General features: G+C 35.7%; 2 protein-coding genes across 8 annotated transcripts; one reads left to right on the plus strand and one right to left on the minus strand.

Annotated features, from left to right (window-relative positions):
• Positions 1-16,089: 16,089 nt before the first annotated feature.
• Positions 16,090-37,428, minus strand: LOC117314808. 2 transcript variants are annotated; one of them, XR_004529607.1, is made up of 9 exons: positions 37,008-37,428; positions 30,911-30,953; positions 27,541-27,615; positions 24,241-24,357; positions 22,148-22,215; positions 21,519-21,579; positions 19,046-21,080; positions 18,206-18,553; positions 16,090-18,158 (listed from the first exon to the last, which is right to left on the minus strand). XR_004529607.1 is itself a non-coding variant. In XM_033868919.1 (7 exons), exons 2-7 carry the CDS (start codon positions 30,924-30,926, stop codon positions 19,507-19,509), a joined length of 1,911 nt encoding a protein of 636 aa, XP_033724810.1. In that variant the 5' UTR covers positions 30,927-30,953; positions 37,008-37,428; the 3' UTR covers positions 18,898-19,506. The 2 variants fall into 2 exon arrangements, 1 of the variants encoding a protein (XP_033724810.1); XM_033868919.1 differs by lacking the exons at positions 16,090-18,158; positions 18,206-18,553 and having other exon boundaries at positions 18,898-21,080.
• Positions 37,429-44,060: 6,632 nt separating this feature from the next.
• LOC117314822 (transient receptor potential cation channel subfamily M member-like 2) lies at positions 44,061-118,526 on the plus strand. Of its 6 annotated transcripts, none has more exons than XM_033868969.1 (37): positions 44,061-44,129; positions 51,376-51,554; positions 52,077-52,168; positions 54,980-55,027; positions 64,290-64,470; positions 64,975-65,155; positions 66,515-66,678; positions 67,989-68,178; positions 68,385-68,491; positions 68,695-68,792; positions 69,619-69,824; positions 70,208-70,308; positions 70,810-70,944; positions 73,371-73,430; positions 74,705-74,924; positions 75,196-75,299; positions 75,869-75,969; positions 76,281-76,506; positions 78,407-78,526; positions 80,188-80,219; positions 86,630-86,735; positions 92,524-92,652; positions 95,018-95,029; positions 98,943-99,197; positions 100,210-100,384; positions 100,526-100,685; positions 106,373-106,566; positions 107,341-107,467; positions 107,847-108,033; positions 108,582-108,696; positions 109,054-109,199; positions 110,037-110,128; positions 110,401-110,598; positions 111,177-111,282; positions 111,692-111,835; positions 112,325-112,438; positions 114,040-118,526. In XM_033868969.1, the coding sequence occupies exons 2-37, from the start codon at positions 51,390-51,392 to the stop codon at positions 114,154-114,156; spliced, it is 4,908 nt and encodes a 1,635-aa protein (XP_033724860.1). In that variant the 5' UTR covers positions 44,061-44,129; positions 51,376-51,389; the 3' UTR covers positions 114,157-118,526. The 6 variants fall into 6 exon arrangements, with proteins under 6 accessions (XP_033724860.1, XP_033724836.1, XP_033724821.1 ...); XM_033868945.1 differs by lacking the exons at positions 80,188-80,219; positions 106,373-106,566 and adding exons at positions 81,096-81,190; positions 102,418-102,605; XM_033868930.1 differs by lacking the exon at positions 80,188-80,219 and adding an exon at positions 81,096-81,190.
• The last annotated feature ends 1,997 nt before the right edge of the window (positions 118,527-120,523 follow it).

A 120,523-nucleotide genomic window follows, 5' to 3' on the forward strand; every position in this document is an offset into this window, starting at 1 on the left:
ATATCACAAGGAATATACCTGGGTCGGTTAGTTTATATTGTTTAGATTGTATCATATTACAAGGAATATACCTGGTCGTTTAGTTTGTATAATTGACAAGGAATATACCTGGTCGTTTAGTTTGTATTATATAACAAGGAATATACCTGGTCGTTTAGTTTGTATAATTGACAAGGAATATACCTGGTCGTTTAGTTTGTATTATATAACAAGGAATATACCTGGTCGTTTAGTTTTTACTATATCACAAGGAATATACCTGGATCGTTTAATTTGTACTATATCACAAGGAATATACCTGGTCGTTTGGTTTGTATGGTATTACAAGGAATATACCTGGTCGTTTAGTTTGTATTATATAACAAGGAATATACCTGGATCGTTTAATTTGTACTATATCACAAGGAATATACCTGGATCGTTTAATTTATATTGTTAAGCTTGTATTATATACAGGGAATATACCTGTTTGTTTAGTTTGTACTATATCACAAGGAATATACCTGGTCGTTTAGTTTATATTATATAACAAGGAATATACCTGGTCGTTTAGTTTGTATAATATAACAAGGAATATACCTGTTTGTGTAGTTTGTATTATATCACAAGGAATATACATGGGTTGTTTAGTTTGTACTATATCACAAGGGATATACCTGGTCGTTTAGTTTGTACTACAGTGCACTCTGTCCAAACCGGACTCTGTCCAATCCGGATATTTGCCAAAACCGGCCAAATAATTTGGTCCTAAAAATTCCCTTCTTTATTTATAGTAAATACACTCTGCATAATCCGGACTCTGACTATTCTGTAATCCGGCCATATATTCCGGCCCCATTCCGACTCTGTATAAACCGGCGTCGGTCCCATTGATGTTTCCCTGCCAGCTAGCGGTAGCTTCAAGGGCTCCCGACGAGTGTTTATACAGTTGTAATTGCCGCACAGGTAAATTATCAATTGACCATTTACCGGCACTGTCCACAGGTGACTACGGCTGGGTAAACACCTAAACAGTTGTTACGTACAATAAAGTATGCATTTTGTAAATTCATACCCATAATGTTACGAGTTTGTAAATGTATCGCAATTAAGAAATGTTTCATGTTGGCTGGCTTCCCCTTCGCGGACCTCACTACACAAACGTACCCGGATGAGGAAGTCGGAGATGATGATGACAAGATACCTTTTGTATTACTCTGTTTATATTATTAACAAACATGGATCTCTCGACAGTCGCCAACATTAAAGACCAATTAGAAATTGAGGCTTATTCCTCAAACTGAGAAACTGCACTTGTACAGAAAGTGTCAGATCGGTTGATTGTTCGGACTCGGTGGAAGGCCTCTCAAAACAAACAACAATCAATGATTATTTTCAACCGATGTAACGTACACGATGTGACAAATTGCCAGTGTTGAATTAAATTATGTGATTCAATTAAAAGTTTTTATATGAACTAATAATGCACAATGACATTCACTTCATAATATATATCTTTTATTCAATTTTTTTGACATCCAACAACGATATAAACGTAGAATCTCTACAATCCGGAACTCTCTACAAACCGGCGTTATTTAATGGTCCCAAAGGTGTCCGGTTTAGACAGAGTCCACTGTATATCACAAGGAATATACCTGGTTGTTTAGTTTGCATTGTATCAAAAGGAATATACCTGGGCGTTTATTTTGTATTTTATAACAAGGAATATACCTGGTCGTTTAGTTTGTATTATATCACAGGGAATATACCTGGTCGTTTAGTTTGTATTATATAACAAGGAATATACCTGTTTGTTTAGTTTGTACTATATCACAAGGAATATACCTGGGTCGTTTAGTTTGTACTATATCACAAGGAATATACCTGGGCGTTTATTTTGTATTTTATAACAAGGAATATACCTGGGTCGTTTAGTTTGTACTATATCACAAGGAATATACCTGGGTCGGTTAGTTTATATTGTTTAGATTGTATCATATTACAAGGAATATACCTGGTCGTTTAGTTTGTATAATTGACAAGGAATATACCTGGTCGTTTAGTTTGTATTATATAACAAGGAATATACCTGGTCGTTTAGTTTGTATAATTGACAAGGAATATACCTGGTCGTTTAGTTTGTATTATATAACAAGGAATATACCTGGTCGTTTAGTTTGTACTATATCACAAGGAATATACCTGGTCGTTTAGTTTGTACTATATCACAAGGAATATACCTGGTCGTTTGGTTTGTATGGTATTACAAGGAATATACCTGGTCGTTTAGTTTGTATTATATAACAAGGAATATACCTGGATCGTTTAATTTGTACTATATCACAAGGAATATACCTGGATCGTTTAATTTATATTGTTAAGCTTGTATTATATACAGGGAATATACCTGTTTGTTTAGTTTGTACTATATCACAAGGAATATACCTGGTCGTTTAGTTTATATTATATCACAAGGAATATACATGGGTTGTTTAGTTTGTACTATATCACAAGGGATATACCTGGTCGTTTAGTTTGTACTACAGTGCACTCTGTCCAAACCGGACTCTGTCCAATCCGGATATTTGCCAAAACCGGCCAAATAATTTGGTCCTAAAAATTCCCTTCTTTATTTATAGTAAATACACTCTGCATAATCCGGACTCTGACTATTCTGTAATCCGGCCATATATTCCGGCCCCATTCCGACTCTGTATAAACCGGCGTCGGTCCCATTGATGTTTCCCTGCCAGCTAGCGGTAGCTTCAAGGGCTCCCGACGAGTGTTTATACAGTTGTAATTGCCGCACAGGTAAATTATCAATTGACCATTTACCGGCACTGTCCACAGGTGACTACGGCTGGGTAAACACCTAAACAGTTGTTACGTACAATAAAGTATGCATTTTGTAAATTCATACCCATAATGTTACGAGTTTGTAAATGTATCGCAATTAAGAAATGTTTCATGTTGGCTGGCTTCCCCTTCGCGGACCTCACTACACAAACGTACCCGGATGAGGAAGTCGGAGATGATGATGACAAGATACCTTTTGTATTACTCTGTTTATATTATTAACAAACATGGATCTCTCGACAGTCGCCAACATTAAAGACCAATTAGAAATTGAGGCTTATTCCTCAAACTGAGAAACTGCACTTGTACAGAAAGTGTCAGATCGGTTGATTGTTCGGACTCGGTGGAAGGCCTCTCAAAACAAACAACAATCAATGATTATTTTCAACCGATGTAACGTACACGATGTGACAAATTGCCAGTGTTGAATTAAATTATGTGATTCAATTAAAAGTTTTTATATGAACTAATAATGCACAATGACATTCACTTCATAATATATATCTTTTATTCAATTTTTTTGACATCCAACAACGATATAAACGTAGAATCTCTACAATCCGGAACTCTCTACAAACCGGCGTTATTTAATGGTCCCAAAGGTGTCCGGTTTAGACAGAGTCCACTGTATATCACAAGGAATATACCTGGTTGTTTAGTTTGCATTGTATCAAAAGGAATATACCTGGGCGTTTATTTTGTATTTTATAACAAGGAATATACCTGGGTTGTTTAGTTTGTACTATATCACAAGGAATATACCTGGATCGTTTAATTTATATTGTTAAGCTTGTATTATATTCAGGGAATATACCTGTTTGTTTAGTTTGTATTATATAACAAGGAATATACATGGGTTGTTTAGTTTGTACTATATCACAAGGAATATACCTGGGTCGTTTAGTTTGTACTATATCACAAGGAATATACCTGGGTCGGTTAGTTTATATTGTTTAGATTGTATCATATTACAAGGAATATACCTGGTCGTTTAGTTTGTATAATTGACAAGGAATATACCTGGTCGTTTAGTTTGTATTATATAACAAGGAATATACCTGGTCGTTTAGTTTGTATAATTGACAAGGAATATACCTGGTCGTTTAGTTTGTATTATATAACAAGGAATATACCTGGTCGTTTAGTTTTTACTATATCACAAGGAATATACCTGGATCGTTTAATTTGTACTATATCACAAGGAATATACCTGGTCGTTTGGTTTGTATGGTATTACAAGGAATATACCTGGTCGTTTAGTTTGTATTATATAACAAGGAATATACCTGGATCGTTTAATTTGTACTATATCACAAGGAATATACCTGGATCGTTTAATTTATATTGTTAAGCTTGTATTATATACAGGGAATATACCTGTTTGTTTAGTTTGTACTATATCACAAGGAATATACCTGGTCGTTTAGTTTATATTATATAACAAGGAATATACCTGGTCGTTTAGTTTGTATAATATAACAAGGAATATACCTGTTTGTGTAGTTTGTATTATATCACAAGGAATATACATGGGTTGTTTAGTTTGTACTATATCACAAGGGATATACCTGGTCGTTTAGTTTGTACTACAGTGCACTCTGTCCAAACCGGACTCTGTCCAATCCGGATATTTGCCAAAACCGGCCAAATAATTTGGTCCTAAAAATTCCCTTCTTTATTTATAGTAAATACACTCTGCATAATCCGGACTCTGACTATTCTGTAATCCGGCCATATATTCCGGCCCCATTCCGACTCTGTATAAACCGGCGTCGGTCCCATTGATGTTTCCCTGCCAGCTAGCGGTAGCTTCAAGGGCTCCCGACGAGTGTTTATACAGTTGTAATTGCCGCACAGGTAAATTATCAATTGACCATTTACCGGCACTGTCCACAGGTGACTACGGCTGGGTAAACACCTAAACAGTTGTTACGTACAATAAAGTATGCATTTTGTAAATTCATACCCATAATGTTACGAGTTTGTAAATGTATCGCAATTAAGAAATGTTTCATGTTGGCTGGCTTCCCCTTCGCGGACCTCACTACACAAACGTACCCGGATGAGGAAGTCGGAGATGATGATGACAAGATACCTTTTGTATTACTCTGTTTATATTATTAACAAACATGGATCCCTCGACAGTCGCTAACATTAAAGACCAATTAGAAATTGAGGCTTATTCCTCAAACTGAGAAACTGCACTTGTACAGAAAGTGTCAGATCGGTTGATTGTTCGGACTCAGTGGAAGGCCTCTCATAACAAACAACAATCAGTGATTGTTTTCAACCGATGTAACGTACACAATGTGACAAATTGCCAGTGTTGAATTAAATTATGTGATTCAATTAAAAGTTTTTATATGCACTAATAATGCACAATGACATTCACTTCATAATATATATCTTTTATTCATTTTTTTTTGACATCCAACAACGATATAAACGTAGAATCTCTACAATCCGGAACTCTCTATAAACCGGCGTTATTTTATGGTCCCAAAGGTGTCCGGTTTAGACAGAGTCCACTGTATATCACAAGGAATATACCTGGTTGTTTAGTTTGCATTGTATCAAAAGGAATATACCTGGGCGTTTATTTTGTATTTTATAACAAGGAATATACCTGGTCGTTTAGTTTGTATTATATCACAGGGAATATACCTGGTCGTTTAGTTTGTATTATATAACAAGGAATATACCTGTTTGTTTAGTTTGTACTATATCACAAGGAATATACCTGGGTCGTTTAGTTTGTACTATATCACAAGGAATATACCTGGGCGTTTATTTTGTATTTTATAACAAGGAATATACCTGGGTCGTTTAGTTTGTACTATATAACAAGGAATATACCTGTTTGCTTAGTTTGTACTATATCACAAGGGATATACCTGGTCGTTTAGTTTGTATAATATAACAAGGAATATACTTGGGTTGTTTAGTTTGTACTATATCACAAGGAATATACCTGGGCGTTTATTTTGTATTTTCTCACAAGGAATATACCTGGTCGTTTAGTTTGTGCTATATAACAAGGAATATACCTGTTTGTTTAGTTTGTACTATATAACAAGGGATATACCTGGTCGTTTAGTTTGTATAATATAACAAGGAATATACTTGGGTTGTTTAGTTTGTACTATATCACAAGGAATATACCTGGTCGTTTAGTTTGTACTATATCAGACCTGGGTCGCTTTCGTTCATCGGTGGGACCGATCCCTTTTATGAAAAGCAGACCTAGTGCCGTGATGTTACTTTCGACAAAGACTTTAAAGACCTGTATCTAAATCCGCAGGTCCGCCTACATTGGCTGAACATGTTTCATTATAAGTGTATGAACCGGTTTGTCAGGTATCGAGGGTAAAGGGACTTGATTCATCATTGTGATGTTATCATGTCAGCTCACTCGATACTCATGTCACCTTACACATAATGATTGCCTGTAAGCTGTATTCCTACACTGACCGAATCACTGTAAATTGTAGTATACAGTGTCATGAATACAATTTGGTTTACTAACGGCATATAGGCAAATGCAACACAGAATGTAAATATACTAGTAGTAGCATATATGTACATGTACAGTATATATTGTACTATTTGATACTTTAAATGTTCTTCTTATGTACCTTACCATTTCGGACTAAACCTTCTGAACTTATCCTTTTGAAGCTTAATAGACTTTGGTGAAGAGAACATTTTGCCAAAAGTTACCGTTCTTTCTACATAATATTAGAATTAATTTGTGTACAGTGAGCAAGCCCTCTTGCGTGACATAATATTGTTTAGGGGGTTGATCCCAGGGCTCCCCAACCCTGGCAATCCCTATTAATTATATATGAATATTAATGCATTGATGTCTTTTTTTTTTTAGTTTCATCGGGGTATGAAACAAATTTTGTTTGCAAACTTCTGTAAGAATCCACTACGCGCGGATTCGTACAGTTTGCAAACAAAATTTGTTTCATAACCCGATGAAACTAAAAAATAATTGACATCAGCGCTTATAATTAATTTTTGAAAATTATTTTCTGATTTTTCGACCAATCACATTTGAGTATTTACCATGAAAACAAAGAAAAGTTAATTTTATACAGTATATGCCGAATAAAAAATACTACACCAAACACCTCTTTTTAGGTCTAGTCAATGATGTGGCCAGTGGGAGTGGAGAAGGAAAACCATTAAAATGTATAGTAAAAAGATGGTATTCCTTATATGACTCTTTTATAATTATTAACGAAACACTTATTTATCTTTATAGATATCATATTGCTACAAGAGTATTGAAGATCACCATTCGAAAGCATGGTAAGTTCAACCTCGTAAGTTACTGGTTTACCATACACAGGACTGCTGTTATATTGGAATAAAAGCATCAATCATAGCGTTCATTGTATTTTAATCAGAGGGGAATGTTATTGTCTGTACCAGTATTGTAACAGGGAATCAGAGGGGAATGTTATAATCTGTTCCAGTATTGTAACAGGGAATCAGGGGAAATGTTATAATCTGTTCCAGTATTGTAACAGGGAATCAGGGGGGAATGTTATAATCTGTACCAGTATTGTAACAGGGAATCAGAGGGGAATGTTATAATCTGTACCAGTATTGTAATGTTATAATCTGTACCAGTATTGTAATGTTATAATCTGTACCAGTATTGTAATGTTATAATCTGTACCAGTATTGTAATACGGATTTAAAAGTGTCACGAACACCATAAAATTGACACTTTTCTTATTTACTCGAAGTATGAATTGATGGAATTTCATATGAATTTGGTCATGCTATAGATTATCATGAATTGTTTTAAGGTTCCCTCCTCTCGAATAGATCTTCATTATGATTACATGAATTAGTTCAAAATTAATTTATTCCTATTATTCAATAGATAGATCACAATCAAATAGCTCTGAATTTCTACTTTTAGCTTCATAGGTTGGCATGTGTTCACCAAGGCAAAAATAAGAGCTGGAATTATATGGAAAAAGGGAACAAATAAAATCCACGAATAATAAAACCAGTTTTAGGGTTAGACAGAGGCTACAGAAAAAAACCCGTTGCTAGAAGTGAAACTGACTGACAAGACAGATTCTAATATTCATATGAATACTTAATACATCAATATGATAGCATGTCTTTTCTTATTGATCTTAGGATGTCTCCAATGATAGCGCCATAGTAAGCGGAGTAGGAAATAGCACAACACCAGCCATGGGTGACGGAGTCGACGGTAAACACCTATGTTTCACTGATCCACACATTGATGTAGATCATATGAGTATTCCACAAGGAATCATTCAATGTTAGTTAAAGCATTCAAATTTCACGACATTTAACGTATTTTACAAATTTACCAAACTTTATTGGAAAGTGCGTATCAATTTATCAAACACATGATAGTGAGGTTGTGATAATATATAACAGTAGCCAATGCTACACATATCATCTGATTTATGTTTCAGATGAGACAGGGGTGCTATTGATTCGATTTGGTGTCATCGTGTTCGTCATGCTCTTCTTAATCCTGATTTCCTGCTTCTCTGAATCCAACAAATGCCGTAACAAAGCTGGCAAGGACAGACATTTTTTCTTTGTGATTTGAGAGCCATGTATGTGTAATTATCTACATTATCGATATTATCAATGTGCAATGGGGACATCAGAGGATGAATACGGTTCGATTATTTGGAAGAAGGCTTATCCTTTATTGTTGTTTATTATGCTAGTATACGGCATGATGTTTTTTATTTAATGTTTATGACTTTGCTGTTTATACATTGACTCAAATCTTACTCTTTATAAAGCATGTTTAAACAATTGTTAATACTCTTCGTGTTTCACTTTTATTGTAGGTGAAGAATAAAATAATAGCAAAGCGAGCAGTGGTTCACATATATCCTCACACCCTCTTAATAGTGGCCAAGGGCGATCTTTGACCTTTAATCCTGATCGATGATCACTAAATCGTATCAGGTGTATAACGTAATAGTGTAATGTTACGTGTGATATCCTCCATCAGCTGCCCTGCATTGTGCCGAGTGTAGAGCCTCTACCAGGGTGTGGCAAATATTCGGGCTAGTGCTGGGGGGACACAATCAGTCCCTTTCTGGCCATGATAGTCTTCCATGCGTTGCCCTGGATGCAGGCGTAGCTTACGCCAAGCAGCGGATTGCGTCATAACGATGGGGTCTAGATAGTCTTTAATGAGGTATTGTTGTCGAAAAGCCCTTTCCAGTGCTTCCCAATACTGTTTGTTATCAATACCTATGGAGTGGAACCATGTTAATGCCGTGCCGTTCAAGTATATATGAAAATCAGCCATTTCCCGTGCAGGAGAAGGATCTAATTATAAACCATTGATCTAAACTCGCACGAGGAAGTTCTCTATGTTATCTAGGTGATTTAAACTCGCACGAGGAAGTTCTCTAGGTTGTCTAGGTGATTTAAACTCGCACGAGGAAGTTCTCTATGTTGTCTCAGTGATTTAAACTCGCACAAGAAAGTTCTCTATGTTATCTAGATGATTTAAACTCGCACGAGGAAGTTCTCTAGGTTGTCTAGGTGATTTAAACTCGCACGAGGAAGTTCTCTAGGTTGTCTATGTGATTTAAACTCGCACGAGGAAGTTCTCTAGGTTGTCCAGGTGATTTAAACTCGCACGAGGAAGTTCTCTAGGTTGTCTCTGTGATTTAAACTCGCACGAGGAAGTTAAACTCGCTCGAGGAAGCTCTCTTTGTTGTCTCTATGGTGATTTAAACTCGCACGAGGAAGTTCTCTATGTTGTCTAGGTGAAATAAACTTGAACGAGGAAGTTATCTAGGTTGTCTGGGTGAATGAAACTTTTAGGAGGAGGTTATGATTACGAACGCGCCATGACAAAATGGCGGCTACTTATTTTATTCCTTTAGATCAAAGAAGAAATACTGCACGTACAGTAAATAAAGCCTGAATGTTTCAAGGCCACCAAGATACATAAATGATACTGCCTTAAAGTATAATGAATATTTCATCTACCAACACATGAATGAAATGAATGTGTGTCTGAATACGAAGTGAGCAATAGGATACATGTACGAATTGCCCATGATGAGGTAGATCACAAAATTGACCCAAAACAAATAACTTTTGACACAAACTCAATTATAGTGAGGACATTCTACCTCATTCTACCTCATTCAACGTATCAAAACGTTACAGATGATAGAGGAAAACGACGAATATACAGCATTTACACGTGTTACTCCCCATCCGAACCTATTTGAGATCAGATAAGTCGACTCTCCCAGATTGTGATAATCTCATTCTATTATACAACAAATAAATGTCTAGTACAAGGCACTGGAACACGGTCATGGTTGCTTAAAGAATCCAATAACCTTAAGAAATTGGTTGAACGTTTTCAGTATAAGGGAGATTACGTCCATTTGATGGGGATAGCTTGACAATCAACGTGCCAAACAAGATAGACACTACTAGTAGGCCTAATGATATATCAGATGAAGTCACGATAGCATCAAGGACGGAACATGAGACATCAGTCAATGAACTGTATAATAATATAGTAATAGGATGAACAAACTACACCTTAAGAATGTTACGAGGAGAAAATTTGTATGGCAACTTCCACCGCTAATACTGAGCACACCACACCTAAAGAATGTTACGAGAATTTTTGTAACTTCCACGGCTAATACTGAACACACCACACCTAAAGAGGTTGATGAAGAGAAAACTTACAAGGAAACTACAGCTATAAATGATGTACATACTACTGTAGATAAGAGTTCTCTGTAGGCTCTTGTTCAGGTTCTAATTATTGTGATACTGTTGCTGATCTGCTGAAACTATATCATAGTCTCGACAACATACAAGTACCAGAGAAGATTTACAACAACTTTTTAAGGTCTTTTCGGAAATGAGTACCCACTACCCAAATAGTAAATATTACCCGTCGAGTAAAGATACTCACTGACCAAACGCAGAAACCATCACAATCTAACAGCGTCACAGGTACAGAACAGTAAAGATACTCACTGACAGAAACCATCACAATCTAACGGCGTCACAGGTACAGAACAGTAAAGGAAGAAGGTGTACTCTGAAAACATACCGGATAATCATGTGGACAGTGATCAGATACAGAAATCCTCACAACCCACAATATCTAATGAGCTGAAACATAAGGTGGATTCTCTTGTCGTTGGTGAGAAGCAAAATAATACAGTGAAGTTGACAAAAAACCCATTATGTGCAATGCTAGGCAACAAAGAAATAAATACAACCGATACGATAATGTATATAACGCTAGGCAGGAGGGTAAAACACCAGAAAAGCGTAGGAAGTCTAAGGTCATGCTTAGGGGATTACTCAGTACAGTAAGGACAACAAAACATCCATAGACCATGAGTCTGTCTGGATTATTAGGACATCAACTTTCGGTAAGCTGGACAAATGATGTATAGCAAGAACAATGCAAGGAAGGTCCATATCACAACCCTGCACGATAAGACTGTTAGGGTGGAAAAGGAGTTTGTACATCGGGCAAAGTTAAGTGCTGTTTTAAGTCGGGTCCAATGACCTTGAACAGAAAAATGCCAGAATCTGTTGCCGAGAAACTTGATGAGTTCGCCGACAATGCTTTGAACTACTTGGGTAGTGAAAGCAAGGTGATTTTTAGTGGTGTCTTTCCCAGGTTGAGAAGTACCAACAGTAATTATGACAAAAAAACGCTTGGTACACAACGACTTAACTGAAAGCATGTGTAAGGATAATAACCTGTGTTTTGTTTTTCAAAATATATTTGTGTTGGACGATTTCCTTATTGATTACCTTTGACCTAAAAATCCATCTAAACAATATCCCATACTTGGGTTACAGTCCTACTACTCATATGGTGAGGACGAGCAACGGGGTGCTAGTCATGAGGGTAGAGAAGGTCATAGAGAGAGTGGCCAGAACGGTAACGAACGTTATGGGTTTAACAACCAGGACAGGTCCTACCGCTGGTAGAAAGCGCCACTTTTGGGATGAATGTTATTACGGGTGTTATGATCATGACCGTAACAGGTCAAGTGGTGAGGGTGGAGAGTACCATTACCCATGCTGGTTTAGAAACCAGTGTAGTCCCTACCAGTATAAGACTGAGCCTAATGGACACCATTATGCCGGTGTCATTGGACAATATCCTCATAGTCAAACGTTTGCAAATCAATAAATTATCCTTTGACTCTGTTAAAGAAGGTTAGAATGATCTTAAAACCTATTTTTTTTAAGGAATAAGGTCTCAATAAATCTTCAAAAACATAAAAACAAAAACAAAAAACAAAACAAAAACTTTATTATTTATTTGCTGTTTTATTTACAATTAATTGAACGAAGGTTTCAAGGTAATCTATTACATTTGGGAAAAAATCCTCGAAAATATTGAATTATGATTAGACTAAGAAGAAATGAGATATCCCGCCATTTTACACACTTGTAATTATTTTTGGTGCAAAATATATCATTGGTTTTTTTTCACTTGAAATTTTTTAATACTTAATAGAAAATCTAGACACTGGTGCATTTAAAAAGTAAACTCATTCAACCTAAATAAATAAATAAAGAAAAAACCCGTTAAATATTTATTTATTCTTTATATGTCAAAAGAATATTAATGTCTTTATTGGCGGAAGGGAGATAACCCTTCCATCTATGCATGTACAATACTCAATCGATTAATACATCCAAAATATATTCATTCAAACTTTTAAACTGTTATATCTATGGCGATACCCAAAATAACAATTTGATGCTTTATAAATGGTCATGAAAATCTTCACACCATAAAAAGCATTTATTATGAACTAATGATACAAATTCAACAAATATTGGTAGATTTTTTCTGGAAACTACTACTACATGCAGTATTTTAAATTGCTATTCACATTCTGGAATGTAACTGGTATCGGAGAGAAACATAAAGACGACTTTTCGTTTTATCTTGATTCAAATATGATGTAAATGTTTGTATTGGGACTTGGACAGTTGATTCCTCAGTTACTAAAATTATATATGTAAGAAATTGCCTCTCAAAAGGTATATCATATTAAAAATGGGTCATACTCTAACAATGCAGTGTGCCTTAAACTTGACAAATGTTTCGGTGGAAGAACAAAAAGGACGACTCTCTGGAGATAAAAATTGGAGTAACCAAATTCAGTACAATTGGTGACATTATTCTAGCCGGTGAACTTCAACTTCAGTACTGGGCCTTTGAATAAGCTCTCTCCGAGGCTAAGAATCTTAAATGAAAGATTTCTTGGTGATCCTGTAGGAAATATCACCTGTAATAAACACAATGGTTGCAGTGTTGTTGATTATATTTTAACTAATGTTAGCCTGCTTTTCTCAACAAAATATTTTTATCGTTGAGGAACTCATTTAGTTATTTAGCCATGTCCAGACAGTAACTATACTATCATACAAAATGATCAATAACAATGGCAATACGTGATCTATTGGTATTGTCGTAAATGGCAGCTCTCAATAAATACTAATAAAACAAAACCTATGATTTCCCAGTCTTAATGTACATCCTCAAAGCTTGATAAACATTTTATATTTAATAAAAAAGAACTAGACCAGGTTACAGATATTTTGGTACAACACTCTGCTCCAATGGTCAAAGTCACACAAGCAGTCAAAGAACTTGCAGCAAAAAGGAGAAAGGTTTTATTTGCAATTAGGCAATACCTGCAGATTTCAGATTTGCCGGTTTGGCTTGGAATAATTTGTTTAATTTGTTATTGAGACCAACTCTGAAATTTGGAATGCCGACTATTACGAGAAAATTGTCAATGCGTCTAAGAAAGAATAATATAACCCTGGATACTTTGTCAATACTCGACATAACTCATGCTGAGCAAATTAACCTCAAATTTTGTAAAATGGTCATAGGAATTAGGAAATATCCAAGTAACATAAAGTATCGAGGGCAGAATTAGGCCTATATCCAATTAATTGTTTAAAAATAAAACAATTTGTTATTGATGTTTATATACAAATGATCTTGTAAAACAAGCACAAACTATTAGTAAACAAATGCACATACACAATCAGAAGCCATGTCGATACTCCCGATTTTTATTTAAGAAAAAAAAAAAAAATAGAATAAATACTGGACTTTTAGTGTTGTCTTACATTTCTGAGTATTCGGATACAAGTGCCCCTGTGAGTGTGACGATATTGACATTTGGATAATTTCTAGATGAAGAACGGCGCTTATAGTTATTTTGTTTTGGCTGCATTTTATTTCAATTATAAAAAAATTAATATTACTCTCATAACTTGTTAAGTGGCTTTATTTTTTGTTGTGGATTATAAATGCTAGCATTCGAAAGTTCTCCAGGTCGAAACTGTAAAGTGTAGTATACATTCTGACGAATACAATTCGGTTTACTAACGACATATAGGCAAATGCAACACAGAATGTAAATATAGTATAATAAAATATAATAAAACAATTTCGACATTATATTGTTACTCTAAAACTGAACTCAGAATAAAAATATATAATCTAAAATTTAATTCAAGAGAAATTTGAAAAAAAAAATCTTTTAAATGTATAATGTATTGCACTGATTACAATAGCAAAAAAATTTTTATACAGTAACCTTAGGAAAACTTATACAAAAGAATCTTATATTTGCTAACTTTTGAAGACATGCATACAATCAGATAAAAAATAACCATATTTTAGCGATTGAGACTTGTAGATATATATAAAAGTTGCACCACACTTGGAGATGAGGTTCACTTTATTTTCCTCTGTATTTACAACACTTCCCCTAGAAAACAGCTTTTTGAAAACTATAAATTTAATACCAGACTCCACGATAAACAAAATTTATACATGCTATTGTCATCTAACGAACCTACAGCTTTTGCGTGATGTAAGCGTCTCCATTAAAAAATGTTTTGAACAGAGGAAAGCATGCGTACAATATGCTTAAGTACAAGTTCAATGTTTAATTACATCCAATGATGTCTTATGTACACCCCTGATATACTAATTCGTTTGTTTGTCTGTTAGGGTACGTTGTTTGCAGTTCTATTTGGCTGTAAATATGCAATATACACTTCTCTTATACACCCCTCATATACACCCTCATATACACTTCTCATATACACCTCTTATATACACCCCTCATATACACCCCTCATATACACTTCTCATATACACCCCTCATATACACCTCTCATATACACTTCTCATCTACAAATGTTCACTTCGCATATACACCCCTAATATATACACTTCTCATATACACCTCATATACACTTCCCCTATACAATCCTCATATACATCCCTAATATACACCCCTAATATACACCCTAATATACACCCCAATATACACCCCTAATATACACCCCTAATATACACCCCCAATATACACCCCTAATATACAACCCCTAATATACACCCCTAATATACACCCCCAAATATACAACCCCCAATTATCAAAACACCCAATATACAAACCGACTATACCCCCTAATATACACCCCCATATACAACCCTAATGTACACCCCCAATATACACCCCCAATATACAACCCTAATATACACCCCTAATATACCACCCCCAATATACACCCCCAATATACACCCCTAATATACACCCCCAATATACACCCCTAATATACACCCCAATATACACCCCTAATATACACCCCTAATATACACCCCTAATATACACCCCCAATATACACCCCTAATATACAACCCTAATATACACCCCTAATATACACCCCCAATATACACCCCCAATATACAACCCTAATATACACCCCCAATATACACCCCTAATATACACCCCTAATATACACCCCCAATATACAAATATTCACCTCTCATTTACACCTCTCATATGCACCCCTAATGTGCACCCCTCACATACACCTCTTTAAAAGATATACATCCCTCATATACACTTCTCATATACACTTCTCATATACACCTCTCATATACACCCCTCATATACTCCACTCATATACAACCCTCATTAAACCTCCCCCCCCCCCCTTATAAAACCCCATATACACCTACAATACACCCATTACACCCTATATACAACCCTCATATACACCCCTCATATACACCCCATATACACCCAAAACACATATACACCCCTCATTACACCCTCATATACACCCCAATATACACCCCCACACACCCTTATATACACCCTATATACACCCCTCATATACACTTCTCATACACACTTCTCATATACACCTCTCATATACACCCCTCATATACTCCACTCATATACAACCCTCATTTAAACCTCCCCCACACACACCCCTTATATAAACCCTCATATACACCTTACATATACACTTCTCATCTACACCTCCTATATACAACCCTCATTATACACGTCTCATATACACTTCTCATATACACTTCTCATAAACACCTTTCATATACACCCCTCATATACTCCACTCATATACAACCCTCATTTACACCTCCCACACACACCCCTTATATAAACCCTTATATACACCCCTCATATACACTTCTCATCTACACCTCCTATATACAACCCTCATTATACACCTCTCATATACACTTCTCATATACACCGTTCATATAGACCTCTCATATACAAGTGGCCAAGTGGGAATTTTGATTATGAGTAGAACGTCTATCTTAGTAACTATGGTATTGTGTAATAACGGCAACCAGAATCGAAACATGGCAAGGAATGATTCTGGTAAATTGTTCACTTTCTACACTAAATAATATTGATACATTGTTCCCATTCTACAATATGTACAAATGGTAAATTATTCCCCTTGTATAGTATACATGTATATTTATAGTAAATTGTTCGCCTTCAACAATTCATAATAATAGTAAATTTATGGTAAATTGTTCGCTTTTTACAGTACATATTTATAGTAAATTGTTCGCCTTCAACAATTCATAATAATAGTAAATTTATGGTAAATTGTTCGCTTTTTACAGTACATATTTATAGTAAATTGTTCGCCTTCAACAATTCATAATAATAGTAAATTGTTCGCCATCTACAGAACATATTTATGGTAAATTGTTCGCTTTTTACAGTACATACTAATGGTAAATTGTTCGCTTTTTACAGAACATATTAATGGTAAATTGTTCGCCTTCTACAAAACATATTAATGGTAAATTGTTCGCCTTCAACAGAACATATTAATGGTAAATTGTTCGCCTTCTACAAAACATATTAATGGTAAATTGTTCGCCATCTACAGAACATATTAATGGTAAATTGTTCGCCTTCTACAAAACATATTAATGGTAAATTGTTCGCCTTCTACAAAACATATTAATGGTAAATTGTTCGCCTTCAACAGAACATATTAATGGTAAATTGTTCGCCTTCTACAAAACATATTAATGGTAAATTGTTCGCCTTCTACAAAACATATTAATGGTAAATTGTTCGCCTTCAACAGAACATATTAATGATAAATTGTTCGCCTTCAACAGAACATATTAATGGTAAATTGTTCGCCTTCTACAAAACATATTAATGATAAGTTGCTCCCTTCTACAAAACATATTTATGGTAAATTGTTCGCCTTCTACAAAACATATTAATGGTGAACTGTTATTAATAGCAAATACATATGTAACAACAGTAATCAGATGAAAAGGGGGAAGCAACTTAATAATTCAAATAATTTCATGTGGCAAAAATATATATATCCGTCCGCGTTAACACATTGACACACCTAGTCCATTTGCTTTGTCTGTCACTTTAACACATTGATATACCTAGTCCATTTGTTTTGTCTGTCACTCACGTTAACACATTGACACACCTATTCCATCTGTTTTGTCTGTCACTATAACACATTGATATACCTAGTCCATTTGTTTTGTCTGTCACTCTAACACATTGATATACCTAGTCCATTTGTTTTGTCTGTCACTCACGTTAACACATTGATATACCTAGTCCATTTGTTTTGTCTGTCACTCACGTTAACACATTGATATACCTAGTCCATTTGCTTTGTCTGTCACTCTAACACATTGATATACCTAGTCCATTTGTTTTGACTGTCACTCTAACACATTGATATACCTAGTCCATTTGTTTTGTCTGTCACTCACGTTAACACATTGATACACCTATTCCATCTGTTTTGTCTGTCACTCACGTTAACACATTGATATACCTAGTCCATTTGCTTTGTCTGTCACTCTAACACATTGATATACCTAGTCCATTTGTTTTGTCTGTCACTCTAACACATTGATATACCTAGTCCATTTGTTTTGTCTGTCACTCAAGTTAACACAATGATATACCTAGTCCATTTGTTTTGTCTGTCACTCTAACACATTGATACACCTAGTCCATTTGTTTTGTCTGTCACTCACGCTAACACATTGAAACACCATGTCCATTGTCTGTAATACGCGTTAACACCTCAACTTACCAAGTTAATTGTCTGTTACTTGCATTAACATCTACGCTGATACCTCGACATACCTAGGTAACTGTCTGTCACCAGCGTTAACACCTCGACACACCCAGGTAACTGTCTGTTACTAGCGCCAACACCTCGACACACCCAGGTAACTGTCTGTTACTAGCGCCAACACCTCGACACACCTAGTTAACTGTCTGTTACTAGCTTTAATACCTCGACACACCTAGTTAACCGTTGGTCACTTTTGTTAACACCTCGACACACCTAGTTAACCGTTGGTCACTTTTGTTAACACCTCGACACACCTGGTTAACTGTCTGTTACTAGCGTTAACACCTCGACACACCTAGTTAACTGTTGGTCACTTGTGTTAACACCTCGACACACATAGTTAACTGTCTGTTACTAGCGTTAACACCTCGACACACCTAGTTAACTGTTGGTCACTTGTGTTAACACCTCGACACACATAGTTAACTGTCTGTTACTAGCGTTAACACCTCGACACACCTAGTTAACCGTTGGTCACTTTTGTTAACACCTCGACACACCCAGGTAACTGTCTGTTACTAGCGTTAACACCTCGACACACCTAGTTAACTGTTGGTCACTTGTGTTAACACCTCGACACACATAGTTAACTGTCTGTTACTAGCGTTAACACCTCGACACACCTAGTTAACCGTTGGTCACTTTTGTTAACACCTCGACACACCTAGTTAACTGTCTGTTACTAGCGTTAACACCTCGACACACCTAGTTAACTGTTGGTCACTTGTGTTAACACCTCGACACACATAGTTAACTGTCTGTTACTAGCGTTAACACCTCGACACACCTAGTTAACCGTTGGTCACTTTTGTTAACACCTCGACACACATAATCCATTGTCTACTCACGCTAGAACTTTGACACTTTTACATAAGTAGTGAATTGTCTGTTGCACGCTTATCCATTGTCGTCTACTAGACAGCACTTTGAACACGGCACTCAAATAGTAATATTTGCTCTACATGTTATCACTACAGCACTCGTAGTAAAGTGCTCTCACTTTGTGTAAAACAGCGAACCTATTTAAATATCAAATTGTGTTAACCGCACATGTTTAACATAGCCTACCCTCGCCGTTTGCATCATGTCCATCGTCAAGATAAACAGGATGCTTCATATCCAACGTTAATACTCACTGTAGTCATAGTCATCAGAATCAGAATAACTACTATCATCTACACTATCTTTCAGTTTCGCATTGTGCAGTTTCTTTGTGCTAGAGTGGACATGGTCTTGCCGCGCCGTCTGTTTACTCTGCGAGGTTTCTGACATGACACATGGAAGATTAACATATATGACCGAGTCGTCAGTGAAGAGATTGCTCTTTTTGGTATCTGATGCTGATGGCTTACGTTTAAGAAGTGCGACATCCTCAGGTTTGGAATAACCATCACTATTTCGACTGGGCGTTCGAGGTAGTTTATTCGATGCGTGACTTATTGCAGTGCTTCCCTCTACAGATGTGCTTCTAGCTATCGCCATTTGCAATTCTGGTGTTTGACTTGATTCTACCACGTCGGAGACAGGTTCGAAGTATGGGTTTTCTTCCTCGAATTCCGGTTGACAGTGAGTAGGTTCGGCATTTTGCAAATGCACAGTTTCATCCATCGGAATAAAATAAAGAGATTCGCTGTCGTCAGAATTCATTAGAAGAGGTCCAGAAGAATGCTCGATATATACATCGTCTTGAACTGGGATACTGTTGAGTTTACTGGTGACTGCGGCTAGATCAGTTGTTGTCTTCTGTCTTCTTTTCGTATTCGGCAAAGTAGCTATTTTTGATGTATCCATATAATACTCTTCTTCTTCTTCTTCTTCTTCCTGATCTGTTCGCACAGTTTCATCCGTCGGTATACCATAACGAGATTTGTCCATATCTTGTTTAATATCTAGTTTACATGACGATGTGGTAAGCTGATTTGACTTTAACTTTAATTTTGATGCATTGATGTAATCTTCTTTTGCACTATCTGTTTTGACAAGATTTTCTTTTTTCTTGCGAAGATAATTTCCAGCAATGTCATAATCCGATTCAGGACGGAGAAGTGATTCATCCGGGATGTCGTATTCTTCTTCGTCATCACTACTAACTGGACTGTTAGACTTCGGAGGTGGAACAGGCATTTGCCGCCTATTAAGAGAAAGGTTTCTTTGATTTTCTAGTCCCGGCCTGGATAAGATGTTTTGAACTGGTTTAGACCGTGGGATTGGTATTGGACGCACGGGGTCAACAGTATCGTAATCTGAGTCGCTGTCCTCACTACTGCTACACCAATGTTGAGTCCTAATGGTTTCATTCTTTTCCAATCTATCTAAAGAGGAGTGGCTCCCCTTACTGGCTTTAACTTTTGCATAACCGTACTCATCTACACTTTGTTTCTTTGTAGAGACTAGTGTTGGTTTAAAACTTTTGTCAGTGTATGGCGAGGATTGTGTTTTCTTGAGTAGGGCGCTTCGTGGATTAGGCCGAGTTTCACTTCGACCTTCTCTTCCAAGTGTGTTTGATCTGTCTCGCGAATTCAAGTTTGGACTCTTACCGAAAGGATCCGGAGTGTGCGATCGGGCCTTTATTTTCGGCGGTATTCCCACGGATTTGCTATCTGAAGGAATACTGACGGAGCGATCCCGTGTAGGCGATACTGGAGGTGTCGGATCGATGCCAGGGCAGCTATCACTTTTTCTTAACACTTTCTTTGATGCTGTAACAATTAAACTTACGAAATATACAAATAATGAAGATAATTGCCGTATTTCGTCCGAATTGTTTTAGGACGAATATAACTATAAAGTCAGTATTGTTTTAGGACAAAGATAACTATATAGTCAGTATTGTTTTACTGCAAAGGTAGCTATCATATCAGTATTGTCGGGACTGTTTTACCACGAAGACGTAACAAGATTTTTTTTATCTATCTTTATTTACTTCTGATATTTGTTTAAAAAAAAAACAAAAACAAAAAAACAAAAACAAAAAAACCCAATCTTAAATCAATTGAAGCACTGCTGATTATCTCAATTGAAAGTTTCCTGCTAGAACGACATGAGAATACTTATATAGCTAATGTTAAATTACCAACACAGATATTGTACCAGTATAACAGAATATTGTGTTCCCTCAAGTAATATACCTAACTTACCACTTGCTTTCACAATAGCCTTTCTCCATTTCTCTGCTTCTTCTTTTGAAGGCGCTACAAACTGGATATTGGTATACACAATTAACAGTGATCTTTATAAATGTGACATTAAATAATTTACATATACAGCAAATATGTCTATCTATATAAAGGTATAAACATAGTACTTCATAAAGTAGAGTATATTACTGTAGTCTTCCTTCGTCAGTTGTGTTGTTATGTTATATATATATTATTTATATATATACTACGGTAACAGACTCATTATATGCACTTGGACTGAACACATTTTTATCATGATTAATTAATTTAATGATATTGCGGTTTGTACTGTCATATCTATCCCTTCTAAAGCGAATAAGTGAAACTAATATTTTCCACCAAGATAGTATGTGAAAGTTATACATGGTTTTCGAGTAACAAGGTATTTTTACATCAAAGCGAAGTGTTGGTTTAAGAAGTCCCGATCGTCAAGAAATCATAATTACTGTCTTACTACATACTTCCCACCTTTTCCATTGTGTGTTAAATTGGTATGATCTAATCCCCTCAGTATCACAGTAATATTACGCCACGTGTGAATATTATAACTGGAAACCCAAAAAAAAACAAAACTTATTAAGACATACCTCATAATGTCTTCTCCCTTCACACACAACAGAGAATGACAGGTCACCAAGCCTATGGAACGAATAACCTAAACAGAGATACAGAACATTAGATTTACCTATGATCTTCATGTTTCTAAAGCATTGTTTTAGTAGATAAACTGTGACTATTTTGCTATAAATGCTCATGTCAAATAAGTATTCAGTAACACATCCGCCTGTCAGAATTATCACTCATTTTACACGACGTGTGTTTGATTTGGCTTTGAATTTACACATTTATGTCTTTGTCTTTTAAATATATCGTACACAATATAAAATGTTCTCCTAACCAGTGGGTATCACATCAGAAGGTAAATACGTAGTAATATCAATTAAATATACATACGTATCAATATCTATCTTAATATATTGATTGTTATTGCTTGATTACAAATATCTGATATCAAGGAGAGTATTATACGTACCGACAGAAAATAGATATTGTGGTGACTGTATGGGATTGCTTTTGAGACTTACCGCACAGAATGAAGACATCAACCTAACTTTGAGGCTGACCGCACAGAGAGAAGATATCAGCCTACCTTTGAGGCTGACCGAACAGAATGAAGATATCAGTCTACCTTTGAGGCTGACCGAACAGAATGAAGATATCAGTCTACCTTTGAGGCTGATCATACAGAATGAGGACATCAGCCTACCTTTGAGGCTGACCACACAGAATGAAGATATCAGTCTACCTTTGAAGCTGACCGCACAGAGAGAAGATATCAGCCTACCTTTGAGGCTGACCGCACAGAGAGAAGATATCAGCCTACCTTTGAGGCTGACCGCACAGAGAGAAGATATCAGCCTACCTTTGAGGCTGACCGAACAGAGAGAAGATATCAGCCTACCTTTGAGGCTGACCATACAGAATGAAGATATCAGCCTACCTTTTAGGCTGACCACACAGAATGAAGATATCAGCCTACCTTTGAGGCTGACCACACAGAATGAAGACATCAGCCTACCTTTGAGGCTGACCACACAGAATGAAGATATCAGCCTACCTTTGAGGCTGACCACACAGAATGAAGATATCAGTCTACCTTTGAGGCTGATCATACGGAATGAAGATATCAGACTATCTTTGAGGCTGAGCACACAGAATGAAGATATCGGCCTACCATTGAGGCTTACCATACGGAATTAAGTTATCAGCCTACAATGTACCTTTGAGGCTGACCGCAAAGAAAGCAGAGATCAGCCTACCTTTGAGGCAGACCATACAGAAAGAAGATATCAACCTACCTTTTAGGCTGACCACACAGAATACAGAGACTGTTCTGACTCTATGAGTTTACATTTGAGGTTGAACATAGAGTACAGAGATCATTGGGACTCTGTATGGGCGTACCTTTGAGGTTGAACACACAGAGTACAGAGATCATTGGGACTCTGTATGGGCGTACCTTTGAGGTTGAACACACAGAGTACAGAGATCATTGGGACTCTGTATGGGCGTACCTTTGAGGCTGAACACACAGAGTACAGAGATCATTGAGATTCTGTATGGGCGTACCTTTGAGGTTGAACACACAGAGTACAGAGATCATTGGGACTCTGTATGGGCGTACCTTTGAGGTTGAACACACAGAGTACAGAGATCATTGGGACTCTGTATGGGCGTACCTTTGAGGTTGAACACACAGAGTACAGAGATCATTGGGACTCTGTATGGGCGTACCTTTGAGGCTGAACACACAGAGTACAGAGATCATTGGGACTCTGTATGGGCGTACCTTTGAGGCTGAACACACAGAGTACAGAGATCATTGGGACTCTGTATGGGCGTACCTTTGAGGCTGAACACACAGAGTACAGAGATCATTGGGACTCTGTATGGGCGTACCTTTGAGGCTGAACACACAGAGTACAGAGATCATTGGGACTCTGTATGGGCGTACCTTTGAGGCTGAACACACAGAGTACAGAGATCATTGGGACTCTGTATGGGCGTACCTTTGAGGCTGAACACACAGAGTACAGAGATCATTGGGACTCTGTATGGGCGTACCTTTGAGGCTGAACACACAGAGTACAGAGATCATTGGGACTCTGTATGGGCGTACCTTTGAGGCTGAAGCTCCCTTTCTGTTTCAGATCATTAGGTTTGACGAAATAGTAGAAGTTATTATCCTGGATGACGCACCACCTCTTCTGTAACTTTTCACTCCGGAACTTTTTTTCTGAATAAGAAAACACAGGATCTTATGAAATATTATTGCAGTAATAAATAATATCAATGTACAAACAGCAGTTTATATATGTCTCGTTGTGAAGCACTTATTTTGGGTATTTTATCTTTTTGTGTTTTATATTTTATCTTTTTATCTACACTGTTTAAACCCCGTTTATGTGTACCAAGTGGCCTTGACCACGTGATTTTAACCCTCAAGGTTTAAAAAAAAAATGGACATGTGAACCAGCTCAATACTTTTAATATTACAGTACACAATAGTTTTTGGAACCGGAAATGTTTATCTTATCATTTCACTTCATTTTTTGGTATTTATTTATGAGTGGTAGGAAGGAAGTGGGATCGCGTTGGCTTGGAGCCCTATTGACAATGACGGACGGAAACTAGTTGTGTCAGGAGGTACACTTTGTCCAATTCAGAATCAACACATTTTATCGGGATCGTCTAACTTAGTACAACACATCTGTTTCCTAATTTATATGATATTAATGTTTTTTAGTTTATAATGTTGATAGCTCGTAAACAGTAAAAGTAGGATAAACGGATTAAAACTAAGTGAAAGAGAAAACAAAAACGTCACAAAATGGTATTAGGTATTGATAGGATGATGCATGGTAATGAGGGCATGGAAACAATATGTTTAGAATAGCTCAGTTATTGTTTAATCATATACTGTTAATAAACAGTGCTACAGTGTAACCCGACATAATTACATACTGTTTATACAGAGTGCTACAGTGTAACTCGACATAATTACATACTGTTAATACAGAGTGTTACAGTGTAACCCGACATAATTACATACTGTTAATACAGAGTGTTACAGTGTAACCCGACATAATTACATACTGTTAATACAGAGTGTTACAGTGTAACCCGACATAATTACATACTGTTAATACAGGGTGTTAAGGTGTACCCCGACATAATTATATACTGTTAATACAGGGTGTTAAGGTGTACCCCGATATAATTATATACTGTTAATACAGAATGTTACAGTGTTACCCGACATAATTACATACTGTTAATACAGAATGTTACAGTGTAACCCGACATAATTATATACTGTTAATACAGAGTGTTACAGTCTAACCCGACATAATTATATACTGTTAATACAGAGTGTTACAGTGTAACCCGACATAATTACATACTGTTAATACAGAATGTTACAGTGTAACCCGACATAATTACATACTGTTAATACAGAGTGTTACAGTGTAACCCGACATAATTACATACTGTTAATACAGAGTGTTACAGTGTAACCCGACATAATTACATACTGTTAATACAGAATGTTACAGTCTAACCCGACATAATTACATACTGTTAATACAGAGTGTTACAGTGTAACCCGACATAATTACATACTGTTAATACAGAGTGTTACAGTGTAACCCGACATAATTACATACTGTTAATACAGAGTGTTACAGTGTAACCCGACATAATTATATACTGTTAATACAGAGTGTTACAGTGTAACCCGACATAATTACATACTGTTAATACAGAGGGTTACAGTGTTACCCGACATAATTACATACTGTTAATACAGAGTGTTACAGTGTAACCCGACATAATTACATACTGTTAATACAGAGTGTTACAGTGTAACCCGACATAATTACATACTGTTAATACAGAGTGTTACAGTGTAACCCGACATAATTACATACTGTTAATACAGAGTGTTACAGTGTAACCCGACATAATTACATACTGTTAATACAGAGTGTTACAGTGTAACCGACATAATTACATACTGTTAATACAGAGTGTTACAGTGTAACCCGACATAATTACATACTGTTAATACAGAGTGTTACAGTGTAACCCGACATAATTACATACTGTTAATACAGAGTGTTACAGTGTAACCCGACATAATTACATACTGTTAATACAGAGTGTTACAGTGTAACCCGACATAATTACATACTGTTAATACAGAGTGTTACAGTGTAACCCGACATAATTACATACTGTTAATACAGAGTGTTACAGTGTAACCCGACATAATTATATACTGTTAATACAGAGTGTTACAGTGTAACCCGACATAATTACATACTGTTAATACAGAGGGGTACAGTGTAACCCGACATAATTACATACTGTTAATACAGAGTGTTACAGTGTTACCCGACATAATTACATACTGTTAATACAGAGGGGTACAGTGTAACCCGACATAATTACATACTGTTAATACAGAGTGATACAGTGTAACCCGACATAATTACATACTGTTAATACAGAGTGTTACAGTGTAACCCGACATAATTATATACTGTTAATACAGAGTGTTACAGTGTAACCGACATAATTACATACTGTTAATACAGAGTGTTACAGTGTAACCCGACATAATTACATACTGTTAATACAGAGTGTTACAGTGTAACCCGACATAATTACATACTGTTAATACAGAGTGTTACAGTGTAACCCGACATAATTACATACTGTTAATACAGAGTGTTACAGTGTAACCCGACATAATTACATACTGTTAATACAGAGTGATACAGTGTAACCCGACATAATTACATACTGTTAATACAGAGTGTTACAGTGTAACCCGACATAATTACATACTGTTAATACAGAATGTTACAGTGTAACCCGACATAATTACATACTGTTAATACAGAATGTTACAGTGTAACCCGACATAAATACATACTGTTAATACAGAGTGTTACAGTATAACTCGACATAATTACATACTGTTAATACAGAGTGTTACAGTGTTACCCGACATAATTACATACTGTTAATACAGAATGTTACAGTGTCACCCGACATAATTACATACTGTTAATACAGAATGTTACAGTGTAATCCGACATAATTACATACTGTTAATACAGAGTGTTACAGTGTAACCCGACATAATTACATACTGTTAATACAGAGGGTTACAGTGTAACCCGACATAATTACATACTGTAAATACAGAGTGTTACAGTTAACCCGACATAATTACATACTGTTAATACAGAGTGTTACAGTGTAACTCGACATAATTACATACTGTTAATACAGAGTGTTACAGTTAACCCGACATAATTACATACTGTTAATACAGAAGTTACAGTGTAACCCGACATAATTACATACTGTTAATACAGAATGTTACAGTGTAACCCGACATAATTACCTTTGCGTTTCTTCTCCAAGTATCCTTCTGCAACAGTGTTAGCTAAATCATTCACTCCGACAATCGGCAGGTTTTCTAAACAAATGATTTTAAAAGTTACAAAATATTAACGCTATATAATGTCACATGTCTACTTTGCCTCAAAGTAAATAAAACTTAAGTGTTCCTTTCTTATTTAAATGTTACATCTTTTATCTGTTTTACTTCAATAGTCAGTATTTGTGTGCCCGGAGGCCTTACGTGGCAAAACCTTTTTTTTGTTATTTTTGTCAGGATGTATCATATAAACACCTAATGAATATAAATCTGAATATTTCGTGTTATACAACTAATGAAAATTTATCTGGATGTATCGTTTAAAACACATAATGAATATTTATCTAGATGCATCGTGTAAAACACCTGTTGAATATTTATCTGGATATACTGTGTGAACCATTGAATATATTTATCTGGATGTCTTAGTTTTAACAACTTTGTGATTTTGTTTTTACCTTTTACCAGACCGATTCAATCATTTGTATTTCCTACCTGACGTGTTAGGCGCTTTTTACTATTTCTGGGTGAGGTAATTATGGATACACAGTGTTAATCTTATCTTATTAAACTTTCCGTGTATACATTTGACGATATCAAAATACCGAACAAGGACCTCATCTTGTCACAATATCCTGCTCACGATTAAAACAGTGGAGTGGAACTTAAGAATATAAGTAATGTGATGAATCTCGATTGAACCTGGTGTAAGTGTTTACCGGGGTCAGGCTGTGCTCTCAGTTGTGTATTATAAGTGTGTCCTATCCGTCTTTATAAGTGGGGTTTTATATTGTAAACCTTAACACAATTTTGTCACATCCCTACCCAACTCATTCCTAGTCAGATCTAGATCAAAAGATGAGCAATTTAAAAATTCCACAATAGAAGAATATACCGCTAAGAACTTTGTTACGTCAATGCATTTAGGATCTTCAACTTAATATAAAAAAGAGCAGACAAACAAATACTTTTCTATCGTTGTGTGATGAGAGATGAATACAAACCGAGAGGTAAGTAAATAACGAGGGGGAAGTATATACCGAGAGGTAAGTATATACCGAGAGGTAAGTATACACCGAGAGGTAAGTATACACCGAGAGGTAAGTATATACCGAGAGGTAAGTATACACCGAGAGGTAAGTATATACCGAGAGGTAAGTAAATACCGAGAGGTAAGTATATACCGAGAGGTAAGTATACACCGAGAGGTAAGTATATACCGAGAGGTAAGTATACACCGAGAGGTAAGTATATACCGAGAGGTAAGTATATATCGAGAGGTCAGTATATACCGAGAGGTAAGTATACACCGAGAGGTAAGTATACACCGAGAGGTAAGTAAATACCGAGAGGTAAGTATATATCGAGAGGTAAGTATATACCGAGAGGTAAGTATATACCGAGAGGTAAGTAAATACCGAGAGGTAAGTATATACCGAGAGGTAAGTATACACCGAGAGGTAAGTATATACCGAGAGGTAAGTATATATCGAGAGGTAAGTATATACCTAGAGGTAAGTAAATACCGAGAGGTAAGTATACACCGAGAGGTAAGTAAATACCGAGAGGTAAGTATATACCGAGAGGTAAGTATACACCGAGAGGTAAGTAAATAACGAGGGGGAAGTATATACCGAGAGGTAAGTATATATCGAGAGGTAAGTATATACCGAGAGGTAAGTATACACCGAGAGGTAAGTATATACCGAGAGGTAAGTATATACCGAGCGGTAAGTATACACCGAGAGGTAAGTATATAACGAGAGGTAAGTAAATACCGAGAGGTAAGTATACACCGAGAGGTAAGTATACACCGAGAGGTAAGTATACACCGAGAGATAAGTATACACCGAGAGGTAAGTATATACCGAGAGGTAAGTATATACCGAGAGGTAAGTATATAACGAAGGGGAAGTATACACCGAGAGGTAAGTATATACCGAGAGGTAAGTAAATAACGAGGGGGAAGTATATACCGAGAGGTAAGTATATATCGAGAGGTAAGTATACACCGAGAGGTAAGTATACAGCGAGAGGTAAGTATATACCGAGAGGTAAGTATATACCGAGAGGTAAGTAAATAACGGGGGGGAAGTATATACCGAGAGGTAAGTATACACCGAGAGGTAAGTATATACCGAGAGGTAAGTAAATAACGAGGGGGAAGTATATACCGAGAGGTAAGTATATATCGAGAGGTAAGTATATACCGAGAGGTAAGTATACACCGAGAGGTAAGTATACACCGAGAGGTAAGTATACACCGAGAGGTAAGTAAATAACGAGAGGCAAGTATATACCGAGAGGTAAGTATACACCGAGAGGTAAGTATACACCGAGAGGTAAGTATATACCGAGAGGTAAGTATACACTGAGAGGTAAGTATACACCGAGAGGTAAGTATATAACGAGAGGTAAGTATATACCGAGAGGTAAGTATACACCGAGAGGGAAGTATACACCGAGAGGTAAGTATATACCCAAAGGTAAGTATATACCGAGAGGTAAGTATATACCGAGAGGTAAGTATACACCGAGAGGTAAGTATATACCGAGAGGTAAGTATATAACGAGAGGTAAGTATATACCGAGAGGTAATTATACACCGAGAGGTAAGTATATACCGAGAGGTAAGTATATAACGAGAGGTAAGTATACACCGAGAGGTAAGTTTACACCGAGAGGTAAGTATACACCGAGAGGTAAGTATATACCGAGAGGTAAGTATATAACGAGAGGTAAGTATACACCGAGAGGTAAGTTTTCACCGAGAGGTAAGTTTACACCGAGAGGTATATTTGTCAGTTGTATTCACTCCTACTGTCAGCATTGACTTGATAATTCCTATAAAAGTGATAACGTTGCTCTTATTTATAATTTTCATGTAACATGCATCTTTTTGCAAAAACATTGGAAAAACGATATTCTATGTATTTACACATTTATGTAAATGAAATTGCTTATAGTCTTCCCACAAGACAGCCGACCACAAATGTTAATTTCATAAATAAACGTGTTGCCCGCGAGATATAGGAAGAACTCACATTACATGTTGTAGATGCAGGTTTCAATGTTAAGTGCGTTCTACCCATTAAAGCAGGGATACAGGTCACATCATATCAATATATGTCCTATAAATATTATTCTATTGCAAATATATGTTCTTCTTTGTACTATATGCCTTTGTAAATTATTTAAATTACTTCTTATTTATTTTTTAGTCCAAAAAAAAGTATTTCCAGTAACCATTTACAATTCATACTCGAATGCATACGATGCTTCTACATATTGCATTATAAAATGTCCGAAAACACCACAATATTGGTTTCCTTACCTTCAAATGTCGACATATCTTTGGCTTTGTTTGTAACATTAATCTGAAATCCAAATACATAAAAGGGTGATTGTGATTAAATATTAGACACAATATTCAGTATCTAGGGATATTCACCTATCGGCTTTAACCCTAATGTAATCCCTCTCTGGTAGTATGTTAGCCCCAGTAGGATACCAAACTGTATACCCTTTACCATCTTTAACAAACATAACTTTCACTTCCTTCTATGTAACTCCAGACTGTCGAGAGGTTATGGACAAACGTACTTAGATAACGATTTATATCCCGGTTTCAGATTTTAAACTTACGTCTACGATTAGAGAAATCATCCTTATAATGTATTATATTTCAACTTATTTGGTCTACACTTGTTTTCTCTGAGTTTTTCACCTTGATTAACATTCATATTTTAATACCGGAGAGACGGTTTTGCTCAGATGTACATAAAATATACTCATTAACTGTTATTGTATGCAATGTTTGGCAGATTTATAACTGTGAATTCGGGCTTTTGCATGTTGACAATATACATTTACGTTTTGGTAGGTTGTGTTTTGTGTGTCGTCACTGTGGTATATTGTGTTGTGTGTGTCGACACTGTGGTATATTGTGTTATGTGTGTCGTCACTGTAGTATATTGTGTTGTGTGTGTCGTCACTGTGGTATATTGTGTTGTGTGTGTTGACACTGTGATATATTGTGTTATGTTTGTCGACACTGTGGTATATTGTGTTGTGTGTCGACACTGTGATATATTGTGTTGTGTGTGTCGACACTGTGGTATATTGTGTTGTGTGAGTCGTCACTGTGGTATATTTTCTTGTGTGAGTCGTCACTGTGGTATATTGTGTTGTGTGTGTCGACACTGTGGTATATTGTGTTGTGTGTCGTCACTGTGGTATATTGTGTTGTGTGTGTCGACACTGTGGTATATTGTGTTGTGTGTCGACACTGTGGTATATTGTGTTGTGTGTCGTCACTGTGGTATATTGTGTTGTGTGTTGACACTGTGTTATATTGTGTTGTGTGTGTTGACACTGTGATATATTGTGTTATGTTTGTCGACACTGTGGTATATTGTGTTGTGTGTCGACACTGTGGTATATTGTGTTGTGTGTGTCGACACTGTGGTATATTGTGTTGTGTGTCGTCACTGTGGTATATTGTGTTGTGTGTGTCGTCACTGTGGTATATTGTGTTACGTGTGTCGACACTGTGGTATATTGTGTTGTGTGTGTCGACACTGTGGTATATTGTGTTGTGTGTGTCGACACTGTGGTATATTGTGTTGTGTGTCGACACTGTGGTATATTGTGTTGTGTGTCGACACTGTGGTATATTGTGTTGTGTGTCGACACTGTGGTATATTGTGTTGTGTGTGTCGACACTGTGGTATATTGTGTTGTGTGTCGACACTGTGGTATATTGTGTTGTGTGTCGACACTGTGGTATATTGTGTTGTGTGTCGACACTGTGGTATATTGTGTTGTGTGTGTCGACACTGTGGTATATTGTGTTGTGTGTGTTGACACTGTGGTATATTGTGTTGTGTGTGTCGACACTGTGGTATATTGTGTTGTGTGTCGACACTGTGGTATATTGTGTTGTGTGTCGACACTGTGGTATATTGTGTTGTGTGTCGTCACTGTGGTATATTGTGTTGTGTGTTGACACTGTGTTATATTGTGTTGTGTGTGTTGACACTGTGATATATTGTGTTATGTTTGTCGACACTGTGGTATATTGTGTTGTGTGTCGACACTGTGGTATATTGTGTTGTGTGTGTCGACACTGTGGTATATTGTGTTGTGTGTCGTCACTGTGGTATATTGTGTTGTGTGTGTCGACACTGTGGTATATTGTGTTGTGTGTCGACACTGTGGTATATTGTGTTGTGTGTCGTCACTGTGGTATATTGTGTTGTGTGTTGACACTGTGTTATATTGTGTTGTGTGTGTTGACACTGTGATATATTGTGTTATGTTTGTCGACACTTTTCTATATTGTGTTGTGTGTCGACACTGTGGTATATTGTGTTGTGTGTGTCGACACTGTGGTATATTGTGTTGTGTGTCGTCACTGTGGTATATTGTGTTGTGTGTGTCGTCACTGTGGTATATTGTGTTGCGTGTGTCGACACTGTGGTATATTGTGTTGTGTGTCGACACTGTGATATATTGTGTTGTGTGTGTCGACACTGTGGTATATTGTGTTGTGTGAGTCGTCACTGTGGTATATTTTCTTGTGTGAGTCGTCACTGTGGTATATTGTGTTGTGTGTGTCGACACTGTGGTATATTGTGTTGTGTGTCGTCACTGTGGTATATTGTGTTGTGTGTGTCGACACTGTGGTATATTGTGTTGTGTGTCGACACTGTGGTATATTGTGTTGTGTGTCGTCACTGTGGTATATTGTGTTGTGTGTTGACACTGTGTTATATTGTGTTGTGTGTGTTGACACTGTGATATATTGTGTTATGTTTGTCGACACTGTGGTATATTGTGTTGTGTGTCGACACTGTGGTATATTGTGTTGTGTGTGTCGACACTGTGGTATATTGTGTTGTGTTGTCGTCACTGTGGGTATATTGTGTTGTGTGTGTCGTCACTGTGGTATATTGTGTTCGTGTGTGTCGACACTGTGGTATATTGTGTTGTGTGTGTCGACACTGTGGTTATATTGTGTTGGTGTGTGTCGACACTGTGGTATATTGTGTTGTGTGTCGACAGTGTGGTATTGTGTGTTGTGTGTCGACACTGTGGTATATTGTGTTGTGTGTCGACACTGTGGTATATGTGTGTTGTGTGTCGACCCACTGTGGTATATGTGTTGTGTGTCGACACCACTGTGGTTTTGTGGTATATTGTGTCTGTGTTGTCGACAATGTGGTATATTGTGTTGTGTGTCGACACTGTGGTATATGTGTTGTGTGTGTCGACACTGTGGGTATATTGTGTTGTGTGGTTGACACTGTGGTATATTGTGTGTGTGTGTCGACACTGTGGTATATTGTTGTTAATGTGTGTGTGTGTCGACACTGTGGTATATTGTGTGTGGATGTGTTGTTGACACTGTGGTATATGTGTTGTTGTGTTATTGGTGTGTGTCACTTGTTTTTGTTTTAATGTGTGTTGTGTTGGTGTCGACACTGTGGTATATTGTTGTTGTGTGTCGCACTGTTGGTATGGTGGAGGTATTGTGTGGTGTGGTGTCGACACGTGTAATTGTGTTGTGTTGACATGTGTTGTGTTGTGTAGTGTTGTCGACACTGTGGTATATTGGTGTTGTGTGTCGACACTGTGGTATATTGTGTGTGTGTGTCGACACTGTGGTATATTGTGTTGTGTTGTCGACACTGTGGTATATTGTGGTTGTGTGTGATGTGAATCGGGACTATTGTGTGTGAGTGATATTGTGTTGTGTGTCGACACTGTGGTATATTGTGTTGTGTGTCGACACTGTGGTATATTGTGTTGTTGTGGTGTGTCGACACTGTGGTATATTGTGTTGTGTGTGTCGACACTGTGGTATATTGTGTTGTGTGTGTTGACACTGTGGTATATTGTGTTGTGTGTGTCGACACTGTGGTATATTGTGTTGTGTGTCGACACTGTGGTATATTGTGTCATTGTGAGTTGGCGCCGTGTTTTTATTTTCTTATGGTATGTTGACGGTATGGTATATTTTGATCATGTGTATTAACGCTGTTGTAAATGTTATCAACATGTGTTGATGCTATGGTATATTTTGTCAGTTTTATTTTGAGGCCGTGGTATATTTGTCAAGGTGTGTTGACGCCGTGGTATATTTTGTAATGGTGTGTTGACGCCGTGGTATATTTTGTAATGGTGTGTTGACGCCGTGGTATATTTTGTGATGGTGTGTTGACGCCGTGGTATATTTTGTGATGGTGTGATGACGCCGTGGTATATTTTGTAATGGTGTGTTGACGCCGTGGTATATTTTGTGATGGTCTGTTGACACCGTGGTATATTTTGTAATGGTGTGTTGACGCCGTGGTATATTTTGTGATGGTCTGTTGACGCTGTGGTATATTTTGTTGTGTGAGTCGTCACTGTGGTATATTGTGTTGTGTGTGTCGACACTGTGGTATATTGTGTTGTGTGTCGTCACTGTGGTATATTGTGTTGTGTGTGTCGACACTGTGGTATATTGTGTTGTGTGTCGACACTGTGGTATATTGTGTTGTGTGTCGTCACTGTGGTATATTGTGTTGTGTGTTGACACTGTGTTATATTGTGTTGTGTGTGTTGACACTGTGATATATTGTGTTATGTTTGTCGACACTGTGGTATATTGTGTTGTGTGTCGACACTGTGGTATATTGTGTTGTGTGTGTCGACACTGTGGTATATTGTGTTGTGTGTCGTCACTGTGGTATATTGTGTTGTGTGTGTCGTCACTGTGGTATATTGTGTTGTGTGTGTCGACACTGTGGTATATTGTGTTGTGTGTGTCGACACTGTGGTATATTGTGTTGTGTGTCGACACTGTGGTATATTGTGTTGTGTGTCGACACTGTGGTATATTGTGTTGTGTGTCGACACTGTGGTATATTGTGTGTGTGTGTCGACACTGTGGTATATTGTGTTGTGTGTCGACACTGTGGTATATTGTGTTGTGTGTCGACACTGTGGTATATTGTGTTGTGTGTCGACACTGTGGTATATTGTGTTGTGTGTGTCGACACTGTGGTATATTGTGTTGTGTGTGTTGACACTGTGGTATATTGTGTTGTGTGTGTCGACACTGTGGTATATTGTGTTGTGTGTCGACACTGTGGTATATTGTGTCATTGTGAGTTGGCGCCGTGTTTTTATTTTCTTATGGTATGTTGACGGTATGTATATTTTGATCATGTGTATAACGCTGTGTAATGGTATCAACATGTGTTGATGCTATGGTATATTTTGTCAGTTTTATTTTGAGGCCGTGGTATATTTGTCAAGGTGTGTTGATGCCGTGGTATATTTTGTAATGGTGTGTTGACGCCGTGGTATATTTTGTAATGGTGTGTTGACGCCGTGGTATATTTTGTGATGGTGTGTTGACGCCGTGGTATATTTTGTGATGGTGTGATGACGCCGTGGTATATTTTGTAATGGTGTGTTGACGCCGTGGTATATTTTGTGATGGTGTGATGACGCCGTGGTATATTTTGTGAGGTGTGTTGATGCCGTGGTATATTTTGTGTTTGTGTTGACGCCGTGGTATATTTTGTGATAGTCTGTTGACGCCGTGGTATATTTTGTGATGGTCTGTTGGTGCTGTGATATATTTTGTGATGGTGTGTTGACGCCGTGGTATATTTTATGATGGTGTGTTGATGCCGTGGTATAGTTTGTAATGGTGTGTTGACGCGGTGGTATATTTTGTGATGGTGTGTTGACGCCGTGGTATATTTTGTGATGGTCTGTTGACGCTGTGGTATATTTTATGATGGTGTGTTGACGCCGTGGTATATTTTGTGATGGTGTTTTGACGCCGTGGTATATTTTGTAATAGTCTGTTGACGCCGTGGTATATTTTGTGGTGGTTTGTTGACGCCGTGGTGGTGGTGTGATGATGCTATGGTTTATATAGTTTCTGTTTGTGTATTGTTTGTTGTTTCAGATACAGTCAAACATTAAAATAATATAGCGAGCATCAACATATCCATCAGATTACATAAAGAATGTTTACAGAGTTGAGTAACGTCCGCAGTAAGTAGTACATTTTGACTGAATATTACTGAACTTATTCAGCCCCTGATGAATGATGATGCTATGAGGAGAAACAATGGCAATCAGAGCAACTAACACATGCACTCATTAAACGAGATCATAGGTAAACGAGTGTTGGGAATTCCAGTGGGTCAATGAAGAAGTGTTGACAAACTGGAATTCAGTAGGTCAGGTCAATTATCTAAAACAATCAATCTTATCTGCTAAGTCTTAAACCCGTATTTCAATAGTTTGTCTTCGTTTTGTACGTTATATCTACTGTATACTGTACATAATATTTGTCGTTAAAATATACTCAATAGTAGTTTATTATACTAAAAGACCGTAACTACATCATTGTTTATACTTACCGAGTATCCTGTTCCAATTATGTCAGTTTTTACAGTAGTTTCATCAACAATAGTATCAACGACCTTTAAACTTGTAAACAGTGTATAGTTTTCCTCCTCCAAGTCAATCAAACAATCCCGGTATCCATAACGCTGTTGAACCTTTCTGTCTTCAGGATTATATTAGCAGATATGCTGATGATGTCTCTAGAATGTTTTAAATGATCGCTGGTATTATCCACCGTATTTTGTGTACCGGTTTAACTTGAATATGATTCGGGCCCCGGATGTGAGCCCACGGATTCACGTGTATTACAAGATGTCCTCAATATGTTACTAAATAAAACATGTTCCTTACATTTCGACGAAGATCGACCAAGTTAAAGTGAAACATTACTGCAGAGCAACATGTTTAGATGAGAGGATGGTGTCAGTCTGAACTGGCCCGTCTAATCCTGTGTATATATTGCACACAAGGAAATAATTGTTGCATGTGACTTTATTAATGGGACATATGATTTATCAGTAAATATCATGAAGACAGTACTTGTTACACGGTGTACTTCCTTGTTTGTAAAATCTTGATATATTATGATCTGTACCTCACATTACAATATTTGTCCCAAATCTCGTTATATGTTTATTTGATCTGTTCCTCACGTTACAATGTTAGTCCCAAATATCGTTATATGTTTATTTTTATTTTTTCGAAGTAGTTTTTACACCTAGTAGGAGGAGTTTGACGTCTAATACCTCGTAAATACCATGTGTCATTACTCCATATCTAAATAAAATGAGGCTCAACACAAGCCTGAGTAATTTCCGTTTTCCTTTCGACGAAAACTACTTGTGTGTGACACGTCATCAAAATCTGCAACGTATTTCTATAAGAGATCGAGGAAGTGTTACAGTGAGGAGGAGGCCAAGAAAGCTTGTATCTGAGATGTGATCAAACATTTTCATTTATAGTTATGTTACAATTGATTTCCAATACTGAGTTCTGGGATATCTATTTATCTATATAACCATGCCATAATATTCTTCGTGAATTGAATGCTCTATTGAAAACGTATTAAGGGTGTATATGGGGATGGGTATTTAGAGGGTGTATTGGGGGATGGGTATGTAGAGGGGTGTATTGGGGGTGAGTGTGTAGAGGGTGTATTGGGGGATGGGTATGTAGAGTGTGTATTGGGGGATGGGTATGTAGAGGGTGTATTAGGGGATGGGTATGTAGAGGATGTATTGGGGGATGGGTATGTAGAGGATGTATTGGGGGATGGGTATGTAGAGGGTGTATTGGGGGATGGGTATGCAGAGTGTTTATTGGGGGATGGGTATGTAGGGGGTGTATTGGGGGATGGGTATGTAGAGGGTGTATTGGGGATGGGTATGTAGAGGGTGTATTGGGGGATGGGTATGTAGAGTGTGTATTGGGGGATGGGTATGTAGAGGGTGTATTGGGGGATGGGTTGTTAAAGGGTGTATTGGGGGATGGGTATATAGAGGGTGTATTGGGGGATGGGTATGTAGAGGGTGTATTGGGGATGGGTATCTAGAGAATGTATTGGGGGATGGGTATGTAGAGGGTGTATTGGGGGATGGGTATGTAGGGGGTGTATTGGGGGATGGGTATGTAGAGGGTGTATTGGGGGATGGGTATGTAGAGGGTGTATTGGGGGATGGGTATGTAGAGTGTGTATTCGGGGATGGGTATATAGAGGGTGTATTGGGGGATGGGTATGTAGAGGGTGTATTGGGGGATGGGTATATAGAGGGTGTATTGGGGGATGGGTATATAGAGGGTGTATTGGGGGATGGGTATGTAGAGGTTGTATTGGGGGATGGGTATGTAGAGGGTGTATTGGGGGATGGGTATGTAGAGGGTGTATTGGGGGATGGGTATGTAGAGGGTGTATTGGGGGATGGGTATGTAGAGGGTGTATTGGGGGATGGGTATGTAGAGGGTGTATTGGGGGGATGGGTATGTAGAGGAGTATTGGGGGATGGGTATGTAGAGGGTGTATTGGGGGATGGGTATGTAGAGGGTGTATTGGGGGATGGGTATGTAGAGGGTGTATTGGGGATGGGTATCTAGAGAATGTATTGGGGATGGGTATGTAGAGGGTGTATTGGGGGATGGGTATGTAGAGTGTGTATTGGGGGATGGGTATGTAGGGGGTGTATTGGGGGATGGGTATGTAGGGGGTGTATTGGGGGATGGGTATGTAGAGGATGTATTGGGGAATGGGTATGTAGAGGGTGTATTAGGGGATGGGTATGTAGAGGGTGTATTGGGGGATGGGTATATAGAGGGTGTATTGGGGGATGGGTATGTAGAGTGTGTATTGGGGGATGGGTATGTAGAGGATGTATTGGGGGATGGGTATGTAGAGGGTGTATTGGGGGATGGGTATATAGAGGGTGTATTGGGGGATGGGTATGTAGAGGGTGTATTTGGGGATGGGTAGTTAGAGGTATATTAGGGATGGGTATGTGGATGTGAATATGGGGATGAGTAATCTGAGGTTATTGGGATATAGGTATGTAAGTGTTATGTAGAAAATGTATTGTCGTGGGTTTGTAAAATGTTTATTGGGGAATGTAAGGTAATGAAGGCGTGAGGTCATTTAGTACAAAAATACAATTGAGTCATTAACGGATGCGATCTCTTTGTATACCGAAATACAGCATAGCTAAACTAAGCGGTGAGGCTATAGATGTTGATCTGTCAGATGAACAAATATATCGAAAGTGGCAATTCCGGCTGGTGGCTTTCGATTGGATTTGTTGATTCAATATTGTGTCGGAAAGGTATTCTATTTAAAGTGTATAGAACAATAAAACAATTTCCTACTTCTAACCATTTGCTTCTGAAATCGATAGTTTATTCCCAGCCACTGATAATCCGATACAAGTCAGTTCTTCCATTTTCAAATCATGTTGGGATGATACTAGTTCATGATATGTTTAAAGAGAAGGAGCTACTCGCTGTTAACTAGTTCGCCTACAGAGCTGTGACAAAATGTGCATTTACTATTTTTTGTGTTTTTAACATTGTGCCACCTTCAACTACCATGTAAAATTTCATGTTGAAACATCTCAATTTTCATCAAGCCAATCTATTTTTCTCGGTGAGTCAAATATGGTTCAAATCCAAGTTTCATGACTAACAGTATTATGTCTATAGTATTTCATAATGGTTCCCTGATTCTAGAAGATTGAGCTTTGTCTAATTTCGTTAGAACATTGTAAACAAATCTTATCCATTTGAAGCCTCATGAATTAAAGAAGTTTTAACATTAATCGGTCCTTCTGCTAAGGTTCATTCAACAGAAGTGAGCTGTAAAGAATTAACATTCTAAACTTAATAAATACCTCTAGATGATAACGGCTCAGTTCTCCGTAAATCAGTTAGAATTTGGACTTGTTTACAGAGTTTCCGTGAACATTTTCTACCATTTTATTAGATACAACACCCCAGTATCTAAAGCTACGTTAGCATACGTCTTCTTTACTTGGGATTTAAATACATAGTGACTGCTTGGTTTGCGCTTACAAAATACTCAAATCTTTGTTTTCTTCACATTAACCTCTAATTTCCACTTTTTTACTGAATTTTTTTAAAGACATCTAGGGAATTTTTCAAAGCTTCAGCAAATTCGGGTATAAGGCTGGTAACGTTGGCATACAGCAGAGTGAAAAGTTTAACCAAAATATTCAGTTTATCCTCCAACTACATAAGAGATAATAATAGTTTTTGTTCGTGAACATAAAGGGAGATTAGAAAATAAGAACGATGCTAGGTTCTAGGCCTGACTGGCTAAACAAGGGAATTATTCAGATTTAGTATTCATCAGACATGATTCTAATAACAGAAAGAACCCTTGTATCCCATCTTACTTTTTATAGCTTTCTCCATTACTCGTCACACACCTTTCTAAAACCGACGAGTGTCGTTTACCGTTTATCATTAAACAAACATACTGATATGTTTCAATAGTAGAATGACCTCAACAGAATCCTGCTTGGCTATTGGAAATTGTATTGTGTTTAGCTGAGTAAATAATGAACCTGATCATGATCGTGTAAACCATTCCCCGACCACATTTGTGTGTCCTGTAATTACTGAGCCAACGTGGTCGTCCTTGTAGTTTTGTATACAAGTTTAATTATCCCAATTGTCGAAGCCGCCGGAATCATTCCAGATTTATTTAATTTAATTCTTTATTAATCTTGTGAGTCAGCTCGAGAAGCACAATTCATTGGCATTTTACATTACATCATGCATCTGTAGATATCTATATACGATTCAATAAAGTGTAATACATCGTATGGATCAAACTAGTTATAGAAGCCGTCAGAGTTGAAGGTAGTAAACATGCGTGGTATATAAACTTGCCCAGATTACTTAATTCTTTAACATTACCAGTTGATATTAAATTGATTAACGTATAGACCGAGAGATTAACCAGATAGTGTGACTTTATATATTTTATTCTAAGATCGTTATAAGAGGGACATTTTTTATGGTATTCATCTTCTACGTCATTTTTACAGAAAGGACAAAATCTTAAAATGTGAGGATTTTTTCTATGCCGTCCAGTTTCTATTAACATATTATGTGAAGATAAACGTATTTTGACAATTGTCTTTTTATAATTAACAGTCATAGACTTAAGTAAGGTTGCAGACATACAGGATGTACATACTCAATAATATGTGTATACAGTGTGTATTTGGATGAGGTTTAAAAGAAAGACTCACAGTCTTGCTCTAGTTCTTGTTCTAGTATTAAAATTAGCCTGCGCCTGTCAGTATTCAGCCAAACCAATGACACATAATTTTTGTTTAACTGAAGCCACCCGTTTTTTACACTGTAGGTTTGATTCACATCCTACAAATATATCCTGATAACATGTACTTAATATACAGTTACTAGATCTTAATGATTTACACCAGTTCTTTAAATTTCTTAATTTGCGCAATATGAGAAAAGGAAATCTGCTAAGTTCAAAATAGATCATTGCATTCGGTGCACATTTACCAACAAAAATGTTTTTACAAAAGGCTAAATGAATTTGTACTATTGTGTAAACCCCACACCTCGCACGCATAGTTGACTACACTGTCAACGTATGCGTCAAAAAGAGACAGCAAAGTACAAAAAAAAAAGATAACTTTGAATTATATGATTTTTTAAGAATAAACAGTGCTTTCCTACACTGTGAAGCTAACTGTTTCTGCTTTACGTTGATATTACAATTGTAATTAAGTTTCAGCCCTAAATATGAAAAAGAAATTACACGTTTAAGTGTGGTACCATCATACTGCCATGATTCATTTTCCTGTAATATAGAAAATTTTCTGAAAACAACTATTTTAGTGTTTTTTTTTTTTTACATTTACTTGAAGCGACCACCTTCTAGTGTATAGCAACAATTCATCTAACATGTGTTGGAGGCCTTCAACACTTTCCAAGAAAAGCACCATGTCGTCGGCGTATATTAGTAATAAGAGCGATAACTTGTAACTTTAAAAGTTAAGCATCACTATTTAGAAATTCCATCTCACAGTCGTTTACAAACATACTGAATAAAATCGTGGTCGAAAGCGACTGATTGAAGGGCAAAAATAGCATCTACCGTACCTAAGCCGGGACGAAAACCAAACTGGGCATCCGTTATTACGTTGTAACTGTCAGCCCATTGCACTAATCTGGTGGTCTAGATTTGAATATGTATTTGATGACAAAAGTTGACTTGGTGATATCACTTTGTCGTTAAAATTATAACTCTTTTGATAACTCTTTTAAAGGAGAAATCTTTTACATTTTCTAAGTGCTAACACTTAGAAGTTTGAATACGTGATATCACTTGAACGATTAAGTGATATCAATTAAAAAGTTAAACGGCGCCCGATAAATTATCAGTAAAACGATGTCCAGTATATCGCTGGTTCAGTAGAACTCTTGTCTATAGGTTTGTGTTAAGAGTATTTATAGCTGTCACGACTCTTGGCTTGTTCGCCAAGATAAGTGATGACTTATAGGTTTAAGGGAGGCACAATTTGTTGCATGCCTATTTTCATCTGGTGCGTGTAATTGTTTAGTTATATATAATTATATGGAAAGGTATAACTTAAGGTAAACAGAATGTAAGATTCAAGTTTTTGACAAGTGTTGACGTCACACATTAACATAATAATGGGAATATTGTAGAGGGAGTCTTTGGAGTATCGACTTCTAGAATTAATCTAAGTGCGTCTGCCTATTTTACTTCGGGGGGGGGGGGGGGGGGGTGTAATGTAATTTTTTTATTCATTTATTTTTCTAATGTGTGGTGTCCTCTCATGTCCTCATGTCCTCTCATGTCCTCATGTCCTCTCATGTCCTCATGTCCTCTCATGTCCTCATGTCCTCTCAGTTATTTAAATAAAGAGTGTGAAGTGATGTCAGGCGATTAGTAAAGTATTTAATTACAACTGTTAATTGTTAATAGATATCCATTTTGGTTCTCTTTAGTCAATGTCTCAACACTAGTACTGGCTGTGTGCTGTGGAAGGTAGATAACTCTATCAGTCTTTTGCAAGCACCTGTTTGTGTATATTGGTTGCTATGGTAACAGCTTTCAATTCATTGCTATCAAACAAAAATCTAATAAAACATTACTTATACCTTACATGCTGTTTTTTTTGCTTTATTTCATGCCAGAGTTACTTTAAATGTAGCAGTTAGAAAAATGATATTTAACACAGGTTGGCGTAATATATATACAACGCCCGTTCGGTTTGGGTTCGGTTTTGTGGTAGACACTAAGCATAGGACCTGCGGCAGTATTGAATGTACTCATTTCTGCTACCGTCTTATTTCTCATGTCTGTGTACCTGTGATCATATTTAAAAGTTACAGAATGCATATTATTTTCATAAAATGTAACCGAGCAAATTTAGATATGCTGTAACCCATTGGAGGTAAACTACATGGAACAGTTATATTTGTTCAAAAGTCTACTCCTGTCATTCCAGCCGGAATTTAGTAGTTACCGTTATTTGCAAGCGTCTAACAGATAGCTGTATAGCTTAGTGATAATGGCCATGGTGTGAAATGGATTATCAGCAAGCGTATTGATTATCGGGACTTAGGTACGTATTGATCTCTTATGATGGGAATGATTTGATAATCTTCATATGTTAGTAATGGTATACATGTATCCCGTAGGTACACCTCGGATATACACTGCGTTGTATACTGAGATAGCAATGTTTACACGGTGAACCTTACAGCAGTGAACATGTAGGAACCTAGAGACTGTCTACATGTTCGGGTTACGGTAAGGAGCCCCGATATAGAACAGTAACTTTGAAGTTCAGCTTTGGTAAGCCAGGTGAGGGAATATTTCATGTATGGTAATATAAAAAATGAAGCTTATAGCCTAGTACTGTTTGAATTAAAGCGAATTAGGGTTGATAAAAAATTGAAATTGATATAAAAAATAGACCTGCTATTTTTTTTTAATATATTATTACAAATAAAATCAATTTGTGACATATACAAGAACAACATAATTAAAAAACATTTCTAATATGAATAACTCATTGTCTGTTACAATATATATATAATAAATGTTGCTAATTACTATAATTAGTCTATATCATGTGTTTAACTCTGGTAAGTGCCACAGGTTGTTACTATAAATAATGTCATGTGTTGTTACTATGATTAATGGTGTTGTTACTATAATTAATGTCATGTGATGTTACTATAAATAATGTCATGTGTTGTTACTATAATAAATGGTGTTGTTACTATAATTAAAGCAATGTGTTGGTACTCTAATTATTTAAGCAATGAAACCTCTGTTCATAACTTATATTCACATTGTCTTACCATTTTTGTCAACTTTGAAAAAAACTAAACAAACACAAAAAAATGACGACTTTTTTAATGTCACATGACCCACTGGGTGTTATAGTCTGAGGCACTGAGTGTTATAGGCGTATGGTGGCAACTGCCTCTTAGTATTGTGTCAATGGGGAAATGTGGAGCAAATGTAAATATAATTATAATATCATGTATTGTTACTGTAATGAATGTCACATGTTGTTACTATAATCAATGTTGTGTGTTGTAACTATAATCAATGTCATGTGTTGTTACTATAATTAATGTCATGTGTTGTTACTATAATCAATGTCGTGTGTTGTTACTATAATTAATGTCATGTGTTGTTACTATAATTAATGTCATATGTTGTTACTATAATCAATGTCATGTGTTGTTACTATAATCAATGTCATGTGTTGTAACTATAATCAATGTCATGTGTTGTAACTATAATCAATGTCATGTGTTGTTACTACAATCAATGTCATGTGTTGTTACTATAATTAATGTCATGTGTTGTTACTATAATTAATGTCATGTGTTGTTACTATAATCAATGTCATGTGTTGTTACTATAATAAATATTGTGTGTCGTAACTATAATTAATGGCATGTGTTACTATAATAAATGTTGTGTGTTGTAACTATAATTAATATCATGTGTTGTTACTATAATTAATGTCATGTGTTGTTAGTATAATTAATGTCATTTTTTGTTACTATAATTATAATGGCACATGCTGTTACTGTAATGAATGTCACATGTTGTTACTATAATAAATGTTGTGTGTTGTAACTATAATTAATGGCATGTGTTGTTTCTATAATTAATGTCACATGTTGTTACTATAATAAATGTTGTGTGTTGTTTGTATAATTAATGGCATGTGTTGTTACTATAATAAATGTTGTGTGTTGTAACTATAATAAATGTTGTGTGTTGTTACTATAATAAATGTTGTGTGTTGTAACTATAATAAATGTTGTGTGTTGTTACTATAATAAATGTTGTGTGTTGTAACTATAATTAATGTCACATGTTGTTACTATAAAAATGTTGTGTGTTGTAACTATAATTAATGGCATGTGTTGTTTCTATAATTAATGTCATTTGTTGTTACTATGCTAAATGTCCTGTGTTGCTACCATAATTATAATGTCATGTGTTGTTACTATAACTAGTGTCATGTGTTGTTACTATAACTAGTGTCATGTGTTGTTGCTACAATTAGAGTTATTTGTTGTTACTATAATTAGTATCATGTGTTTTTTCTATAAATAGTGTTGATATATAACTATATAATTGGTCTCATATCTTGCTATAATAATTGTTGTCATCTGCTGTTACGATAATTCTATTGTCATATATATATAGGTGAGCATGTTTCGTTACAATTGCAAATGCCATTTGATTGTCAGTGTTACACACTGTAAAACTATAATAGTTGTATTTCATTATTAAGACCATTCTCATTTTTGCTTTGTATGTGACCAAATATATAATTGCTGTCATTGCAGATTCAGATTACTAACTCATAGATTGACATAAAACCCCCAATTCAAGATACAGTAAACTAAATGAAAAGACACTGCCGGCAGTGCATGGGTCCGAAACTAGCAACCTCTTGCTATCTCAGTGGACATCATCAATAGGGATTGAATGTATTTTATCCCGTGGTGCACATTAGTGCACTTTGGAAGATATGTATTTATATATAGCTACTGATATTCATTGCTGCAAAGAAAAGGAAAAAAATACATTTAATTCATATATTTACATCAGTTTGATTTGGAATAAAAACATTAAAAACAGAGTCATTTAAATTTTTTTTAACTTTTGATAGTTATATACGTAAAGATGCAAATTAATGGAACAACCGGTGATCATTCCACCAATGTACCATGCTATCGTTTACCGAGTCCTTCCACATTTTCCATTTATTTTTTGCTTTTTATTCAAGGCAAAAAAACCCCAAAAAACATAAAAATAACAAAACAACATCAAATAAATAATTTGTGTTAGATTAGATTTATTTTATGTGTATAGGTGGTAAATAAAGAAAACATAATTAACAAAATGAAACAGGGACTATATTTTCTAGCGTATTAATATTTGACTGATGTATTATGTGAAAAATCAGCACATGAAAAGATGTTTTCATGCTGTGTTTGTTGTTTTCACTTGGTATATTCATATAAAGAATCGATCAGCACTCAGAATGTAAATATATAGCTACATATAGTCAAGCAGGATATTTTGGTGGGTATTCTTGGTGAGCGGATTTGTATGGCTTGCAATGCCATTTAATTCTTGTATTAGATTAGAATCCCCAATGTAATCAGGAGATACACTTACAGACCTGATGTTGTGTCAACAGTGTTTATATCTAGACCAGTTATATTATCAGGTAATTGATTCTACCATTAATATACTATGTTAGTTATGGTAACATGTCTTGTCTCTGTAGAATTGAAGGCCCTGTTCTGGTTTGTGGTAACATGTCTCTGTAGAATTGAAGGTCCTGTTCTGGTTTGTGGTAACAGGTCTCTGTAGAATTGAAGGTCCTGTTCTGGTTTGTGGTAACAGGTCTCTGTAGAATTGAAGGTTCTGCTCTGGTTAGTGGTAACATGTCTCTGTAGAATTGAAGGTTCTGTTCTGGTTTGTGGTAACATGTCTCTGTAGAATTGAAGGTTCTGGTTTGTGGTAATTATATAACATGTCTATGTAGAATTGAAGGTCCTGTTCTGGTTTGTGGTAAAATGTCTCTGTAGAATTGAAGGTTCTGGTTTGTGGTAACATGTCTATGTAGAATTGAAGGTTCTGGTTTGTGGTAACATGTCTATGTAGAATTGAAGGTTCTGGTTTGTGGTAACATGTCTATGTAGAATTGAAGGTCCTGTTCTGGTTTGTGGTAACATGTCTCTGTAGAATTGAAGGTCCTGTTCTGGTTTGTGGTAACATATCTTGTCTCTGTAGAATCAAAGGTTCTGGTTTGTGGTAACATGTCTATGTAGAATTGAAGGTTCTGTTCTTGTTTGTGGTAACATGTCTCTGTAGAATTGAAGGTCCTGTTCTGGTTTGTGGTAACATATCTTGTCTCTGTAGAATTGAAGGTCCTGGTTTGTGGTAACATGTCTATGTAGAATTGAAGGTTCTGGTTTGTGGTAATATATGTCTATGTAGAATTGAAGAACCTGTTCTGGTTTGTGGTAACATGTCTCTGTAGAATCAAAGGTTCTGGTTTGTGGTAACATGTCTATGTAGAATTGAAGATTCTGTTCTTGTTTGTGGTAACATGTCTCTGTAGAATTGAAGAACCTGTTCTGGTTTGTGGAAGCATATCTTGTCTCTGTAGAATTGAATGTCCTGTTCTGGTTTGTGGTAAAATGTCTCTGTAGAATTGAAGGTTCTGGTTTGTGGTAATATATGTCTATGTAGAATTGAAGGTTCTGGTTTGTGGTAACATGTCTCTGTAGAATTGAAGGTTCTGTTCTGGTTTTTGGTAACATGTCTTGTCTCTGTAGAATTGAAGGTCCTGTTCTGGTTTGTGGTAACATGTCTCTGTAGAATTGAAGGTTCTGTTCATGTTTGTGGTAACATGTCTTGTCTCTGTAGAATTGAAGGTCCTGTTCTGGTTTGTGGTAAAATGTCCCTGTAGAATTGAAGGTTCTGGTTTGTGGTAACATGTCTCTGTAGAATTGAAGGTTCTGTTCATGTTTGTGGTAACATGTCTTGTCTCTGTAGAATTGAAGGTCCTGTTCTGGTTTGTGGTAAAATGTCCCTGTAGAATTGAAGGTTCTGGTTTGTGGTAACATGTCTCTGTAGAATTGAAGGTTCTGTTCTGGTTTGTGGTAACATGTCTCTGTAGAATTGAAGGTCCTGTTCTGGTTTGTGGTAAAATGTCTCTGTAGAGTTGAATGTCCTGTTCTGGTTTGTGGTAAAATGTCTCTGTAGAATTGAAGGTCCTGTTCTGGTTTGTGGAAGCATATCTTGTCTCTGTAGAATTGAAGGTTCTGCTCTGGGTTAATTGTGAGTGGGTGTTTAAAAATGTCATATATGATCATTAGATATAATCTTCTACTCTGGGATACTTGCCAGTAATTTGATTCAAGGTAAAACTTTTGTTGAATTGCCACTTTACTAATATGTGTATTATAATACTGCTATACTTTTTTATAACCATTCTTTCTACGTATATTTCAATACCTCTATACTTTTTTTATAACCATTCCTTCTACTAATGGTCTCCTGCAATAGGCTATGCCTAATCGGACAGTAGATTATAAACTATACTACCAAACTCTAATAAAGCCTATAAAATGGGACAGGGAAATGGTGGCAGCATGACAATTTTTGTTTCAAAATATGTACATAATTATATACTGTATTTTAAACCCAGATTTGAAAAGGCCAATTTGTTCAATGGTAAATATGCAGAATACTTGTATATCACAATCACAAATGGTGACATTGGTACACAGAATACTTTATACCACATGATGGCATTGGTACACACAGAATACTTTATACCACATGGTGACATTTGTACACACCGAATACTTTATACCACATGGTGACATTGGTACACATAGAATACTTTATACCACATGGTGACATTGGTACACACAGAATACTATATACCACATGGTGACATTGGTACACACAGAATACTTTATATACCACATGGTGACATTGGTACACAGAATACTTTATACCACATGGTGACATTTGTACACACAGAATACTTTATACCACATGGTGACATTGGTACACACAGAATACTGATATACCACATGGTGACATTGGTACACACAGAATACTCTATACCACATGGTGACATTGGTACACACAGAATACTCTTTACCACATAGTGACATTGGTACACACAGAATACTTTATATACCACATGGTGAGGTTGGTACACACAGCATACTTGTATACCACATGGTGACATTGGTATCACAGAATACTTTATACCACATGGTGACATTGGTACACACAGAATACTTTATATACCACATGGTGACATTGGTACACACAGAATACTTTATATAACACATGGTGACATTGGTACACACAGAATACTTTATACCACATGGTGACATTGGTACACACAGAATACTTTATACCACATGGTGACATTGGTACACACAGAATACTTTATATACCACATGGTGACATTGGTACACACAGAATACTTTATATACCACATGGTGACATTGGTACACACAGAATACTTTATACCACATGGTGAGGTTGGTACACACATAATACTTTATATACCACATGGTGACATTGGTACACACAGAATACTTTATACCACATGGTGACATTGGTACACACAGAATACTCTATACCATATGGTGACATTGGTACACACAGAATACTATATACCACATGGTGACATTGGTACACACAGAATACTTTATATACCACATGGTGACATTGGTACACACAGAATACTTGTATACCACATGGTGACATTGGTACACACAGAATGTTTATATACCACATGGTGACATTGGTACACACAGAATACTTGTATACCACATGGTGACATTGGTACACACAGAATACTTTATATACCACATGGTGACATTGGTACACACAGAATGTTTATATACCACATGGTGACATTGGTACACACAGAATACTCTGTACCACATGGTGACATTGGTACACACAGAATACTTTATATACCACATGGTGACATTGGTACACACAGAATACTTTATACCACATGGTGACATTGGTACACACGTAATACTTGATACCACATGGTGACATTGGTACACACAGAATACTCTATACCACATGGTGAGGTTGGTGCACACGGCATACTTTTATACCGCATGGTGACATTGGTACACACAATACATTTATATTGCATGCTGAAACATTGATTTTGAATAAAATGTTTTTTAAATCAGACAACTTCAGATCTTGTATTTAATACCCACCCATTGTAGTAATGATCCTTGCTATGATGCATATCTCGGTATGTAATGTGATAACAACAGTACTATGGGGGTAGATAAAGGTGTATATCGAGAATAAAAAAACATAGTTCTTGAGACAATGTTATTTACAGTGTAAGTAATAAATAGCATAGAGATCATAGAATAGATTCATGTACATATTAAGTTGGAAATTCCAAAACTTAAATAATATAAGTCACCTTATAACACATGGTCATGTGTCGGTGTGATCAGGTTAGCATAACTATAACAGGACAAACACTAGTGATAACTGATATCATTGGAACAGTTTTCATTTGAACTGAACAAAAATGTACTTAATCTTAAAAGTTTTCAGAAATGTCTTCACATTTGTTACTTATTTAGAAAGATATTTATCTTAGATACAAAGAGTTATTAAAAACTGCAAGCTTTTGAATTTTTTCAAAACATTGATGAATGTTCACTATTCAGTGATTGGATGAAAGTGTAAAATTATCTCTCCAAACTGCTGAACCTCATTGTGAATATTGTTCCTTGGTTTAGGTGGTGTAAGATGAATGACTGTGATTAGCTGTCTGACCATGGCCCGTGTTGGTCCAGGTCAGGATATAGAGATGAGGGATGCAGCAGGACCCCCGGACAATCCCAACGGATCCAGACAGAGTCTACACTACAATGAAACAGCAGTCACTGCTGAAAATGTTGGCGCTGTTCCACCCATGGTAATTATTGGTTTGGGTCGATCTGGGCCTATGAGTTTTATCTTTTAGTTTTGCATTGAAAACATTCTTTTATTGATATTATAAAGAAGCATCATGATAAATAACATGAAAAAAGTGCTAAATGTTCAGAAACAGTTTAGCTCACCTGGCCCAAAGGGCTGGATGGCCATGGCGCATGCAGGGCCCAAAAAGGGGAGCTGGAGGGATTCCTGTATTCTTTTTAATTGCGAATTTTCGCAAAATACTGAATTGATTTTAACAAATTATGGTCGGAAACTTCCTTGGGGAAGGGGAACAGATTTTGCGTAAATGGTGACTTAACTTGACCACCTTGGGTTTATAATATTTGGTAAGTGATCAAGTTTTCAATCAGACACTGAGTTTCCACTTAAAAGTTTGGTTACCCAGGTGATTTGTCCCCCATTGTCGTATTAGGGAGTTTCCCCAGGTATGCTATCTATCTACCAATAAAGGAGGCTTGTTTTATTTAACTAATATAGTAATTATCACAATACATTACAGAATGTCATCAGCAAGGAAGTGAAATGGATAAAGAAAAACATAAGGAAGCGCCAGTGTCGGCTCATCGTGGAGAAGACGCCTAAAACAGATCAGTAAGTACTAGCTGTTATACCACAGGAAATCTTACAAGATACCGATCGCTGATTAAGGTGTACTGACAGTCATACAATGTGCTATAGTAGGAGACATTATATACCGTGAAGTATTACCTCTCATTTATCATATTTCATTTTTTTTTCAATAAAATCCATATTTTATCACATAACATCAGGCATGTCCCTCCATTAAGGCTAAGTGATAGATATTGTAAGGTACATGTATAATAACACTATTGTGACATTAAGGCTAAGTGATAGATGTTGTAAGGTACATGTATAATAACACTATTGTGACATTAAGGCTAAGTGATAGATATTGTAAGGTACATGTATAATAACACAATTGTGACATTAAGGCTAAGTGATAGATATTGTAAGGTACATGTATAATAACACTATTGTGACATTAAGGCTAAGTGATAGATATTGTAAGGTACATGTATAATAACACTATTGTGACATTAAGGCTAAGTGATAGATGTTGTAAGGTACATGTATAATAACACTATTGTGACATTAAGGCTAAGTGATAGATATTGTAAGGTACATGTATAATAACACTATTGTGACATTAAGGCTAAGTGATAGATATTGTAAGGTACATGTATAATAACACTACTGTGACATTAAGGCTAAGTGATAGATATTGTAAGGTACATGTATAATAATATAACACTTTTGTGACATTAAGGCTAAGTGATAGATATATTGTAAGGTACATGTATAATAACACTATTGTGACATTAAGGCTAAGTGATAGATATATTGTAAGGTACATGTATAATAACACTATTGTGACATTAAGGCTAAGTGATAGATATTGTAAGGTACATGTATAATAACACAATTGTGACATTAAGGCTAAGTGATAGATATTGTAAGGTACATGTATAATGACACTATTGTGACATTAAGGCTAAGTGATAGATATTGTAAGGTACATGTATAATGACACTATTGTGACATTAAGGCTAAGTGATAGATATTGTAAGGTACATGTATAATAACACTATTGTGACATTAAGGCTAAGTGATAGATGTTGTAAGGTACATGTATAATAACACTATTGTGACATTAAGGCTAAGTGATAGATATTGTAAGGTACATGTATAATAACACTATTGTGACATTAAGGCTAAGTGATAGATATTGTAAGGTACATGTATAATAACACTATTGTGACATTAAGGCTAAGTGATAGATATTGTAAGGTACATGTATAATAACACTATTGTGACATTAAGGCTAAGTGATAGATATTGTAAGGTACATGTATAATAACACTATTGTGACATTAAAAATGATTTATCATGTCATACCTTATACATGATGAAAATGTAGCTCAATTATCTCTGTTTATAAAACATGTATACAGTTCTAAATTCACATCATATAAAGAAATTAATGCGAAAGAGTTCGCTTACTTTCCCATAAATATGTGATAAATATAATCTTACATTCACAATTATGCCTTACAGTATTTTTTAAAATCATTAAATAATTTGATATTCAACTCACCTAAGGGCTTCTGGCATATGAAATGATTGAACTTGTTGTATTTATTCCACGTGACCCAATTAATCCTGTGAGATTCTCTATATTTGGACAGAATCTTCAAAAGTCAGTAATTCTAGTAGATTTTTTGATAAATCAGAAATCATTAGTAACATCATCATTAGTAACAATTCATTCATGTGAAATACAATTGAACATCAATTTTACCTGCCCTTTCACTCTCTCTGAATATGTGTCTGTGCCTGTTAATAAACATATCTGAATACCACCAGTCCTTTTAGTGCAAGAAGAAGGAGAAGGTAACACTGTAATTCTATCAATAATTATACAAGTTTGAGTGCATGCAGATTTTCCTTGACTGTACCCATATCCTTGGTGAACTGATCTCTGACATTTTACTGTCAAATATTCCATGTAAAATTTGGTACATTATCTTTATTACCGTGGTTTCCAGGTTCCCAGGTACCTTGTACCTATATAAATGTATGTACCCTGTAAATTACCCTGGTTCTCTCTATATATGTATGTACCCTTTTGATTACCCTGGTTTTTGGTTCTTTAGTTTCCTGGTTCACTGGGCCTCTGGTTCTCTTTATAAATAGAAGTACCTTATGAATTACCCTGGACCCTGATATAAATGTAGGTACTCTGTGAATTACCCTGGTTTTCTGGTTCCCTGTATACATGTAGGTTCCCTGTGAATTACCCTGGTTTTCTGGTTCCCTGGTGTTTGGTTCCCTATATAGTTGTATGTACACTGTGAATTACCCTGGTTTCCTGGTTCCCTATACAATGTATATATATAGGTACCTTGTACATTGCCTTGGTTCCCTATTCAAATGTATAAGTATCTTGTACATTATCCTAGTTCAATGGTTCCCTGGTTCAAGGTTCCCTATAGGTACAATACCCATCTGGTAACTCTTCTGCCAAACCTGTCCATAGTTTTGATAATCCCCACCATCTACATGTGCACTTTAAATCTGGTATTTTTGTCACCTGGGTGTTGGCATTTGTTACAGCTTGAGAAATGGTAAAAAAATATTTCAAAGATACCTGTTGACTTTTAAGTTTACTGTTTATAGAACTAATGTAGTATTTACTTACTTTCAAAAAATGAAACTTAAAAATATACCTGCACACTATACCAGTGTGCAATTAATAATGTACCTGCACACTATACCAGTGTGCAATTAGTAATGTACCTGCACACTATACATGTATGGAATATGTGCATATTTCTGGTACTAATATGAAGTAAATGTATATATGTTGGTCTGCACTCACAGACTACCACCCCTACGTACACAGTACAACAGGGCACAGATCGAGACTTGGTAAGGCATTCAATTATACTCTGGACCTTGTCATTGACTTCAAGCTTTGATACACTTCTAGTAGCTGAGCCAGAGAACTAACCAGTCATTTTGATGTTATTGCCAAATAATTATAAAATAATTTAAAAGAAAATAATAATTAGTACTATTATGACGTATTAATTAGCATATACCATATTTGTGAAAGAAAACAAATTATACAAGACTGCAACTAACTCAGTAGACTAGGTAAGGACAATGATTCAGTAGGCGAAACACTAAAATGGTGTAACTGATAAGATGTATTTATATAGGTTTCTGCAGAAATAGATAAATTTTGACGACTATGAGAAAAAAAAATGAGGTAATCAATAAAGAATTGGAGAACTGGAGCAAATTACAACCAAATATTGAATGGGTCGACGGACAGACATAGCAACACTAAAGTTAAAACAGTTAGTAAATGCTCTATAACATCGGAAATAGTGACGACGCTGTACACTGTGGCTGGTTAGAACTTTGACTCATAATCAGTATATAGTCAGACCTATAGGACCAATCTTGTTGACCTTCAGGACAAATATTCATTTAAGGTGATTATATTAATTAGTGTTCTTGTTTAGGTACAATACAGTATAAAGTATACACTAGTCCTGAACAGTTTCTCCTGTTAAGACTTAGGAGTTAACCTTTTTGATGGATTTATCTACCTATGAGATGTACCTCATATGAAATTCCACTTACCTGTTATTCCACTTGCCTGCATGTAATTCCACTTACATGTAATTCCACTTACCTGTAATTCCACTTACCTGTGATTAGTTACTGTTACTAAGGTCAACAGGACAGGTCAATCAGGTCTGGTTATATATATACCTGCCCTGCATCACTTGTTTATAAGGAGAGTCTTACTGTATATAGACATAGACAGGAGGAGTATATAAACAGTTTTCTGTTACTGTATAATGTATCTGGTTTCATCACTAAATATGTAAAAATTCTGTAAAATTATTTAAAAGTGTTCTCTGGTATCGTGTGTACCAAACTTATCATTGTTAAAACAACTTGTAAAGGATTTTTCTTCCAATTTACACATTCTATTTTACAAACATTAATAATTATTGTGATAAAGGGAAATCCTTTCAAAGCTTCCTCTTAAAAACTGTTGCAGTTTTCCTCTCTCAAATATTCTGAGTTTTAAGAATTGCATGTTTGATAAAGTGTTTGAATTATATGCAGGCATTTTCCTTCACTGGTTGTTCACAGGGTGATCCAGCTAGCTGGCCCAGCAAACAAATAATCAAACGAACCCAGAGATTGACAGAATATACACTCTCTAACAAAAGTCACTGGCATTTTGAGTGATTCATAGTGTCTTATATCATGTCTTATGTTATTCATGGTACGTATAGTTATGATGCGAGGACATTTTCAAAGAAATACTCCTGGTAGTATTATGGTATGGCTTCTAGTCCATCTGGCCTGTCGCCCACTGTTTGTTTGTTTAGAGATCTCCTCCTTCATCTATTGACCGATCTCTTTCCCGGAAACTACTTTTGATTTGACTATTTTTGCAAGCGTTATTTAATTTTTTGTCCTGCGATCCTACATACAGTATACATTTTTTGAATGATTTCTTTGAAACATGGTATCGATATCAAGTATAATTTTGATTATTAAGATGGAGACTACTCTAGACTCCTAATGACTGGTATTCCTCAAACTGTTACAAAATTGAACAATGACTTTGTAGTGAACGGTATTAGGGTGAGGTCTATAGTATATGCCACGTACCTATAACAACTTCTAAGGTGGTGCTATAATTTTCATTTCAATCAAGATAGTGTACAATATGGGATTTGATGGATGTTAAATGTTCCAACTTATAAACATTTCCACTAAGTATCATTGATGGGTGTTAAATGTTCCCACTAATTATCATTGATGGGTGTTAAATGTTCCCATTAATTATCATTGATGGGTGTTAAATGTTCCCACTAATTATCATTGATGGGTGTTAAATGTTCCCACTAATTATCATTGATGGGTGTTAAATGTTCCAACTTATAAACATTTCCACTAATTATCATTGATGGGTGTTAAATGTTCCCACTAATTATCATTGATGGGTGTTAAATGTTCCCACTAAGTATCATTGATGGGTGTTAAATGTTCCCACTAATTATCATTGATGGGTGTTAAATGTTCCCACTAATTATCATTGATGGGTGTTAAATGTTCCCACTAAGTATCATTGATGGGTGTTAAATGTTCCCACTAATTATCATTGATGGGTGTTAAATGTTCCCGCTAATTATCATTGATGGGTGTTAAATGTTCCCACTAATTATCATTGATGGGTGTTAAATGTTCCAACTTATAAACATTTCCACTAATTATCATTGATGGGTGTTAAATGTTCCCACTAATTATCATTGATGGGTGTTAAATGTTCCCACTAATTATCATTGATGGGTGTTAAATGTTCCCACTAAGTATCATTGATGGGTGTTAAATGTTCCCACTAATTATCATTGATGGGTGTTAAATGTTCCCACTAATTATCATTGATGGGTGTTAAATGTTCCCACTAAGTATCATTGATGGGTGTTAAATGTTCCCACTAATTATCATTGATGGGTGTTAAATGTTCCCGCTAATTATCATTGATGGGTGTTAAATGTTCCCACTAATTATCATTGATGGGTGTTAAATGTTCCAACTTATAAACATTTCCACTAATTATCATTGATGGGTGTTAAATGTTCCCACTAATTATCATTGATGGGTGTTAAATGTTCCCACTAAGTATCATTGATGGGTGTTAAATGTTCCCACTAATTATCATTGATGGGTGTTAAATGTTCCCACTAATTATCATTGATGGGTGTTAAATGTTCCCACTAAGTATCATTGATGGGTGTTAAATGTTCCCACTAATTATCATTGATGGGTGTTAAATGTTCCCGCTAATTATCATTGATGGGTGTTAAATGTTTCCACTAAGTATCATTGATGGGTGTTAAATGTTCCCACTAAGTATCATTGATGGGTGTTAAATGTTTCCACTAATTATCATTGATGGGTGTTAAATGTTCCCACTCATGTACACATATAAAGCTCTGAATGGTTTAGCTCCTATGTATCTCAGGGATCTTGTGACACCATATGTCCCATCGAGATCACTTCGATCAGAACATGAAAACTACTTGGTTGAGCCAAAGACCCGAACCAAAACATATGGGGACAGACGGTTTGATAAAGCTGCTGCCTCCCTTTGGAATCGTCTCCCTTTAAAAATTAGGAGTGCCAGAAAAATTGATTCTTTTAAGACTCTTTTGAAGACCCATCTTTTCAAATTAGCTTTTAATTAGGATGATTAAAAGTTTTAACAGTGTTTTACCAGTATTGATATATAGACTTTATAGCTGGTTTAAGCTCACCACAGGAATGACTTGTTCTTTTATATGTTTTAGTGTTTTAATATCTTGCTTTTTATATATTTTAATGTTGTGAATTAATTTTTATTTATTTTAAGGTTGTAAAGCGCTCTAGCGTAGTTTTTAAAGCTAAATTCAGCGCTATACAAGTTCTGTATATTATAAGTATCATTGATGGGTGTTAAATGTTCCCACTAATTATCATTGATGGGTGTTAAATGTTCCCACTAAGTATCATTGATGGGTGTTAAATGTTCCCACTAATTATCATTGATGGGTGTTAAATGTTCCCACTAATTATCATTGATGGGTGTTAAATGTTCCCACTAAGTATCATTGATGGGTGTTAAATGTGTCCACTAAGTATCATTGATGGGTGTTAAATGTTCCCACTAATTATCATTGATAGGTGTTAAATGTGTCCACTAAGTATCATTGATGGGTGTTAAATGTTCCCACTAAGTATCATTGATGGGTGTTAAATGTTCCCACTAAGTATCATTGATGAGTGTTAAATGTTCCCATTAAGTATCATTGATGGGTGTTAAATGTTCCCACTAATTATCATTGATGGGTGTTAACTGTTCCCACTAATTATCATTGATGGGTGTTAAATGTTTCCACTAAGTATCATTGATGGGTGTTAAATGTTCCCATAATTATCATTGATGGGTGTTAATGTTCCCACTAAGCATCATTGATGGGTGTTAATGTTCCCACTAAGTATCATTGATGGGTGTTAAATGTTCCCACTAATTATCATTGACGGGTGTTAATGTTCCCACTAAATATCATTGATAGGTGTTAAATGTTCCCACTAAGTATCATTGACGGGTGTTAAATGTTCCCACTAAGTATCATTGATAGGTGTTAAATGTTCCCACTAAGCATCATTGATGGGTGTTAATGTTCCCACTAAATATCATTGATAGGTGTTAAATGTTCCCACTAAGTATCATTGACGGGTGTTAAATGTTCCCACTAAGTATCATTGATAGGTGTTAAATGTTCCCACTAAGTATCATTGACGGGTGTTAAATGTTCCCACTAAGTATCATTGATGGGTGTAAAATGTTCCCACTAATTATCATTGATGGGTGTTAAATGTTCCCACTAATTATCATTGATGGGTGTTAAATGTTCCCACTAAGTATCATTGATGGGTGTTAAATGTTCCCACTAATTATCATTGATGGGTGTAAAATGTTCCCACTAATTATCATTGATGGGTGTTAAATGTTTCCATTAATTATCATTGATGGGTGTTAAATGTTCCCACTAAGTATCATTGATGGGTGTTAAATGTTCCCATTAATTATCATTGATGGGTGTTAAATGTTCCCACTAATTATCATTGATGGGTGTTAAATGTTCCCACTAATTATCATTGATGGGTGTTAAATGTTCCCAATAAGTGTCATTGACGGGTGTTAAATGTTCCCACTAATTATCATTGATGGATGTTAAATGTTTCCATTAAGTATCATTGATGGGTGTTAAATGTTCCCACTAATTATCATTGATGGGTGTTAAATGTGTCCACTAATTATCATTGATGGGTGTTAAATGTTCCCACTAATTATCATTGATGGGTGTTAAATGTTCCCATTAAGTATCATTGATGGGTGTTAAATGTTCCCACTAATTGTCATTGATGGGTGTTAAATGTTTCCACTAAGTATCATTGATGGGTGTTAAATGTTCCCACTAATTATCATTGATGGGTGTTAAATGTTCCCACTAATTATCATTGATGGGTGTTAAATGTTCCCATTAAGTATCATTGATGGGTGTTAAATGTGTCCACTAATTATCATTGATGGGTGTTAAATGTTCCCACTAATTATCATTGATGGGTGTTAAATGTTCCCATTAAGTATCATTGATGGGTGTTAAATGTTCCCACTAAGTATCATTGATGGGTGTTAAATGTTCCCACTAAGTATCATTGATGGGTGTTAAATGTTCCCACTAATTATCATTGATGGGTGTTAAATGTTCCCACTAAGTATCATTGATGGGTGTTAAATGTTCCCACTAAGTATCATTGATGGGTGTTAAATGTTCCCACTAATTATCATTGATGGGTGTTAAATGTTCCCAATAAGTGTCATTGACGGGTGTTAAATGTTCCCACTAATTATCATTGATGGGTGTTAAATCTTTCCATTAAGTATCATTGATGGGTGTTAAATGTTCCCACTAATTATCATTGATGGGTGTTAAATGTGTCCACTAATTATCATTGATGGGTGTTAAATGTTCCCACTAATTATCATTGATGGGTGTTAAATGTTCCCATTAAGTATCATTGATGGGTGTTAAATGTTCCCACTAATTATCATTGATGGGTGTTAAATGTTTCCACTAAGTATCATTGATGGGTGTTAAATGTTCCCACTAATTATCATTGATGGGTGTTAAATGTGTCCACTAATTATCATTGATGGGTGTTAAATGTTCCCACTAATTATCATTGATGGGTGTTAAATGTTCCCATTAAGTATCATTGATGGGTGTTAAATGTGTCCACTAATTATCATTGATGGGTGTTAAATGTTCCCACTAATTATAATTGATGGGTGTTAAATGTTCCCATTAAGTATCATTGATGGGTGTTAAATGTTCCCACTAAGTATCATTGATGGGTGTTAAATGTTCCCACTAAGTATCATTGATGGGTGTTAAATGTTCCCACTAATTATCATTGATGGGTGTTAAATGTTCCCACTAATTATCATTGATGGGTGTTAAATGTTCCCATTAAGTATCATTGATGGGTGTTAAATGTTCCCACTAAGTATCATTGATGGGTGTTAAATGTTCCCACTAAGTATCATTGATGGGTGTTAAATGTTCCCACTAATTATCATTGATGGGTGTTAAATGTTCCCACTAATTATCATTGATGGGTGTTAAATGTTCCCATTAAGTATCATTGATGGGTGTTAAATGTTCCCACTAAGTATCATTGATGGGTGTTAAATGTTCCCACTAAGTATCATTGATGGGTGTTAAATGTTCCCATTAAGTATCATTGATGGGTGTTATAATTCAGTATCATTAACAGATACTAGACTCCTCTGTGATATAATGCTGCCTCAGTGTGTTTATATGTAAATTCCCTAGATGTAAATGAGATCGAGGAAATGAATTATTTACCTACCCGACAGGAATTTCAGCGAGGAAATACAACAGCTATGTAGTCAGTAAACACACATTACTCCCCATGATTTATTTAGAGATTGTGTTAATGACTGACGATCAGTCTCTATATACAGAGACTGTATGTTATAGTTCAGGGCCTTATTGGTACTGAAGTGTTTCTGTTTATATACTAATGTGATGATCAATACTAATGTGATGATCAATCAAGTTATTGTTATCTATATACATGGCAAAAACCTGGAGATTTGTTTACATGGCCTCTGGTACGATTTGTTTCTGGTGTACATGTCCTGGATCAGTGATGTGACTGTCACCCTGTACCTACATTGATAAATACTCTATCCTAATTCAATACAACTTTATCAATAATTGATGGAGTTGTCACACTCTGTTTCTGTTGTTTCAGTTATTAGTGACATATAGTTAACAAGCTGAGCAGACAGTAGTGTTATCAGAGCAGTCTATTTTTTATTCACAGGCTGAGCTCACAGTATGGGGTTGGGGGTGTTATTATACTGGAATAAGATCCATCCATTCCATTCTTGTTTTAGTTATCTCTCGGGAAGTACTGGACTAAAAATATACACACAGGTCACTCTTTGGCCTTTAAGTTGCACATCAGTATTATTCCCCGAATATCAAAACAATATTTCGGATCAAAGCATTTCTTATTGCTATGTATTGTTAAAACACTGGATGTTTAATTCCCAGAGTAAGGATACATGTACATATTGAAGGATTTGAATTTTGCTGGACATATTATATTATATTTCAACAGAATCCCCTTCAGTATCTGTACACTTTAGCCAGCGGTGTCTAAGGGCCTCAATGCCACTTTTATAGAACTCCTTTTCTTTGCTGTTGAGAAAGTCATAGACTGCATGTATCATGACATTATCATCCGACTGAAAGTGGATGCCTGAAATAGCTGTTTTCAGTTTTAGAAATAGATGAAAGTCTAATGGAGCGAGATCAGATGAATAAGGCGGCTGCTCAATCAATTTAAAGCCACAAAGCCACATCATGAATGGCAGCTATGGTAATGACAGACTTGTGAACAGGAGCATTGTCCTGATGGAATAACACACCTTTAGTGAGCTTTCCGCGACGCTTATGTTTAATATTTTCCCGTAATTGCCTCAGAAGTGAAGCATAGTATGTGCCATTGATTGTTTGTCCATTTTGGTGACAATCTATCAGCAGAATACTATCTGTATCCATGAAACAGAGGCCATAATCTTCCCAGCTAATGGAACAGTCTTTGCCTTTTTTGGTGGGGGACAGCCAGGATGCTTCCATTGTTTCTATTGTTGTTTGGCCTCTAGGGGAAAATGATGGACCCATGTTTCATCCATAGTGACAATTAATCTCTGAAGAAAGTTGGCAGGATCTTCCTCAAAAAGGTTCAGATTAGCAGGTAGTAATGTGCGCCTGCTGTGCTTCCGATCAACTGTCAGAAGTATTCACGGGTACCCATCGGGCCGAAAGCTTTCTCATTGCAAGATCCTCGGTCAGAATGGAATGTATTAATTCTTTCTTGTGAAATGCCAACTCTACTGGCTATATATCTTTCTATGACCCATCTGGCAGTCATAGCATCATGAACTTTATTGACCATTTCTGGGGGTGCAACATTGACAGGCCTTCCAGGACGGGGTCATCCGCAAGGCTCTGTTGGCTGTGCCACCTTTTTACTGTAGCATATGAAGGGGAATCTTTCCCTAGTGTTGCTACCATACCATTATGGATATCCTTAAATGTTAAACCTTTTCTATGCAAATATTGGATCACTGCTTTTTCAACAATTTTGTCCATTTGTCCATTAAAAGCCGCTTGTCTTGGTTAATTTAGAGTTCTGCCTCATCAATATAAGCTAACCAAATGAGGCCAGTCATTTACCTCCCATCATTTTTCTCTTTAATGAAGGGGTTTGATCTATAAAGAATCTCTGAGATAGGGGAGTCAGAACCCCATCTAGATAAAACGGTGGTGTGGTATACTTATGTAAGGGTGGGGTCCAATTAACTGGGGAAACTTCTGAAATATATGGCTAAAGGGATTTTAAAACTCATATGGTAAAAAGGTTCTGTAGATTAGATCAAAGGATGTGACCAAATTAAGGTGAAAAAAAGAAACTTTTTCATTATCTCTTAATGTTTTCAGCATGATAGTTTGCTTTGCTCTACTTGTTCAACATACAAAGTAGTATATGGGAGTTCAGACAATCTTTGGGACCCTAGACTTTCCGCTATGCCTCAAATCGCCAGTTGCCTATTAGAGAATCACAAAATCTTGTAGATCAATTCCTCTCATTGCTTTATCAATTATACTGATAATTTTAAGGCCTAATCAAACATAAAGAAACATAAATACAATCTAGATGAATGAAATATAGTATTAAATTAAAACTGGCAATACTGGTTACTGGCAGTTTCCATTTATCCTTTCAGATCGACTAAATAAACTTATTATGATATGCTACATATAGCTATAGTAAGGTAAAAATGTCATCTGAATTCAAGTTAGGTATCATTTTTAGCATCTGCAGTTGCAGTTGACAATAAATGTTGATAACTTTAAATGATGATAACCTCTAATTATACCTTCCCAAAATATATTATCAATTCCCTTAAACCCAGAAAATTGTCGCTGATTGGTGATTTGTGCTGTTTCAGGGTGGTTGGGTCTGGTGATGCGTTGTGTCAGTGTGGGTACCGGAAGTCCTCACACCCACACACACGCCCTCATGATGGCTTCCCACCTGACGTCTGGAATGTGGACGCGAACACTTACTCTCTACCAACAGACACATTTGGGGAGGTGGAGTTTGTGGGGTATGGGCAGACGGAACGAAAGGTAAAAATTGGAGGCAGCTATATGCATGAACTGGAAAAATTGATATCTGGTCTCACAATAGTGGTCTCCCTTGTTTTGGTCACAGAGGAAGTATAGTTGACTTTGAACTTTACCTATTAGTATTTAAACTGTCATTTCCCCTGAACTTTTATTTGCATGGAAAAAAATCTTTCAGAAAGATTTTCAACATTATAAAAGCTCAACATATATAAGAGTCCAAAGGCTACAATATTTGTAATTATGTTACACTCGATGATACAATTCTGGCTTTTTAGCAGAATGAAGATTATTAAAACTATCAAGTTGATTTCACAGGTGTAAACTTGTTAGCTACTGTGTATGATTTGTAACATAAAGTAATGATTGTGTATTTTATTTCATCAATATTCTGTACAAATGTCTTAGTATACATTCCATGTGGAAAATCAGAATAATAAATTCACATGAACATTCTTGGAAACCATTTTGATGTGTATCAGTATAAATGTCTCCCCTTGATTACAGTATGTTCGTGTGGATGTTAAAACAAAGACGAATGATATGCTAAAGTTGATGATGGATATTTGGGGCCTTGACAAACCCAATCTTCTTATATCTGTCACTGGGGGAGCGAAAAACTTCCACATGAAAGCGAGGCTTAAAGAGGTATTCCGCAGAGGCTTGATGAAGGTTGCTAAAAGTACAGGTAAGGTATATTTGTTTAAATGATCTACCTGTATGTATAAATATAAACAAATTACTTTAAAAACATTTTATAATATAAATATTTTAACATTTATTGATTATTTTTTTTTACATTTACGATGTCTAAAACTTTCCAATCTTATTATTATATCTGGCTTTTTGATATTAAACCTAAAATGTTTTTATCAATCTGAACATTGATTAAGGACCTATCATAACTTCACCTAGAATCGCATTCATTGTATGTACACAAAGTAAACCTGTTATTACAATATACTCATTGAACCATGGAGTTGATAACCAACATTTACATAGCATATCCATTACAAAACCCAGCACAGTGCTATAAACATAGTATCAGTCCTTAAGTTGTGGCAGTGGTAGATTTCATCAGCTCTCAGTTGTTGAATGAATACACAACATAAATAATGCAGAGATCAATCAACATTCATCAGCCTGGTATTGAGGCTCATTGCATAATTGGTACATTTATGATTCTATTATCAGCATATATAATTAATGATGCCAGAATTGTTTACTGTTGAAAATAGAGTATAAAGTGTTAGTGTAATTAGGATGAGTAGAGGATGCTGGGATGGTTTGGAAAATTGATTATTTAGAACAGTGAGTAGAGCATGCTGGGATAATACAGGGATGGATAATTAATAAGGATAAATGGAGCAGATACACACATGTACTTGTTACACTTCTCTAAAGTACTAGTTACACTTCTCTAAAGTACTTGTTACACTTCACTTAAGTAACACTTCACTAAAATACTAGTTACACTTCACTGAAGTACTAGTTACACTTCACCGAAGTACTAGTTACACTTCACTAAAGTACTAGTTACACTTCACCGAAGTACTAGTTACACTTCACTAAAGTACTTGTTACACTTCACTAAAGTACTTGTTACACTTCACTAAAGTACTTGTTACACTTCACTAAAGTACTAGTTACACTTCACTAAAGTACTAGTTACAGTTCTCTAAAATACTAGTTACACTTCACTAAAGTACTAGTTACAGTTCACTAAAGTACTAGTTACACTTCACTAAAGTACTAGTTACACTTCACTAATGTACTAGTTACACTTCAATAAAGTAATAATTACACTTCACTAAAGTACTAATTACACTTCACTAAAGTACTAATTACACTTCACTAAAGATACTAGTGACACTTCACTAAAGATACTACCTAGTTACACCTCACTTAAGATAATAGTTACACTTTACTAAAGCTCACTGTGTGGACATTATATAATCTTAATTAGTATGTTGGAGTATTTAAATGATTCCATAAGCTATACGAGAGTATCATTGTAGTATATATGGATGCTGGATGTGTGTTACAGGTGCGTGGATTATCACTGGAGGGACCAACACTGGGGTGATGAAACACGTCGGCGAGTCTGTGCGTGATTATGGCCTCACTTCTGTATCATCCACTCCCGTTGTTGCTATCGGCATAGCAACCTGGGGTGTCATTCAGAACAAACAAGAACTTATCAGTAAAGATGTAAGTAGAGGACAGAGGAACACAGTAACATGTTAAGGTTATTGTTGAAAATATACAGAGACAATCGTACCTGTGTGTAGAGGTGAGAGGTTCAATTATCCCTACCTATGTTGATGCGTGTTCCTCAGAAAGCTGAGAAACAGACAAGACTTTAATGTTATGATTGCGTTCTCGGGCAAGACACTTTAACCTTATTGCTCTGGATGGCATGTGACGGGCCCCCTGTATGCTGTTCAGTGAGGTAGTCACCAACTACTACAATGATATAGAGCCTCAAAATGACCAAGGCTGTTCATGGGGCGATTAAACCAAGAAATAAACAAACAAACCCAAAAGTAAAGGGTATTTGTTATTATATGGTAGAGTCTCTACAAATCTGACTAAAAAAATTCATAAACTAAACAATTATAAAAGACATCAAATCTTAAGCATGCTATTCCATGATTATTCTAGGTTAATCAATGTACATTTAGGTTAATTAATGACAATTTCATACCTAAAAGGTTGATTGATATGTTGTCAGCCTCGTATTGAAGGAGGTTCTTTTTACTATTCTCTGACTATATAGGGCCGTGTAGCCAAGGACTGGTCTCATTTGGTTAGTTTATATTGACGAGGTAGCACTCTAAAGTAAACAAGACAAGTGGCTTTTGCAAAATGGACAAAATCTGTGAAAGAGCAGTGATCCAATATGTGCATAAAAAAGGTTTCAAACCATGGCTGCAATTCACGATTAATATATGTGGCTTCAAATTGATTAAGTATCCGCCTTATTCACCTGATCTCGCTCCATCAGACTGTCATCTATTTCCAAAAATGAAAACAGTTATTTCAAGCACCCACTTTAAGTGCGATGATGACGTCCTACATGATGACTTTCTGACCAGCCAAGAAATGGAGTTCTATAAAAGTGGTATTGAGGTCCTTAAACACAGCTGGCAAAAGTGTACAGAAACTGAAGGGGATAATGTTGAAAAATAATACAATATGCTGGCAAAATTCAAATCCTTCAATATGAGGCTCACAAAATATCAGGCAGCCCCCATATTAAGTTTTATTATTTTGGAGGGAGATGTCAATTTGTTTAACTTGGTTTGTTTTCAAATTTTGATAATACAATTGTACCAAAATGTTCTGTATCATCATTTTGATGATAAATAATGTATAAATGCATAGCGTTAACATAAGCAACATAATTTATATTAAATGATATCAATAAATATGCATAACTTATTAAGCCTTTACCAAATTGATTTTTCCCAGTTGGTTGTTTGATCCATACAACTGATGTAATGTTGTATTTACTCTAGGGAAATGGAAAGTGGCCAGCTCGATATAGGATTGAGAAGGAATCCAAAGTTCGAGAGAGCTCTCTCGATCCCAACCACACCCATTTTATTCTTGTGGACAATGGTACACAGCATGATTTTGGGGTAGAGATCCCTTTCCGTGCGCAACTTGAACAGACTGTTGCCAACATGAAAACTGATACAAGCAAAGGTAGTTAGGTTTGATATATGTTACTGTTATCTTATTATTGTTACCTCAGATCTGTTGTCTGGATAAATGTAATATATGTTACTGTTATCTTATTATTGTTACCTCAGATCTGTTGTCTGGATAAATGTGATACTTTTCTGATGCCGTGAGTGATTATTTAAGTAAGGATTACTGTTACATATGTAACATTATCTATTGTTTTACAGATGCTGTGTCGGTCCCGATCGTACTGTTGGTCTTACAGGGAGGTCCCAACACCCTACAGACAGTCAAACAGGCCGTCGCTAACAATACACCTATCGTAGTGGTCGAGGTAGGTGTACGAAAACGGATTCAAATTAAGGAATTAAATTAAAACATTTTCTCTTTAACATCAATTTTTAAACTAGTTGTACCTGTATTGAAATATATTTTCATGTTTATCCAGATTGACTATAAACATACTTTACTATGTAGTGTTTCCTATCGACTTTCTTATTATTTAATAAGATTTAAAACATACTGGGTATATTTCAGGGATCAGGCAAAGCAGCTGACATCTTGGCATATGCCTACAATAACTCTGGTGAGGAGGAAATAGAGGTTACAGATCAGGATGGAAATATCTTAACCCAGTAAGTTATTATTATACCCCCACAACTCCTCCTAAATAGAGGTTACAGATCACGATGGAAATATCTTAACCCAGTAAGTTATTATTATACCCCCACAACGAAGTCTGTCCGTCCGTCTATCGGTAGACACATCTTGTCTGGACAACTCCTCCTATACAGATGACCATGTATAGATGTGCCTGCAGCTGTTTAAATTCCAAAATTTGGTTGCCATGGTTATACTGGTCACTATTCATAGGATATATTTTCTTGTCCAGACAACTCCTAAACTTGTGAACCGATTTTCACAAAACTTCACGGGAATGTCAGAAAACATGTGCAGATGTGCATGCAGATGTTAAAATTCCAAATTTTTGTTGCCATTATAAACAGGTTTATATTGTCCAGACAACTCTTCCAAAACCTGTGGACTGATTTCAACAAAACTTATCACTAAATTCTCTTTTTTATGAACAACACATATTCCAGCCATTCTGAATTTCAGAAATAGGGGCATGCACAGGTTATCTCAGTTAGCATCTAAATAACAGTTCCAGTTGTCCATTGACTCATACGGATTGCGGGGGTATTTGTCAGCCATCCTGGCGACAGTTCTGTTTACATGATTTAAGAATCTATGACAACCAGACATTGATGAGCTGTGTTTAGGTGTGATTACTGTCCTATATAATCAGAGATCTACTATCAATAAGGACTTTTGTAATACTTATATAGTCTGATGCCCTATCGCCATTAAATACGACTGATTTGATAAAATACTTTTAAACGATCGACAAAATACAGCCAGTTATTACACAACATAATATAACCCTGTCATTGTTACCAGGATGCGGACAGTGTTTGACGATGCCCTTAGTGCAGAGGTTCAGGAGATGGTACAGGAGGCGTACGGTACTAAAAACCTTGTCAACAACTGTGGAGTCGTCAAGGACTGTCTGGAGAAACGTGACCTCATCAACGTCTTCAAACTTGGCACCTCTATAGGCTCCCAGAAAGATATCGATGTCCCCATATTACATGCTCTGCTTAAAGGTGGGTGTGGCCTTCTTCAGTCCATACTTCCTGTCAGTGGTGCCATCTTCTCAGAGAATTTGCATTTTCATCTAATTAGTGGGACATTCTACATCCAATTTATCATTTTTCATTCTCAATTTCATCCTGTGGGATAGGTACATGTATTTGCCACTTTTTACAATTAAGCAGTTCCATTTTAATATGAGAAAATAATTGATTGACACTACTTTAAGTGTTTGACAAATTAAACTTGCCAACTTCCTATGATTTTGAAATGATTTTTGACTCCATATTAAAAAACAAATGTATTGATATTTATAGCTATTAATTTCCATGATGAAACAGTCATCTCATTGTTTAATGTTTTAACATGTCCCTAAGTGTGTTATTTTAATTTTAAGCAAACAAAGGGCAGGACTTCCATCAGTTGCGACTAGCTCTTGCCTGGAATAGGATAGATATCGCCAAAAGTGAAATCTTCACAGACGACAAGTTGTGGCCGGTATAAAGATTTTAAAGTCTATTTCTTTTGCTAGGTTCAATGTGAACAAAATAATTTTACATTTAAAACAAGACAATACGGATTCTACAAAATTAAGACATATGTCATTTAATGAAAAGTTATTAGTAGCATTAGTGATAGCACCCAGATAGCTTGGTACAATTCCCTTTCTCTGGTAATTTCAAGGTTTCTCCAACAGTAAGAACCCTGCATAATTCTACCAGGGCTAAGAGTATATAACCTATGAAGGTTGAAAAAACTTGTCTCATAATTGTTGGAAAATTAATAAAAAATTAACTTAAACGTACATTAGGTTTCGTTAAACAAAAATCATGAAATTAGATGTTTTAGTAGGCAAAATTTTTTCAATTTAATAGGGGCTTCATGGGTTCCAAAGGATTCCAGGTGATATTAAGATGAAGTGGTAGTAATTGAATCACTAAAACTTGTCTATATTGTGTGATGTGCTGATTTTAGTATTATATCAATATTCTGTTCCAGTCTGGAAGTTTGGACGAAATCATGTTGTTAGCTATAAACCTGAACCGTGTGGACTTTGTTGAAATGTTCCTAGACAATGGAGTCAGTCTGAAGGAGTTCCTTACCGTCAAAGTCCTGCTGCAGCTCTATAATTCTGTATGTACACCATTCAAAGTCCTGCTACAGCTCTATAATTCTGTATGTACACCATTCAAAGTCCTGCTACAGCTCTATAATTCTGTATGTACACCATTCAAAGTCCTGCTACAGCTCTATAATTCTGTATGTACACCATTCAATGTCCTACTGCAGCTCTATAATTCTGTATGTACACCATTCAAAGTCCTGCTGCAGCTCTATAATTCTGTATGTACACCATTCAAAGTCCTGCTACAGCTCTATAATTCTGTATGTACACCATTCAAAGTCCTGCTACAGCTCTATAATTCTGTATGTACATATGTACACCATTCAAAGTCCTGCTGTAGCTCTATAATTCTGTATGTACACCATTCAAAGTCCTGCTACAGCTCTATAATTCTGTATGTACACCATTCAAAGTCCTGCTACAGCTCTATAATTCTGTATGTACATATGTACACCATTCAAAGTCCTGCTACAGCTCTATAATTCTGTATGTACACCATTCAAAGTCCTGCTACAGCTCTATAATTCTGTATGTACACCATTCAAAGTCCTGCTGCAGCTCTATAATTCTGTATGTACACCATTCAAAGTCCTGCTACAGCTCTATAATTCTGTATGTACACCATTCAAAGTCCTGCTGCAGCTCTATAATTCTGTATGTACACCATTCAAAGTCCTGCTACAGCTCTATAATTCTGTATGTACACCATTCAAAGTCCTGCTGCAGCTCTATAATTCTGTATGTACACCATTCAATGTCCTGCTACAGCTCTATAATTCTGTATGTACACCATTCAAAGTCCTGCTACAGCTCTATAATTCTGTATGTACACCATTCAAAGTCCTGCTACAGCTCTATAATTCTGTATGTACACCATTCAAAGTCCTGCTACAGCTCTATAATTCTGTATGTACACCATTCAAAGTCCTGCTACAGCTCTATAATTCTGTATGTACACCATTCAAAGTCCTGCTGCAGCTCTATAATTCTGTATGTACACCATTCAAAGTCCTGCTACAGCTCTATAATTCTGTATGTACACCATTCAAAGTCCTGCTACAGCTCTATAATTCTGTATGTACACCATTCAAAGTCCTGCTACAGCTCTATAATGCTGTATGTACACCATTCAAAGTCCTGCTACAGCTCTATAATTCTGTATGTACACCATTCAAAGTCCTGCTACAGCTCTATAATTCTGTATGTACACCATTCAAAGTCCTGCTGCAGCTCTATAATTCTGTATGTACATATGTACACCATTCAAAGTCCTGCTACAGCTCTATAATTCTGTATGTACATATGTACACCATTCAAAGTCCTGCTGCAGCTCTATAATTCTGTATGTACATATGTACACCATTCAAAGTCCTGCTACAGCTCTATAATTCTGTATGTACACCATTCAAAGTCCTGCTGCAGCTCTATAATTCTGTATGTACACCATTCAAAGTCCTGCTACAGCTCTATAATTCTGTATGTACACCATTCAAAGTCCTGCTACAGCTCTATAATTCTGTATGTACACCATTCAAAGTCCTGCTACAGCTCTATAATTCTGTATGTACACCATTCAAAGTCCTGCTGCAGCTCTATAATTCTGTATGTACATATGTACACCATTCAATGTCCTGCTACAGCTCTATAATTCTGTATGTACACCATTCAAAGTCCTGCTGCAGCTCTATAATTCTGTATGTACACCATTAAAAGTCCTGTTACAGCTCTATAATTCTGTATGTACACCATTCAAAGTCCTGCTACAGCTCTATAATTCTGTATGTACACCATTCAAAGTCCTGCTACAGCTCTATAATTCTGTATGTACACCATTCAAAGTCCTGCTGCAGCTCTATAATTCTGTATGTACATATGTACACCATTCAATGTCCTGCTACAGCTCTATAATTCTGTATGTACACCATTCAAAGTCCTGCTACAGCTCTATAATTCTGTATGTACACCATTCAAAGTCCTGCTGCAGCTCTATAATTCTGTATGTACACCATTCAAAGTCCTGCTGCAGCTCTATAATTCTGTATGTACACCATTCAAAGTCCTGCTACAGCTCTATAATTCTGTATGTACATATGTACACCATTCAAAGTCCTGCTACAGCTCTATAATTCTGTATGTACACCATTCAATGTAGTTTATTTGCTCGCTATAAACCTTTATACATTCAAACAGTAGCGACTTTTACACAGAAATGTCCTAATTTCTAATTTCAGGCTAATGTTTCAATTCAATATAACTGTGGTTTAATAGAATGATTTTTTAAATGCAGTTTTAAAACTTTCCTATACAAATCTTAAGTACTAATACTTTTTTGTAGTAATCTCAAAGTCCAATACAGTTTTTGATCTTTAATTTTCTAATCATACACCTGCAAGTCTGATTATAATTTGTAGATTGACATTTTTGTTATGTACAGGTCCAGAAAAACTCAATGTTGTACACATTACTGCAGAAAATGAAGAAGAAATCTGGGAATGTAAGTATCACCATGCAACTTTTTTATTACCTGAAATGGTTTCACTTCTTAAAATCTTTCAACAGAAATCCCATCATGGGACATTTATTGTCTGTGAAAATCCCACTGGGACATGTAATAAGCTCCCAAAGTCCCTCTGGGACAGTAATCAGCTCTAAAAATCCCACTGGGACAGTAATAAGCTCTCAAAATCCCACTGGGACAGTAATAAGCTCTCAAAATCCCACTTGGACATTAATAAGCTCTCAAAGTCCCACTGGGACAGTAATAAGTTCTCAAAATCCCACTGGGACAGTAATAAGCTCTCAAAGTCCCACTGGGACAGTAATAAGCTCTCAAAGTCCCATATGGACAGTAATAAGCTCTCAAAGTCCCACTGGGACAGTAATAAGCTCTCAAAGTCCCATATGGACAGTAATAAGCTCTCAAATTCCCACTGGCCACAATAACCACAAATTCACATGAAACCACAAATTGTAACTCCCTCCAAACTCTGAACTGTTAGTCTTTAGTAATATCTGCACTGCCGGCCCGTTACTCTAGAATTCCCCTGACCTACTGTAAGTCTGTGGTAATGACCGCCCTGCCGGCCCATTACTCTAGAATTCCCCTGACCTATGGAGGTCTGTGGTAATGTCTGCCCTGCCGGCCCATAACTCTAGAATTCCCCTGACCTACTGTAAGTCTGTGGTAATGTCTGCCCTGCCGGCCCATTACTCTAGAATTCCCCTGACCTAATGTAGGTCTGTGGTAATGACCGCCCTGCCGGCCCATTACTCTAGAATTACCCTGACCTACTTTAATTTAAGTCTGTGACCAGGTAATGTCCGCCCTGCCGGCCCATTACTCTAGAATTACCCTGACCTAATGTAGGTCTGTGGTAATGTCCGCCCTGCCGGCCCGTTACTCTAGAATTCCCCTGACCTACTGTAAGTCTGTGGTAATGACCGCCCTGCCGGCCCATTACTCTATAATTCCCCTGACCTACTGTAAGTCTGTGGTAATGACCGCCCTGCCGGCCCATTACTCTATAATTCCCCTGACCTACTGTAGGTCTGTGGTAATGACCGCCCTGCCGGCCCATTACTCTATAATTCCCCTGACCTACTGTAAGTCTGTGGTAATGACCGCCCTGCCGGCCCATTACTCTAGAATTACACTGACCTACTGTAGGTCTGTGGTAATGTCCGCCCTTCCGGCCCATTACTCTAGAATTCCCTTGAACCTAATGTCAGTTTGCAGTATCATGTGGTTATGCTGTTTGATGTTTTCAGAAGGAGAAATATGTTGGATTGACAGAAGTTGGTATGTTGCTCCAGTATCTCCTGGGAGATTTCTATATCCCCATCTACTTGAAAGAGGCTTACTTCTCACGAATAGATACGGAGCTTGAACTTGATGGTTGGTCAAGTCGACCTCCACCTGAACCCAACTTTAAGGATGGCATGCTTGGTGCTGCTCTGGTGATGGGTAATGCCATGGCAGGCCCAGTAGGTATGTAACACATGATTATAAACATGTGATGTATTTACATGTATGTGCCTCCATTTTTTATGATTTGATAACTGATGTAACAATTTTACCTTTAAGTTACTTCATAATTTAGAATTTTAATTGTAAAAGTGAAACCCCATGCAGTATTCAATCAGATTTTGCTTCTTGCCAACACTATCATGATTATGTCTGCCTGTACATATTGTATTTGATATCACTCATGATGAAATGTTCATAACCTTGTGATGTACATGTACATGCGTTTTGCCAGAACAATACAGACAGGATTTTGAGAATCCTTATCAAGAGTTATTTACATGGGCTGTACTCCAAAACCGACAAGACATGGCCAAGCTGTTCTGGAAACAGGGCAAGGTATGAAAGAGCTGGAATGTCAAGGTCGATTTGACCTTTGAAATTTCTGTCTGGAATGTATGGTATATCAGAAGTAAAATAGTATTCTAAACTATACAGCCAAACCCTTTTATAGATAGCTGCTCAATGAACAGAGAATAGTGGCCTTTATATGGTGTTTTTTATATACAATGAGTTAAGGGACATTTGTAACCAAAACAGATGGCCTTTATATAAAGGTTTTTGCTTTATTCGTGTGACCTTTATAGACAGGTTTTTGCTCTATTCAAATGACCTTTATTGACAGTTTTTTTTTGTGACCTTTTTTAAAAACATATTTTTTATGCTATATACAAGGGATCTTCAGGACAGGGCAGATATTAGTTGTTAATTCATGTACACTGGAGTGTAGTACATCTGTTTATTTAGTGTTAGAATGGCAAGGGTGAGCTTATTATATTTATCTTTCACATTTTATCTCATTGTAATTTTACACATTGAGAATTATTTCATCTCTATTATTTGAGATAAAGATCAAATTTTATCAGAGATGAAGGTGTAATAAGTAATCTAACATACTGATATCCCAGGAACCCACATCAGCAGCCCTGGTGGCATTTGGCCTTATGACTGCCATGGCAAGGAAAACAGATGACTGTGAACTCGCTAAGAAATTACATGTCAATGCTGAGTAAGTTTATCATGTAACACAATGCTAATCTTGTAATTTAAAAAAATTATTTTTCATAAAAAAATTCTCGAATCAATTTCTATCACTGTTTTATTTCATAGAATTATTTCTATCATGTATGTTTGTGTGAATTATTTCAAAAATATTCAGAAATGAGTTCAAGTCATACGTGTATCTTTAAAATAGTAAGAATTGATAAGCATATCATATCATGTTATATTAACAAAGTATGTTGATTTTATAAAGAACAAAAACGTTTTGGTATATAAATTGTTATTTACCTTTACTAATTACTTCTACTGTTTATGTAGTGAGTTTTGCCTGCTGTCTGTAAATGTGCTCAATGAGTGCTATGAGTTAGATGAACATAAGGCCCAGGACCTCCTTGTTCGAGAACTGGATCACTGGGGTAGTGCCACATGTGTCTTAATCGCCGTGGAAACTGACAACAAACATTTCATCTCTCAGACCGCCTGCCAATCCCTTCTGAACAGCGTTTGGATGGGGAAACTCTCGCCTGACAACGGCACAATTAGTGTATGTACATAATATAGTCAGAGTTAATGTGTCAATTATGTGTATCAAAATCTAAAAATCCTAATTACAAAACATAACTTTTATAAAAGACATGCACTCTCTTGTCAAGAAAGATAAATTGAATGTCATTTTTCTCTCATACCTGGCCATGCTGGATAGAGTTTAAATTGCCTCTATAAGATATAAAAGTATGTAAGAAAGCTCTATAAACTCTATATTGTTATTATATAGCATTTCATATGCATGCACAGAGTGAACTGTGTTCGAGGTGGAGAGGGGAGGGGGGCAGCTCTTGCAATGTTGTCTGCTTATGTTTTTATCTTTTGTTGTCATTAATATGTCGACTATTCAGTTGTGGTTTGAGAATTGAACTTTTCTAAAACAGAATAGATAATAGATACATATATTCAGTGGATACATGCATTGCATTTATCCAGCAATAAGCTCTGAAAGGTCTACGCTGGCATAGGTCTACGCTGGGAAAGGTCTATGCTGGGATAGGTCTATGCTGGGATACAGAAATGTAGGTCTACGCTGGGATAGGTCCACGCTGGGATAGGTCCACGCTGGGATAGGTCTACGCTGGGATAGGTCCACACTGGGATAGGTCTACGCTGGGATAGGTCTACGCTGGGATAGGTCCACGCTGGGATAGGCCTACGCTGGGATAGGTCTACGCTGGGATAGGTCTACGCCGGGATAGGTCTACACCGGGATAGGTCTACGCCGGGATAGGTCTACGCTGGGAAAGGTCTATGCAGGGATAGGTCTACGCTGGGATACAGAAATGTAGGTCTACGCTGGGATAGGTCCACGCCCGGATAGGTCCACGCCGGGATAGGTGCACGCCGGGATAGGTCTACGCCGGGATAGGTCTACGCTGGGAGATAGGTCTACGCTGGGATAGGTGTACACTGGGATAGGTGTACGCTGGGATAGGTGTACGCTGGGATAGGTGTACGCTGGGATAGGTCTACGCTGAGATAGGTCTACGCTGGGATAGGTCTACGCTGGGAGATAGGTCTACACTGGGATAGGTCTATGCTGGGATAGGTCTACGCTGGGATAGGTCTACACTGGGATAGGTCTATCCAGTATTTAGATGAGGACTTAAAGTTGTACCTTAAGTGCAAGTACCATTTAACATGTGTAGTCCCATGTTACAGAAAAGAGTACCTCCCTGTTTACTGTTTCATGCATGAATTTGCCAAAATCAACGTGACCAGTGCCACACAAAATGGTACTGAAAAAATGAGCAGAAAATGTGGTAAAACCCACGCCAAAGTCTAGGGTTTCACCACCTTTTATTACCCCTTGGGTGGAAAACCCCTTTCTCTGACCTTGGACAGGGTTATCCGAAGTTTTACAGGAGTGAGATTCTCTTATCTCACCCTAGGCTACACATGCTCTTTGAACGTGCTCTTGTACTCAATGGGGTGACATCACTGACTGACCTGACCATTTACTTTTATGGGGTCACACACATACATATGAATGTACTTCATTCACAAAAGAAATTAAAATATGTACCAATTATTAGAGTTAACTAAGTGTTTGATGTTCCTTTGAACAAGCTTATCAGAACTATATTATGTATGAAATCAACATCGTAAGGTGTAAAGTGTCTGGTGCAGCCTTATCACTATAATCATCCGCCGTCCACATGTTGTTGTTTACATACGTTTAGATTTAATTGGTTCACACTACGATTGGAAAACAGGGTAAGAGAAAATAATCATTCAACCCTTTTAAGGATGGGATCCAGTATCTCAACCCTTTTATCTCGCCCCAAAAGGGATGAAGATTCTATTAATCCTACATAAACACATATTAAAGGTCTACAGTCATGTAAGTGAATTAGTAAGATTTTGATGTGATGAGAATGAGATCATTGTTACAGATGCTGACTTGTGTGCTGTGTCCACCAATGCTGTTTCTCCTGATGAAATATAAAGAGATCGAAAATCCTGACACTGTGCCGACCAATACCAATTACAACCAATTCGAAACACAACCAAAGGTACCTTGTTCTACAATGGCTAGTTTAGAATGGCCAATTTGTTTCTTTTTGATATATTTACTTTCATCAACTATGTATTGATTATTACAGAATGTTTGTGTGGAGTAAAGTTAGTGGAAATAAAACTACATATGAATTGTATATATATATTTATGTAGTTGAATATTGAAGAAATTCCGAGCACAGCTTGAGTCAGCTGTGCTTGAAATATGTCAATAGACTGTGAAATCACCACAATAGCTGGGGAATGTTGTACGAGAATGTATAACAGTTTTTTTGAAGAAGGCTTATGTGCCTCAAAGGGATATCTGGAGAAATATTAGTTGGTTTAATACAAAGAGGTGATCAGGTTACAAATCTGATCTTCAGAAGGTAACTACATAAGGCAAATATCTATTGTAATTTACACTGTACATTGTACATATATGACTGGTTATAGTAATGTAAAACTATTATAATGATATTACTGTTCATTAGGTACTGTAACAGGTTTAATGATTGGCCAAAAATACATGTTACTGATTGGTCAATGTCAATATTATAGTTATTAGGTACAAGTTTATTGATTGGTCAAATTCCCTTAATTACCAATGCTGTAGTTATAATGTACAAGTTCACTGATTGGTTAGTGTTGGTTATTACATTTCATCAGGTGCAAAATTTATGATTGCTCAATTCCAATGCTGCATGCAGTTTATTAGGTACAATTTTGCTGATAGGTCAATATCAATGCTGCAGTGATTTAGGTACAGATTTACCAATTGGTCAATGTTGATGTCACAGTTATAATTAGGTTCATGACTACTGATTGGTCAGTTTCAAAGTTAATGAGGTACAGGTTCATTGATTGGTCAGTTTCAAAGTTAATGAGGTACAGGTCCACTGATTGGTCAGTTTCAAAGTGAATGAAGTATAGGTTCACTGATTGGTCAGTTCCAAAAATAATGAGGTACAGGCTCACTGATTGGTCAGTTTCAAAGTTAATGAGGTACGGGTTCACTGATTGGTCAGTTTCAAAGTTAATGATCGAGGTACGGGTTCACTGATTGGTCAGTTTCAAAGTTAATGAGGTAAATTTAAGGTTCATTGATTGGTTATTGTTTATGAGGAGTTTATCAAGTGCATGTTTACTGAGCAGTATTTTTTGTTATTTCTTGTTATTAAACTACAATTTAAGTTGAAATCATTTACACTTCAACTTAATTGAAATAAATGATTACAATTAACTGAACTGTGATTTGGAGTCCTGGCTCAATTTTATTCTTATCTTCAATCTTACATTGTTTTATGAAGAATAAGATTTGAGTTTCAGTACTTACTATATGTATGGATAGATTACTACACTTCTTTAGATTTCGTTGATGAGCAGAAATGAATATCCAGAATTTAAATCATCTATTTCAGTGCAAGTTAATATCTGCTATAAAATGCTGATGACAGTGAATGTTAAATAAGCTGGACTGGAGCCGGAATATATGTTCTGTTTCCAGATCTATTACAGTTCCAAGTTTTCAAGAAGCAGAACAAAAATTACCATGAAGTTTATTTGTAATCTCAATATTTGGACAAATCAGAATAAATTAGAATACTTTTTAATTATTTAAAGTGTCTGCTTTCAATGTTTTTTAATGAATCAATTCTTATTGGTCCACTATTTGAAGGAACAGAGCCCCATTCTTCCAGACTTGTTCAGGTATAATTATTTTTGGTATGAACTTAAAGTGTTGGGTTCCAGTAACTTCACAGTTGTTTGTTCAGCAGCACAACTTAAAACTTTGTTCCAGAAATGTGGTACATATTTCATTTCTTTGAATAAAACAGATAATTTGACTTAAGTGATGATCCATATATATAGTTGGTCGTTACAGAAAAGATTTACTTAAGTGATGATAGTTGGTCATTACAGTAGAGATTCTTAATCATCGTATTGTGCCCATCTTATTTAGATACCCTTGAGAATTTCACCTTAATAACTTTAAAACATCCATATGGCTCGACATTTAAGATATGTCATTTTAAGACAGTATTTTTTTTTAAAGTATATAAATGTACTTCATAGGCTATACCATACTCTGCCATCTCTATGGAAATTCCTAAAAGCTGGCATTATATGGAATCCAAATACCATGTTGTAACACTTTCCATGAAACTTGTACCACATGCACATTTACTAATGGATTTGATTGCTCCTATTTCACATTGATAGGGAAGACATTTTTAGTTCAATGTCCTCTCTACCCTCAGACAAAATGAATAAGTCATTATCTGCTTTGAAAGGGAGAGAAATTTATTCCTAAAGTAGTAAAAATAATTTCTCTAAAAATAGATAGCAAAACTACATGTATACTGTTTTTTCTTACTTTATTGCTTAGTATTTTTATCTTATTTACTTTTTTTTTTTAAATATTCAGAAATATTCAAAATCGGTTTGTCATTAAAAAGACAATTTCTCTAAGAAAATATAGCCAACATTTTTATGGCATACATGTAGATCTGTTAATGACTTGTTGAGAATGTTTGAGGAAGCGATATTGCATGTTTGATGGTGTTATATTCCTTGAAACTGTAGGATGGTGACAGAGTACAGCTGGTTCGTCGACAAACCCAGCATGGACTTTCTCGTGCACAGACTATGCTCAACATCAAAACTCAGGATATGGCTAAGTAAATAGTTTCCAGACAACCATTCTTCTACTTGAACTCTACAATAAATTAACTTGAAAGCACTTGAGGTCATCCATAAGTATATCCTATGGCATGTGTACAACCATTATGCAGTCTCTCAGTCCAACAAGACATTTGTTTGATAACTGTATATCAGAGTTTAAGAGAGATAAGAAGACATTGTAGAAATCTATTCACTATCTCAGAATGTTGTTATATTTAACAGCCTTTTTGTTATTTCTGAGGACAGAATGAAATCATAAAACCAATCAATAGAGAAAATGACAAATTTCATATTAAGTTTTATCAAAAAGGCATTATTTTTTCTTTAAAATTTTAGTAAAACAGCAAACATTCAAACCATACATTGAACCTTTTTAACATATAATAATATGACTTACATGAGCATGTATATACATCTTCTTCATCAATTAGTCACTTAATTTTTTGCAATGAAGTAATCATCTGTTTTCAAATTATTTTAGATTGTGAAAGTTATACCTTAGACTTTACGTACCTGTCTCGTAATATATATTGGTTAAGATCAGTAAACTAATGAGGTCTTTATCTGGTAATGTGTAAAGATCAGTAAATTAATGAGGTTTTTATCTGGTAATGTGTAAAGATCAGTAAATTAATGAGGTCTTTATCTGGTAATGCGTAAAGATCAGTAAACTAATGAGGTCTTTATCTGGTAATGTGTAAAGATCAGTAAATTAATGAGGTCTTTATCTGGTAATGTGTAAAGATCAGTAAATTAATGAGGTTTTTATCTGGTAATGTGTAAAGATCAGTAAATTAATGAGGTCTTTATCTGGTAATGCGTAAAGATCAGTAAATTAATGAGGTCTTTATCTGGTAATGCGTAAAGATCAGTAAACTAATGAGGTTTTTATCTGGTAATGTGTAAAGATCAGTAAATTAATGAGGTCTTTATCTGGTAATGTGTAAAGATCAGTAAATTAATGAGGTCTTTATCTGGTAATGTGTAAAGATCAGTAAACTAATGAGGTTTTTATCTCATAATACATAAAGATCAGTAAAATTAATGTATTTTGTTTGAAGTCAGATTTTACTGTAATATAAAAAAACTTCTTTCATTTCCCATGTATACAAATATCAGTGTCCGAAAGTACTTAATTAGTCTATACACTCATTATTAACGTCACTGATTTTACTAATACTGATTTAACACAGTTTTTAATGTAAACTAAAGTGTAAGTGCAGATACCATTCTTAATGTTTTCTCTGTACATTACTGTGGAACATCAGTCCTAGTATCTATGATAAAATGATAAAACATGTGCAGTATTTAGCTCAATAGAATATATACAGTGTATTGGTGGATCTATAAGTTTATGAATCTACAGATCAAGTTATGATACTACATACAATATTGTAAGCACAGTAAAATTATCAATAAAATATTAATTTAATGAATCCGGCACATATTCTAGATCAGTATCAATCAAAAAAGAAATCTATAACTTACAGTATATTCATATGTTGTTGATAATTTATTGCCACTAAGGTTTTGAGGAATGTGTAGACGGAGGTAGATATCCTTCATATGTATATGATATATTTGAATTGTTAACAGAACATTTACATGGTACCTCAATATATATAGATTTAAAGAGAAGTGTCTGTTTTACACGTCTGTCTGTGTAATGAGTGGTGTCTGTTATACACTTGTGTCTGTGTAATGAGTGGTGTCTGTTATACACGTCTGTCTGTGTAATGAGTGGTGTCTGTTTAATACTTGTGTCTGTGTAATGAGTGGTGTCTGTTTTACACGTCTGTCTGTGTAATGAGTAGTGTCTGTTTTACACGTCTGTCTGTGTAATGAGTAGTGTCTGTTATACACTTGTGTCTGTGTAATGAGTAGTGTCTGTTTTACACGTCTGTCTGTGTAATGAGTAGTGTCTGTTTTACACTTGTGTCTGTGTAATGAGTAGTGTCTGTTTTACACGTCTGTCTGTGTAATGAGTAGTGTCTGTTTTACACGTCTGTCTGTGTAATGAGTGGTGTCTGTTTTACACTTGTGTCTGTGTAATGAGTAGTGTCTGTTTTACACGTCTGTCTGTGTAATGAGTGGTGTCTGTTTTACACGTCTGTCTGTGTAATGAGTAGTGTCTGTTTTACACTTGTGTCTGTGTAATGAGTGGTGTCTGTTTTACACTTGTGTCTGTGTAATGAGTAGTGTCTGTTTTACACGTCTGTCTGTGTAATGAGTGGTGTCTGTTTACACGTCTGTCTGTGTAATGAGTGGTGTCTGTTTACACTTGTGTCTGTGTAATGAGTAGTGTCTGTTTTACACGTCTGTCTGTGTAATGAGTAGTGTCTGTTTTACACGTCTGTCTGTGTAATGAGTAGTGTCTGTTTTACACTTGTGTCTGTGTAATGAGTAGTGTCTGTTTTACACTTGTGTCTGTGTAATGAGTTGTGTCTGTTTTACACTTGTGTCTGTGTAATGAGTAGTGTCTGTTTTACACGTCTGTCTGTGTAATGAGTGGTGTCTGTTTTACACTTGTGTTTGGTATGAAGGAGGTGTCTGTTTTACACGTCTGTCTGTGTAATGAGTAGTGTCTGTTTTACACGTGTGTCTGTGTAATGAGTAGTGTCTGTTTTACACTTGTGTCTGTGTAATGAGTAGTGTCTGTTTACACTGTCGTCTGTGTATGAGTAGTGTCTGGTTTACACGTCTGTCTGTGTAATGAGTAGTGTCTGTTTTACACTTGTGTCCTGTGTAATGAGTAGGTGTCTGTTTACACTTGTGTCTGTGTAAGGAGTAGTGTCTGTTTTACACGTCTGTCTGTGTAATGAGTGGTGTCTGTTTATACACGTCTGTCTGTGTAATGATGTGTGTCTGTTTTTACACGTCTGTCGTGTAATGAGTGGTGTCTGTTTTACACGTCTGTCTGTGTAATGAGTAGTGTCTGTTTTACACGTCTGTCTGTGTAATGAGTAGTGTCTGTTTTACACTTGTGTCTGTGTAATGAGTTGTGTCTGTTTTACACGTCTGTCTGTGTAATGAGTGGTGTCTGTTTTACACGTCTGTCTGTGTAATGAGTAGTGTCTGTTTTACACTTGTGTCTGTGTAATGAGTGGTGTCTGTTTTACACGTCTGTCTGTGTAATGAGTGGTGTCTGTTTTACACTTGTGTCTGTGTAATGAGTGGTGTCTGTTTTACACTTGTGTCTGTGTAATGAGTGGTGTCTGTTATACACTTGTGTCTGTGTAATGAGTGGTGTCTGTTTTACACTTGTGTCTGTGTAATGAGTGGTGTCTGTTTTACACGTCTGTCTGTGTAATGAGTGGTGTCTGTTTTACACTTGTGTCTGTGTAATGAGTGGTGTCTGTTTTACACGTCTGTCTGTGTAATGAGTAGTGTCTGTTTTACACGTCTGTCTGTGTAATGAGTAGTGTCTGTTTTACACTTGTGTCTGTGTAATGAGTAGTGTCTGTTATACACGTCTGTCTGTGTAATGAGTGGTGTCTGTTATACACGTCTGTCTGTGTAATGAGTGGTGTCTGTTTTACACGTCTGTCTGTGTAATGAGTAGTGTCTGTTTTACACGTCTGTCTGTGTAATGAGTGGTGTCTGTTTTACACTTGTGTCTGTGTAATGAGTGGTGTCTGTTTTACACTTGTGTCTGTGTAATGAGTAGTGTCTGTTTTACACGTCTGTCTGTGTAATGAGTAGTGTCTGTTTTACACTTGTGTCTGTGTAATGAGTGGTGTCTGTTTTACACTTGTGTCTGTGTAATGAGTGGTGTCTGTTTTACACGTCTGTCTGTGTAATGAGTAGTGTCTGTTTTACACTTGTGTCTGTGTAATGAGTAGTGTCTGTTTTACACTTGTGTCTGTGTAATGAGTAGTGTCTGTTTTACACGTCTGTCTGTGTAATGAGTGGTGTCTGTTTTATACGTCTGTCTGTGTAATGAGTGGTGTCTGTTTTACACGTCTGTCTGTGTAATGAGTAGTGTCTGTTTTACACTTGTGTCTGTGTAATGAGTGGTGGTCTGTTTTTACACTTGTGTCTGTGTAATGAGTAGTGTCTGTTTTACACGTCTGTCTGTGTAATGAGTAGTGTCTGTTTTACACTTGTGTCTGTGTAATGAGTGGTGTCTGTTTTACACTTGTGTCTGTGTAATGAGTAGTGTCTGTTTTACACTTCTGTCTGTGTAATGAGTAGTGTCTGTTTTACACTTGTGTCTGTGTAATGAGTAGTGTCTGTTTTACACGTCTGTCTGTGTAATGAGTAGTGTCTGTTTTACACTTCTGTCTGTGTAATGAGTGGTGTCTGTTTTATACGTCTGTCTGTGTAATGAGTGGTGTCTGTTTTACACTTGTGTCTGTGTAATGAGTAGTGTCTGTTTTACACGTCTGTCTGTGTACTGAGTGGTGTCTGTTTTACCTTGTGTCTGTGTAATGAGTAGTGTCTGTTTTACACTTGTCTGTTGGTAATGAGTAGGTGTTGTTTTACACGTCTGTCTGTGTAATGAGTGGTGTCTGTTTTACACGTCTGTCTGTGTAATGAGTAGTGTCTGTTTTACACTTGTGTCTGGTAATGAGTAGTGTCTGTTATACACGTCTGTCTGTGTAATGAGTGGTGTCTGTTTTACACGTCTGTCTGTGTAATGAGTGGTGTCTGTTTTACACTTGTGTCTGTGTAATGAGTAGTGTCTGTTTTACACGTCTGTCTGTGTAATGAGTAGTTGGGTACTGATCTGTTTACACGTCTGTCTGTGTAATGAGTGGTGTCTGTTTTACACTTGTGTCTGTGTAATGAGTAGTGTCTGTTTTACACGTCTGTCTGTGTAATGAGTGGTGTCTGTTTTACACTTGTGTCTGTGTAATGAGTAGTGTCTGTTTTACACGTCTGTCTGTGTAATGAGTGGTGTCTGTTTTACACTTGTGTCTGTGTAATGAGTAGTGTCTGTTTTACACGTCTGTCTGTGTAATGAGTAGTGTCTGTTTTACACGTCTGTCTGTGTAATGAGTAGTGTCTGTTATACACGTCTGTCTGTGTAATGAGTGGTGTCTGTTTTACACGTCTGTCTGTGTAATGAGTGGTGTCTGTTTTACACGTCTGTCTGTGTAATGAGTGGTGTCTGTTTTACACTTGTGTCTGTGTAATGAGTAGTGTCTGTTGTACACGTCTGTCTGTGTAATGAGTAGTGTCTGTTTTACACTTGTGTCTGTGTAATGAGTAGTGTCTGTTATACACTTGTGTCTGTGTAATGAGTAGTGTCTGTTTTACACGTCTGTCTGTGTAATGAGTAGTGTCTGTTTTACACGTCTGTCTGTGTAATGAGTAGTGTCTGTTTTACACGTCTGCCTGTGTAATAAGTAGTGTCTGTTTTACACGTCTGTCTGTGTAATGAGTAGTGTCTGTTTTACACGTCTGTGTAAAGGTTGAGTTATTGATTACAGAGGAGAAGCTGAAGCCAGTAACAGAAACAAGCCTCTGAAGTATAACCCTGTCCAGAAGATCTACCTGTTCTACTCCTCACCTGTCATCATATTCGTACACAATGTCGTAAGCATGATCAATCATTTATATCTGGCCTCAAGATAATTTGTATTTATTAAATGTTGAATTCAATGTCATATTAGATATGTATATTTAACATGATGCTGATTGTGATATGATTGTGCTGTGTAATGTGCTGTTGTCACCGCCTGCCATGAGGACGTGATTTACCCTACCTAAGAATAATAAATGCTTGCCCATAACTATATCTATATTACATCATTCTTAAGTCAGAGATGCTATTTCCCAGGAAAACAGTAAAGTACCAAAGTACCATGCAGTTTTGAATAACTGAATATCCTGATAGTACCTTATAGTATCCGATAGTATCCGATAGTACCTGATAGTACCCGATAGTACCCAAAAGTACCCAATAGTACCTGATAGTACCTGATAGTACCCGATAGTACCCGATAGTACCTGATAGTACCCGATAGTACCCAATAGTACCTGATAGTACCCGATAGTACCTGATAGTACCCAATAGTACATGATAGTATCTGATAGTACCCGATAGTACCCAATAGTACCTGATAGTATCTGATAGTACCCGATAGTATCCAATAGTACCCAATAGTACCCAAAAGTACCCGATAGTACCTGATAGTACCTGATAGGACCCGATAGTACCCAATTGTACCTGATAGTACCCAAAAGTACCCGATAGTACCTGATATTACCTGATAGTACCTGATAGTACCCAATAGTACCTGATAGTACATGATAGTACCCGATAGTACCTGATAGTACCCGATAGTACCCGATAGTACCTGATAGTACCCAATAGTACCTGATAGTACCCAATAGTACCCGATAGTACCCAATAGTACCCTATAGTACCAAATAGTACCCGATAGTATCTGATAGTACCCGATAGTACATGATAGTACCCGATAGTACATGATAGTACCTGATAGTACCCAATAGTACCCGATAGTACCCGATAGTATCCGATAGTACCTGATATTACCTGATAGTACCTGATAGTACCCAATAGTACCTGATAGTACATGATAGTACCCGATAGTACCTGATAGTACCCGATAGTACCCGATAGTACCTGATAGTACCCAATAGTACCTGATAGTACCCAATAGTACCCGATAGTACCCAATAGTACCCGATAGTACCAAATAGTACCCGATAGTATCTGATAGTACCCGATAGTACATGATAGTACCCGATAGTACATGATAGTACCTGATAGTACCCAATAGTACCCAATAGTACCCGATAGTATCCGATAGTACCCGATAGTACCTGATATTACCTGATAGTACCAGATAGTACCCGATAGTACATGATAGTACCCGATAGTACCCGATAGTACATGATAGTACCGATAGTACATGATAGTACCTGATAGTACCCAATAGTACCCGATAGTACACGATAGTATCCGATAGTACCCGATAGTACCTGATATTACCTGATAGTACCAGATAGTAACCGATAGTACCCGATAGTACATGATAGTACCTGATAGTACCCAATAGTAACTGATAGTACCCGATAGTACCCGATAGTACCAGATAGTACCTGATAGTACCCGATAGTACATGATAGTACCTGATAGTACCCGATAGTAATCAATAGTACCCGATAGTACCTGATAGTACCTGATAGTAATCAATAGTACCCGATAGTACCCGATAGTATTATAAGATAGTACCCGATAGTACACGATAGTACCCGATAGTACATGATAGTACCCGATAGTACCCGATAGTACACGATAGTACCTGAAAGTACCCGATAGTACCTGATAGTAATCAATAGTACCCGATAGTACCTGATAGTACCTGATAGTACCCGATAGTACATGATAGTACCTGATATTAATCAATAGTACCCGATAGTACCTGATAGTAATCAATAGTACCCAATAGTACCCGATAGTACATGATAGTACCCGATAGTACCTGATAGTAATCAATAGTACCCGATAGTACCCGATAGTACCCGATAGTACCAAATAGTACTTGATAGTACCCAATAGTACCCAATAGTACCCGATAGTACCAAATAGTACCCGATAGTATCTGATAGTACCCGATAGTACATGATAGTACCCGATAGTACATGATAGTACCTGATAGTACCCAATAGTACCCGATAGTACCCGATAGTATCCGATAGTACCCGATAGTACCTGATATTACCTGATAGTACCAGATAGTACCCGATAGTACCCGATAGTACATGATAGTACCCGATAGTACCCAATAGTACCCGATAGTACCCGATAGTACATGATAGTACATGATAGTACCTGATAGTACCCAATAGTACCCGATAGTACACGATAATATCCGATAGTACCCGATAGTACCTGATATTACCTGATAGTACCAGATAGTAACCGATAGTACCCGATAGTACCCGATAGTACATGATAGTACCTGATAGTACCCAATAGTAACTGATAGTACCCGATAGTATCCGATAGTACCCGATAGTACCAGATAGTACCTGATAGTACCCGATAGTACATGATAGTACCTGATAGTACCCGATAGTATCTGATAATAATCAATAGTACCCGATAGTACCTGATAGTAATCAATAGTACCCGATAGTACCCGATAGTATTATAAGATAGTACCCGATAGTACACGATAGTACCCGATAGTACATGATAGTACCCGATAGTACCCGATAGTACACGATAGTACCTGAAAGTACCCGATAGTACCTGATAGTAATCAATAGTACCTGATAGTACCTGATAGTACCCGATAGTACATGATAGTACCTGATAGTAATCAATAGTACCCGATAGTACCTGATAGTAAACAATAGTACCCAATAGTAGCCGATAGTACATGATAGTACCCGATAGTACCTGATAGTAATCAATAGTACCTGATAGTACCCGATAGTACCAAATAGTACCCGATAGTACCTGATAGTACCCAATAGTACCCGATAGTACCCAATAGTACCCGATAGTACCCGATAGTACCTGATAGTATATGATAGTACCCGATAGTATGCGATAGTACCTGATAGTAATCAATAGTACCCGATAGTACCCGATAGTACCTGATAGTACCTAATAGTACCAGATAGTACCTGATTGTACCCGATAGTACCTGATAGTTCCTGATAGTACCTGATAGTACCCGATAGTACCCGATAGTACCCGATAGTACATGATAGTACCCGATAGTACATGATAGTACCTGATAGTACCCAATAGTACCCGATATTACACGATAGTATCCGATAGTACCCGATAGTACCTGATATTACCTGATAGTACCAGATAGTAACCGATAGTACCCGATAGTACCCGATAGTACATGATAGTACCTGATAGTACCCAATAGTAACTGATAGTACCCGATAGTACCCGATAGTATCCGATAGTACCCGATAGTACCAGATAGTACCTGATAGTACCCGATAGTACATGATAGTACCTGATAGTACCCGATAGTACCTGATAGTAATCAATAGTACCCGATAGTACCTGATAGTAATCAATAGTACCCGATAGTACCCGATAGTATTATAAGATAGTAACCGATAGTACACGATAGTACCCGATAGTACATGATAGTACCCGATAGTACCCGATAGTACACGATAGTACCTGAAAGTACCCGATAGTACCTGATAGTAATCAATAGTACCCGATAGTACCTGATAGTACCCGATAGTACCCGATAGTACATGATAGTACCTGATAGTAATCAATGGTACCCGATAGTACCTGATAGTAATCAATAGTACCCAATTGTACCCGATAGTACATGATAGTACCCGATAGTACCTGATAGTAATCAATAGTACCCGATAGTACCAAATAGTACCCGATAGTACCTGATAGTACCCAATAGTACCCGATAGTACCCAATAGTACCCGATAGTACCCGATAGTACCTGATAGTATATGATAGTACCCGATAGTATGCGATAGTACCTGATAGTAATCAATAGTACCCGATAGTACCCGATAGTACCTGATAGTACCTAATAGTACCAGATAGTACCTGATAGTACCCGATTGTACCTGATAGTTCCTGATAGTACCTGAAAGTACCCGATAGTACCCGATAGTACCTGATAGTAATCAATAGTACCCGATAGTACCCAAAAGTACCCGATAGTACCTGATAGTACCTGAAAGTACCCGATAGTACCTGATAGTAATCAATAGTACCCGATAGTACCTGATAGTACCTGATAGTACCCGATAGTACATGATAGTACCTGATAGTAATCAATGGTACCCGATAGTACCTGATAGTAATCAATAGTACCCAATTGTACCCGATAGTACATGATAGTACCCGATAGTACCTGATAGTAATCAATAGTACCCGATAGTACCAAATAGTACCCGATAGTACCTGATAGTACCCAATAGTACCCGATAGTACCCAATAGTACCCGATAGTACCCGATAGTACCTGATAGTATATGATAGTACCCGATAGTATGCGATAGTACCTGATAGTAATCAATAGTACCCGATAGTACCCGATAGTACCTGATAGTACCTAATAGTACCAGATAGTACCTGATAGTACCCGATTGTACCTGATAGTTCCTGATAGTACCTGAAAGTACCCGATAGTACCCGATAGTACCTGATAGTAATCAATAGTACCCGATAGTACCCAAAAGTACCCGATAGTACCTGATAGTACCTGATAGTATCCGATAGTACCTGATAGTAATCAATAGTACCTGATAGTACCTGATAGTATCTGATAGTACCCAATAGTACCTGATAGTACCTGATAGTATCTGATAGTACCCAATTGTACCTGATAGTACATGATAGTACCTGATAGTACCCAATAGTACCCAATAGTACCTGATAGTACCTGATAGTACCCAATAGTATCTGATAGTACCCGAGTACCTGATAGTATCTGTTGAGTTTGTCAAGTACAGTGACACCCTGCATCTTAGACAGCATGGGAGATTTATAGTGGGTTTTGTGTAATTCTGATATATGTGTACAAATCTGACACATCGTATTAAAGACAGCATGGGAGATATATAGTGGATTTTGAATAATTCTAATATTGGTGTACAAACCAGATGCCCTGTATTTTAGACAGAATGGGAGATTTTAAGTGGGTTTTGTGTAATTCTTATATTTGTTTACAAACCTGACACCTGTATTTTAGACAGAATGAGATGTTTATAGTAGGTTTAGAGTTTAGACAGAATGAGAGATTTATGGTGGGTTTAGACTGAATGAGAATTTATAATGGCTTTAGAAAGAATGAGATATTTATAGTGGGTTTAGACAGAATGAGAGATTTATAGTGGGTTTAGAGTTTGGACAAAATGAGAGATTTATAGCGGGTTTAGACAGAACGAGAGATTTATAGTGGGTTTAGACAGAATGAGGGATTTATAGCGGGTTTCGTCAGAATGAGAGATTTATAGCAGGTTTAGACAGAATGAGAGATTTATAGCGGGTTTAGACAGAATGAGAGATTGAAAGTGGGTTTAGACAGAATGGGAGATTGATAGCGGGTTTAGACAGAATGGGAGATTGATAGCGGGTTAAGACAGAATGAGAGGTTTATAGCGGGTTTAGAAAGAATGAGAGGTTTATAGCGGGTTAAGACAGAATGAGAGGTTTATAGCGGGTTAAGACAGAATGAGAGGTTTATTGCTGGTGTAGACAGAATGAGAGATTGATAGCAGGTTTAGACAGAATGAGAGATTGATAGCAGGTTTAGACAGAATGAGAGATTGAAAGTGGGTTTAAACAGAATGAGATTTATAACAGGTTGATTATCTTTTTGTTGTATTTGTGTTTCAGCTCTCCTACCTTTTGTTCCTGGGACTGTTCAGTTATGTGCTACTGATAAAGATGGCAAAGACAGTGTCTGTACAGGAAATCATCCTGATGGTGTGGGTGTTTAGTATATTTGCTGAGGAGATCAGACAGGTATATACAGTGTTTTACCTCCTAACAGTATCCCAACATACAGATCAATTAAATAGTTACCTCCTAACAGTATCCCAACATACAGATCAATTAAATAGTTACCTCCTAACAGTATCCCAACATACAGATCAATTAAATAGTTACCTCCTAACAGTATCCCAACATACAGATCAATTAAATAGTTACCTCCTAACAGTATCCCAACATACAGATCAATTAAATAGTTGCATCTGAAGGTATCTCTCTTGATGATGACTCAATACGTGGTTTTAAAATTGGAACAAATGCTGTTTGACAGAAATACTAAACATTGATGCTGCGTATATATGACTGCTGTAGATAGCTTGGTATGTTAAAAGTATTCACTGTAATCTTCAAAAAATCTTAGAAATTTCATTTATATTTTTCAGTATTAGTCCTCATATACATACATTTAATTATATAATAGTAACCAGATGTTATAGGTATTTTGCTTCAGACCTTTATATATCGCATAGTACATTAGGTTAGATTGTTTGATATCAAAATTTCACTTTTTAGTAAGGGAGCATTAATATATAATTACTAATATATAGCACCTGTAACTGTTACATCAGGCTATATGAACATTTACCAGCAAATTTATGATGATAGTTTCATAATGAACTAAGGAGTTTAATAAGTATTTCCTTTATATTGAAGGCAATTTCAAATAATTCCTTCATTCCACTTTGTCAGCCGACCTTGAGATGTAATATATTAGACAAATAATATGATTCCATGATAATTCGGCAACTGTTTTGCAAGTTTTTAAATAAATTAACAGTGTACGGGTATTTCTAAATGAATACTTTATGTCAATTTATTTAAGCAACTTGAGAGGACTACTTGTAGAATTTTCATCATGTCAATTAAAGAACTTACAGTATGATGTCCTCAATCATGAAGTGATTTATATCAACAGCAGAAATCTTTTCCTCATTAAAATAAATTGTACCATATATATATGTTTGCAAACATATCAGAAGTTGAAGCAAAATATTGCACATGGAATGGTACATTTCAATGCTATAATACCTTCCATTAGTCTGGTGATGTTAATGATAATGGTTTTATAATCACACAGACCCAATATTTGGTGAGTCGGGGCTTTTTAATGTGGCAGCGGTTATAATTTTCTGAGTCATCAGAATTCCACTAAGCCTCTGTAACAGCATACCTCACATTTTGTTAATTTTTGTACAAAAATATAACACCAATAATGCTTTCAAACTTAAGATACATGCTTTACTTTTATTTTACTGAGACCTTTCGGTTGTCTATTTACTGCCACAGCATCAACCTCTTTTCTTTAGCTTCAACCTTACAGCTAGCATTTATTACACCCACAGAAAATGACCTTCACCTTTATACAGAAACACAATACGACTGATGACCTTCATCTTTATACAGAAATACAATATGACTGATGACATTCACCTTTATTAAACCTATCTAAAATATGATTGACGACCTTCCCATTAATTGTATACAAGAAATATGACAGATGACCTTCACCTTTATTAAACCTACATGTATACAATATATGACTGGTGACCTTAACCTCTAATAAACCTATTTGAAATATGATTGACGACCTTCCCTTTAATCATATATAAGAAATATGACAGATGATCTGCGCTTTTATTAAACCTATACAATATATGACTGGTGACCTTCACCTTATTAGTATGACAGATAACGTTCACCTTTATTATACATATGTATGACTGGTGACCTTCACCTTATTAGTATGACTGATAAAGTTCACCTTTATTATACATATGACTGGTGACCTTCACCTTATTACTATGACAGATAAAGTTCACCTTTATTATACATATGTATGACTGGTGACCTTCACCTTATTAGTATGACTGATAAAGTTCACCTTTATTATACATATGACTGGTGACCTTCACCTTATTAGTATGACAGATAACGTTCACCTTTATTATACATATGACTGGTGACCTTCACATTTATTACACCTCTTCAAAATATATCAATGACCTGCATCTTTTATGCCTAGTATAAAAAAATTAAATAAAAATTGGTTGGTTACCTTTATCATTAATATGATACCTACTGTTGGTATAAATATCTCCAGGTAGTAAATGACTGTCAGGCTGAACTTTAATTTGTACACTTGCCTGACATTATAGATCACCTCCCCTTTATCTATACTGGTAAGGCCATCAGGTTTATAGTGTTTTGTTGGTGCTACAAAGTTTATTGCTATACACCTTGTATGATTCGCAAAATATTTAGTAATATGTATGTTGTTTACTTGATCGGTTCAAATTCAGGGATATTTTTCTGATGAATATGTCACTGTCTGTTACAGTCTGTTAAAACTGTAAGTTTTATACGTATGGGTTGAAAATCTTAATCAATTACTTGAAAGCAGTGACATCTCTTTATCTCGAGTTTAAATGTAATGTGAAGAACACGCTCCTGATTGATGTTAATTTTGATGCTGAAGAGACATTACTTACTAAATTGATGTTAGACTCGAGGTGGGGAGGTTTGTCAGTCACAAAGATAACATCACAATACCCTAATTGAGCCAGAACCCAAATTCAGCCACAGAACCCAGTAAGTTGTAATGTTCCACAGAAATAGTAATTGTAAGTGACAAATGCTTTATGACATTATATAGTCTTATCTAAGTCTTATGTTTAGGCCTTTGAAAGATGAAATAAATGCTAGCTATTTATTCATTATTTTCTCCTTGATAATATTTATTCTCTATAATAACTGACTTTATTTCATCATAACAGTCTAATTTTAATAATTCGGTAATTACTGTGGGCTATTAATTAATAAAAAGATTCTGTTTGATTGAAAACATCAATAAATTTTCTTACAAAATAATTTGCATAATTATATAGAGACGTTTTTTGTGGCTTAATTTGGTTCTTGCCCATTAACAGGTTCCTAACTGATACCATTGTAACTGGCTATTGTAACAGTTTGTTATGTTAATAACGGTCTGTACTGAGATCATCCCTCACTAGACAGGTATTTAATGTTTGAAATATTAGTTTAACAGGAAAACCTGATGGTGTGCTTTGATTGGCTCAATTAGGTTTTGTGTTTACAATCACTTGTAATCTATATTGCTCCTCCATATATAGTGTACAGTAGAACTTTGTTTGGAAAGTTGGGAACATTCTTTCATCTGGAACAAATTAAATTCTATTCTTCAAACAGAAATATCAAAAATACATTCAATTTTTTTATTTATATGTAAATAATTAGGCAATGTCCCTGAGAGACACAAGATCAGCAAGGTTCTACTGTACAGAGGTTTGTAGCACTCATAAGAACACCACTACCTTGTTACTTTTCAAACTACAGATCATAAGGATATTGTAATGATGGCCAATTTTCTGTTCCTTTGTTTCAATACAAATTCGGCCAATGAATCTCAATGGTCAAAGAAGGCATCTTGGCCAAGAATGCTTGCTTGGGTTCGCTTTTCAGGTCCAAATGATAAGGTTGTTCTTACTACAAATAGAAAAAATACTGCTTGCTAACTTGAGTTTCCTGTCAAAGTCAACTTGACGTTTATATTTCTTTAAAAGAAGTGCTTGTGATTTACCTTTGGGTTCCAATAAGGTTAAAAGTTAAGGTTTGCTATCAATAGAAAACAGTCTCTACACTAAAACTTGGGTTCGAATGAACTCATCATACTAATAAATTCATGCTTTGGTGAATTACTTTTAAAAGGCCAAGGTCACTTTTCCAGTAAAATATATTAGTTATTTACAATCACTTCAGTTCCTGGAGGCACGATGAATCAAGATTAGTATTAACTACACAATATTTGATAACGGTTTCATGGATATAGATTGATTGAAAATGAACATGTGCTTAAAAGTATTGGGCCAAATTTGAGAATACTTACTGTACCTATTTGTCTAAAGACTAGGTCTTCACAATAAACATATATCACACTGTCCTTAATTTCATTAATCTAATGGTTAGGTCTTCAGAAAGACATTTTGTGTGTACTTAATATACTATAGTGTCCTAGGTTTTTAAAAACAAACCAATAATATGGTATCTGCTTCCTTTAGACTAAAGGCTAGGTCTTGGGAATAGTAAGCTTATAACTTTATGCTTATTTTCCTTAGAATAACAACTTGGTACTATTAAAAGAAATAAGCCCATCACAATTTCGATTTAGTCCAAGGATTAAGCCTACTAATTGAAAATGATTACATTTCGAAATAACTATTTCTGAACTGATTGTTGAAGAACATCACTTGATAATGAGACCAGCTGTTTGTACTATATTGAATGCTGATTTTATTATCTGATTAAATGCCATCCATACTTAATGATCTAATTTTACATCAGTGACAATGTTCCTACATACTAATTAACTTCGTATCTTTGTAATCTGGACATTTATAATCTATAAATAATTCGTTCTTAGATTCAATATCATAAATTTGACCAGGAATAACATGAAGAATTGAATAAATATGCAAACTTTGTAAACAAATGGCGCTACCATATTTTTGAAACCAGCTGTGAAATAAAAAAGCAACTGTTTTTCACTGTAAATATTGCTGTGGCTGTAATAGACTTAAACACTGATCGTTCGTAATAGCTGCTCACTAATCAATTGATACCTTTGTTAAGAGCTCACTAATCAATTGATATGTTTGTTTAGAGCTCACTAATCCATTGATAAGTTTGTTGTTGAACTCATTAATAACTTGGTTTGCAGTAGAGCTCACTAATCCATTCATAAATTTGTTCAGAGCTCTATAATAATTTTATGAATTTGTCTTAGCTCACTGATGAATTGATACATTTGTGTAGATGTCACTAATTAATTAATACATTATTGATTAATACCTTTGTTTAGAACTTACTGACTTCATGTTTATCTAGAATTCACCAATTAATTGATAGATTTGTACAAGCTCAATAGCTAATAGTGTATTTTTGTATAGCCATTAATTACATTTTGTAGAGCTCGCTATCGTAATGCTATAGACTATAGTCTGTGTGGCTACCTTACATGTTTTAATTCAAATACAACTGATGCCATATTACACAGCACAGGAATACAAATGAAATATCAGTCTCTGAAATGTCCCAATTGACATAGTTTGACACAATAGTTGAGGGATATTGAGGGATAGCTATACATTTATATTTGAATATAAAATGAACACAAGATGTAATATAAAATCCTACTCAAGTTTCTATAAACAGATAGTTTTTAGCAAATAGTTGTTAACTGATGCATTTAAAAAAATGAGATTAAAACATGCAATGATTTAAAGCGATGATAAAGTTATGAATATTATTTTTGTTATGAAATTGGTATAACTAGTATTTTTCTTTAATTTTATTTCAAATCGTTTTGATAAACAAAAACATGGAGAATATGTAATTTAGTTGATTTGTAAATTATCTTGTTTCACAATTATTGTTGAACCCAAGTTAGTTGCTAGCTCTATATTTAAATATTACAAATTGTACACTGCTCTGAATATATAAAAGTATCTATCACACCATATCTTGCTTCAGTAATATACATATATAGAATCATAGAATTATAGAAATTGTATCTTATCAGTTGGGAGAATGATAAATTTAATCCACCAGCTAATTACTTCAGTAATATACATGTATAGAATTATAGTAATCGTATCATATCAGTTGGGAGAATGATAAATTTAATCCACCAGCTGACAGGACTTTGATAATTTGTCATGGTTTTGAAATAATACATGTTATAACTTACATTTTTTTGTCTTGAATACTGTAACAGTTATACATACTTACCTTTTTGTCAATATCATAATATAATAATATATTTCATACTTGTGACAAAATAAATTAATATCCTCATCTAATCACCCATTAGCCAGATCAGATTTAATTGACAAAATTAAATTAGTTTATTTTACAAAGAATTTCCCTGAAACGTACAGATGTAATCAATGTATATAGTCATTGTATTAAATAAGGTACGTACAGTATAATTACTGACTTGTGGTCATATATAGGAACAAAAAAAGTAATAGATAATGGCATACATATGCTGATTTAAGCAAACGGTACCATCCATTAATGTAGAATTAATAAAGATTAAATTCTAATATGCTTGCTTGTTTATTTGTCTACAGTGATATTAAAGTGTTTCTGAATAGTTTAATGATTGAAAAACATATACTGTACAATGACCTAAATATGAGCGGTGTTAATAAACCTACATATTATAAACTTTTTATTTTCCTAAGGTTATGTCGTCTGCCTCAAAGACATTTCAGACGAAGTTACAGAGTTATATCACAGACAAATGGAATGTGGTGGATGTGTTTACGATACTTTTGTTTGTCTGTGGGATGATACTCCGCTTCCTGCCGTATGACAGCACGCTAGAAGTCGCCCGAGTGGTTCTCGCTCTGAACCTCATCACATTCTTCTTCCGCATCCTCCATATCTTCTCTGTGCATAAAGAGCTTGGACCTAAGCTTGTCATGATAGCTAGAATGGTATGTATTAAGAGTTTCAGTGATTCTAATACTGATTGTTTGGAAACATTTCACACATGGTACTGATTGGTTGGTAATCAATCTTTAATTATGTCAGATGATTTGGTAATTTTATTACATTACGATACGCTCAAATTTCTGATCGACCTCATCTTTGTTGAATTTGATGACCAGATTTTCCGACAGGCAATCGGCCTATCCATGGGGACAAACTGACTGTGCCCTTCTGTTGGCTGACTTACTTTTCTTTCAATACGAAGCTGATAGTGAAGATCTTATAAGAACAGGTAGCAAAGACCTTGCAAAGTCTTTAAAATTTCGCTAATATAAGGACATTGTACATGTTGTAGGACTTTTGCTTTCCTCTGTGAGTCTGTGTCCGTCTTGCATACATATATACGTAACACCTATGGTTGTCAGCTCTCTAGCAGCTTCAGTCATTGAGATAGATTAAACAATGATTTACACAATTAGAAATACCCCGGTAACCTAATTATCTCGGACAAGTTCGAGTTTCGAGGATTTTGGGTTAAGGTCAATGTCGCCGTTACTGTTTTTTTAAAACCCTTGACAGCGGTCTAGTGGCTTTGTTCCTGGAGGAATTTTCACACATTTCATATGTTATTGAAACAGCAGCTGATTTGCTGATTTAGTTGTTTGAGTCCTTTAGCAATACCGGTATGCTTGTTGTGCGGATGATAATATTTTGTACAGGATACTGATAATTTTGTTTATTATAATGATGGCAATTTGGTATCTTGTATGGATGGTAATATTTTGTACATTATAAAGTGATAACATTTTGTTGTTTCACGGTAGTAACATTGTGTTCATTATTAGGATGGTAACATTTAATTTGTTCATTATACAGATACATATGTAGTTACATTTTGTATGTTATACAGATAACATCTTGTACATTATACAGATGGTAACATTTTGGTCGTGATACGGATGAAACCTTTTTGTATATTGTACTGATTGTACAGATTGTACGGGTGTTTTGTTGTAGTTCTTTGACCTTCTGTACTTTGTCATCATTCTGATGGTATTTGTCGTGGCATATGCCATTGCTGCCTATTCCATCCTCTACCCAAACTCCGAACTCTCCTTTGACCTTGCCATCGCAGTATTGAGGACAGCGTACTGGAACCTGTATGGGGAACTCTTCTTGGATGAATTAGAACGTAAGCTTTCTCTTCTGACGAAATATAATTTAAGAATTCAGATATTAAAAATAAACTGAGATATATATTTTTTTGTAATTTGAAGTTAATATATAAAATAAAGAAAACAATATTTCACATAAGCATTGTTGATTTATACAGGGAAGGAGCCGGAATGTACCTTTAACTCTCTGCTGTACAGCAATGACACACTGCCACGCTGTCCTACACAGGTCGGCAGCTTTGTTGTACCCTGGCTGATGGGTCTCTATGTACTCTTCTCCAACATCCTACTGCTCAACCTCCTCATCGCCATGTTCAGGTAAGCATAGTTATCTATTAAGACCAGATTAAAAACAAAAGCTGTGCTCCAGGAATCAAAAGAAGCACTGTTGAAGTCAGAATGTCGTTCTATAGAACCTTAAGTTAGTAAAAACAATTAATTTTTCAATAAATCTCTACCACCCGACTCTTTTATATATATAATTTTTTTTAAACATATTTTTTTATTTGTACAAAGTGATTATCTACAGTGATATTATACAGAGAATGTGACAATGACAAACACTCTATGTTATGGTTCAAGGTTTGACATCACTGTATTCCTTGTCTTACAAACTATAGGCGGAATTGTCACACGTGTCTACAACCTAAGTGACATTCACTGTATACAATGTGTGTAATTAGATACCAGTATATATATATATAATTATATCCAACTGCCATTGTTTGGTCAACACTATACACGTGGTATTGGTATGTACTAAATATTTTAAAATAACATGTATCACACAAGCACCTCGTGTCATTACCATTTATATAAACTACCAGTAGTAACACCTAGAAAGACCAGGCATGGTGTCATAACAAATATCTGTATTCAGGGTTTGGTTGTGTGATAAACAAACTCTTGTTTTTGCAATTTCATGAAATATCGCTAATTTATCATTTTAAAAAGTCACCATTACTCTCTGAAATGAAAAACAAAATTTGACCGATTTCATGAATCTGCTATTGGATGAGAATATATTTTAACATTTAGTAAACAACATGCAGTTTGTAGGATGCATTATGCTTGTAGAACTTTAATTGTCATCTATATATTAACATTCACGAATCATATTTGATGTGGATAAATTGCTCTTGGATATGTGCACTTAACATTACAAAGCAAATAACATATATCACTTTAAAGTTTGGAATAAAAAAATAATCATGGATTGCAGGAAACTAGTCAATGAGAATAGATAAAAAAAGTCAATCGAAATTCAGCGGACATCTATTCAGCAACTACTCCACATCAAACTGAGAATTGTAAATATAGTGATGCTTATTAGCATTAACTACGTGCAATTTACTGCTAGATAGAGTGTATTAACATTGATCTATACAGCTACCTATAACATAGCACTTGTGGTAACTACAACAGGTACTGACTTATACAGCTATCTATAACATAGCACTTGTGGTAAATACAACAGGTACTGACTTATACAGCTACCTATAACATAGCACTTGTGGTAACTACAACTGACTCTGTCCTATTGTACCCAGCTTACCTAGCTTTATCTCAACCATTTTGAGTTTGATTAGGTTTATTTGATGGGGTTATAATTGAATCCAGTTATACATATACCTGTATGTGTATAACGCTTATTTAACAGATTGCTGTTTACCTACAGTCGTGATATATTAATTACCTGATGAAGCTTTAACTGGACCTTTTGCAGTTTTATATTTCAAATTTCAAAAATTGTTTGCTTCAAATGACAGTAAGTAAAGGGCTAATTATTCCCATCATATTTACCTGTAGATTATTATCATTTAAAACATTCTATTAAGAATTTAGAAGAAAGTTAAATGCAATAGTTAATTGTACATAAAATTATGAATTGTTTTGATAATTTAGCATCCAACTTGACAGAGAGCTGGCGCCCTGTTCACTTCCTGCCTAACCTGCTAACAGACTTTTACAGTTACACATTTGACCTGCCAGAGAGCTAGCGCCCCGTGCACCTCCTATCTAACCTGCTAACTAACGTTTACCTTTACAGTTACACGTTTGAGTTAACCCAGTTGGAGACTGATAGTATTTGGAAATCACTGAGGTTCCAAACCATTAGTGAATACTGTGAGCGTCCATCCCTTCCTGCCCCTCTCATCCTCATCAGCCACCTCTTCCTTCTCCTCAAATTTTGTTGCCTGCGATGTTGTCGCCCTCAAGACAGAGAGCGAGGTTTCAGTAAGTCCCAAGCCGCAGATTTTCTCCTTTGATGTTACTTTTGTTTTAGGAATTATCTCCCTTTTTTCCCCACAGCCCTCCTTATGTTTGCCAGACATTTGATTTACTGTAGACATGTTTATTTTAGATTATAGCTGTATATTATTTTGTTTTTGAATGATCATTATTGTTCCCCCGTGAAACCCCAGTGGCTTAGAATTATCTTCAATTTCTCAACAGAATCTAGATATTTTTTTATATAACATCTCTTGCATGGAAGTATATTTGGAGAAGTGTTACTTGCATGAATACATGTATTATATTAACGTTATCAAAGTAACAGTTAATACAATATGCTAACATTATCTAACAGTAAATTCCTTTGACTGTAAACGAATCTTCATAATATAACATTTGAAAATTGGTGACTGACATGATGTTAACCATATTGCATTGTTTTGAGAAATGATCGATTTGTTTTCTTTAAATCAGCAGATGAAAGTCGCATAAGGGGGGTAATGAAGAGTAAGAACAATATCAAATTATTTTATTTATTTCCTTAATTTTAATCTTCTTTGTTCATTTTTGTCAGCATGAATCATATCATTTTTTATAAGATACACATTGCTTTCCGTATCGGATCTATTTTGTTTTTGTATTTTTACAATTCATTGAACAGTTTTATAAGTTATTGAATTTTAATTTCAGTTCGATTTTTCTCAAAATAAGATTACATAGCACTGAATATTAAAGAATTAAACATGCACTGTGGCACATTATTTTGACAGGCTTTTAGATTATGTGATTTAAATTTGCTTTGAAATCATACGAAAAGGAGAAACAGTTGGATATTGGTTGTCGGCAATATCGTAAATCTTGCTGTGTGGTAATGCTTTCCTGCATATAGCTATTCATAATGCTGTTTTCAAACATTTATTGTTAAATGCATGTTTGTGCTTATAGATCTTTGCCATTATATGGATGATTGTTTTTCTTCTACTTCTCAAATATGCTAAAAATATTTAAACAACTTCTCAAGAATCAAGAGGACCAGGGAGGTGATATTAGGCCTAAAGCATGCTGGGGTGAGGGTTACTAAGTTTGTTTAAATGAATGACATTAACCTACAGTACATACAAGGTCATAGAGGTCAGGTAGGCTAAAATATTTAAACGAGATCTTCTCAATAACGTTGAGACCCTGGGAGTCGATATTTGGCCTGTAGCATGATTGTTATTGCAAAGAGCAATACATTCGCATAACGAAGTTATCACTACCAAAACAGCATTTCATTAATATGATTTATTTATTTATTTATTTATTTATATTTATTTTTTACAAATTGACAGCAAAAACATGCAATATTAGCAGCAGCAAAATGGCTTGCAGTTTATCTGTTTTAGTCTGTCAGTTTGTAACCAGCAGTTTAGCTGTTTTAGTCTGTGCGTTGTAACCTGGTATCTTGTTCTCATTCCTCCTGTTGTAATACGTTGTTTGGCACCGCATTGCAGTTGAAATACAAAGATTTTTGTAGAATTGGTCCTAATACTTTAATTATGTATTTTTTTTGTATTACATATGCTAGTTTGCATTTAAAAGCAGCGATTGTATTAAGACAGCCAGCTGTGTCACTGTACACATGGGCCTTATTACAAAAATCTCTGTATTGTACCTACACTCGATGTTGTATCAGAACTAAGCAGTGTCATTTAATCAGGATTTTCTTCTTTACTAATATTTTATCTTTTTACGTTTACATGTTTGTCTTTCTTTTTACTGTGAGAAAGCCCCGTATACACAAACATAATGAATGTATGTTATGAAAACTCTATATTTTTACTGGAGATCAAATAAAAACAACGCTTACTCCAGAAGCTAGATACATCAAATTACATTACTGTTGACATAATGAGCTGAAAACTCTATATTTTTGCTGGAAATCAAATAAAAACAACCCTTACTCTAGAAGCTAGACACATCAAATTAAACTACTGTTGACATAATGAGCTAATAACAAGATTTAAAAACATATTTGCTCGATATATTGTGTTATCGATCTAATGTAGTAAGTTAGCACTAGGTCGATATATTGTGTTATCGATCTAATGAAATCAGTTAGCACTAGCTCGATATATTATGTTATCGATCTAATGTAGTCAGTTAGCACTAGGTCGATATATTGTGTTATCAATCTAATGTAGTCAGTTAGCACTAGCTCGATATATTGTGTTATCGATCTAATGTAGTCAGTTAGCACTAGCTCGATATATTGTGTTATCGATCTAATGTAGTCAGTTAGCACTAGCTCGATATATTGTGTTATCGATCTAATGTAGTCAGTTAGCACTAGCTCGATATATTGTGTTATCGATCTGATGTAGTCAGTTAGCACTAGCTCAATATATTATGTTATCGATATAATGTAGTCAGTTAGCACTAGCTCGATATACATGTATTGTGTTATCGATCTAATGTAGTCAGTTAGCACTAGCTCGATATATTGTGTTATCGATCTAATGAAATCAGTTAGCACTAGCGCGATATATTGTGTTATCAATCTAATGTAGTCAGTTAGCACTAGCTCGATATATTGTGTTATCGATCTAATGTAGTCAGTAAGCACTAGCTCGATATATTGTGTTATCGATCTAATGTAGTCAGTTAGCACTAGCGCGATATATTGTGTTATCGATCTAATGTAGTTAGTTATCACTAGCTCGATATATTGTGTTATCGATCTAATAAGTTGGCATTATCAGCTAGTCCCCGTAAATGAAAATATTGTTTGCAAATTTAAGCTAACTAAAAGAAATACAAATAATATTAGCAAAATAGGCTTGTTACAAAACATACAAATAATGTTAGCAATATCAGCCAGCTAACGGAAATATAAGCTAGTTACTGGAAATACAAATAATATTAGCAATATAAGCTTGTTTCCGGAAATACAAATAATGTTAGCGATACAAGCTTGTTACCGGAAATACAAATAATGTTAGCGATACAAGCTTGTTACCGGAAATACAAATAATGTTAGCGATACAAGCTTGTTACCGGAAATACTAGTAATGTTAGGAATATAATCCTGTTGCTAGAAATACAAATAATATTAGCAATACAACTAAGTAGTGGAAATACAAAATAATTTTAGCAATACAACTACAGTAGTTACCGGAAAGATAAATAATGCTATTGATATAAGCTAGTTACAGGAAATACAAATAGTGTTAGTACTATATCCTAGTTACAGATAATATAAATTTTATTAGCACTAGAAGAAAGTAAAAGTAAATACAAATAATGTTAGCAATATAAGCTAGTTACTGGAAATATAAATAATATTAGCAATATAAGCTTGTTTCCGGAAATACAAATAATGTTAGCGATACAAGCTTGTTACCGGAAATACAAATAATGTTAAAACAATATAATCCAGTTACTGGAAATACAAATAATGTTAGCAATACAACTAGTTAGTGGAAATACAAATAATGTTAGCAATACAACTAGTTAGCGGAAATACAAATAATGCTAGTAATATAAGATAGTTACAGGAAATACAAATAGTGTTAGTGCTATAAGCTAGTTACAGGTAATATCAATTTTATTAGCACTAGAAAAAAGCTACAGTAAATTCAAATGACGCTAGCAATATAATCTAGTTTCCGCATATAAAGTTAAATTTGTTTTAAACATTTCCTCGTTTCACCTTGAGAAATATTGAATTAATTAATGTCTTTTTTTGTGATTTTCATTTTTTCAGTATATTTGTTTTTTGGTTTCTACAGTTTCACGTTCCAGAAGATCCAAGACAACACTGACCTACACTGGTGCTTCCAGCGGTACTTCCTGATATACGAGTATTACTCTCGGCCAGTCCTCTTTCCACCTTTCGTTCTAATTAGTCATCTTTATTTGATAGTTAAATGGATTTTTACAAAGTGCTGTAAAATATGTGTGCAGAAAGAGGATTCTGATCTAAGTAAGTTTCTCAATGGGTTAATCCTCTGAGTAAAATATTACATGATACTAGTAATGAGTTTGAATGATATAACATAAAATATTTCATTTGTATTTGTTATATGTCCGAAATAATTTAAAGCGAGTTGTGGTGAATGTTCGATGTAACTATCTCAGGAAAGATTTGATACAATTTCTGGCAGGGCTTTGTTGGTATGTAGCTCTACAAAAGCTTATGCAAATTATCTCCGTTACAAATGATAAGGCCACATCCACTCAAAGCTTACAAGAGATGAAGTAGATACATATATTGGCTTTTGTAATTACTGTTCCTTTTTGCTGTCCAGATTATAGAGGTATTAGGTATATGCATGTGCATGTATTGCTTCGTTAATTGATATCGTAAAAAGGCATTTTTATTCCATTCTTCATGTCTTTTGTCTAGATATATATATTCTTTTTTTTTCATGATCGACTTTCGCTTTTGATTTTTATATGATTTGTATCCCTTTACAGAGGATTGAATACGCATTCCTGGATTTGTTTTTAAAATTATCTATCTATATTTCATTGTAATACAGCAAAAGTTTTTTCCACTCTTTCAGTGTTTGATTATGAATGTTGGAAAAAATGATAAACTTCCATTTTCCTAAATAACGATTGTATAAAATATTAATTCACTCCTGCTTTATAGGATCAGTCTATAATCAAAAAGCTCAAAAGAATGTATTGTTACATTTTCATGGGAATCCATTTTTATCTAAGTGTTGATTTAGAGTGATTTGATTTCTTAAAGTCAAAAAGATTCCCAATGAAAGAGAGATAATTCAGTGGGAGAATGTGATAGCAGATGCCTACTTGACACGGAAGGAACTGGCTGAGGCGGAAAACATTGATAACAGAATTAATATCATGCATCATAGGTGAGAATAAATAGTATCTAACTAAATTCTTCTCAGATTTCCTTGATAAAACAAATTATCACTAACCTGCAAAACTGCATTCTTTTCTTGAAGTCTTCTGTTACTCCAAACTTTATTAAAGTCTAAAGTATGGATTGGTCCTACAAATCAAGATCATTTTATCACGGTATGAATCGGATAGGTTTTGAAAGCTAGACTATATCTTTATGACCCTTAATTACCCTAATCGGAAAGAAAAATTCACAAAGTACAACTTCTCTGATTACATAGTGTAAAGAAAAATGCTTCCCTAATAAAATAATATGAAAATGAATTCAAGTCTAATCAGCTACGTAACAATGATAATTACTGTGAATAATTACTACTTACTTTATTGAAGGATGGAGGTGTTGATGTCTAAAGTGGAAGACATTCAGGATGAGCAGCAGAATATGACGGCAATCCAACACACATCAAACGCTGCAGTGGCACCTGCAGTTGCTCCTCGTCCACAACCTAGCCAACAGACGATCACGGCAAAAATGCCCCCTCAGTTAGAGAGGCGAATTGTTTCTCTGGAAGATCAGGTACAAACTAGTCCTACTGTATTGGGATAGAGAAAAGTAATTGGGCCTACTGTAGCAGGGTAGGCAATGCTACAAGTGTAATTTACTGGGCTGCTAATGTACACAGTTAAGAGGACAACTATGATGAAGAAGAGTGTTTATTGATTTAGAAATTCCATTGCTGATACACGTTGGAGAAAGTATTAAATTTGAAAATGCTCACGGATATACCAGTCGGCAGAGCGTTCTTTTAGCCACGATGGGAAGATAACATGTCGCTAACAGAGTTCATTTTAGATATGTTTTAGCATCAATATAATTCTGGAAAAAAAGTAATGTTCTCAAGCTATTCGTTTGGGACATAGATAATAAGTTGATGACATTGCCCAAGTGTTTTTAGTTTTAGTTTTAGGTTACTCTTAAGTTTAAGATGGCACCTATGGCTGTCATCTTGGAAAAAATGAAGAGAATGTTAATGACCTAAAGTTATTTTGATAAACAATTTACATTTTTTCAATATGCCATATTAAGGTATAAAAATATAACTAGTCGATCCTTTTTTCCTCCAGATGTCCGTTACTTGTAAAGCACTGTCCTGGATTGTCCAGTCTCTACAGGAAAATGATATGTCGGCTAATAGGGCTCCCCCAAATCTACCAGAGCTTCAGACTCACGGGGAAATAGGTAATGACTTAATTGCTATTGTCTATGAATTAATATTATGTATGGAATACAAGACAGTGTCTCCAAACATGAATAAAGGAATTTGTATTTCTCCATCCACCCGGGCAGTACCTACTTCAAACACAGTTTGATTTTGCTGCGATAATGTTTTTTATACAGAGTAACTTTGATGTGCATGATTTAAGATATTTTCTAAGAAGAGTAAAAACATCAAAGAATACCGACATACATTTTTCATTGTAATAACAAAACATACATTGTATTTCTCTTGTTTCTTCAGGTAAAACTATATTAGGTAATTCTTTACAAGTCTATCATTGTCCGTAAAACAAAGCTATTTTGTCCTTTAAACTGCAGAAAAAAAGAAGCGGAAGAGGAATGAAGATCTGGCTCTCACAAATATTGAGAAGAAGAGAGAGCTTCACTATCGGTCCCGGTCAAGTCCCTACAGCGGCAGTAACGTAACTCGCTTCTTTGTTCCTGATGAACTGGTATTCTGGGAGGTAAGTCCCTTAATTGGCAGTACCGTAGCCCTTCTTTGTTCCTGATGAAATGGTATTCTGGGAGGTAAGTCCCTTAATTGGCAGTACCGTAGCCCTTCTTCTTTGTACCGGATGACATGATGTTCTGGGAGGTTTGTCCCTATTTTCACAGTTCCGTTACTCGCTTCTGTGTTACTGGGAGGTATGATGTTATTGTTGGACAAAATATACATCAAATACTAAATGATGATATTTGCACATGCGTCAGGAGTTATTTTGCAATGAATCTGTGGAAGAAAGTATGCAATTGTTAGTCTTGACTATTTTACAGCAAATGGGGGGTGGTTTTTAGCATAAATCTGTATCGCAAATTTTCAGAAACATATGAAAAAACACGCTGTTTTCTTCATAATTGTTATCAAACCTTGGCTGATCCCCATTCCCAGTAGTTACGTGCCATAGTAATTATGAATGGCAGACAAAAGCCACTGAAATGGATGGAAAGGTTTAGTTATGAAAAGATCAATGATTTGATAAACTGACTCAGGTCGCGAATTCCACAGGAATGGGTGATTTTACAAACGTAATGTATAGACTTCTTGTAGAGGTATACTTATGTAGCTTTTTTTGATGAATGGCCTGACAATATCATAGAAACACCTACCACAATACAAGAGATCAACTGTCCAGATTCGGACTTCTTTACATTTCATTACACAACTAGTTTCTATTTTGATTTGCAGCGGCAGTGTATATGTATGCTAAGGTAAGGAATGAATTGAAAACTGACAAATATTTTGGCTGCTCATAATTAATTTGAAATGATTATCATGTTGTGTGACTATGTGATATTTTCAGACACCTTTCCCAGAGTACAGTCCTGTGAAATATCTGTCGCCTGAGGTCAAGGCCAATCCTTACTGGGCAGACAAGGAAGACCTCATAGAATTGTAAGTTCTTGCGATTCTAGTTGTATATACATTATGATATTCGATGAATGGTTGATATGATAAATCACTGCCAAAAAAATGAAGATTATGATGAATAAAGGCAAAAAAGTAAATATAATTGATTTGGTATGGAGTATTGCTGAAACCGATTTTTGTCGTTAAAGCAAAATAGGAACACGTAGAATTACATTAAGATGTGTTCGTTATACCATTTGAACATTTTGAAATTTGTCGCTAAATAGGTTTGTTATTCAGATTGTTCATTGTTCCAGGCCTCCCAACAAGAGAGACGGGAAGATCAAATTTAACACATTCGACTATGTCTGCAAGGTTGACCGTACCAGCCATCTTGGTGATTATAAAATTGTGGATGGCCTTCCTCAAAACCCATTTGGTCGGACTGGTATCATTGGCCGAGGGTTGCTTGGCAGATGGGGCCCTAACCATGCTGGTGATCCCATTGTGACAAGGTAAAGTTCAAATATTGTTCTTTGAACATGTGTTATGTATACATTCAGTATTCAATAATCGAAATCCTGTTTTTATTTTTCAAACAGCTTTCTTTGTTTTATTGATCATTATTATTATCTTTTTTTTCAAACTTCAATTTGATTTCTTTTCCTTATTCATATTAAGCATGCATACTAATGTTGTAATGTATGACAGTAATAATTAAATTGTATGTGCTTTATGTTTCCGTTTGTTTTTTGGAAAAAAAAGTTTTGTCATTCTTACACCACAATATACACATACTAGAGATAAGACTTAACTAATCTTGGTTGTGGTGACTTGCACTCCATAAATTTGAAATCTACTCTTAAATCACTGATGAGTGTGATTATCATGCGCCATTGATAGCACCACCAAGTATGCCTGTAAGTAAAGAAGTTAAACAAGTCTGCTATATAAATGTCATTTTTTATTTATTAATTACTTTTTTGAAATAAATTATCTATTGGATGGTTCATTTAAAGCTTACATCCTTTCTGTTGATCGTAGGTTATTCGTTAATCCAATAATTTAAACTATTTGAAATATGTCTTTTCAGGTGGAAACGTGACAACAAAGGACAGATTATCAAAAGTGGAGGAAAGCCGTTGTTGGAGTTTGTCAGTATACAAAGAACTGATAACCAATTGTGGTCGTTACCTGGGGTCAGTATAATGTTTCCTGTATTCCCATTGGTCACAAGTCGTCAGTATAATGTGTCCTGTATTCCCACTTCTCATTGGTCACCAGGGGTCAGTATAATGTGTCCTGTATTCCCACTTCCCATTGGTCACCAGGGGTCAGTATAATGTTTCCTGTATTCCCACTTCCCATTGGTCACCAGGGGTCAGCATAATGTTTCCTGTTTTCCCACTTCTCATTGGTCACCAGGGGTCAGTATAATGTTTCCTGTATTCCCACTTCCCATTGGTCACCAGAGGTCAGTGTAATGTTTCCTGTATTCCTAGTTTCCCTAAGTTCAGCTAAGTAGTATTTCAGGAGAGATATTTGTTCTATTGACCATCCCTGTTGTTTACTGTATGGGTAACTCTTAGTACTGTTACATTGTTTCAGGGAATGTGTGAACCTGGTCAGCAAATACATGAATGTCTGAAAGCTGAATTCTCTGAGGAAGCTCTTGGCTCGCTCATTACAAATGAGGATCACAAAAAGGAGCTGAATGCAAAGTTGGATATGATGTTTAAAATTGGCAAGGAGGTAGGTACCATGTGTTGGCAAGAAGGTAGGTATCGTGTTAAAAGAAGTTGGATTTGGAGTATGTGCAGTCCATTGTGATAGTTCTGTTAATTCTGATATTTAACTAGAGTATCCTGAATATTTTAGTTACTTTTGTTAGGACTAAAACTTGAGTATGTTAGAAACAGTCTGTGTCTCGTTTGCTTCCACTGTTTGCCCGAAATATTTCTTACTGTTAAAATCCTATCTACTTATAGAATTGATTATGTATATAACATTTACAAATAATATCTATCACTATGATTTCGCTTAATTCCAAAAGATACAAAAGGTGTTATTTCAACTTTCCAGGATGCAATTCTGTATCAGTACGACATTTATAGTCTAAAACAATATGGATATAGACTTTTAAGATTATGAATGTAAAGCTACATTTATTAACCAAATAACAGCTTCACTTGTTACGCTGCCCGTGCTGAGGAATTTTAAATATCTACATTATTTGTTCAGGTATGGCGTGGGTATGCTGATGACCCTAGGAATACAGACAATGCCTGGTTAGAGACCTTGGTCTTCCATTACCATGACGATGATGGATCCATTCTCAATAACTTCACACTCAGGGTATGCCACCATATGCTCATTCCCACATTCTCTGTTTAATACAGTCTATTTCACCGCCATTGGATCATTGTACCACGCTGGCCGTCCTTAAAATTCCTTGTCATCACTATTTTCCACTGCGTTATTTATTCCTTTGGTCTCTTATTGTACATACGAAAAGGCCAAAATATGGCCATATTGGATTTGTAAATTTAAAGATTGATTATTAGATTGAAGATCAAACGGTTCATTCTTTTTAGAAAAGGTTTGATTAATTGTCGACACATTCAATTTAAGGCCCGTACCTCTTTCGCTCACCCTTCACGATGCTAGTCAGAGTACAATAATGTATGACTAAATCATTATACGGTTAAACGGCAACATCATATCTCGACTTCTAACCAGAGCTTCTTTATTCTCTTCAGAAGTCCATGTATATCTATATCACTCTTGAACACTGAGTACTGTAACTTAGATGCCCAAAAGATTTTTTAATCTGACTCTATTTTACAGTTTTAGCAACAGATATTCGGCAATGTCACTACCCGTAAATTTTAACATTACAATAGCATTAATATCTTACCTGTCCTAATTAAGACATTTATCGACATATGGGAATAACGTGCAGGGCAAGCAGTCTTATTGTGAGCATCGACTGATTTTTTGGCTCACCGGTTACGAGTAACCGAGAGCTAATGCTGTCACTCCGGCGTCGGCGTCCCACCCCAAAACTTTAAAGTTTTTGGAAAGCTTGTAAGTCCAAAAGTATACACCTCAGGCCCTTCTAAGTTTGTTTATACATTCATTAGAGATGTAGGGATGATGTTATGGCAATATCATGCAGAAAAAAATTGTGATTTTTTCGCATTTTACCATTTTGTGGACTTCACTTTTTTGGCACCAAAACGCACTTTAAAGTTTTTGGGGTCAGTTTTTGGAAAGTTTGTAAGTCCAAAAGTATACACCTCATGCCCTTCTAAATTGGTTTATGCATTCATTAGAGGTCTAAGGGTAATGTTATGGCAAAATCATGCAGAAAAAAAATGTGATTTTTTCGCATTTTACCATTTTTTTTGCACCAAAACTCACCTAAAGTTTTGGGGGTAAGTCCAAAAGTATACACCTATCACCCTTCTAATTTGGTTTATACATTCATTAGAGATCCAAGGGATGTTGCTGTGGCAAATCATGCGGAAAAAAATTGGCATTTTACTATTTTTATTGGACTTACTTTTCTTGACACAAAAACTCACTTTAAAGATTTTGGGGTTTAGTTTTGAAAAGCTTGTAAGTGCACACCCTTCTTATTTGGTTGATACATCCATAAGAGGTCTAGGAGCGATATCATGTGACATACAATTTCAAAATGACATGCTTATACATACATACAAAATGAATGCATAGTGTGATTGCTGCCGCCGGTGAGCTTTCGCAATCATTGATTGCACTTGTTAACTTAACAACTATTTGACTTTTTGTTGACAAAATTGTTTCTATGGTAATGCTTGACTATTGGAATCCATAAGCGAATACATTTCACTCCATTAAACAAGCAACCGTTGGATTGTATTCTCCTCTAGCTATAGAAACTGAAATGGTAAACGTTAATGTTTGTGTTACAGGCTGGCGAGACTGTAGAAAAGGCTACCTGGTCTACGGCCTCATCCGCACTACAACTTCATGGCGCCCACCTGTTCTATCTAAAGAAAGTTGTAGAGAAACTACAGGCTGCATTCTAGTGACTGAGCATACATCTATGTATACAGGAAACAGGCTCACTTACCTGAACGAAAGTCACAGAACACCATTACCAAATTAACTAGACTTTAATGTGACTGTTGTTTTATTACAGTAGCTTTGATCAGCTGATGCATTCAAAGTTTACCGACTGTTAGGTACTGGATATTACAGCTTGATGTATTCACTGATAAACTGGTGATTGTGTCTCAAAAACTGAAATTCGATTGACCATTGAAAGATAAAATTCTTCCACATATATCCGGTGCAGATGTAAACAAAATACATTTTATATCAAAACACCCGAGACTGTTTATTTGGTTTTTGAAGGGAGAGTGTGGACGCATGTGATATGTGCTACAAACCTATATATTTATTGTAATTGTTTTTTAATTATTTATTTATTTTTAACTAAATTGTAATTTTCTTTTTTTATTTCGGTATTTTATATCGATAGATTAAAAATGTATTTTTATGTATCATAAATAATGACAAAATCTGCTATTTTTGACTTCGATTATCCAGCAGATTGCACAGATAACTAAAATCTTGGAATGAAAGTCAATTTACTTTCCTGTACGTCCACCTTTTGGTTACCTCTGTCTGTATGATAGGATCCTTTACGAACAGAATTATTTTGATATTCTGTAAAATCTGCTTAAATCAAAAGAGTAAGTAATATAACAAAATATTCCCTATGAAGTCATTGTTTCGTGATATTAAAGGTATATCACATGTTAAAATGGAATGCCTATGTGTTATGCTATTTTTTGTTTAAAATGTTGTGAAAGAGGCCAGGGAAATTACCCATAAGCTGCATGGATCAGAAAAGCTTGAAATTCATAGATGGAATTTAATACGCTAATTATCGTAGTGAATAATATTTTTCCATATTTTCAACATCATTATGTTTGGTAGTATAACAACGGTTACAGAACAGTTACAACAAAACAACTAAATGGTTACATTTGAAAATCAAAACGTTAAGTTGCTCATAGGTGTTAATGTACTGATTTGAGTATAGAATAAGACTAATACACTTTCATTACAATAGTTGAAGGTTATGTTTGTCCGTATCCACTCTTAATTGGCATGCTAAATTTTATAATGTTCACATTAACTTTGTGAAATTAACGACAACGTCAAACAATGGTTTTAACTGTAGACAGGACGTTATATAAGCCAATACAGAAACAAACGCACCATTCACATTGATAAAATACAGATAGTTTGAAATGACCGACACTAAATATATTGCACCACTTAAAGTAATGAAATAAACTCCTGACAAATATAATGCAGAACAATAGAACGTGATAAATGATTATTATGTTTAATGAATTAGAATAGTTTGTTACTATGACAAAGATCACCGTTTCTGTACATTTTACTTATCATGACCTCTAGTTTGTGGCTTTCCTACGTTGTATTTAAATGAACGACCGATGTTACCATGTTTATCACATGTTTGCATTAAGCCAAAAGTTTGAGATATTTCACGCATAGTTCATCACTAAATGTAAGTCTCTTTGCGGTATTTCCGATTGGAAAGAGGATTATGTTATGCTTACCATAATGCAATATAAGCAAACGTTTGGATTTCAGGGTGTTTGATATCTGAACCATTATATGAATATATATTTACCAAAATTATTTCTGAGAGACAGGTATTGACGGGATGACAGGAAGTGGTGTTATTTGGAGGGAAACATGACATTTTTTTTATATTTTAATTTAAGGTTTTGAGAAATATTGTTTTTCGTAGTTTATGGGTTTTAAAAACCTAATGAATATATGTTGTGGCCTAATTGACGGAAAAGTTGTTCAATGGCTGAGGTACTTGCAAATGATATTTATCTTGGTATTGAAATGTAATGCAATCTTACCATTCCTATATGTTAGGACAAACGATGCTGACCTGTGATATTTTTGACAACTTATTTGTAAATAATGTATATTAATATATGTAATAACTTCTTCGTGAAATGAGACATTACAATCCATAGTTACCTCCAATCATTCATCAGAATTGAAACACAAATTCTATATTTTCTAATGCTTGATTTAGCCGTGATAATCCTAGTACAGAAAATGCTTGATTTAGCCGTGATAATCCTAGCACAGAAAATGCCTGATTTAGCCGTGATAATCCTAGTACAGAAAATGCCTGATTTAGCCGTGATAATCCTAGTACAGAAAATGCCTGATTTAGCCGTGATAATCCTAGTACAGAAAATGCACCATGCGTGCATCATCTGCTGACTTTTCATGATCAAATAATCCCGATAAAGTTTGAGCTCCATTTCTTGGTTTTAATTCTTGTTAATGTTTTAAATCTCATAATCATTGTTCTAAATTTTAAAATGTTTAAATGTCTATCTGCCCTTGACTAGTTTTCATCGTGCATTAGCTTGTTTATAACGTTTTTACACCATTTGGTATCAAGGTTCATCTTGACTACCCTGTGATAATCTACTTCCCTGTGATTAAAAGGATCCTCATTAATTACTACCAATTAGACCTGTTCAAAACCCCAGCTATTTCCCAAAAGAGACCGCTATATCCAGGCAGACAATTGGCCTATAACATAACAGATCCTTTCATGAACTCTCATCGTCATTTCAGAGCGTATCTCAGACCGCCATCCAATACCAGGCCACCCTTACTCAGTGACACTTGGTCTATACTCTCTCCCCATCACTACAGACCGTCATCCAATACCAGGCCACCCTTACTCAGTGACACCTGGTCTATACTCTCTCCCCATCACTACAGACTGTCATCCAATACCAGGCCACCCTTATTCAGTGACACCTGGTCTATACTCTCTCCCCATCACTACAGACTGTCACACCACACCATTACCACTAGAGACTATTGCCACCACTCCGTGAGATTATACTGTACCCCCGCCCTTATATTAGATACTGATACTCCTTTAGCATCTAGTCCCCAAATATCTTTATTCACAAGGTAGCTTTAAATGCCTTTTGGTCATGTCTTTCTTTTAATAACCTTATTTCGTTATTTGTAGTTGTTTATTTATCGAATTGTATTTGACACAGAGATCTGGCTTGAATTGTTTAAATGATTGATCTTTTTGCATCATATACCAATTTACATAATTGCAGTAATGCGTATCATGTCAACATACCACATGTCGTGAAATTGAAACATTCTTTTGTAATAATTGATAACTTATCAATATTATTAACAGTAACATTATTTGTTGTTTGTTTTTATCATTATGAGGAGATACCTGAAAATATCCTAAACCACTGGTTTAAGTTAAAGCCTTACTTGATTTACATGAAATCCGTCCTTAACTAGGTTTATATAAATGTAGATTTTGTACATGGTAAAGCATGCATCGTAAGACAGGCAATGCGTCCTATATATATTGAATTGCACTTTGACCCTGTACTTCATGTAATCCGTCCTTAATTATTTGTTTATTTAAATTTCAGTTTGCGTTTTTAGTTTTTTTTAAAGTAATTAAAATGATAAATTAATTCACACTTTTAGTGTAAGCAAATGCATACTATATATGTTTTTTGGTGCGATCTGTTTGTTATAATTTCGAAATATATTGACGTTACTATGACAACAACCTCCGATAGACTTACCTAATAAAATCAATATGATCTTGCCTTTTGCGACATTATATGAGTTCATTAATGCTGATTTAACTCGGTATATATAATGTTGAATTAATTGATGATGATAGTAGTGACTGATCATTATTTACAATTTTGTTTCAACCTTTATATTTAAATGAAGTGAATAACAACATTGACACAGCGAATGATGTATTACTTATGCTGCTGTCGCAAAATATGTTATCGACAATATATTACCCCTCCTATGATCTGATACGAACATTATATTTTTATAAAAATATCATTTCAAAATCTTTGTTTTGATAGTATAGAAAATAGGTCTCTATATGTGGGTACCTTAACTGTTAATGTATACTGAACATAGGATTTCATGAATATATGTCGGGGACCGTTAGTGTTAATTTAAACTAAACATAGGATTTCATGACTATATGTCGGGGACCGTAAGTGTTAATTTATACTAAACATAGGATTTCATGACTATATGTGGGGTACCGTAACTGTTAATTTACACCAAGCATAGAATTTCATGACTATATGTGGGGTACCGTAACTGTTAATTTATACCAAACATAGAATTTCATGACTATATGTGGGGTACCGTAACTGTTAATTTATACTAATCATAGGATTTCATGACTGTGTCGAGTACCGTTAGTTTTAATTTGTACTTAAAAAGGTAACATAGAATTTTATCGCGGTATGTCATGGAGTCAATGAAGATTATGCATTAAAATTTCTTATCTAACATGTTTTCCCTTGTTTGTTATTTATGCAGTTCCGATTATTAAACTCGACCATGGCCGAAAGGCCGTGATAGCAGAGGATAAACCCCGTTAGTAATAAGTTCCAATTTGTCATGACGCTTGTTTGATACTTTTATGTTTGTAGTGATAATAAACATAATATTCATATCTACTGTTCATGCATTTTATAGCTCAATATAATCAGTCAGAAGATTGCCACAAGCGGTTACCTTTAATTACGATATGAGAAAATTGCTACCGTTACATCTCTTTAGTACTAGTTCTTTCCCAAATGTCGTATGGACTGGTGGGCTTATGCCATAGCGGAGCTTCCGTCAACATTTCCTTTTAATTACTGTTAGTCCAGAGCGACACCATGGATTCTGATAAGATTTTGCCTGTAGCCTTTAATTGAGGGTATGGCTTCCCAGGAGACGGAGAGACAGACTCAGTAGGGTAAATAGGAAGTAAATAAGGTATTATGCCCAAAGGTGGGGTCAACATTTGGCCCCCACTTCATTTTCTTTTTCCCCACCATATGTAGATAAATGATTAGTCATTATTACTTCTGATGTTCGTAGTGGTCCTCATTGTATAATTTTCCACAGGCTAATGTAATTTGAAAATCAATCCTAACAGTTTACTGTGTATGAAGTTACTGTAATATTGATGATACTACATGTATGTCACTGAATTAGAATAACATGCAAATTTTTCGTAAAATTTAAAATGTATTTAACATTGTCGACTTGAATTTGTATAGTTGTAATCACAGTCTATATTTCATACTTTTTTTTAAAACCTTTCAACAGAATCAATTTGATTTTCAAATTTACATTAGCTTGTGAAAATTATTTACCAGTTTGTTAGGGTACCCCTATCATTTTGGCATGAATTTCGTTTAAAGACTGGAAAATGAGGAAAACCCTTCGCCGCCTAAATATCTCCAACTGACTGATCTGAAGAATGAAATTCCCCAGTAATAAAAAAAAACCAATGACTGAGCAGTAATTGATTGCAACATCAGTTCATTATCTGTAATCAATTTCTGTCTTCACTCTTAATGTTCTTTTAGTACGTTATCTATCCACTTCTAAAACAAGTGTTTTGTCTGTTTTGATGTGACATTTCTTTTCATTTCTTATTCAGAATATTATAATAGTATGATGTTGAACATATGTTAATCTATGTGAGTTTATGTTGCATACCTGATATGTATGCTCTGTCTTATCCAATTCGTTGTAAGAATAGACCCGCTACACACAGCTGCATAATCGTTCTTGACGACTAACAATCCCCATTGTGTACCTCAGGTGATGCGGTCGTGGGAGCCAATGGGATGAACTTTGTAATTTCTGTGATCATGATATGGCGTCTCACGTGCTGAAATATTTCATACGTGGTGTCAGTATGCGACATTGTGGATAGTCAAGTATCATATCGTTTGATCTATAGACACTGATTAATATTTAATACATCTGTAAGTTATTAAGATATCGTAATGAAACAAATCCGAGGTATGTAAACATGGCGTAAGAACTTTCAACATGGATATAGTCATGAATGATATTGTAAACAAGTATATAACTCCTTCGACAGTCCTACAATTCAGCTTTATGTATCCCATACAGTAATCAAGAAATGCCATTATTGCCCAAATGGGGAAATGATATCTGTATTCAACGGCGGACATATTGATAAAATCTGTTAATATGAAATCAGAGGCATATATAACCCTCTGTCATCTATAAACAAGAGTCAATAATCGAGGGGCAAATTAAAATAAACTGTCTTAATATTTGTGTATAGTATTTCTGAAACAAAGTGGTTATTTTACTTACCCTTTATAAATCAAACCATATAGCCAGTTATTTTGAGTTTAGTTTCCGTGCCTGTTCACAAATCGTCATTTTATTCAGCTTGGACATTAATAGAATTAAAATTATAAATTTTCATTTAAGTTAAGGTTCAAATTCATTGTTATCCGCAATGTATTGAGAATA

Source organism: Pecten maximus, chromosome 2 (assembly GCF_902652985.1).
Source record: "Pecten maximus chromosome 2, xPecMax1.1, whole genome shotgun sequence".
NCBI lineage: Eukaryota > Metazoa > Mollusca > Bivalvia > Pectinida > Pectinidae > Pecten > Pecten maximus.

What these genes read in the sequence shown, in the direction of transcription:
- LOC117314808 (XM_033868919.1), bottom strand. An exon ending in CTTGGAGAAGAAACGCAAAG is followed by an intron (nt 24,358 to 27,540) that starts GTAATTATGTCG and finishes TTTCTTATTCAG; the next exon opens with AAAAAAAGTTCCGGAGTGAA. An exon ending in GGCTATTGTGAAAGCAAGTG is followed by an intron (nt 21,081 to 21,518) that starts GTAAGTTAGGTA and finishes TAATTGTTACAG; the next exon opens with CATCAAAGAAAGTGTTAAGA.
- LOC117314822 (XM_033868930.1), top strand. Translation starts at nt 51,390, where the DNA reads ATGACTGTGATTAGCTGTCTGACCATGGCCCGTGTTGGTCCAGGTCAG. An exon ending in ATGGGCAGACGGAACGAAAG is followed by an intron (nt 64,471 to 64,974) that starts GTAAAAATTGGA and finishes CCTTGATTACAG; the next exon opens with TATGTTCGTGTGGATGTTAA. An exon ending in AAGGAAGACCTCATAGAATT is followed by an intron (nt 110,129 to 110,400) that starts GTAAGTTCTTGC and finishes TCATTGTTCCAG; the next exon opens with GCCTCCCAACAAGAGAGACG.